This window comes from Motacilla alba, chromosome 7 (assembly GCF_015832195.1).
Source record: "Motacilla alba alba isolate MOTALB_02 chromosome 7, Motacilla_alba_V1.0_pri, whole genome shotgun sequence".
Taxonomy (NCBI): domain Eukaryota; kingdom Metazoa; phylum Chordata; class Aves; order Passeriformes; family Motacillidae; genus Motacilla; species Motacilla alba.
In genome coordinates this window covers 9147673-9269045 of record NC_052022.1, presented here as the reverse complement: position 1 = coordinate 9269045, position 121373 = coordinate 9147673, and the positions used below count along the sequence as shown (strand labels likewise).

At 42.2% G+C, this 121373-nt stretch overlaps 7 protein-coding genes across 18 annotated transcripts; 2 read left to right on the top strand and 5 right to left on the bottom strand.

Annotated features, from left to right (window-relative positions):
- Positions 1-977: 977 nt before the first annotated feature.
- LOC119703404 (protein mono-ADP-ribosyltransferase PARP14-like) lies at positions 978-19919 on the bottom strand. Its single transcript, XM_038143304.1, has 17 exons — positions 19664-19919; positions 18043-18182; positions 17918-17951; positions 16613-16849; positions 15834-16070; positions 12512-14745; positions 11783-12013; positions 11328-11549; positions 10844-10907; positions 9736-9885; positions 8987-9049; positions 7182-7349; positions 6852-7058; positions 6162-6770; positions 5497-5642; positions 3989-4163; positions 978-2379 (listed from the first exon to the last, which is right to left on the bottom strand). The coding sequence occupies exons 1-17, from the start codon at positions 19860-19862 to the stop codon at positions 2090-2092; spliced, it is 5406 nt and encodes a 1801-aa protein (XP_037999232.1). The 5' UTR covers positions 19863-19919; the 3' UTR covers positions 978-2089.
- Positions 19920-22074: 2155 nt separating this feature from the next.
- LOC119703405 (protein mono-ADP-ribosyltransferase PARP14-like) lies at positions 22075-38607 on the bottom strand. The gene is made up of 19 exons (XM_038143305.1): positions 38381-38607; positions 38166-38272; positions 38045-38078; positions 37016-37090; positions 36112-36309; positions 35667-35951; positions 34546-34782; positions 31379-33636; positions 30285-30518; positions 29779-30000; positions 28755-28836; positions 27693-27842; positions 27100-27162; positions 26066-26233; positions 25024-25242; positions 24337-24924; positions 23729-23874; positions 22994-23168; positions 22075-22772 (listed from the first exon to the last, which is right to left on the bottom strand). The coding sequence occupies exons 1-19, from the start codon at positions 38565-38567 to the stop codon at positions 22483-22485; spliced, it is 5718 nt and encodes a 1905-aa protein (XP_037999233.1). The 5' UTR covers positions 38568-38607; the 3' UTR covers positions 22075-22482.
- Positions 38608-40609: 2002 nt separating this feature from the next.
- DTX3L (deltex E3 ubiquitin ligase 3L) lies at positions 40610-48457 on the bottom strand. The gene is made up of 5 exons (XM_038142436.1): positions 48256-48457; positions 47554-47768; positions 43686-45215; positions 42803-43020; positions 40610-41536 (listed from the first exon to the last, which is right to left on the bottom strand). Exons 1-5 carry the CDS (start codon positions 48428-48430, stop codon positions 41467-41469), a joined length of 2208 nt encoding a protein of 735 aa, XP_037998364.1. The 5' UTR covers positions 48431-48457; the 3' UTR covers positions 40610-41466.
- On the top strand, positions 48436-58499 carry PARP9 (poly(ADP-ribose) polymerase family member 9). Of its 2 annotated transcripts, XM_038142437.1 has the most exons (10): positions 48461-48556; positions 48932-48971; positions 49679-50514; positions 51861-52079; positions 52160-52375; positions 53131-53191; positions 53349-53723; positions 54519-54667; positions 55369-55534; positions 56618-58499. In XM_038142437.1, the coding sequence occupies exons 1-10, from the start codon at positions 48542-48544 to the stop codon at positions 56911-56913; spliced, it is 2373 nt and encodes a 790-aa protein (XP_037998365.1). In that variant the 5' UTR covers positions 48461-48541; the 3' UTR covers positions 56914-58499. The 2 variants fall into 2 exon arrangements, with proteins under 2 accessions (XP_037998366.1, XP_037998365.1); XM_038142438.1 differs by lacking the exon at positions 56618-58499 and having other exon boundaries at positions 48436-48556; positions 54519-54730; positions 55369-55501.
- FAIM (Fas apoptotic inhibitory molecule) lies at positions 57457-65276 on the bottom strand. 7 transcript variants are annotated; one of them, XM_038142447.1, is made up of 7 exons: positions 65114-65152; positions 63570-63627; positions 62791-62926; positions 62202-62430; positions 60711-60760; positions 59135-59304; positions 57457-58592 (listed from the first exon to the last, which is right to left on the bottom strand). In XM_038142447.1, the coding sequence occupies exons 2-6, from the start codon at positions 63611-63613 to the stop codon at positions 59155-59157; spliced, it is 609 nt and encodes a 202-aa protein (XP_037998375.1). In that variant the 5' UTR covers positions 63614-63627; positions 65114-65152; the 3' UTR covers positions 57457-58592; positions 59135-59154. The 7 variants fall into 7 exon arrangements, with proteins under 7 accessions (XP_037998375.1, XP_037998371.1, XP_037998372.1 ...); XM_038142443.1 differs by having other exon boundaries at positions 57457-59304; XM_038142444.1 differs by lacking the exon at positions 65114-65152 and adding an exon at positions 64969-64987 and having other exon boundaries at positions 57457-59304.
- CEP70 (centrosomal protein 70) lies at positions 65143-76422 on the top strand. Of its 4 annotated transcripts, none has more exons than XM_038142439.1 (16): positions 65143-65282; positions 65718-65817; positions 65971-66094; positions 66428-66608; positions 66925-67094; positions 68179-68238; positions 68906-69005; positions 69399-69487; positions 69816-69893; positions 70969-71071; positions 71707-71877; positions 72485-72631; positions 73139-73307; positions 74555-74669; positions 75624-75703; positions 76077-76420. In XM_038142439.1, the coding sequence occupies exons 1-16, from the start codon at positions 65274-65276 to the stop codon at positions 76142-76144; spliced, it is 1764 nt and encodes a 587-aa protein (XP_037998367.1). In that variant the 5' UTR covers positions 65143-65273; the 3' UTR covers positions 76145-76420. The 4 variants fall into 4 exon arrangements, with proteins under 4 accessions (XP_037998367.1, XP_037998370.1, XP_037998368.1 ...); XM_038142440.1 differs by having other exon boundaries at positions 65147-65282; positions 69819-69893; XM_038142441.1 differs by lacking the exon at positions 65143-65282 and adding an exon at positions 65284-65415 and having other exon boundaries at positions 76077-76422.
- A 94-nt stretch (positions 76423-76516) lies between these two features.
- Positions 76517-112976, bottom strand: ESYT3 (extended synaptotagmin 3). 2 transcript variants are annotated; one of them, XM_038142435.1, is made up of 23 exons: positions 112850-112976; positions 102035-102076; positions 101062-101196; positions 100481-100557; positions 95280-95346; positions 94596-94685; positions 93538-93593; positions 90959-91079; positions 89853-90026; positions 89240-89322; positions 88806-88854; positions 88081-88170; positions 87154-87216; positions 86991-87059; positions 85700-85765; positions 84290-84376; positions 83307-83456; positions 82355-82788; positions 81208-81297; positions 80550-80681; positions 78987-79092; positions 78352-78401; positions 76517-77458 (listed from the first exon to the last, which is right to left on the bottom strand). In XM_038142435.1, exons 3-23 carry the CDS (start codon positions 101158-101160, stop codon positions 77422-77424), a joined length of 2190 nt encoding a protein of 729 aa, XP_037998363.1. In that variant the 5' UTR covers positions 101161-101196; positions 102035-102076; positions 112850-112976; the 3' UTR covers positions 76517-77421. The 2 variants fall into 2 exon arrangements, with proteins under 2 accessions (XP_037998363.1, XP_037998362.1); XM_038142434.1 differs by lacking the exon at positions 112850-112976 and adding an exon at positions 107904-108210.
- Positions 112977-121373: the final 8397 nt, after the last annotated feature.

The window sequence follows — 121373 nt, the reverse complement described above, 5'->3', positions numbered from 1 at the left end:
TCAGGGCGCTGTAGACGGCAACAAGATACGACCCGAGCTTCCTTTTTTCCAGGATGAGCCTCCCCAGCTCTGTTCCCTTCTCTGGACACGCTCCAGCACCTAAATGCCTTTATTGTCGTGACGGGCCCAAAAATAATCCCAGAGTTTGAGATGCTTCATCGGTATCCAGTCACTGCCTGGTCCCGTGGCCACACCATTGCTGCTGCAAGGCAGGATGGCACTGGCCTTCTTGGCCATCTGGGCATGGGCTGGCTCATAGCCAGCCATCTGTCAAACAGCACACCCAGTTCTTCTTGTGACTGGGATTTTATTAATCATACACAACACAGGCTTTTCCCAGCTTCTCAGTCCACAAACACTGCACAACAGAGTACCCCCCAGTTTCTAGTATGGAAATGACTGAAGAAACTTTTACCATCAGTGATGAAAGTTATCCGGGTTTTTGAGGGGCTTTATCTTGCAGCTCCTGCTGCTTTTTTTTCAGGTATAACGAGGGCCACACAAATAGAAAGTGGTGTGTCCTGGCTCTCCAAGCTGCTTGGTGACAACAATTGGAGAAGCCAGTGGATGCCTGGTGCTTTCAGCTAAACTGAGTTGCTCTGGCTGCTGCAGTGTTTCCATGACACAGAAAAATACCCAAAAAAAAGCTGAGAAAGATTAAAAGCATCCTCACCTTTTCACAGGGAACAAAATCTATTAAAGTGGGAGTGGGTAACACTCTGCTTTGCTCTAAATGGGAATTTATGCAGGACATTTATTCGTCTGAAGTGCTGCATGGGCAGCATGCTGTAAAAAGCAGAAATATTTTATATTGCAAACTTCAGATACTGTAAACCCTCTTCCTCCTTGCAGGCAATGAGAACATCACAACAAAGTTTTAAGACAGTGTGGCAGCTATTTGCAGTACAGGTCTTTTTTTGACTAAGGCAGAAGAATTTCACCTGGAATTTGTACACACAAGTCACGTCTCTCAGACAATACAAGAAAACCATTTTGGCTTTGAAGTTTTTATTGCATCACTGTAACAAATTCAAATATGATGCAACACTTTTAAGTGACGTATGTTCCTCTTGCAGCTCAGCAATAGAATGCAGCTGTTTGAAACTACTTTTATTAAACTTTAAACGTATATATGGCTTTTGATTGGCAGTTTTAAGGTTAGGATGCGATTAAAAGTACTACTTGCAAAGATGCTATTATTTACTGTTTTTAGAGAACTTGAAAATGTTTTAAGTTGTTTAAGCATAGAAACTGAGTCTGCAAATTGGTGATTCTACAGAAGGGTTAATGCTTCAGTATTGAAAAGAAAAAAAATTTAAGTCTCTCTTTCCAGTCTTGAAAGTTGCAAAAGCAATTACTTTGTGGAAGCTGGAAGTAATGGGGTGGAGGGAGGACGACGACTACAGAGAATTCCCCTAAGAACTGGGAATGAATACAGTGATTTATACCTAAGGAATTACCAAAGTATGCCAGGGTAACAGACAGGTAGGTAAGGGGGCTGAAACAATAAATGTAAAGTGCGTGTTCATACTGGCATTCTTTTTCTTGCAGACTTTTAGCACCAACAAGGCTGAGTGGAGACCTAAGGATGACTGAAAACTCTGCTGGTGGGTGAGGTAATTAGGTAATTAGAATCACAGCACTGCTTTGATTGGAAAAGACCTTTCAGATGCCCTCAGCACAGAACATTTTAAATAAATCCTCACAAGAAGGTGCTTTATGGTGACTACTGGAAAGAGCAACATGCAGAGGTGCCCTGACCTACCCCACACCTCTTACTGCTGGCCGCAGGTAAGGCAGAGCAGCTTCCTCTCCTACCACTCCCTTCTGCCTTGTGTAGGAAGAAGTTAAAGTTGTTCTCACAGCTCTTGCCTACATCTCTGCATAACTGAACTCGAGATGTGAGTACTGAAATAGCATGCTCTAAAATATTTGCTTATGTTAGTCCGTCTGCTGGAAATTTGAAGACATATTTCAACACATGGAGAGATCAATAAAGAAGAAACCGAGCTGCAAAAAGAATTAAAAATTGCTCTGTAAATTCTTAAATGTAAAAGGCACTAGAATTTTCTAGACTATTAAGATCATTCTAGTGTTTGAAAGTAATAAGGTATTGTGGATATGCCTGAATGTCACTAAATATGACAAACATTGTTGGATTAAGCTTGTTATCAACCACACTGTCGAACAGGTCAGTAGGATCCGCTTGGCTCCTTGGTGGTGGATCCTTTAGTCCTGGTCTCCCAGTACAGTACTGCCCAGTTAGGACCCGAGCCAAATACATGTGTTTTTTGCCATTCAAATCTGGAATTGAATAAATATCCTGAGCAGAGTAACGTGCATTGACAGCAAAGTAGGTTCCATCTCCAATGACTGCAGCTGTTAGGAAAAACAACATTTTCAAATACAGTTAGTGTTCATATTCTCCTCAGAATCTCTAAAACTCTTTTTTTAACTCTGCAGAATCTGTAAATGTGGTTAGAGTTCAAATACAAAACTCTAGTACTAATCCTTTGTATAGATTCAAATATGAACCCACACAGACAGCAGTTAACTATCAACACCCAGGTTTTGACTTCCCTTTCCTATGGAGAAAAGGGCTCCTCTGTTTAGCATGGTTTAGCCTGCAATCCATCAAACTGCAATTCTTCAGAGACTTCTGGACTTATGACTATATAATTGTAATTAGTGTTTTCTAGTCACACTCCTCAGCCAAGTTAGAGGAATCACATGTCTTTGTTCAAGACAGATTTCTTTTTTCTGACATTGGTAAAAAGCTGTTCAAGCCAGACAGGTCCTTCCTATCTGGCTGCCCTGATCTTTGGATACTTTTGCTTGGCTATGCAGCCTGACAGGAGGAAAGTGTGCCTTCCCAATCATTAATCACACCCGAGATGAAAAGGTGGATGTCAATACCCACAAGCAGAGAGAGGACATGGGGATCTAGGGCTCTTGCTTCCTGAGTAAATCCAACCTCCTTACACTCCAAAGAGCAGCAAAGCAAAACTACATCTCCTCTGGCCATGTTTTAAAAAGAAGTGGTGGCTTCCCTTCCTACCTGTGTACAACCAGCATATATTTTGTGTATGCTGGGCTTCATTTATTCAAGAAAATCTCAGAGTTAGTACCTCTAAAGGATCCAGGCAGAGAAAGGTCTTTTGGATCCAGACCACATTGAAGTATAAACTAGATCTGAGTTAAGCTGCCCAGCTCTCTCAAGATCAAATCAGCCCTAGGCATGTACAACTCCGTCTTAAGGAAGAAAACATTAAGAACAAAAATTAAGGATTTTTGAAGTGAGGTTACATGACCACTAAAATCAACCAGCACCTCAATTCAGTCCACTTCCACTTCTTTGGATCCTGTCCTTCATCTTTGAGTGCTGCCAAATAATATACATAACATGACTGTAGTAAAAGAAGTGGACAGAACAAGCTTTGAACTACTGCAGAATATCTTTATGCTAAATATTTGAGTTGTCTCTAACAACTGTTAAAGGCTAAGAATTAACTAATGGATCTCACAGATTTTGTAAGCATAAAATTGGTATGGATGTGGGATCTTATACTGTCCTAATCTTTGGAGGCAACAGAAGTATTTGCACTTCTACTTTGCTACCTGTTTTTGTCTAAGAGGAGAGGAGATAGCATCAGCTAGTAGCTGTTACCTCAGCTGAGAATGTTGAACTGTGTTCCTTGTTCCTTTCTCTAAGTAAATGATACAAAACAATTCCCAGAAGCTGCCCAGGCTTCATTTCAGAGTAGGGGAACTCTTTTTGATATCCTTTACGTGGTGGCATCCAGCAACAAGTCATTAACTGAACAGAATAATTCCTCTGTCCATTTAGATTAATCTAAACAGGACTTGTTTATTATTGTGTTCTCTGATTTCGTTCAGCTTTCATGTTGTGCTGACAGCACTATAACGCTGACACCCTTGTAGCACTCACACATGCCTAGGAAATTAACTGATTTGGATAATGACTCACCATTCTTCCCAGCATACCCACGATTAAATCCATAGGAGTTAATCAACCTCAATGAGGATGCAGCTGTCCCATGAAATAGCAACTTCTCATTATTTTGATTTTTGTTCTTTTCACAGATGGATTTTTTTTTCAATTGGTATGTCTGCCAGAGGATGCGATTTTGTATTCTTTCAATCTGCAAAATTACAAAATTAACTATATTTATACTAGGGATAAATAGGGTAGGGATGAATATTTATCATGGCAGGAAAGCATTAAAATGAAATCCAACTGAAAGAATTACAGCAATTTTCACTGTGTCCTGTTAGTATGAGGTTTGGGTAGAGGAACTGAATACGTAGGCGTCCTGAAAATTCACAAACCAAAGCAGCTCATAAGAGCGTTTCAAGCTCAGTAATTTTGGGTATACATTCATCTTGCCTAGTGCACCAGGTACCCAGCAGCCATGGTAGCTGTGCACTGTCATTTCTAGAAACAGGCTGCTGTACCACTGCTAGAGGCAATGATGTAAGATGCCTTCTATACATCCTAATCATCTTTACTGGTGATTTTCTCACTAAAGGACAGAGTGTAGCAATAGCATAAGGTTGAGTTTAAGTTTCTCTTCTACATCTAAGCTTGCAAGTCAAAATTACTTCTTCTCATGTGCAGCTTAGCAACCCATAAGAAACAACTACATAAAAATCACTTGGTGGGAGGATGGATGTTGCTGGCTCCCTATGCCAACAATGTGAATATAGCTTAAGGGGAAGCAGTGTCTCTGCAGCAAAGTATAATCTTAAAGGCATTTCTGTAACAGCTTTCCACTTTTAACAGAAAAAAAACGTAATGTCTTTACTTGATTTTTTTCTGTAATACATGAATATTTTGTTCTCTTTGTGTGTTTTCATGACCATGCTCATTGAACCTCGTGATGGAAGAAAATTGTTTAAACACATTATTCTCACTCCCAATTTGATTGTACTTTCTACTATTTATCTCTTCTCTTGATTCAGAACAACTCCATTTTCTCCCTGGCAATTAAATCTCTGTGCATTGTGTTGCAGAATTCTAAATAAGCAGGATCAAATGCTGACACTGGTTAAAACTGACAGCCAAGCCTGAAAGGCTCTGGGATGACAGGAGAGAAGTTGTAAATTAGTCCAAAGCTTTATGTCAGTTTGCAAGGACTTTGCTTTGTATTCTGAATGCATTTGCTTGTGCCTTCATTTCAATATAGAATTTCCTAATTAGAAATACCATATTAACTAGAGAATACCACATTAATTGAACAAAGAGTCAGCCTGAAGACTGACGGCCACTGGTTTTGCACCATTAGATGGCAGAAATGGCACAATAGCTCTTAGGAAACTTGCTTTGATTTATATTCACTCTGTGCAGTGCTGGGGAAACGGACATACAAAAGGTGTATTGGGTTACAGACACCTTATAAGCACATATTTAGGAAGTATATTGTTTCTTGCCCAAGCATTGACATTTTCCCCCCTCCCCACCCCACATCGTATCACCTTCTCTATGTTAAAATTACTACATGTTGCCTTAAATATCTTCTCAACTGTTGCATATTCAGGATGTGATGGCTTGAGCTCCACCACTTTGACCTGCTCATTCTGCATGTCTGTCCACTCCTTAGGGAGCTCTATTGACTGCATATCTGCAAAAGAGAGGTGGAATTATTGTGACAGACAACCAGCTCAGCTCCATAGGCACATCTTACAAACCACATGCATAGAGAGGACAAAGAGGACAGCACCTTCTGCAATACTTCATTCAACAAGTACTCTTGCTCTTCCAAACATCACTGGTTCTGTAAAGGCTTTACATTTTGTCTAATTATCCCCATACCAATATCTAACTAAAACAAGCTTTAAAACCCCAGAAGAATTTAATGTATTCTTCATACACCACTTCCTTTGTCAGACTTAAGCATGAAATCTATGCTCACAAGTCACAAATATGCAGATAATATTTGCACTTAAAACTGATGTTCTGATTTCACTCATACTTCCCACTGATTATGAAACTCAAAACTCCTGGCTGAGGAAAAAAAAAAAAAGAGAGAAAAAAGCTAAGGAATACCTTACTTCTTTGGGATTCCTGAGCTTGCATTTATCCAAATCATCATTCAATAATAACTATTCAAGTTTTTTTATTTAACAAAAGTGTCATTTACCTTCATCCTTTGCCACACGTTGAAGGATTTTAGTTTTTCCTCGGTCATTAGTAGCCTTTCGAGCATTCAGATCCACCTTGTAGTTCTTGTTTTTAATTCTGACATTCAGATATTGTTTTCCAGCCATTCTGGCATGCTCCAGCTGCATATTTGTCAGTTTATCAAAAGCAACAAAGCTATCATTGCTTCCTAGATACCTCCATTCTACCAGGTTATAAAGAAGTTCTGCCTTGAATTGCTCTTCTTCAGTAGACTTAATTTTTTTGACCATTTCTTGAACTTCTAGACAAACGGAACAGACATCCCTGCTAATACCAGAAATTTTAATTTGAGGGGGAGAAAAGGTATTTAAAATCTCAATGTCGACTTGCTTTCCTCTCTGGAGATCTTCCAAAATGGCAAATTGCGTCTCATCAAAATATTCAATTGCCTCATCTGAAATAGTGCTTTCAAACTGTTCCTTTAAAATTAAATCCTTTATCCAGGACTCAGTTGCATCCACCTTTTCTTGGCTTTTTCCACAGATTTGAAATGTGACTATATTAACTTTCTTCTCTAAAATCATGGACTTTTTCTTCTCAGAAGATTGTTTTCTGCCCCAAAAAAATGCTGTGGATAAATACATCAATTATTAGTGGTAAATAAAAGAACTTCAATTTTATTTGCCTATGCACACAGAAAACAACTTACATTTAAACATGGATAACCATGATTCGGTTGTGGATGAACCTGAATCTTCTCTTTTCTTCATGCTTTCATAAAAGTCCATGAGCATATTTGTCTGGAAGATCACGATCTTAATTGCCTGTAAATGCTGTACTGATTTTTGTCTTGCAAATTCCACAATAGCATCCAACATTTCATCAGCTACCTTGGCTGAACTCAGTCCTGCTTGACCTAAACAAAAATAAAAGGCACATATCAGTGAACAATTTTTGTGCAAGTCTACTGTTACCCATATTAAGTTTGTCTGTTTCTGAACTACCCCATCACACATTGCTTTCCCAAGAAAACACAGACCTGTTCCAATAGCTGGGAAGGCAACAGATTTGTACCTCCTTCGTTCACATTCATGAAGCACTTTGGAGACCTCACTCTTCACCTGGTTACCAGTAATCAAATGGATGATTTTATTGCACAACAGGTTCCCACCCTGAGTAGTAATAAAGCCACTTTCATGCTGCCCAGCTGGAAGAGAGAAGATAAAGAAGGAGACATTATATTCACAAAGTGGCAATCTCTTTTGGTAGTATTTTCTGTTATACTGGTAGTACAAGAGAAATGGAAAAAGTGGAAAGAAATCCAATGTGAGCTATTTTATTGTGGGTTTACTTGATTATGATTCTCTTTTTAAATAATCTGCAGAGTTTCTTTGAGAAATTAATTCAGGTAAATGTGTGTTTTCTAATTTCCTAAGACCTCTGCTACAAAATATTTTCCTATTATGTACAACATAAGAATTTTTGATGACTTTGAATACATCTCATTTCTATTTAAAAGCATGCCAAATTAATTTATATGTGAAAACCTTTCTTACGCCACTTATTCCTTAAAAGTCTGAATTCTTATACTGCAGCAGAGGTGAGTGATTAAAATAATATCATTAAGATTATGACCAACCGTTTTAAGAACCGTATGGAATTTTTAAAAAGATGTTTGTGGTTTCTCAGAGCACTCCTGTTTGCCTACAAAATGGAGTCATGTTGGGAGGATGAATGGACTGATGAGCACAGAGCTCCAGACCACCTCACAGATCAAGAAGGTAATGACTGTAAGATGCTCTGCAAGCACTGAGATCAGACTGATAAATTTACTTTGAGAAAAAGCTTTATCTGCCAGGTGATTTTCTTATGACCCTCAGGATTTTCTGAAGAATATTTTGTACATGAAGGTAAGAAGTAATTTGGAATGTTGTAAGGCAGTTTTAGGTTCCTGCCAACATTGTAATTTCTTTGCTTTGCCCATTCCAACAAAAAAAGTAAAACTGTACTGGCACTAGGAGATTTATTTTAAGTTGAGGGTAAGGAATATTTCATAGTAGTATGTTGATAAGGCCTTGCTCTGGGGTGGAGTTTCCTTGGGAACTGAGCAGGGCTTAGCTCTGCATGGGAATGCAGACATGAGCATATTTACCAAACAAATTGGAGCCAAGGCTTTTATCTTGTCCCCTGCAAAGCATTTTGGAAATCAGAAAGACATAAAAACAGTTCTTTGGAATGAAAGAAAAGGAAAATCAGTGTAATAGTTCTGAGAACAGAGACATTTGCCTGATTTGAAGTTAATGATATATCTATGTTTGTACAAATGTTCCTACAGAGCCAAAAGCTGAGGAAAAAATCCAGGATACTCCATCTTGAAAATCAGTTTCCAGACTCAGAGCAGGCACATTTAGGTTATGCATCTAAAATGTCCCTTTCTGTGCTTGTAAAGACCAACCACAAGGAGCTCGAATTTTACTTCTCTACCGATCTTGCAGAATGCAGTCTATGGAAGAACTTATGATCAGGGTTGTCCTGATTTCAGCTGGGATAGAGTTAGTTTTCCTCTTAGGAGCCAGTTCAGGACTGTGTTTTGGATCCAGTATGAGAATAAAGTGTGTAACACACAGATGTTTTAGTTGTTGCTAAACAACTACAAAAAGAAAAATTCTCAAGGTGTATGTCAAAACAAGAAGGGGACTTTTCAAAGTTCCTAAAAGTGAAAGCTGTGTTATTCAGAGAAAATAATTATGTCAGAGTAGAGAATTATAAAGTAACTTTAAGTTTTCAGAGAGAATGACAACAACAAAAAAAGAATTATCAAAAAAATAGTAGGCTTTAACATACCATATTGAGCACATTCCTGTGTTACCTGGGAACCAGCAGCATCCATAATTGCTTTGAACACCCCTTAAATCACACAAGAAAAGCACACACATTGATTAAGTCTCCACAACTATCTCTACTCAAAACTCTACCCGATTTTTGTACCCTAAGAATACCCTAAATTGCTTTATGGCAAGATACCACAAAGTTCAAAACTGTGACAGTTTCCCTAAGTACTGTCCATGACACATAGCTTTGGCTGCAGAGAGAACATTTCCTTCACTGCTGGTTAGAAGTCATTAAGAACAACTCCTATTTCATTGTTCCATTCACCAAACCCTCACCAAACTCTCCAATGGCTTTGCACTGGTATCATTTGGTACCTTGCATGCTTATAATTCACTATGTGAAAATCCTCTGCTTCTTATAGGGTGCTTTACTTAACCAGAGCTTTGTCTTCCAATGAAACATTTTAGGATAAGAGCATTTTTTCAGAATTATACCTAATCTAAAAATTCCATTTAAACACTTTTGGTTTTAAGCAAGAAAAATACAGTCAGATGCCTTCTGTTTGAAAATGAAATCCAATATTCAGCATGTGTAAAAAAACTGTTTAAGATCTATTTCCTGGCCAATCATAACTCTTTATGAAAATAACTCGTCTGAAAAATACTTCATAAAAGTTTCCCTTGTGGACAGTTCTTTCCTGTATCCCCTTCTGAAAACTAGCTCAGATTTATTGCAAAGGAACTACATCTTCAATATAATACCTGTTTTGGCATCAAATGATGGATTTGCTATGTTTACAATAACCTCTGTCTTTTCCTTGGTAATATCTCCACTAATTACTTGCAGTGTGATGGAACCAATCTTCATTTCATGAACTCCCAACCGTTCAGCAGAAACAGGCCTAATGAAACCTGCAAGGGAAAGAAAAATACATTAAACCACTTCTCCCCTTTAGTTTGGGTAATATTCTCTTCCGCTGATTGAAACTTCTACTTATCCCTTAAAGAATATGCTCTAGCTCAGTTTGATGGATGTAGAGTGTCTCTGTTTTTCTCTTTATTCCATTTCTGAAAGCTGAAAGGCACAGTATTCTTCCTGTTTGTGCTGTGAAAATGAAACCATTTCTACTCCTGTAAATGTATGCAATATTAATTCAGAAAATGGCTTCAGGATTTATCTGATCTGACCAGCTCTGTAACAGAGTTTCCTGAATTAATTCTTACAAGAAATCCAGCTTAAGTGTTGCCAGTAATGGAGATCAGATCACATCCTTTTTGGAAGTTATTTCATATTTACCTTCATGGATACAAAACTATTCCTTCCTTCTAGTCTAAACTTATCTAACCTAGCTCATATTTTATCTGCCCACTCTTAACTTCATCTCTCTGATACTCAGCAACTGAGGAGGAAGAGCTTTATATCCTTACAAATAAGCCTCTGCCCTTGATGAAGTACACTCATGTTTTGGCTATTGTGTCCCACTACTGTCAATTAATGAATGGAAAGGAAATTATCCACTCTGTATATATAAATACATATATGTAGGAGATTAAAGCTACAGAAATACATGCTATTTATGCTTTGTTTGGCCAAGGGATTGCAAGTTCTTATATCCTTTAAACAGGACAAACTACTGTGTCTCCTATCAGAATACCCTTTTTGTTTTGATGAGACTGGCCTCACTGAGAGTTCAGCATGCCCTCAACAAAAGAAATTCCTCCCTAAGAGTTCTACAAATGACACTTAAGAATGCAAGTCCATTAGGAGGACAAAAATTGCCCTGTGCCCTGATGACATTTCTTTTGTTTCCTGATACACATAAAACCACTAAACAGCATTTACATTCTGTCCCACCCCTACACAACTTACTTGGCTGTGCTGCCGCAGCATTGCAACTTTCATCTGCCCTAAGGGCTAGTTCAGTGGTAAAAGCCTAAGAAGAGACAAAAAGGATCCAGGATAGTATTTCACAGTATGTACACTGAATGTTTCTGTAATTAACATTACCAGTCTTGTAGCTCTTGCTGAGACACCTCACACATTTTACAGTCATATTTAAGTGTTAATAACAGCAGAAGACCGAGTGTGGACAGTGTGATAAGAGATAGCTCTGCATTGCTAGAACTCCTCTGGCAAAAGATGAGGGAGCATCTACAGGCTTTTACAGTGCCAACAGCAAGGCCAATTTTATCTGCAGCTTCTGCTTGCTGAGAGTTTTTATTTCAGAGACACTGGAAAGACATCCCATTCTCACTGGCCCACAGCAGTAAGAAAGTAGTATAAGTAAAACAGATTATTAAAGTGTAACTAGAGCAGTATGTTACAAAGACAGATTTGTCCTGAGAAGAACTACCTGAATGCTATCAAGATCTTGTGGTTGCAAGAGAAAGTGTACTTCCCGGAGATTCTTCAGAGTGTGACTACTACTGAACCTGAATACTGCATCAAACATTAACTTAGAAACAATGATTTTAGGAAATCCAAATCCTCCAGTCCCAATGGCTGGGAAAGTGATCGAATTCAGTCCAAGATCTTCAGTTTTCTTCAAGCAGAAATTGATTGCATCTTCTAGGTCCTGTAAAACACAGCAAAGGTACTATTTTTTCTAAAGGCATGATCTATTATTAGTTCCAAAGAAACTGGTATGATAAGCAGCTCTGAGTGCATCAAGGCATCTTTAAGGTCACTCCAACGGAAGAAAATGCAGTCAAGTAATATAAATTAACTATATTTAAACCTGAAATTTCAGGTCAGAGCCCAAATAAATATGTAGCTGGGGTGGATGGGGAGTTAATAATTAAAATATACCTTATTTGTCTTTGCTCCGCCCCACTTGGGTATTATGGCATGAAAGATGGACTTGCAAGCCATAGCATATCCACTGGTGCAGATCACACTCCCAGGACCAGCAACCTGACTTTTTTTCTTGGTGTCAAACTCATCTTTAAGAGCTGGCCCAGCTCTTTCCAGCACGGCTTTGCAAAGAGGCCCCTCACCAAACTGCAGATCTGTGCCAACGCTGTTGACAACAACATCCGTCTGCAACGAGAGTACAATGAAAACAGCTACAGCTAGAATTCAAGTGAAAATATGCACCAAGATTAAAAGCCCTACCAATGCAACACACAGCAGCAAAAGAGACAAGATGCCAGTGGACACCCAAAACAGCGGCCCAGACAGGTATCTATTTCCCCTAATATCCAGCCAAGATAGTTACTTTCACAAGTTCTTTAGTATTTCCCCTTTAGGAAAGAAAAACCCAGCTCTTTTACATGATGGCCTTAGATCTGGAAAACAAATAAGATCTAGCTGGGAAATGAAACATCCGGGAATTCACATCTGCCCTCTAGAAATGGCTGCAGTGACAGATCTCAACCTACACTCAAGTTTTGCAAGCTTGCATCCTTGTGTAGCTAGCACACAGCTGTTCTTTACTTATGTAGCAAGTACTTGTAAAACCTACTGTCTGTCCTTTTTCCTTTAAATTGAAAGATCTTACCATCAAGTTAGAAAGGAGACAGAAAAGTAAAGACTTACCACAGCTTCCTGAATATTTTTCTTCTCCACTCGGATGCAAAGTCCTTCATTTGTTGTAACCATCTTCAGATCCCCTTTTCTATTCTCCTTCTGGCTTTTTTTTGGCATCAGCCGTTTTGGGGAGAATGATTCAGGTGAAAATACTTTTTTTACTGTCTCACTCAGAACCTGAACAATTTCTTCTGAATTACTCACAAGATGGATCTCCTTCAAGCTTCTGCCCTCCATTAATTCTTCCAAGGTCTCCCTGATGGAGGACACAATTGAATCCGCACAGATCTGTGGTGGAAAGCCAAAAATCCCTCCACTTATAGCAGGCAGAGCTATGGAATAATGATTGTATATATCAGCTAGTTGTAGACATTTTTTCACTGTCTTCCTCAACAACCACACGCACTTTTGTGATTCCTTCGCGTTCCACCTGGGCCCGACAGCGTGGATGACGTTCTTGCAGGGCAGTTTCCCGGCGCGGGTCATCACTGCGTCACCAGGCTGCAAATTCCCCTGCTTCCTCACCAGCTCATCGCACTCCTCCTGCAGTGCTGGCCCAGCTGCTCTTGATAGAGCATCAGCCAGGCCAGCAGTGTGTTTTAACTCTTCATTAGATGCATTCACCACAACATCAACAGGGTAGTCACACAAGTCACCTCTGTACACTGCTACCATAATTCCACCTGGCAGGTTTTTTTCACAGTAGACTTTTCTTTTCACTTTATCACCAGCTTTTCCACCCTTCTTTTCTTCTTCTTCCTTAATCCTAATGAAACAGCTAAATTTCTGCTTTGCTTCTAAAACACATAAATCTTTCCTCTCAGTGAAGAACTCCTTTGCCCCTGGTTTATCAATTGGCACATTTTTTGAGTAAAGGGATGAGACAGTTTTTTCAAACATGATGAATGCTTCTGGCACTTCTGCTCTTGGTCCCCTCAGAGAAATACATGGTGTCTTGGTGTCAAAACATACTGTCACACCTTTCCTCTTCAATTCTTCACAAACGCCAGACTTCTCATTCTCTACAAACTGCACTACTACCTCTGATTTAGCTGGGATTACTTTTTCAATTATTATGTTTCTATCTACAAAAGCATTAAGTGTATGATAAAACTCTGTTACAGCCTTAGAAAAGCCAGCAAGAATCATTTTATTTTCTTTTCCAGACTGCCAAGTGATAACAATTTCCTGGGAAGAATATTTCTTACTCAAGGAGAGAAGAAGATTCCCCCACTGATCCTTTTTAGTGACTTCACCATTCTCCACATTGATGCACTTGTATTGTAAACCTGTTTTTATTTGCTTCTCTGCTTCTAGAAGATCTTTGTGAGCATCTCCATATAGCAACACAGTATCATCCTGAAGTTCATAAAAAGCATTAATTTTTTCCCTAATGAATAACAGATCTGATGTTTTTTTATTATCTACACACTGTAGATAGTGGAAAACATGGGAGTCAATGGTAAGTGATGCACATGGCATATTCATTACCTTTTCCAGTAACTCAGCTTTGATTTTATATACTTCTGCAGGTAATCCACACAACAGAACAGTCTTTTTTTTGTCATCATAGAAGAGCTTTAGGCATGGATATTCCTTCTGAATATTCTCTTCTAACCCAGCATTGTGCAGCACAGCATACTTCCCTGGGATCACTGACACAGAAATTTCCATGCTCTGTTTTTCCCTTTCACTTTGCTTCATGCATTCCCTCACTTCTTTCTCTGCACTGTCCACTGCTGCTCTGTTGCCTGCAATCACCACCATCTCCTCAGAAATGTCACTTATCATCAGAGCAACATCTTTTGACAACCTTTTTTTCACATCTTCCCAACCGGATGAATTGACTTTACATTTTATAGCTATGTAACGTGCCATGATACGCGAGAACTCAGTGGAGGCATCTTGCTGCCATGTCTTGAGCAACTTAATCACTGGCTTGTTCTGCTTGCAGAGAGTTGGTGATGGGCACAACATAACTTCTGGGTTTGCACAGTCTGCTTGGGGCCACTTGAGCTCAGAGTGGCAAACTGCCATTTCCTGGTTTATGTCCTGGGTCAGACTGGCATGCCTTTGTAAAAACTGCCATACATATGGGTCTAGTGGCACCCCAATGGGGTCTGGCATCTTGAAAGCTGGTCTTTCTTGTCCGTAGAGAGCTGTTCCCAGGGAGTGGTAATATGGATGCACAGAAATCAGTGTCTGCTCCAGTAAATGTTTCTTTTCCAGGACCGTGGTTAGATCTGAAAATCAGTGCACATATGTACAAACAAACATATCATTAACTTCAAATCAGGCAAATGTCTCTGGTCTTAGAATGATTACACTGATTTTCCTTTTCTTTCATTTCAAAGAGCTGTTTTTATGTCTTTCTGATTTCCAAAATGCTTTGCAGGGGACAAGATAAAAGCCTTGGCTCCAACTTGTTTGGTAAATATGCTCATGTCTGCATTCCCATGCAGAGCTACACTCTGCTTGTTTCCCAAAGAAACTCCACCCCAGAGCAAGGCCTTATCAACATACTACTATGAAATATTCCTTACCCTCAACTTAAAATAAATCTCCTAGTGCCAGTGCAGTTTTACTTTTTTTTTGCCATTTTTGTTAGAATGGACAACGCAAAGAAATTATAATGTTGGCAGGAACTTAAAACTCCATTACAGTGATCCAAATTACTTTTTACCTTCATATACAAAAAATTCTTCAGAAAATCACCTGGCAGATAAAGCTTTTTCTCAAAGTAAATTTACTAAGCCAGGAGTCTCCTAACAGATATTTACCAGAAGTTGCACTGGCACAAAAACCGGATAGTGATTCGAGGAATGCAAGAAATAGTAACAAGATTGTTCTTTAGCCCTGTTCTTCCCTGACAATGAAGATATTTGACTTAATTAGCTTGAAATGAGGATATTTGACCTTATTTAGTTTCTGAAAGTTAACTGTGTCACTAAGTCATTGTGTCACTAAGTCATTGATCTAGTAACATTCTGCTCTGTCCCTCTACCTGTAAGTACCATTAGTTTTATATTGCATATAAAAACCTCTGCAAATGGAGAAAGAACAGCAGTGAGAAAAACCCATGGATAAGGCACATATTAAATAAACCTTTGGTAACAAAAACCAAAACAAACAAACAAGACCTCCCCCAATAGATACTGAAGCCCTAGACATGCAGCAGTATTTCTACATCCAGAGCACTTCCTAGGAACAAGACAGTGTAAACTGACTTCAGCAACAGAAAGCCAGGCTTCTCCTAATGCCTATATTTTTAGTAACTTTCTTGCAGGTTATCTGCTTGTGAGAACCTTGGGGAGGCAAAGGACAGAGTTACCTTTGTGGTCACAGAATGTAATGATGGCTGAGTTCTCCTCGGGGAAGAGCTGGACATCTGACACGGGCCCCCCTCCATTCCGTGTGCTCTCAAAGTACACTGTGAGGTAGTCTGTGGAAATGCTCTCTGGTAGGTTTTCGGCCTTGATGCTCTGTGTTGATTCAAGAAGCCGGGCAGTCATGTTGAATTCTCTGACCCTCTTGTGCTGTGAACATTTTTCGACAAATTCCTTAGTATCTGTAAACAGAAGAGCAGTATGAACTGACCATGCTTTCCTGTGACATTATCAGCCCTGGCTATCACTTCAGGCAGAGAAATGAGCAGAGTCAACTCCCTGGAACAAAACTGTCTCTGGTGCCAAATAACTCTGTGTTGTAAAAAAAAGGGAAAAGCACACAACCATGTTACTCTCTGCTATTCACAACCACTATGTCTCTTTTCTGACCTCATAAGTATATTGTCTTCTCCAAAGGAGACTTTATATAATCCCCACACTCAGTGCACTTTAAATTCTTCTTCATCGAATCCAAAATAAGATAGAAACAACAAAACATTCTAATACAATTTAACTTAATAAAGATGCCACCATTTTCTTTTTTCAGTGTAACATTTGGATCATAGGCACTTTTTTGGGGCTGCATATAAGATTTTTTTTGGGAGACTGCAATCCAGGTGCCTTTTTAAAACAGACCGGATCTCTAATGGGAGAGGAATCAAGCTCTGAAAGCTATTACTCATGCTTATACATGGAAATTAATAATGGTGTCATCCTGTCTTACCAATATTTTTTATAAAGGTTGCTACAGCAACATTTATTTCAGGTATCAGTTCAACAGTAAAGTCAGTGTCTTCAGTCAGGCCACTGATGTTCTCCAACAGCATCTCTAAGCACTTTGGCTGGCATCTCTCTATGTTCTCAAATACCACCGAAGGCAAGGCCTCTGCAGAGTCAACCTCCTCCTGGAGTTCACTGTTTGGAACAAAACTCTCAGCTTTCTTCAAGGCTTTTGTATCATCTGCAGCAGAAAGATAAGCCACAAAAATGTTGGTACACATTTCCTGGAATAAACATATTCTTCTTACCCTTTCTCTCCTTTCCTTTCCCAAGAAAAGAAATTGCTAACCAAACAAATACTGCAGGGTACTCCTGAACATTTTGAGATCCAAAACAGCCCAGATGCAATACTCTGCAGGGCTGCAGGCAGCTTTTTGGTGGCACAAAACCAGACCTGCGTAAACATGTCTAATGTAACTGGTATGACTCTGACCTGGTCAGAGACTTAACAGAACTCAAGTCCATTGAGATAACAGGCCACAGCTGCTCAGATGTCAGTAAGGGTTGGGAGAGACCTTGCAGCCTCTGCATATGTTTCCCAGCCCCGTGCAGGCAAAACAAGCCTGGACATAGCTCAGGACATCCACAGGCACCACAGGTCACAAGTAGCTTTGTGCGACTTGGTGTAAAGCCTCCTGATGACCACTGTGCCCTGCCATCAGTGCAGCATGACAGCGCTGGAGGGCCCGTGTGCACAAAGGGCTGACAGGGATGCAATAGCATTTTGCAAATAGAAAATATATCAGAGGTGCCCCCAGATGTCCGGGGTCTGCCAGAGGCAAGCACATCACCAGCTTTGCAGACAGATGAAGGCAGAGGTGTGAGAGAACCTCCAAACTGGAATGCCCAACAGGCCGGCTCTGCCTGCTCACCAAGGTACAAAAACTACTGATACCAAACCCACAACATTTCCAGAAGACAACTGCCTTTGAAGGCCTACCACCACCAAGAAGAAGAAAACTAAAGAAAGAAGCAACGGTTCTTCAGATGCTAGTTACTAATTTCTAGACTGCTGAAAGAGTCATCTCCTCCACTCTGCCCAATGAAGAAAATACCAAAAAGCCAAAACTGAAAGCCAGGCTGACCCAAGGAAGCAACTGAGAGCCGGATCTGAAGACTTCTAGGTTCCTCTCTAGTATAACTACAAAATAAATGACAACTTGGAGAGCTGGAAGCCATGTGTGGAGAAAAGCACCAACACTTTTGTTTTATGAAGAATCAGCACATAGAGTGATGGATAACATTTTACCTTTTGTTTGAAGGCTGCTCATGCCATCCAAACCCTAAAATAAAACGAAAGCCAAATATCAGTGACAGATTAGACACTCTCACCACTATTTCAAAGCTCTGGTTAAGATTACAATTTTTATTCACCTTTGTGGGAACTGATTTTTCTTCAAATGTCTCCTCTTTAGTAGCTTGTGCTGTTTCAGGCTCTGTGACAATCAACTTCAATTTTCCTCCTCCTTCCAAATGCAACTGATGAGACTGTCTCACAAGAACTCGTTCCTTGACTAAATAAAAGCAAAAATGCCCAGTGAAAATCCGAATGGAAACACAGCTTTACATTGCATGGCACTTTCCCACCGTTATGACACCATCGTGGTTTAAGAAATGTATTCTGCAATTTATTGTTCTCACTGAAACCTCGCTGCTCGTTTCACTTCCCCCTCCTTCCCCCCTCTGTGGCAGGATGGAGAGGAGAACTGAAGGCACAAAAACATGAAGCATTACAGGGCGAGATGAGAACAATAAACTACAAACAGCAACGAAGTAAGAAAAACGAGCGGGAACAACATGAGTACTGATAACAGAGTGTACACAACAGGTGAACCATTCATGGGCCGCTGCTCAATCCTCCCTGAACTTGGCAAAACGTGGAAAAACTCCCTCCCTTTCCGTGCCTGTCACACTGCACGGCTAAGGGGGGATCGAATTCCCCCAGGGAGCCGGCTCCTGGAAAAGTTAGCCTTGCTTTGGCAGCAACAAGGATATACAGATATACCGTCCCGCGAAATGAAAGAACTTGAAACTCATAACGCTGACGCAGAATGCACACGGCTTTCTTCCTTAAAAAAAATTTTAAAAAGGAGAACAGCAGAGGACATTACTGCCGCGAAAAACTGCCAGAGATGCAATACTCGGCTCTTATCACGGGTTTCATGGTGGTAACTGCAGAGTCCCAGTACCGGCCCCCCAGGCCTTGAGCATCCTCTTCCAGACAGTGCCGAAGTGCCTTGGGGCTGTATGTCCTGAACTTACCAGCAGGGAGAGCCAGCAACTGGGAAGCACGTTAAGGCAAGAAAAGGAAAAATTGTACATAGGTATCTGTGTGTTTCAGCACATACGTGCATGTCTGTGTATACATTTAACTCAACTGCAGCTAAATCCTTTCCAGCTTGCTGCAAGTTTACAAAAATATGTGCATGTTACAGATGTCATATTTTTGATATATATCTGTAACTAATCTAATTGTTAGGTTAATATAAGATTTATTATTCCGAGTGCAGTTTAGAGAATACTACTGTACATCAAGATGAGTATGCATGTATATATTCCTCCTAGGATATATTCATTCGCTTACAGACTTTATGCCAAACACAATCCAGAGGCTAGTACTAAGCACCAAATCGAAGCATATATGCTTAGAATGTAAATATCACATTCTGAGTTAGAAGGGACCCACAAAGATCGAGTCCAACTTTTGGACCTGCACAGGACATCCGCAAGAATCACACCAAGTGACAGACTGTCTATCCTATATTGTACAGGAGGGGGCGCACACGACAACCGATAGCGCACATCAGGTACCCGCGGGATATATTGTTACATCGTATGCAACAACTAAGAACATGCTAAAAGTATCTTTTACCTTGCAGAAAGTTTAGACTTGTGATTTACGACCCCAACCCCCCCGCAGGGAGCCCACACGCTAATCCCGGCCCTGCCCTCCCCGGGTCCCTTCTCCCCGCTCCGGCCCGGCCCTGTCGCTCACCCTCGGGGCGGGCGAAGCAGACGAGGATGTGCCCGGCCCCGGTGTCGGCCCCGGCCCGCAGCTCGCACTCGCCGCCGCCCGAGCGCTTCTGGCTCTGGAAGTAGCAGAGCAGCTTCTTCCTGAGCGCGGCCGGCGGCTCGGCGGGGCCCCAGTCCCCTCGCACCAGCAGCGGGAAGGAGCACGGCCGCTGCCCCTCCATGGCTGCCCCACGGCTCCTCTCCCGCCGCTTTCGCTTTCGCTTCCCCGCGCACCGGGGCGCGGCTTTTCCCGGCAATCACGAGCCTTTCGTGGCTCCTCTGCCGCCTCTCTCGGTAGCCCTGCCCCAGGCCGCCTCCTCAGCCCCCCCAGACACAGCTTCTTAAATGCCCGACGGCTCCGCTCCCCCTGGAACATCCGAAGCACCCCCTCGCCTCATCAAATGCCCCGCTTGCCCCTCTGCCAGGGGCTGGGCTGCTGCCCCAGGAGAAGTTCTTCCACCGGCTCCGCAAGAGGACAATCCTCACACAGAGTCGAGGCATTTGATTCATCCACAGTTCTGCACAGAGAGGGGGCTGCGTTGCAAATCCACAAAGCCAGCATGGCGACTACCAAACTTTAGGAAAAAGTGGCATTAATGTTCATTGGCTACAGGTTACTTACTTCTCTTTTTAATTAGTATTCTATCTATGGTTGATTAATGATTCTCTTGCTTCTCATGCTAATTAGTTCACATGCTCAGTGTTTCTCTTCTTTGGGTCAGTAGCCATGAGTTGGTGGACACCATCTCCCCTTGCTGGAATTACCTTGGCTGATTCAGCATGCTTGCCGAGTTGCCTTTATTAGTTTCTTATCTTGACGCTTCTGCCAAATGTCCCTGTGGCCTGTAAATCCTGCCTGCATTCTTTGTGCCCACAATCAGTGGTAAATAGTTCTTCCCAAGCCTTGTTAACCTCCTCCTAAGTCTCAAATCACCAAAACATGTTGAGCCCTGAACCTCAACAAGGCAATTCTACTAACAAGCAATTTGTTTTCCTAACACCTGGACATCAGTTAGAGCTTACTTGCTAGCTACCTGTTTATTGGATGAAATCTCCTTTCCTGTTGATTCAACTTGAGAGTGTACAAAGACCAAACACCAAAGAACATGGTTCCTTAAGGAAGTTTTTACATATTCCACATTTTGCATCATTGCTGCCAGAGGAACAAGATCAGGGTGGAACAAGTTGTGTCAGGGGAGATTTAGGTTGGATATCAGGAAAAAGTTTTTCACTCAGAGGGTGGTTGTGCACTGGAACAGTGCTTCCTGGGGAAGTGGTCATAGCACCAAGCCTGACAGCATTCCAAAAGGATTTGGACAATACTCTCAGGCACATGGTGTGACTCTGGGGGATGTCCTGTGCAGAGCCAGGAGCTGGGCTTGATGATCCTTGTGGCTCCCTTCCAGTTCAGGCTATTCAATGATTCTCAGTCCCTTTGTACACTCCCACCTCTGGCCTTTGCCTGTTAGAATAAGCCCATTTGGAAAAGCAGCATCTGTCACTCACGGCCTGCACAAAGCCCAGGATGACAGGTTTCTGCTCCAGGCTTGATGCCCTAGATACCTGTAAGGCAAGCACTGGTGAAAAAACACCTTGGTGTCCTCCGCAGCTTCCTGTGGTGCTGGGGAAGCTGAGAGCCAGCAGTACTGGCTCCTGGAGAGAATGGTCACACTGGTACCAGTGACCCACCAGCAGCAAGGAAGCACCTGGAGCCATCTCCTCTGGCTCCTGGCACGCTGATGAACCACTGGCCACAGGCATTTGTTATGGGGATTGAGTAAGTTTCTTCACTATACAAGCAAAACTTAAGACTTTTGGCCCCCATACCAATACCTTGATCTCCAGCTCTAGGCTAAATTGATTTCAACACACTTGATCTCAATAGTCAGCAATTTTCAGTGGTTAGAAAATGGAACTTTTCTAACCACAAAAAAAAGGTTTTACATAGTAAAAAGCAAAAAAAGCCCAAGGGGAGCAGTTCCACTGCTGTCACAGAAGGAGTGATGGGATGTACACATGCACAGCCTGAGGTTTATAGCTCTACTGAGATACCTGACTTGCATATTCATGTCATTTCCCACCCCTTCCCTAGAGAAGGTGTTTCTTGGCCACAGTTACCCTACAATACCCAGGGTGAAACTGTAACAGTAACCAAACTATGTAAAGAAAGCACTGCAAGATTTTTTTTTCTTAATCATACAACCAAGTAAGTCAAACCCAATATGTTCAGAGGAGGCAAGGGCTATTCAAAGTTGGGGGTGCTGCAAAGCAGCAGAGTTATTGTATTTAAAAACAAGTCATTCCATATCTGTAATGTCAAGTTCATTGAAGTTCACTGGTTAAAAACCCAATGCTAAATGTTCAAAGAGGTTTAGACAAACACAAGCTATTTAGTACAACTGGTTAGTTTATTGAAAACTGCTCTAACATAACTCGTCATGAGATTGTCACAGAGTGTAAAAAGGCATCAGAAATGCAACACTGAACAGTCCGTGGCTGCATTATCCCTTCCAATTCCCCACCAGCAATTAGGAAGGCCCTAAGGCTGTGTGGCTGATACAATACAAAGGCTCACTACATAATCTAAAAGAGGATTGCAGTACAATATTGTGCTCAAGTCATACATTCGGCTGCTCAAGTGTAACAAGCTTCACGGGGATCAGAAATTGCCAGAGATTGCTTAAATCAACTCAGAATTTAATTTGATGCAATTCATTATTCTTTTTGTTGTTGTTTTGTTACAGATGAATCCAGCCTACATAAAGGCTGAGAGACAAGCAGTAGTGGCTGCAATCAAAATACTTACTTCGTGAAAGTGATAAGGTATTCTGGGTAAGCTTGAATGTCACTAAAAATTATAAACATGGATGGCTGGCTCATGTTATCAGTTGAACTATCATACAGATCTACAGAGTTGCTAACATTTTTTTGTGCTGGGGTAATAGATCCTTTTACCCCCAGAGAATATTCTCCAACAAGGACTCGGGCCAAGTACATGTACTTCTTCCCATTCACATCTGGTTTAGAGTAGAGGTCGTTGGCAGAATAGCTGGCATGAACAGCAAAGTACGTTCCTTTTCCAAAGTTTGCAGCTGCAGTCAGAAAAGCAAAGGTTTGTGAGTTTTTCAGTAGCAGCAACTCCGTATCTGCCACCTTCAGAGCCTGTGAATCTCTAGACAACTCTGCTTTTTATTTGCATTAGGGAGATACAACAAAATAAATAATTTTGCATACAAGGTAGGACTATACATGGCATGGGAAATCCATCTTAGCCCTGTACAGGAAAACAGAGTTGTTTTGAAAGTTACATTACCGTGCATTCCAGCATAGCTCCGGTTAAATCCTTTTTTGTTAATAAGGGTTATTGACTCCTGACTTGTCCCATGAAACAGAAGCCTCTCGTTATTTGTGTTGCCATTTTTTTTATCTATTTCACACTTTTTTATTTGGTAGCTTTTCCATAAATATGGGTTCTGTACCCTTTCAATCTGTGAAGTTTGAAAGTAAGACAGAAAAAAAGAAAGAAAATGGGTAGGTTGCTGTCATTGAAAAAAAATTAGCTTATCAAACATTCAATCTGCTTCCAAGATTGCCCTCCTAGCTCCAATACACATATATAAGATGATGAAGTAAGTTAGTCAAATCCTTCCAAACTTTGGCACAGCAGATAGCAGAACCCAGCCCAACCCACGAGACAAACACTTCCTGGGAAACAATACAGGAGCTTTCCACAGGTTTCCAGGCTGCAGATGCCTGCGGGGCTTGCACAGCACACGTGGCATATGTGGGCCAGACATGTGCTCTGCTGCAGCAAAAACCATTCCGAGGAAGAGCACTCTCCCCTGGAGCTGAAGAAGTGACTGCTTAAGAGCTGCTCCAAATACCTCAACTGCAACACTAAACTGATTAAAGCTGAATAAAGTTAATGACAGCCAGAAAGACTTGTCCCAACTTTAGAAATCCCAGGGGAATTTCTTTTTCTGTTATTAGTATCCTTCATCACTTGCCATTAAGTTATTTATGCTCAGAAATGATGACTTGCTTTTACCTTTTCAATTTTGAATAACTGACAGGTCTGCAGAAACCTGACTTGCACATCTTTATACTCTCCTGAGTCTGGTTTTAGTTCCACTATTTTGAGTTGCTCATCTTCCATAGGATCCCATGATGGAGGGAGCACTGATGACTTTTGATCTGCAGAAGAAACACGATCAATTATATTCACCCAAATCCCCTGCCTAAAATTAAACACGACCTGCTACAAGTCCTTCTAGAAGTCCACACATCTTGCTTATGGATGATTCGGAAGGAAGGATCTCCTTGTATTGTAAAGGACCAGCAGTAAATGGAAGAGGATACGGCTCAAGAACAGAAGTGAGCTGAGATCTTGCCTGACAATTGCTACATTAGAACATTATTGATAGTAAGCCTGCTAAGAACATCAGAGCACATTACTCTCTTTTCAAAATATTTTAAATAGCTGCAAAATTCTTTTATTTCCCAATTCGGTTCCTTTCTACGTTCTCCAGTAAAGCACCTGCAGAAAGCTCCTAACAGGTATTTTAAATATTCTCATCATTCCCTTTTCCTTTCTCTTACTGCATGCAACCAGGTTGTGACATGGGAACATCAGTCTGTCAAGATGCTTTTCCTTACCTTCAGATTTGTCAATACGTCTAATGGATATCTGTCCTCCTAGGGCATCCACAGCAGTCTTGCCTTCCATATCCACTGTGTATATTCGCTCACCAATGACGACTTCCACAGTTTTCTGCTTTGTCCTGTAAGCATTTTCCAACTTCACATTTGTGAGACTGTTGAAGGGTACATAGGAATCCTTTTCAGTATATTCCCATTCAACTGAATTTTGTAGAAGTTTTGCCTGGGTCTCTTTAGCAGCTTTTGTCTTGCGAATCATTTTATGAACAGTTGAAGAAGCCAGGCAGACATCTTTTGCAATCCCTGTAATTTCAATAGAGGTACTCTTGAACTTAAGACGAATTTTTAATTTCTTTTGTAGGTCATCCAGTTCTTCCATCTCTTCTTCATCGAAATGAGAGATAGTCTCGTCTACAATTTCTGTATGAGACTGTTCTCTTGAAATTGCACTTCTCAGCCACTTTTCGGCTTCTTCCACGTCTTTTTTACTTTCACCACAAATCTGCACAACAGCCAGGTCATTTTTCTTTTCCCAAACCACTTTAGTTTTTGCCTTTGGGGAATGTTTCTCAGAGCTCCAGAGTGCTACATTGGAATACATAAATGTTGTCATTAATAATAAACTTTTTTACCTGGTGCTAAACAGATTGATCTATAATCTGTATTTAAGTGACATCTACTTACATTTACCCATGTGATATGCCTTGGAAACAAACGATTTGATTCGTGTTGCAGTAGACTGTTCTCTTTTCTGCATGCTTGCTTGGAACACACTCATCAGATGTGGCTGGAAGATGACAACTTTAATAGTTTTCACAGACGTAGCAGAATTCCTTTTTGCAAAGTCAGTTACAGCATCTATCATGTTGTCAGCTACCTCAGCTGGATTGCGGCGTGCCTCTCCTGAAAAAAGTCACAGATATTTTGCTCTAGAAAATGTTAATAACTGTTACAGATGATTAAAACATCTTTAAAAGAAGAACTATGAACATACCCACACAATCACCTGGATCATAAACAGGTTGAGAATAACGTCAGGCTGGCAATCAAGACAGGTTTCTATTTATCAGGAAAAGAAAGTGGGGGACCACCTCTCCAGTAAGGAAAAAATGGAAGTTTCCTTCTGTTGGCTTGGCAACCAATCAGGTTATGATGTAGATGATAGGGCTTGGGTAACTAACAGGCCAGAGGCCTGCTGCTCAGTGGCTCAGTAGTCCATTCCTTGCTCAAAATGCAAGCCTAGTTTCAATCATGCAAGAGGTTCCCACGTGCATGGGGTGCAGTTCTGGATTCTCAAGAACAAGAGAAGAGAAAGGGCCAGTCTGGCCTTTTTGACATTTGTATCAATCCTACTCGTGCAGCTGCTGGCCAGAGTTCCATCACCTACTGATTTCAGCAATGGAGAAGCAGGCCCCTGGCTACTCTATGAGGAGCTGCCCACACACCAGGCTGCAGGTTCTTCAGCAAGCGCAGACTTACCTTTGAATCCCTGTTAGCAAGGAAGTGCTGGCTTTAGAAAACTCATGCTCTTGATGTACTAGATCACTGTAAGGAGTGAAGCTTTCCACCTTTCATAAGCCTCTAATAACATTTTTAAAGACTGCATATTTCCTAATATATCTTCACCAAATAATAACCTCTCCAGATAAATCAAACTCATCACTTGAGCCCTGAGATCAGCAGCATCACATGCACTGAACCCTTTCCAGAAAAGGGAGACACAGACCTGTTCCAATTGCTGGGAAGGTGACAGAGGTGTATTGCTGCAGTTCACACTCCTGGAGCACCTGGGAAACCAAGGACCTGATATCCCTTTGGTGAACAAAATGCATTATTTTTTTGCATGGCAGGTTTCCCGCCTGGGTGATGATATAGTTCTTGTCAGTTTGCTGGGCTGAAACATAAGTAGAAGAAAAGAGTCAACAATTATCCCCAATATAGATGTGTACTAGTCCTTATTAGGAAATAAGAAATGGTGAGAAATATGCCCCAGGATAAGCTTTGTATCTCCATCCATAAAGTGAGCAACCCCTTCACTCAATTTTCTCTTCCAAGGCACAAGAACTCATTTTATTTTTGTAAAATATTTGCCTCCTTTGGCAAATAAATTTAGTGTGTGCCTTTATTTGTCAGGTTTGCTCAGTAAACTTCATGCAGATTGGCACTCTGTCTACACACACACACAAAAAAAAAAAAAAGCCATCTACCTGCAGGCCACCTAGCCCTCTTGGCCTGTGCAAGAACAGCTTGTTTACCTCAGATCTCTTCACATAGTTCTTTTCCTTTGGTTGGTCTTCCAAGCTGACCTCCACACCTGCATATTTCCCACTTCCCTTATTTTCTGGTGTTTTAAACCACATACTCATGCATCTTTACTCCTCTTTCATTGCAGTTGCTGTTCAATAGCTGTATTTGGCCTACAAATGGTTTCTCTACTAACATTTTTGCCAGCATCACCTCTTGCTCATGGCTCTGTTTGATGTTGACTCTGTTTTTATCAAGGAAATCTTTACTGGAATAAGAGGATGACAATAACAATAGATTTGGATCATTATGTATGCTTAGAAGCTGTCTCCTCCTGAAGATTTCTCTTTTCCTTCCGTCATTGGATGTTTTACAAATATCACATTAACTGATTATAAACTAGTTGCTGTAACACAGTGTGTAAAACAGATGGAACTACAGTAGTCAGTACTGAGAAAGTATTCCAAGAGATTCCCTGCCATGCATTAACACCAGGTCAGAAATGTTGTACCATACCTAGTACACCACATTCATCTTCAACTGCTTTTCCAGCACCATTCAGAATTGCTCTGGAGACACCTTAAATGAGAAGAGCAACACGGATCCACTGTTACTGCTGCTGAAGTCCCATCTGAGGCAGAACTGTATGCCTCATCACATCTAAAATATCTGAATTCTGATAACATTACAGATTATAAATTAAAAACACTGTAGCCATAATTTTAGCCTTATACACTTTTCAATTAAAATTGATGTTTTGAGTACCTAACAAGTTTCCCTAAGGTCAAAACCTCACTGACATTTGTCTCCTCCTTTAGTCTGAGAGGTGTTCTATAAAAAGATTTTTAGTCTCGCTTTCTGCAATGGAGTCTTAAACATGCCCTCCTGTAACATAGATAAACAGGTGAGTGTGACAAAGATAGATAAACAAGTGACAAAGTTCAGACACTTCCTAATTGACCTTCTGTACCGTAAGAAGCAAAACAGAAACTACACTGTGAAACAAATAAAAGGGTTAAAAGCATTGAGGAAAAATACTTGCTCCTCTTCTTTCCCAGCCCTTCCATTCACACATAACTTTTTTTCACACGTAATATCAATTAAAATACCTGTTTTGAGGTTGAAGGTTTCGTTTGTTATGTTTACAATGGCATCTCCCTGCTCCTTGGTAATATCACCTTCTGCCACCCGGAACACGACGGAGCCAAATGTCATTTCAGGCACATTGTGTGCTGAGGTTGAAGGGACAGCAGAAAAAGCTGCAGGGAAAGAAATTCAGACCCTGAGCAGAAAGGAGGGCTTGGGTACAATGCCTACAGAGACCACAGTTTGGCTACAGACTCAGCCTGTGGAAAGGACTGCCTGCCATGCTAACTGAAAATCATTCCTTCTCACAGGAGTCTGTACTCAACCTGCACTCATTCCCATCATTTCTGTCATGGCAGGATAGCAGGGAAAATGTGTTTTGCTGCACACCTGTTATGCAGACATTACTTAGTGACATTTTACCATTGCAAAACTCCAAAGCAAGAGAGCAGCAAACTTTCCAAGTCTCACTCCCTTGCTCCTGTGTCTCACAGAGTTTCCAAGCAGGTTTTCTACTTCTTGAAAAGGTGGAACTTTTTACCCATGTGTTATTTGTAAAATCATAATTAAGTTTTCGACATGTAACTCATTTTTCTAGAGGCTGCAGTTCCATTAAGATGGATAATACCAAAGACATTTCAGTTTGGTTTTGCTATTCATCTGAACACATAAGAGATTTAAGAGTATTTCAAAAAGACCACTTCAACACACATACCCATCACATCTCCCAGGACAGAGGAAGACACTGCCTTGTTCACAGTTTAATCTACTGCTGCAACAATAAAAGAAAACACACTGCTGATGCCCTTGACACCTTATAGCTTCTGCTGTTCCAATTCTGAGGGGCGCTATCCAGATACAGAATCACAGGAACACTTTTTTTCTTAGCATCTTTAACGCTATTTCAGACATAAGAGATGCTCAGCCTGAAAATACAACCTTTACAGCAGCCACTCAGCCTTTGGGAATGACATGCTCACCAAGCAAGTACCTAAATATCCATAATGAATGCATTCCCTGGAACACTTGAAAAAATTAATTTAAAAAAAATCAGTAGGCACACAGCTTATGTGAATGAACCTTACCTGTACTTTGGCTAGCATCATTTGGAGAAGGCTTCTGCCCTTTACCACCTGCAGACCTGCTTTCAAGTTCATCTGAAAATTCCTAGAGAATGAAATTACAATCAACCCCTGTAGAAGTCTTCACACAGTAGAAATAAAGGTTTGAAAGAACTAAATGCAAATTACTTCACATCACCTGCCACAATGCTGATGGCAAGTCCTGGCAGATGTTGTTCTCAGAGAGCAAGGCTGTTCAGTGTGAGCAACACACAGATCAGAAATAACTGAGTCAAAGCCCCAGTTACCATTCCACAGGGATACAGCAGCAGAAGGCATCCTTACAGTGAGTGAGTAGCTCACACTAACTCAGCTCTTACAGGGACTGCCACCCTTCTCTGTGCACAATAGCTCAGGCTTTGACACAGCAGCCTTCAAGTTTAGCCTTTCAAAACGTATTGAAAGCTCTTGCACAAAGTACAGAAGGCAACAGATGTAGAAACACTCATCTGGACACCAATTCACAGTGTGACTGCTCTCTTTCGGTGTGAAACAAGTAATTTGAGTGTGGATATAGAAAATTTATGCTAGGACACTGAAGAGAGGGGGATGGAGAATACTTATGTTTCTACTGGAGAAGTTTACCAGCACAGCAATCCTAGCACAATGATTCCTCCTAAAAAGACACCAGTGCTCCATTAAAAGCACACCTTTTTGCCAAGGGTGAAGGCACTGAAGCAGCAGTTACAGCAAACTTGTCTGACCTACAGACTGAAGAATTAGGTGAGTTCATGAGATAAAGAGTAATTACACTTTTGTACGTATTAGTCTCAGGAAACAGAAAAGGATAGGAAGGGAGCAGGACTGTACTTGATAGGTGGGGGACCATGGGAGATAGAACCAAAAAGACAACTTTCAGTATAGATGATCTAGAGACTGTCAGAAAAGCACCTTGCAGATTCTTTGAATATCATCAGATAGCCAAGTATCATGAGACAGACTCAGACACACCATAATATAATAGAGAAGGGAAACCACAGTAACTCACCTGAATATTAGCTGTGTCTTTTGTGTGCAAGAGGAAGTGAACTTCTTCAAGAGAATTCACTCTGTTTTCACGACTGAATTCAAACACTTTGTCAAACAATAATTTAGCAACAACAGATCTTGGGAATTCTAAATTCCCTGTCCCAATTGCTGGAAAAGTAATTGATTTCAAAGACAGTTCTTCAGCAATCTCCAGGCATTTTGTGATTATGTCACCCAAGACCTGTAAAGCACAATTACTTTTTCAGTTACTGGAGGTAATTTTTTCCCAGTGCGTGTAATGTAACACTTTCCCTTTCAGCTATCTCTTCATATTAAAATACAATTAATTCCATACACAAGGAATTCACAAGGAACTTATTAGTCAACAAGGGATCAGCCCACAGTTAAAAAAGAGTGAGTCAAACTCTCTCATCTTCTATGACACTGTCTCTCATTTCAGATGAAAAGTGGCATTACACACACTATAAATACTAAAAAAAATCAGGCAAATAAAGACCCTTTTACCTTTGAAGGTGTGTTTTTCTGGGACCACGCAGGTACCACAGCATGAAGCACAACACTGCAAGCCAGATTGTAACCTTTAGTTTTCAACACAGATCCTTCCTCAAGTATTCTTCCTCCACCTTCTTTGTTCAAACCTGTCTGAAGCATTGGCCCTGCCTTGCTTAGCAAAGCTTTACCAAGTGGCCCTTTTTCAAGCTGGAGATCTCTTCCAACACTGATGACAACAATGGATGTCTGAAAAACACACAAGCAAAAACTCTAGCTTGTAAACATCAAACTTAAATTTTGCATTGGATAAGCAAATACAGCCTGCCTGATGGTCTACAAGGTAAATTTTTGGGACGGCAACCAGAGAGAACAAAGTTTTGGAATAAACCAGAAATTATGCTCAATTCTAATATCATGAGCCTGCCCAAAGAAACACAAAACTGAGTTAACAATGAAATTAAATTCAGCCTAATGGGAGTGACAATTCTGCATTCCTTGTTTATTCATTCTGCCTCCCTTTGAAAAACATTTGTACAAGTTTGTTCTCAAAGAGAGGCTCACAGACCAAAATCTGAGTTCACTGAGGTAGGCAGGGCCTCCCATGCATGGCTGGTTTAGGGGGACAAGCAAACGCTGAAGATAAACAAGACTTGGGGTAATCTAAGGAGAAAGAAGTGAGAAAAGCAGTAACTTATGAATGAGGGAAATACAAAGGGCACTGAACATTGCTCCATATTTAGCTCCTCAGGAAGTGCTCCTATACACATTTTAACATATATTCTGCCCTGGCAAACTGGAGGAGCTGCATGCACAAGCTGTGGGAGGCATTCACTCCTCAGAGCTTTTGCAGAAGGGTCCTGGACGGAGCTGCTTCCAGTACTGGCAATCCCATTAAAGTATCTATCAGCCAGCTAACAGAAATTCAGTGCAGGAGGCAACCAGAAATCAATTATCAAAATCACTGGCTCTCCACAGGAAGTACATTATCAACTGCGTGTTTCATGCCAGTGTTCACCAATGACATTGGTTTCATGTTTGTTAGTTTTAAAAAAAGACACAAAAGAACCCACTTTTTATTTCAAAAGGAGATAATTTAGAACACTTACTGCAGCATCTTCAATGCTTCCTGTTTGCAGGATGATGTGAAGGCCTTCCTGAGTTGTTATGAATGGGAAGTTTTTAATACGCTTAGAAGTTCTCCTCTGCCTAGGCAGAGGAACTGAACTGACATGATGCAGTGGCCTGTAGGAAGCTGAAGACTCTGAAAACACTTCTCTAAATGCCTTGCTGAAAGCCTGAATGTTATCCTGTGCAAAACCCACAAGATGAACCTCCTTCAAGCTGATGTTCCCCCTGGACTCTTCCAAGGTCTCCTTGATGGAGGACACAATGGAATAAGTACACAGTTCCATTGGGAAGCCAAAAATCCCTCCACTTATAGCAGGCAGAGCTATGGAACGATGCTTGTGTGCTTCAGCTAGTTGTAGACATTTTTTCACTGTCTTCCTCAACAACCACATGCACTTTTGTGATTCCTTCGCGTTCCACCTGGGCCCGACAGCGTGGATGACGTTCTTGCAGGGCAGTTTCCCGGCGCGTGTCATCACTGCGTCACCAGGCTGCAAATTCCCCTGCTTCCTAACCAGCTCATCGCACTCCTCCTGCAGTGCTGGCCCAGCTGCTCTTGACAGAGCATCAGCCAGGCCACCAATGTGGTTTAACTCTTCATTAGATGCATTCACCACAACATCAACAGGATGAGTGCACAAGTCAGCTTTATAAAGCGCTATTACAGTTTCACCCAGGGTCACCTCCATACAGGGCTTGCCGCTGTTACTATGTTGTTTCAGTTCTTTCAGCTGTTCTTCTGGCTGCTCTTCCAGCAGGACTAAACACTTGAACACTTCTTTTATATGGGGAGCCAAAAGGTCTGCTTGCTCTTTTACATATGCCTTGGCTCCTGGCAAGTCAATTTCCACACGGTTAAAATGCAGGCCAGACAGAATCTGCTCAACTAAGCGGACTCCCTCCAGCACTTTTGTCTTTGGCCCACTCAAGGATATAACCTCACAGTTTCTCTGTATGCTAAAATCAACTTTCACACCCTTTTTTTGTAGGGCACCCCAATCACTGACCTTCTCTTTCTCAAAAAACTTTATGAGTGCCATCGGCTTTCCTTCAATAACCTTTTGTACCAGAGTGTTTTCATCTATAAAGTTGGAAAATTCCTCAAAGGCCTTTGCTACAGCTTCAGAAAGACCAGCAATCGTGATCTGACTCTCTGCCTGAATGACTGCTACAGCTCCATTAGAGCAGTTCTCCTTGGCTAGCATCTGCCATTCCTCCTTCTGAAGGACTGACTCATCCTCCAAAGGAATACTTTTGTGGTCCAGTTCTTTCTTTATTTCTTCCTCTGCTTTTAGGAGATCTTCAGGAGCACTCCCTTTCAGGATAATATGTCCTGCACCAAGCTCATAAAAGACATTAATTTGTTTAGATATAAATAGGCTCTGTGACAGGGTTTCATTATCAATATGCTCTAAAAACTGAAAAATGCAAGGGTGGACAGTAATTGTTTTCTTTGACATTTTGTGTACGTGATCAAGTATTTCTCCTTTTACTCTGTAAACTTCCTCAGGCACTCCCGATAGGTTAATGCTCTTCTCCAAATCATCATAAGTTATTTGCAGGTCTGGGAACTCTGTACGGAATTTTTCTTCCAGACCAGTAATCTGTAAAATTCCATATTCCCCTGGATTCACTGTCTTGACTTGCAGTTCAGTTCTTTGCTTTTCTCTTTCAATTTCTCTGGTGGCTTTTTCGATCAGAAGCTTCAGTTCTTGTTCAACCTTCTTCACAACTTCTTTTTCACCTACTAGAACATGTAAATCCTTGGAAATATTTGGGATCATCAAAACTTCATCATGGGGAAAGCTGTTCCTAATGGCTTCCCACACTTCTGTGCTCACTTGACATTGAATTGCTTCATATTTTGATATGCTCTGTGAAAATGCTGTGGAAACTTCTTTTTTCCATGCCTTGACCAATCGAGATACTGATCTCTTCCGCTCAGAAAAAATAGCTGAAGGATGCAAAGTAACTGTTGGATCTGCACAGAGGGTGTCAGGCCACACGGGCACACAATTACACTTTGACATTTCATGGTCTATTGCCCCAATTAAGCTACTATTTCCTTGCAAATAATTCCAGATATAGGGATCCAGAGGCAATGTAACTGGATCTGGTTTCTTTATCTGCGGCCCTTCCTTTCCATACAGAGCTGTTTCCAGTGAGGTGTAGTAAGGATAGACAAAGATTGGTGTTTTGTTGAGTGAATGCTTCTTTGCCAGGATATTTCTTACATCTAAAACAAACAAACAGCCCCCCAAGTTATTAATGTCAGCACTTAAGATCTTCTCTTTTGTTTTGGGGTTTTTTCATTGTTTGGGGGTTTTAAAATTGTATTTTCTATATAATAATGTTTGATATTTTTAAGAACACTTTTAGATTAATTCCCTCCACTTCCCAAATAAAAATAATTCCAGATTTTTGAAGAATTATTCATTTTAAATGCCAGAAACTAACTTGAAGAGAGACAGTCAAGCTCAACAGCATCCACCTCTGGGAGGAGGTGTGCATAATCTCTGCCCCCACTTCTCTTACATGCTGTACTTGAAGTGCCCAGCTCCATAGTTATCTGGGCTATTACTCAGCAGTTCAAGTCACACCTCCTCTGTTTTCCAAAAGATCATCTCTTTCCTTCAACTCCTCTTCAATTCTCCCCTTCACTGCAATGCCTCCAGCTTCTCCCTTGTCCTACGCTTTGCACAGTCACTCATCTTTCTGCCACTGACTGGACAACCCAGAGCACCTGCTCTCCAGCCTGCCCAAGAAAGCTGCCCAAGAAATTGTCCTGAGATGAGCCAGACTGGGCACGTTGCCATGGGCAGCTGGTGGCCAAGACGGCAGGTGAGGGGGAAGTCCCCTGTGCCCACGGGGCTGTGCACTCTCCAAGGAACTCAAACTGCAACCTGAACTCTGTAAGGATCAAGGCCTGGGTGAAATAAACTGTCTAGAAAATGAAAAAATCCTATGCCTTACGCCCAGCTGGTCCTAAACTGAAGCTTGCACTCCAGTTAGCATGAGACCCGCGGGAAAAGCACCACGTCTGCAGTTTTACAAGGGCGAAGGAGGCATTTCTCTAGAAAATCCACATTTTCGTCTTTAAATGGGAGGTTCTCAGAAAAATAAGGGTTCTGCATATGTGCATTACCTTTTTGGTCACCAAATGTAATGATAGCTGCATCTTCATCAGGCAGCAGTTGAACGTGCACCGTCTGTGCACCGCCGTACTTCTCATTTTCAAAGTAGAGGGTTATATAGTGACTGGAGGTGTTGGGTGGTATATTTTCAGCCCTAACACTTTTTGTTTGCTCAAGGCACTGTGCAGTAATGTTTTGTTTCCTTGCTCTCTGGTTTTGATTCAGCTTTTTAGCAAATTCCTCTGCATCTAGAAAGAGAAAGGAGAAGAAAAAAGAAGAGATCTAACTCGGAGCTTGTTTTTCTACCATGATGTTAGCAGACTATCACTGTGTACACTGATCAAAGTTTAGATCTGCCCACAAAGCTACCTCCTTCCACATATTCAGTATCTGTCACTTAGTATTCCCCTCATGGTTGATCACAATTGTTGACTACCATGACTGCAGCCAGAATTCGCCACTAATTTTCCTACTGACTATCACTAGGTTCTTTAGCTCCAGCAGAAAACAACATCAGGTTCATTTTTGGGCTATGGCTTTGTTCACAACTAATAAGACACAAATTAACAGTCCAAATTCTCCCTGTTTTATGATAAATACACTCTCATTTCGGCTATTTCTCCCCTGTTAGCCTCACAATAAAAGACAGTGAAATCACTTTTCTGTCTGTCAAGGAAAAACAGTTAAGTTTCTTAAAGATCCACGTATTTCCTGAAGGCTACATCAAGTATTCAGGACTGGAGCATGACCTGAGAGACAAATTTCTAAGGCAGAAAAACCTACACCTTCTCTGAAGGAGAGTTTTTGGCAAGGACAGCTTTTACCATCGTTCTGCTCTCAGACCAAGTACGTCCTTCATTGCTTGTTTCAAGTTATAGTCTGGTTGTGTCCTACCTGTAGTGTTTACTCTCCAAACCAGAGCTAGCTCTCTTTCTGACCTCCACTGGCCTCTATACCTCACAGATAAAGGTTATGGCATTAACTTCAGTAGAGTAAATCCTCCTTTAAAAGGACACAATATCAGATCAAGCCCTAAAAATATGAAAGATAATACTTCCAGCTTAATCTCACTCACAACACACATACAAACATGTAGCTAATAAAAAGAGCTTCAACTCTGACTCCTCCTTACCAGTATTTCCAGTAAAAGTAACTACAGCAGCACATAACTCAGGTATCATTTCCACACTGAAGTCACCATCCTCCTCTGACAAGCCACTGACATTCTCTACCAGCATAATTAATATGCAGTCTTTGGTTGTGTCCTTCACATTTTTCAGCACAACTGCAGTGGGAAGCAGGGATCCTTCAGAGTTCTCCACTTGGCATGACTCCTGGGAAGTCTCCACTTGCCACGGCTTCACAACCAGATCAACGTTACTCACGTGATGCTTTCTTTGCAAAACTTCTTGGGCATCTAGTCCCACAGAAAAACAGAGGTGTCACAGCAGAGTAGCATGTTCAACAGTAGCAAAAATATGCCATTTCTGCTTGGAGCAATGCCCACAGAGAGATCCTGCACCAGCAAAGGCCTATTTTTAAAAGGGAGCTTAAGCAGTGTAACACCCATAACATACCATGCGCATACTTAAAGGTGATGATCACTTGGTCATCCTTTTTGACATAGGACTCAATGGTCCCCCCACCAGACTTCCTTTTATTTTCAAAGTACATTTCCAAAATCTCATCTTCTATTTCCTCCCCAAAGGCAGTGGTTACTACTACAGCAGAATTCCTAGAAGTTGCTTTCGCTGCTTCCAATTTCTCACATGATTCTGAAATAAAAGATCACACCCTAATGACTTAGGAAAAAGTAAAGGAAAAAAAAACAAGCTTCTCACCTTCCAAGCTTTCGTGCCACTTTTTGTTCAGATCACACTCAGGGTCAGGGAAAAGAACAGGGTAAGGATCCCAAACAAGTTAAGCAGATCATGAGTGGGAGTTGCTGTATCAACACGTAGGAAGGAAATGCTTCAGTTCATCACCAGGCAAAGACAGCAGAAGTAAAAGATACAAAAGCTTCTTCACAAACATGCAAAGAGGGGAACCAGTGCTCCTCATTCACAGCTCAAACATTGCTGTGGGTCACCTGGGTTTTATACTTGCTGGCTGCCACGGCTGCTCAGGTGTACCTGGGGTACACAGCTCCCAATGCCCCAGCACAGGGCTGCCCCAGCAGGGCTGGCAGCAGCTGGGATGCTCTGGGTAGGGACAGCCTTAGCCAGAACAAAGGCCAGCATTCACTGCTGTCCCCAAAGGAAGTGACCTGTCTGAGGCAGACAGTGAAGTGGGGGCTCTAAAGGGACTCACAGAAAGGGAAAAAATACATTTATTTATTTAAGCCTGGGATCACAATTCCTACACTACATTAGACAAACAACACAAGCCACAAGGGTGACCAGGGCACTGCTGCAGAAAAAGATCCAGAAAACCAAAGGAGCAAGAATACAATGGACACCACCAGGTAAGTGACACACTTACCTGCCTTCTCCTGCTGAGTACACACAGGAGTTTCCTTATTCTGGCAGATGGGAAGAGACACCTGGGGTTCATTAACTAGAGATAAATGACAACAGTTTCTCAGTTGCTGGGTACTTCAAGAAGAAAACGGACACATTAATGTACACCCAGGAGCTAACACAGCTTGAATTAAGTTTCATTTGACACTGTCAGAGTCAGACTTCCACAGATTCCTCTTTATAAACCAAATGTTGAATTGGTTACAGAAAGACTCTGAGCTCAAGAAGCCTCGGGCATAATGTCAGCACACAGTCATGCTGCACGAACCACCATGAGCAGGTCCTGCCACACACTACAGCACTCTCCTCACACAAAAAGCTGCACTGAACGTAAGAAGTGCTGAGGACATCAGCCCTTGGGAGGGAAGTGCCTTTGAAAACTGAGACCTCTGGAAGAGCCTCTGTCAGGATGTGTTTGACCCAGCATGACCACTCAACTTCCTAGTTTAGAACAAGAGGAAACAGAGCTACATTAGAAAACGAAGGACAATGGTTAGACTGACCAAACTGCTTTTGCAGCCTGTGCCCTCAGCCCTCACCTGCGCAATCACCTGCACAAGCAGGTACTTTGAAAGCAAAGCTCAGCGAGCTGTGTGTATATTAGCCCTGTGTATATGGATTACTTCTGTGTGTACTGATAGTCACACATTGATTAGCTATGTATTGGCCGTGTGTGTATTGATTAGTGTGTGTGTGTATTAGCCAGACGCGTATTGAGTAGCTGTGTGTGTACTGATCGTGCAGTGTACGTGTATCAGCCAGGTCTGCCCGGTGCCTGGGATGTGGCTCGAGGACTGCAATTCCATCGTGTTTGGGATTCGGGAAGAGAAGGGGAGCGCTGGGAAGAAGAATCAAAGCGCTACAGCGCCGTTCGGCCGGCCCGGCCAAGCAGCGGCTGCGCTGCTTCCCCGTGCCCGCTCCTCCGCAGGGCTCGCCGGGCCAGTGCCTCGCCAGCCCCGGAGCCCCCCGCCGCTCCTGCCGCAGCCCCTACCTGGCGCCGGGGTCTCGCCGGCCGGTCCCGCGCCCTGCAGGGGAACGAGAGGAGAGCGGTCACCCGCGGCGCCACCCCCGCCCGCCCGAACCCGCGCCCGCCTCAGCCGCGCCCGCCTCACCTGCGCGGGGTCGCCGTCCGCGGGCAGCGCGGTGACCTGCAGCGACAGCCGCTTTCCGGACCCCAGCACGAGCTCGTGGGCCGGCCGGCCCAGCACCCGCTCCCTCACTGCCAACAGAGCAGGCACCGGTCAGGGGGATGCGGCCGCCCCCCGCCCGTCTGGCCGCGGGCATCGCCATCAGCACATCCCCACCCCGCCCCGGCCCGGCCGCTCACCCTCGGGGCGGGCGAAGCAGACGAGGATGTGCCCGGCCCCGGCCCGCAGCTCGCACTCGCCGCCGCCCGAGCGCTTCTGGCTCTGGAAGTAGCAGAGCAGCTTCTTCCTGAGCGCGGCTGGCGGCTCGGCGGGGCCCCAGTCCCCTCGCACCAGTAGCGGGAAGGAGCACGGCCGCTGCCCCTCCATGGCTGCCCCAAGGCTCCTCTCCCGCCGCTTTCAGTTTCGATTCCCCGCGGAACCCGAGATGCCTGGGGCTCCGCCCGGCCTGTTCCCGGCGCTGGGCGGAGCCCCAGCCACCGCCGGGCTCATCGGGACGGCCGCGGGGCGCGGGCCGCCTCCTCACGGGGCAGGACGGGCTCTCACCGCCCTCGGAGCCCCTTGAGCCTCCGCAGAGCCGTACAGGAACGAGTGTCACAGTGTTTTCAGCCTCTGAACTTACACTGCTCAGCTAACATTCGCTCTCCCTGCCTTACCCTTCCGAATGAAGTCACGATTAAGTAAAGCAAAGTAAAATTACCACTTTCATCATCCTTTGCCAGAGATGCTTCCACAACCGTGGAAGGTTGCAATGGGTGTTTACTTCAGACCAACTTTTCAGCGAGCTGAGAAGTTTTCAACCGAGTGCTCAGGACTTTCTCTTGCAAAAGTTTGTTTTCAGCTATTTCGTGCTGTGTATTTTACCCTTGTGGCCAAATATGGGACACTAAAATAGCAGATAAATGAAGTTTTCCCCTCTAATTTCACTGAACGTTCATTTAAGAAATGGATAAATAAATGTCATTAAAAATTATAAGCATCCAGCTAAGCCTAGGTATCATCAGATACTCTGCTGAGTGACCCATGGGGATGCCTTTTTTTCTTGGTGGGCGACTGATTTATCTGTTATTTCCTAATGCACTGTCCTCCCCACAACTAGCCCAGCTACTTTCCTCCCTTGCTGTAACCCTGAAAAAATTCCTGACTGTGATTGTAAATTGAGTACATTTAATCCTAACCTGTACAACTATGATTAGAAAATAAAGGTCTGTACAGCTGGTTAAAGGATAAAGGCTTCAGGAACTTTCCATGACAGCCACCAAGACTCTGATGAACAGTTCAGCCTGCAAACTTTGGCACAGGCAAAATGGGAGCTGGTGAGTTACCCGAGAGGGGTCTGACATCAGTGAACTGGCTTACAGGGACAGAAAGTGAAATGAGAAACCAAAAGTAGCTGAGAAAATTTGATCCTCACATCTGTCTTGGCCTAGGATAGACCTAATTTCCTTCTTAGTAGCTGGTACGGGGCTGTGTTGTGGATTTAGAATGAGAACAATGCTGACAACACACTGAGAGTTTAGTTGTTGCTAAGGAGTGTTTACCCCAAGGACTTTTCAGATTCCCACGCTCTGCGAGCAAGCAGATGCACAGGAAGCTGGGAAGGAGCTTGGCCAGGATAGGTGACCCAAAGTGGCCAAAAGGACATTCCACAGCACAGAGCATCATGCTCAGCACAGAACCTGGGGGCAGTCAGCTGAGGGGGACCATTGCTACTCAGGGATGGGCTGGGCACCGGGCAGCAGCTGGTGAACAGCCGAACTCTGCATCACCATGTTTCTGCATCACCATCTCTGCATCACTTGTTTCTTGTGGGTTTTATCCTCCTGTCTCTCTCATTGTCATTACAGTTCTTAGTAATAGTATATTTTATTTTGTTTTGATTAATAAATTGTTCTTTTTTCAATGCACAAGGCTTACTTTTCCAATTCTCTGCTCGCTGGGGTTGGGGGGTGAGCGAGTGGCTGTGTGGTACGCAGCTGCTGGCCGGGGATGAAGCACGGTGACAGCTTGTTTCCACGTGCAGAAAAGCTCAGTCACTTACAAACAACTGAAGTGTTGGTATCTCACTGCACCGAAAAGGGAGGGGGGACATGGAATAATGTAAAATATTAAAATAAATACAGTAACACAAAACCAGGGCTGGAAAGACATCCCAACCCACACGGAAACCAAACAATGCCCGCTCCTACTAAACCTGAAAGTCAAGGTGGCAAAGTCGTAGTGCCTATTCACAATGTGGGAATCTTAAAATAATAAAAAAAAAGTAATTACTTTTTGAAAAAGGGGGTGGCATGGAGTCCAAACTGCCCCAAAACATGGTGTTACAGGGAAGCTCCTAAATATAAAAAATATATAAAGCTATATGTATTGCAAAAAGGAGGAAAAAACCTGTACAGAAGAAACACACATGGTATTTTTGTCTTTTCTTTATTAGTTGTGCTCAGTAGCCTTAGAGAAAGGCCTTTCTAAAGATCATGTCTGTGTGACATACCAGCACACAGGTAATCAGCAGGTTATTTAGGCACTGCAGAGTATCTTTATGATACAATTTAAACCTATACTGGATTCAATTGAAATAATACAGTTTTATAGTTGAAAAAACTGATTTAAAAGTTGTGTTTAAGTTTAAGCACAATGGCAGGCACAGAACCAGGAGCCCACTATCAGAAATGACACGGTTTCTTCCCGTTTGCTCCAACACAGCTCTCAGTATTCAGCACTTCTGCAGAGCTAAGCATCCATGTACCCACTCGTACATGATCCATGGCTAATTTCACATGCAAAACCCAAATCACTAAGGCAATTTCTACCATGAAAAGAGGCAAAAGTCCCTAACCTTATCACAGCTAATACTGTCATAGCTGCATACGAATATTAGATGAGATGGGTTACATGATGCCATCATAACACAAAGCTAAGAGAAGCGTTTCATCTAATACAAGCTGTGGATCTAAGGGTTTTGGAAATCAGACTGGAGAGCTGTGGGGGAAAGTGCTGATCAGATTTGCTAGTAAAGCAAGATTTACAAAGTGCCAACAGTACTGATACTACGCTACAAGAGCCAAATATTGTGAAGGCTACATATACAGAGAAGTCAATGATTTGTGAAAAGAACATACATTGTTTGATGAGAAAAGATTACTTTTCTTAGCTAACTGTGGAATACAAGCTGTAGTTAAACAAAGCAACTTCCCTCAGAGCTTGAATAGCACATTAACTGCTATATGTCTAATCATTACACTTAAGAGTTGAGAGTTGATAGATTTCCTTATTCAATTCCTTTTGCTTTCAATTCTGATCGAACGCGCTGCAGATAGGAAGAATCTGGGTAACCAAACCTAGGAGAAGAGAAGAATTGTTTGGGCAATTTCTGCAATGAAGCACTTGACAATTCTACAAAACCATCTCATCAAAGTCTTTTTAGAAATCTCTTCACAAATTTTAAGCAGTTCTTGCCCTAGAGAGAAAACAGACCCATTCTGCCAGTCACAGAAGGATACAGACAGCATAAAGCTACAAACTTAAGGAGCTGCTACATTTTTGTTGTCCAAATTTGCACTAAGAACTTGATTTTCAAAGCTGCCTGGGGTCTCTCTTCAAAATGATAGGGTGTTTGGGTATATATCTTTAAAAAAAAAAAAAATCAGACCTGAAGCATATCCAAGTGAGCCTTCAAATCAGAAACATAATGGTTTAAAACCTCTGGACTTGGAAGTAGTGCAACACCAGAACTGCGTACGAAGCAAGTGATAAGCAAGAGAGAGAATTTGCACAGAGTGAAGAATAAAGTTAAACTGATACTTTTTGCTCTTTTAATGATCCTAGCCCTGTCAGGAGGATCTTGACACAAGCCTTTAGAGCTTGCAAGACACCACCTACCCCTTAGAGGCTGCAACAAGCTTGGAAGGACTGGTCCAAGATTCCCTCTGGTCTCTGCTGCAGGCAGCTCACACTCTGTCCTGGTGATTGCTCCTTTCATTTAACTGCAGCAAGTCCTCAAGAAATACTGGACAGGGCGGTCATCTACTCAGAAAATCCTCTGACAGCCTGAATGGCCAAAATGGGGTAACCTTTTTTATGGATGGGGCTGGCACTGTGTCCTGTGTTCTGACCCACTAAGTGCTGCCCAACTCCTGGCTCCTAGCATCTAAAAGGACATGACCATATCTGTACTACAGTCTCACTTCCTGCTGTTAGCTCTGTTAAGCAGAATTTCAAATCATGTTTTACAACATGAGTGCCATCTTTAGGGGATCATAATGGACCAGCACCTCCTGATGCAGAACAGCAGGTAACAGGAGAGGCATAGCTCAGGAGAACAACCTTAGGTGTCATCAAAAGCTTGCTGTCCTGTAGGTTCTAATCAAAGCAGTTATTAACTAAGTGCCTTACAAACTCATTGGTGAATGAAGAGTCTGAGGGGCAGCAGAACACTAAGCTCATCCCTGTTCCGGGGAAGGTGATTAACATCTGGATCCATAGGGCATTCCCCAATCACTCTGTTAGTGACAAAATCTGAAAGCTCTAAATGTGGAAAACATTCAAGGCAGTCTTCCTGACACATCTGAGTAACAACAGTATTGCATAAAGACAAAGCTACTTACTGGGTAGGTCCTCCCTCCAGGGCAGTTTTGTGGTGAATATCATTCCATGTGATAACATTTTGTTCACCAGTAGTATGTGACTGCCCCACTGTGAAAATCAGTTTTTGGTGAAAGGCCCTTTCGAGGAGCTGCAGAATTTCTCGCCCTTCCTCATTGTCAGGTAAAAAGGCTCTTCGGTGAGAGGGCCCGTAAGGCTGCCCTGGGTTTGGATGGCTGCTCTGTTTTGTAGAAAAACAAAACAAAAACACATTGTGTATCATAAATCATTCAGAAGGACACAGCATGACTGATAACTGATTCCAAAGTTTTTCTCTTTAGATACTTTCTTTCATACAAATTTCATTCACACCCTCTTGTCATCACTCATGCACCCATTGTTATTTTTTAAATTTGTTTTTCCCTCTTTTCTCTCCCAAATGCACGGCGCTGCACCTGTGACTTTTTAATTTACTCCATTCTCAGTCCTAGCCACAGATCCAAGCACACAACTTAAGGAGATTTGTCACCAAGCCAGACAACTATATATTTTTGTCCATTGTGTCCACAGCAAAGAGAAAGGCCCAGAAATGCTCATTATACTTGCAAAACTTTGCTTATATCACTGCATAGATTTCAGTTCAGTTATTCCCACGGTACAAATTAAAGACAGGTACTTCTGCCCTGGTGCATATGAAATGGAGGCTGATCATCTGACCATTTAATTCCTACTGTATTTACTTAATCATGCCCAAAAATATTGAATTAAACACTTGCAAATTCGTACCAAATAAAGAAATGTCTTCTCTGAACATGCATTAAAGTAACGGGGAAATAATTAATTTTGTATTCAATATTGGTTTTGTTGTGGGAAAAACATCTTTAAGAAATATTTAAGTATACTTACAGTTTGAATACCACCATGCATATCATAGTCAATTTGAATAGTGCCACAATTGGGATAACCAGGAAGAGAGAAATTCTTTGTTCTAGTTGACATTGTTCCTTCTGGTTGGTTTCCTGTCAGGACTCCACAGACAGTATTACAAACTGGACAAGCTTGTTTGTAGGTCATGGCTATGTCAATGCAAGTTTTGCAAAACTCATGTTTGCACTTTTCTAGTATTTCTTTATTTTTAATTGTGTCCTTGCAAATTGGACACTCATCTTCTTTCTCTTCTGTCTTTGCCTGAGTCTGTCCTTCAGAAGAAAGGTTATTCTTTTGCCTAACTCTGCACTTCTTAGACACTCCTGTAGCTTCCTGAGAGCTGAGGTCAGAGGACAGTGGTGCCCTGTTTCTAGTTTGTGTCCCTTCAATGTTAAGAGGGGACTTCTTGCACTTTTCAGCAGCACTAAGATGGTCTGCTAAACCCCTTAAGGTTAACTTATCTTCATTCTTCTGAAGTTTTACATTAAAATCTTCAAATTTCTTAGCATTAGGTAGCACATGTAAAGTTTTCTTCTGATCTTCTGAAAGCTTCACGCTGATGATTTTTTCTCTTAACATTGCAGAGGCACTCTGAAATGCACTGATGAAACTTTCAGTAGCATGTGATGACATATCAGAAGTTTTGGATTTAGGCCTAAATATTATGACCTTCTGGCCATATGACTTCTCTTCTATTTCTACCAGTGTATCAAATTTGCCATTTATGTTTTCAATTTCTTTGCTTAGTATGGTTTCCAACAATTTAAACACAGAAGCATCAACTTCAATTCCATTCTTGTATTTGTACCATTCAGATGATATTTTCATACTCTTTTCAGCTTGGCTGTTGTCACCTTCCCCTGCTAGAAATTTTTGGGCAGCTAAAATCTCACTCTTTGGACCACGGAGTAGCAACTGATTCCCTTCCTCTTTAGCAAGAAGATTGCTAAACCTTTCATTTAATTTTACTATTGTCTCTTTTAATGTGTCACTCTTTGTTATGGGAACTTTTTCCTCTGTCAGACCTTTTGTAGCTTCCTGAAAAGTTCTGATAAAAGAATCACTAGCTTCTTCTAACAATGCAGGACTTTTATCAGAAGATAGGTATATGAATGTGTTATCCTTGTCACGATATTTAATGTTTATACGCACTCCAAAACTTTTGTGTAGTTCTTTGATTTCTTCTTTGCGGGTATGACTAAAATATTCATAGAGACCTGTCACAAGTGTAAACTCAGACATTTCTTCAGTATTCAGGCCATTTTCATCGTTCAAACCATTCTTACATTCAGAATGGGAAAAATCATGGTTTGGGTCTTTGCCTGCAAGGATATCTTGGAAGTAGTGATAAGCTTTTTCAATATCTGTAAAATCTCCTGTCAATTTCTCAGAGCCATCCATGCCAGGGTTTCCTTCTCTCTTTAAGTTTGGACACATAATGGTAATTTTCTCCCTTTGGTCTTCAGTGAACATACTGGTATTCAAAGTAGCAGTTACTCTAAGAAATATCTACAGAAAAGACAAGAATACACCAACATTAGTTTTCTCTAAGGTTCTCTGCTTGCTACTTCTGTATTTTCACCAAGGAGAAGCTCTGTCCATCCCAGTAGTGCTGGATTACTACAGACAAGCTTGCACACAGTATTTCTTTTATGGCACATACACTAACAGTACAAACAGGGGAGTAACACAATCTGCTTCTAAGTCAGCAGCAAAAATGAAATGCCTTAATGTCACCAGCACTGCAGGAGGAAAGACAGTAACTCTGCTATTTAGGCAGAGACTGTGACCAGCACTCTCTGATCCCAACCTCTGGCAACAGGGTTAGCATAACTAAAGGCAGGCAACCTCTGGGCCTGAGCTCATTGTGTGCTTGGCCTTTTCCCCACCATTACCAGGCCCTAGAAGTCCTGCACACCAAGCAGACAGCAAACAGATTTTTTCTTTCCCTCCCTATCACCCTCTCAAGGTTTCTGGACACCAGGCTGACTGGTACCCTCCTCACTGGCCTTGAAGGTCCCAGGTACCCTGCCAACCAGGTGCTGTTGACCCATCCCAGAGCAGGCAGGATTAATGGCCCTGCCTACAAGATCAGCCAGTCACAAGTCCTGCCTGGGAATTCAGAGCACAACTGTGGCTGGACAGTGAAACCCACAGGACTCCTTGGTGGCCAGGAAGACCTCCACTGCTCTCTGCTTCCTTCGAGGACTGACTGGATGAGCCAGATACTTTTAAGTGTTTTCAAGTCTAGATTGTGATTGTTCTATCAATACAGCAACCCAAGTATTAAGATTTTACAGGATTTGCAGAGGGTCTAGGTGACTAGAAACCATAAGCTAAGCTGTGCTATCAAACACAGTGCTACACTACTTACAAAACAGTCCTACACTGATTCTGCTTTGTAGAAATCCTGCCGTATTCTAATCATTAACTCTATGCTTTTTAAAAAGCAAAAAGCTTTAATTGTTGATACCTTGTGAAAGCAATGACCTAGAACAGAGACTAGATGGAGTTAAGGAATAAACTAGGTGTTTACTAGAAGGCCTCAATGGATCCACCTTGGGCAGCACAAGAGCCCAGCCAGGGCTGCACCCAAGATGAACCAAAACGGTCACAAAATGCACAACCGGTCACAAGGTCTCACACTTTTGTAAGTTGTGGTCTATTTGCATATTGTAATTGTCCAATTATAGTCCACTGTTGTTTATGCTCGTGGGCCTGAAATTTGGATCATTTGTCCTTGGTCCCCAGCTAGAGAAGGAATTGTTTTGTCTCCTTACTCTGTGAAGAGAGCTTACTATCCCCTAATATAAAGCTCAGAACTACACACTAAAGCACTACAGAATCTGAAAAATATAAAAGCTAAAACCTGAGCCATCATTGTAACTACACCTTAGTGCCATTGTTATTCTGCCAAAGATCCCCAAAAGAATCTGCCTATCCCCTCAGAGCCAGGTTACACAGACACAACATGTTTTAACAGGACCTATAAGTTGTATTTCATTGTTCTTATTAATATTAGACTTTCTGGTTTTCACTCATTATCTTTCTTTAAAATTTTCCCAGAAGACATGCTTTAATAACTCCAAGAGTTAGGGCAGAAAACAGGATTCTGAAAAATAATAACAAACACGTTTCCTTCTGTACTTCACACAGACAGAAGGATAGGGAAATATGCAGTATGGATGACAGGTGAACACTATGTTAGCACATGCTATACTTCAAAAGCTACACCTATGTTATCAAGCAAAACAGGGTAAAACCCTCTGAGCCAGTATCAGTGTCTTGGTAGGGCCACATCCACACCACGTTGCCCTATCCCATGTCCCTAAACATAGTTGATCTTTTCTGTGTAACTCTTAGTTCAAAGTGTCTGAAATCATGTTTGCGGTGCTACATCACATCACAGCAGACTTTTTTAATGCTGATGAAATGGAAATAATTAGGGTTGCCTCAAGGTGCAAACCATGTTGAAAGAGTAGGTGGAAAGGTGGAAGAGTACGTGAAAGGTAAGTGGAAGAGTAGGTGTAGGTGGAAAGGATCCAAATTTCATACAATTCTTCTACTTTTCGGGAGCAGCCCTTGGTGCATACTATCTCCTGAAACCTGCTGGTGCTGCTTTGGGGAATAGTGGTTGGCACCTGCCAGAGTCAGGCTGGAAAACATGCTGCCTGTAAACATGTGTAGACTGACCTCTGGATAGGCACCCAAATGTCACTCCTGGCCCCCATTTCACTAACTAAGATCACATAACTGACATTTTTTTGCACAAAATATTGAAGTGCCACATAAAGAACTCATGGAACTACAAGCAGGGCAGGCTGTGACACTGCTCTTCCTGATGTACCTTTTTGGTAAGGTCTTCCTTTGCTGTGGCCCCATAGCCACCGTGGTCCCGCTGCTGCTGCTGGGGCAGGGGCAGGGAAGGGCTGGCAGTGACGGAGGCCTGCGCTGCAGCCCCGCTCTTGCCCGGTTCCCCTTCTGCCGGCAGGATGACTATCTCGCAGCATCTTGCGTCCACTTCCAAGGTGTGCTTTGAGCGGGACTCCACACGCTTCCTATCTGTGGTAATTTCAGAATGACAGAATCACAGAACTGTTATGGCTGGAAGGAACCTCTGGAGATCATCCCGCCCAATGCCAGGGCCAAGGCAGGTCATGTGGAATGTCTGCAGACAGAGACGCCACGACCCTCCTGGGTAGCTGTTCCACTGCTCTGCCACCCTCGATGTAAAGAAATTCTTCCTCATGTTAAGGTGAAATTCCTTGCGTTTTACTTTATGCCCTCTGCTCCTCGTCCTGTCTCTGGCTACCACCGAAAAGTCTGGCACGCCTTTAGGATATTTATATGCATTAATCAGATCCCCCTCTAAATTTGGACAAAGGCAGATAGGGCTGATAAAGTTACCTGCACACGTGATAGCCACCCGCGGCCCCAGAGCCGCCCTGCCCAGGGACACCAAACGGTGCCCGGGCGGCCATTTCCAGTCCCCTCACAGCCGCCTCCCACCCCCGTCCCGCCAGGCCGAGCCGCGGTGCCCGGCCCGTACCTTGCTCCTCAGAGAAGTCCACCCAGTAGGTGCCGGCCTCGGGGCCCGGGCGCACGCTGCACTCGCCGCCCCCCGACCGCTTTCTCGACTGGAAGTATGCCTGCAGCTTGCGGGTCACCGTCTCGGCGGCGGCGGGCGCCGGACTCACCCGCACCAGCAGCGGCACGGCCGCCATGATCCCGCCCCGCCGCCCGCTTTCGCTTTCGATTCCCGCCCCGCCGCTCCTTTCGCTTTCGCTTCCCGCTGCGCCCGCAGCTCCGAGCGCCGAGGGTCCGCCCTGAACGAGATGGGGGTCGTCCAGGTAGAGGAGCGGGGCTGGGGGGACAGGGGCCCGGGGCGGCTGCCTCAGGGGTCTGGGTGCGGCGGGAGCTGCCGGCGGGGTTGGGGAACGGAACAGTCCCGTCCTCTGGCCGGGCGCTCGGGAATGACTGCGCCCGGCCTGTCACTGCTGAGAGTTAGGCGGAGCCGGAGGGAGCCGAGGGCAGCTGCACCCGCAGAGCTCCCGCAGCTCCGGGCAGCATTTTAAAAACGAGAAAACTTCCTACCGATGTTTGAAAAGCTGGTGCTGCCGGTTTGATTTGCAACAGAATCTCTACTGTAGGAAGGCAGCCCGTGTACTTTATTGCTTGTAACATTTACTTTCTCTTTCCCATTTTTTCTCTTTTTATTACAATAGAGTTACGTTTCAGATTTATTCAGAGGGAAGCCCGCTTTAGGTAAGCCTCTCATTTAGCCATCTGCAAAATGTGTACTTGTACGCAACTTGAAAACTGACAGCTACAGCCGGCAAACTGGAAAACAAAAGCCAAAAAGCAACCTGAAATTAATAATTAATGTGAAATAGACACGGTTATGAATCAACATTATTATTAATTACTTCAACAGGACTTGCTTGCATTTCTCTTTTAAAAATAAGAGCTCAGAAGTGTTTTGATGAGTCGGCATGTACACTTTTTACAAGCAGGTAGTATACCCCGGAGAAAAGTTCGACTAAACTCACACAAATTGATTTAAACTAATTAGCATAACTGCTGTAGTATAGTACTGCTGACATCTGCCAGGAGAGGGCTGTATAGCCACAGTAATAATGTAAAAACTGTTCCTTAAGAAATGTGGTTTAAAAAGCCTTTCTGAGTTCATACGAAGTTCCATACAAAGAAGGAACTTGCTTGTGGACTTTAAGTGCAGACCAAATGAGACTCACAGAATTAAAACTCAGTGTAAGATCTCTGTGGCACAGTTAAATGAACCTCCTTGGATTTCTAAACCTCTGAAAAGGGGAGAGAAAAGATTAGAGTGTGTAAAAATACATTGTTTAGCAATGACAGTAGGATAAAATTGAGAGCTATAAACCACACTTCTAGATAAAAATAAATGTTTTGATAGTAATACCTTCTATTTCACTTTATATTCTGTATCCTAGGGTCAAACATTGTAATGGATGAGGTCAGTTTGACGATCCCCATCAGTAAAGATGCCTATGAAGCTCTTAAGAGAAGAGAAAACTGTCTAAATAATCTCGTTTCCAAAAAGTTTGCTTGTATGTTGGCCTTCAGAAAAGCAACAAGAAGCACTGTTGAAGTATACAGGAAAAAAGTAAAGTCAGGCATTGACATTTGTGTTTATAAGGATGATCTCACAAGACACAAGGTGGATGCTGTGGTGAATGCAGCCAATGAGTATCTTGAACACGGAGCAGGTCTTGCTTTTGCCCTTGTAAAAGCTGGAGGGCCAGAAATAAAAGAGGAGAGCAAGCGTTACGTTCAAAGGTGTGGAATCGTCAAAGTTGGTGGTATAGCAGTGACAGGTGGAGGGAAGCTTCCTTGTAAGGAAATTATTCATGCAGTTGGTCCTAGGTGGTATCCTTCCGACAAGGAAGGATGTTGTGACCTACTTCGGGAAGCTATTTTGAATGTTCTGCGTTATGTCAGTGATCCAAGAAATGCTTTAAAGTCTGTGGCTATCCCAGCAGTGAGTTCAGGTATCTACGCCTTCCCAGTTGATTTGTGTTCTAAAGTGATTGTAATGGCTGTAAAGGAATTTGTGGAGGCAAGTCCACCAGGCTGTCTCAGGGAAATCCGCCTGGTGAACATTGATGAGTCTACAGTCGCAGAAATAAAGAAGGCCTGTGAGAAGTTTCTGGGTGATACCAATTCACTTGAAGACACTGTGCCAGCTTCACTAAGCCGGTCTCCACGTCACCTCATACATGAAAACATCCGCTTGCGCATCATAGAACAACACCTTGAAAATCTGAAGGTAAGTCTGTCCTGTCATCTGTGCAACATGGTGCTGCCTCCAAGTCTTTGCAGGATTTGGTGCCAAAGAGTTCGGAACACATTTTGTATCAGTCCACTAAATGGTTTTCTTCTCAGTTTGATGAGAATTTACACATGGTAATTAAATCATAGTAGCAAGGAGTTGGTTTTTGTCTAAATGTGTATTGGACTTTAGAATGTTTTTATTTTGTTTTTGTATACATGCTGTTATAACAGGAAACAACTAAAGATTGAATGATTTAATAATACATTTCTGTGATAAGGTTTATCTTCTTATTATGTAGGAGTTCACATTTTATCATGCACTCTAGAGAAGTATTCTCTTATTTCCTGCCTTGCTTTTTTTCCTATAATTTATGTTCTCATAACTCCATTACTGGAATTATTCAGCAAACACTGAAACAGCAGAAAATAACTTACACAGATGATGTGCACCTTACCTTTAAATAGAGCATTACTTAAATTGATTAACTTTTTAGCTATAAAATCTGATGCAAAATAGATGATCTCAGTCATAGGAATTCAACAGAGCTCTTAGACTGCAAGGTACATCACAAGAATGGCATTTACTTTTAGCAAATACTATATATTTAAAATTTATTTAAAAATAAATAAATTTTTATATTAAAGAAGTGTCATAATTGGAAAGGAAGTTTGTTTCTTTGGTGTAAGAACAAAGGATTGCAAAGTTGACCTTGCCGGGAATTTTATTAACCAATTCTATAGCACTGAAAGATGCACATGCCCTCAAGACCGCGATGAGAACATGTTCTTGCATCCTTAGATAATGTTCAACAATTAAGGTCAGAACAATTACTGCTGTTATCAGCATTCTGTAAACAAGTTTTTTGTGTTTTCCGTATTTGAAATGCAGGGCGCCTACTATGGAAATCTGCTTTTTCCACTGGAAACAATTTGTATTGGAAACAATCATAGCTTTGCAGTTCCCTTATGTGTACTGACACTGCTATTTGGTGATGTGTCCTTGCTACCCGAAGTCTGGGATGACAGCCACATCCATAGTTCTCTCCTGCTAATAACTGGCACATGGGTCACTCAGATAGTGAGAGTAATAATTCTGTCCAGTGCACTCTTAATGACTGGAACAGCTTCTGCACACTGTTGGCTCCTGAACTGCCAGTGCAAAGTGCATACTTTGATGTATTCCAGGGGTCTGGTAGTAAGTAGTAGGAAAATTCAAGCAGCTGATCTGTGGCAGTCAGGCCTCTGTACAGGAACTGTGCTTAGAAAGAATGCTCTCTATAATAGCAAGGCTTGCAAATAGTCAATTTCAAATACACTGAAATTTGCACTCTTTCCTTGCAGAATACAGCTATTGTTAACCTCATGAATGCAAGGGATGTGCTTTCCTCTCAATTTTCAAGACTGCTGGAAAAAGAGGGTCCAACTTTTCAGAGGGAACTTCAGCGTCATCTTAGACATCCAACACGTAAGGAACCCCTGATAAAAAAAACACAAAAGCCGCTCTCCACATTTGTACTGCACGTGGTACTGCAATACCAGCACCCGGTGTTACAGCTTGAGGTGATGATCGCTCACTCTGGATCCTAATGGATTTTCATGGTGGGTGATGTGAGCACTGAGAGATTTTGTTTCTCCTGCAGGAATTGAAGGATGCAGTGAAAAGATGCCTGGGTCACTTTCAGGACCCCTCACCTCCCTCAGTTTCTTTTCCAATAAATTGGTCACCAAAGCTGCCTGTTGACGTAGTGGCAGACACAATGATTGAAGCAGTTTTAAATTTTGCCAGGACACATCCTACGAAGAAGAGAGAAGTGCAGTTTGTCATTTGCCCAGATGACCATGAGGCTGCCCGTGAGGTAACCAATTTGTTGTTATCCACCCATAAGGAAGACAGAAAACTCTAAAAGTATTTCCATAGATGACAGAAAATGATGATAGTCTGTTCTATACTAACAAGGATTGTGAGCAGCAGGTCCCTTTGTGAAACTATTGCTTTCATTAACAGATACCCAATCTTTGCAAATACTTATTTTCTCTTCATTAAACTAGAAGCCTTCAGCCTGTAGTCTGATAAAAAGGGGAGAGAACTTTAAAATTCTCATGTCTGTCAGTGAATGTATAAGAAAGGGTCTACTCTCAACTCATTAAGGAACAAACATTCCTCCTCAGCAAATATTTACAGTCAGTTTTGGTTTTTTGTATGAAGCTCCTAAGGCAAAACACTACCAACATATATGAGCTAACATAATAGAAGGATTTCAAGTAGACAGGCAGGAGAATAGTCTGGAATTTAAAACTGAGTGAAGATGCATCAGCATTAAAATGCAAGTATGAACACCTTTAACTTATGTGATAGCATGAGACAGGCCACAAGGAGTTGGTAAAGGTGCCATTCAGTGTGTAATGTATGCTGCCTTAGGAGATGCAGAAGAACAGGAATGCATTTGATATTGTCAGGAATAACATTTTGGGAAAAGCTGACAAATGCCAGTGTTAACAATTTCAGAATCAGGGGTGGGGGTGTAAGCTGCTTGTCTAACAGAGTTTTGAAGATACTTATTGCATATTTGATTAGATATTGCAAACTGCTCCTAAACTTTTATCTTTCAAGGTTGTCCTGAGAAAATTTTATTCAGCAAAATACAAGCTGGAAAACAGAAGTGATCCTTTGAGTAAGTAATGAACAAAAGGGGCATTTCCAGTAAATGAACACCTGGGATGAACAGCTGTAAACTACACAGCTGGGATTACAAATAGGAATTTGTGTCAGCCTTTGAAAGCTCCTCACTCTTCAAATGCACTTGTATTAAAAATATATATATCTTCCAGGTACAGAGTCAGGCAGTCAGACTGCAAAAGAGCCTGCAAGCAGTGAACCCGTGATTGAACTTAGAGGGTGCACACCCACAGCACTGGGAGCAGCAGAATCGTGGCTCCAACATGTAATGAAAATTCAGGAAGGTTCCCATGCTGTTATTGAAAACAACTACATTTTTTGCCTTGGTAAAGAAGAGTTTGCAGAACTGTCTCAAGTCCAGCCTTCTAGTGTATGTGTGTCAGAAAAAGTCAGAGATGGACAAGCAAAACTGGAACTGCAGGGCCCTCCTGATGTTTTGATTGATACAGTGCTCGCAACTGAAGAATTACTGCTTCGTGTGCAAGAGAAGACTATTGCTGAGCAAGAGAAACTGCTCTACTCAATGTGTATGTAAAGTAAACAGTGCCTAAACAAGGTTAAGTATGAAGCAGTGTTTATCTCCATATTACTGAGAGTGGACAGACATACATTCAGTTCACACACATACTGAGTATTGCTTCACTTACTGCTATCCCTGTATTTTCACCATGTGAGCCCCTGGAAGACCATTTATTTGTTAGCTGTGGTCACTCACTTGGCAGTATTCCCAGCAGGGCACAGTTTATAGAGGGGCTGGCCGTGATGTATATCCAGCTGTAGTGGAGTTCCCTCCAGGATACCTTTATTCTAAATCCTGGCCACTGGAGATTTACAAAATCTGCACTTAATTAACACACACCTTTGCTGAGCTCTTGCTGGCTACAGCTGGACCACTGTTGCAGGGCTCAGCAGTAGCTGTTCTGCAGAGCTGTCATGAACAATTGATACAACTAATGGCTTTACAGAAAGCTACTGAGTGATCAGTTTTAATTTGTGTTTTGATAATCATTCAATATATATATATAAACCTTTATATGAAAGCTCAGCTGTGAAGAGGTGTCATGGAGATCACAAATTGCTTTTCTTTAGTTTCTTCTCTCCTGGTTTCTTTATAATAAATGCAGAAAAATACAATACATTTACATAAATTTTTGTATGTATATACTAGTCCCTCTCAGTATTAGCCTCTGACATTACTTCAGAGAACACTTAACATTCTTTGTTCCTAATTAAACCACCAGCTAAAGTGGTGGATCTGCCTCCCTTGCCTTTGCTTCAGACATTATGATATATTAACATTTTACTCCCTTATTCATATCCAGGCCAAGCAGAAGCAGCCCAGCTTTCAGAAGGAGACTTTCACAAGACAAGTACTGCTGACTACATCCCGATTTCACCAGTAGACTGCCACCTCCAGGAGTTTAAAATCAGACAAAAAGAGTTTGAAAAAGCTGGACTTCGTGTTCTCAGGGTAAAGAGGATGTTCATGGAGAAACTGAATCTCACCTCCTATATTTGAACTAACATATTTCATGTAAGCGTAAAAAATTCAGATTAACTATTTCACTGCATTGCTTTTAAAAAATAAGATCAAATCAACCTCATCCTTAAAACAGATCCAGTCTTTAATCCAAATTAATAGTATTTTAAATGTAATGCACTCAAAAAGTTATTAAACTCTGAGAACTCTTTTTAATTGTACTCTATGTTCTCCCTCATACTTCATGCTTCAAATGCCCCTTCATAGAACTCTAGAGAAATATGAGATTGGTAGGGTAAATTAAGTAAAATATTCCAGTGTCTATTTTCTTTTTGTGAGCTTGACACTAAAAATGTGCCAGAGTTCTGATCTGATTATGTGTTAAAGCTGGAGTCATACTTGGGTATCAGTGCTTTACTGAACAGGAGGTGGGCTTAATCTCTTCAGCACAACTCAAGTACTGGGGGTCAGTACACCAGGAAATATTCCCAGTGATTCCAATGGGAGGCCTGGGATAGTGGTATGATTCTTTTCTTTGGAGCAGTTGCATGCTTCAGATACTTTGTCCACTATGTGGTCAGTGCTTATAGGCTAAAGCAAAGGTTCTTGCATTGAAGAACATAGCCTGAATAAAAGCACTTATGGATTTCATAATTGGTCTCCATCTGCTTGTGCTGTTATTTATGTTACAGATTGAAAAGATACATAATCCACTTCTATCTGCTGCATTCCAACAAATGAAAAAAAAAGTAGTTGATAGCTCCAAAACAACTCAAAAGTTGTACCAGAATGTTCCTGCCGAGTTCTGTTGCTCAGTTTGCCAAACTGGATTTCACAGGATGTATTCTCCACCAGAAGGTAATAACTTGCTTTGGCATCTTTAATCAAAACGAACAGTGACTGAATAGTAAACTCAGGTTAAAATTAGAAAAAATGGCATTCCTCAACAAGAACTGCTTTTACTTATTGTATTTAGATTTGCATGAGCTGATACTGTAGAGCCGGCAAGGCTCCAGGAAGATAAGCCTGAATTCAAGCCTAGCCCAAACACTAGACAAAATTATTACTATACACATAATTCCATGTCCAAGTTTTCTTTTGTTGCATCACTGTAAAGAAAGTCAGTGTCCTTATGTAGCTGCTGCAAACATGCATTCAGCAGCGTGGTGCTCTAAAGCATGTTCAAGGGCATCAGAGACAGCAGATGATTTCATTGCTTGGGCTTCCATTTGGAGTAAAGTACGCTTGGAGGAAAGTTATGAATCCACGAAATACTGTAGTAGACAGATGCTTTCAGAAAGGGAAAGAAGAAGCATTTAGTGCTTCATCCTGCAGTAAGTGAAGGCTGTGATATTTTGCATGTCAATTGCAGAATGGGATTTCAAGCAATGAACTGTTCAAAAAGTGGAGATTTGCCTTTCTTTGTCTGTGTAATGTACATGGCACATTTCCACACCTTAAAAGCAGTAAGATGATGGTCTAACTTCTTTGCACTCTTCCATTTGATACTGTAACAGCACTTCATGTGACATTTTTCATATAAATCTCTAAGCTCTTTTTTTGTAGTTTACATTATTGGGATCTTGCTGCCTTTTATTGTTTATCAGAGTCCCTCGTACATGATGACTGAAGTGTGAGTCAAATATTTATTTTACATAAATCCTTTAGCCCTTGATGATTCAATCACCGGATTAAGAGATAAAGCTGAACAGTTAGCACTGGAGTAGCAGTTAACTGGAATGGCCATCAGCTGTCATTGCTCATGGTTTCAGTGGGAGGTCAGTGCAAGCATCGGAGCCACTCCATGAAAATTAACTTCCAAAAGAATGGCACACGTTGAGCAGTCACATCGCTTGTGACCCAGAATCAAGCAGCAGTCTCTTGGAACTACCCCCCTGAAAGAACGAACTGCTAACTGAAATTTTTTTTTTCTCTTTCCAGAACAAAAATATGGAGCTGGCATCTACTTTACAAAGAACCTGAGGTACCTGACCAAGAATAAAGCTACATGGGAAATGGATTCTAAAATGTACGTGTTTGAGGCTGATGTAATAACTGGCACATACACTACAGGCCAGCCATCTTGTATTCTGCCACCAGTACTGTATAGGAATGCCTTTACATTGTATGACAGTTTAGTAGATGATTTGTACAATCCTGAGATCTTTGTCATTTTCAATGGTTTTGCAGCCCTTCCACAGTATTTGCTGACTTGTTCCCCACTGAGAGGTATGTAGCTCCTGGGGGAACGAGCAGGATCCTCAGTGGGAATAGAGCAGAACTGTAGCTATGGTGAAGACCCTCTGAGAACAAAGTCTAGTGCTTAGATTTAAGAGGATGCTCTGCTTTGTAGTGTGCTGTGGTCAGAGTGCTTCCTGAAAAGCTTTCTGAAGTATTTGTGAACAAAAGAGTAAGTTAACATCTTAAGGAGATTAGGACAAAATTACCTATGAATGGAAGCAGAAGGGAAAGCATTCCAAAATGCAGTGTAACATTTAACATTAACGTTTAACATACCTGATCATTTACTTTAATCCTTAAAGTGATCTCAGCTTGTGACTTTATGCTTGATGTTTGTGTAGGCTGTCATTCTTCCACTGCATTTTCTTAACCTGACATATTGCATAGATCAGGAAAACACAAGAAATCTTGGTTGTGCCTTTTGAGTCTTAAGTTTTCTTTTGACTTAAGATAGGAGAATGTAGCAGATGAGAGCTGTTTTCTGCTTAGGGACACGCTATTATATACAGTTACGACAAACATGAGGCAATACTTCATGATTTCTTACAATGGTTGCTGTACATTTTTTATTAGTTACTTCAAGCACTGTAGATGCACATATTCAAAATAAAAAGTATGAATGTCACTATCTGTTAACTTGTATTTTTCTGTAGTCTTAAGAACGTGATTTGTACTGTACATGAGCTTCAGATTTCTCAGCAGCATTCAGTCTTTTTGAAAGGTTACAAAATAGTAGAGAACTGGTTCAAGCTGCAGCTTGAAATTATTTTTCAATTAATCTACCTTTACCAACATCTTTTAAAGATTACATTGTCAGCCTTGTAGCCAGGAATCCCCACATTGCTTCTGCAGTGACCTGAAGCAAATACATGGAAAAGCCCAAGAGCTGTTGCAGCAATTCCAGTGTAAAAGGGGATTCAGTCCAGCACTTGGGTACCTGGAAACTTCCTCTAGTAAAGCCTGCTCATGGGGAGTAGTCTGATCTCCAAAACACAGGTGAAATTAGCATTTAATAAAACTTTTCAAAATAATTTGTTAATCAATTGCCAGGATGCTTGTACTGCACCTGCAACTCCTGAGCTAGTAGCTGTAGTGCTAGGAACCATTCACAAGTCCAAAAGAAATTAAGTTAAAAAAGTTTAATTCTGAATTCTGAGGTTAAAAGTGGAAATATTTTTTTAACCATTGCAAAATAAACTTTAGGATTAATATATTCATATTTTGGTTTTTTTAAAATTATTTTTAAGATTAGCTATGCTTGCTGTTTCAAAGATAGTTTTGTAGTGTGAGCCTCTAACACAAGAGTTTTGCTCTTAAGAAGTCAAAAAGTTTGCTCTTAGAAATTATGCTGCAATTCTTACAACAGAATTAGTCTATTCCTATTTTAACTATTCCATTAAAGTAATCAATTATTTTCCATTTCTGTCCCCTTGTTCGTCATATTTCTTGATTCACACATTACTGCCATAAAAACACATAGTTGTAGATTTAAGATTTGTTAGCACTGAACAAAGTAAGTTCTTATGTCAGCATGCTCCAAGAGATATTTTTAAAGGGGTTTCATGGTAGGAATTTTTTTTTCTTCTATTTTCTTTTTTTGAAAAAACTCAGTAATGAGTTTCTGAACTGCAGCATCAGTTCTTGGTTATTTTTGGCACAATGTAACATCTTGCTCCTAGTGGGAATGGAGAACAGTTTTCAAAACTCAGTATTAATTTAATACTGTAACACAAGTATTGGTAACTATGTATTTCATTCTTAACATTTTTATTAACTATGTAATTTCCCTTAACTGTATGTGAAAAGGTCTGTAGTCAGTTTAATAGAAAAAATAGTTCTAGAGAAAGTCTTTAACATCTTACTCCTGTGCTCAGTCCAAGCTTTCTCTTCCTTCCACATACACCTGCAGTTAAGGATTCAGTGTTACTGAATATTTATCTTTCACTTTACTATAGCATGATTTTTCCTGACATATCATTTCTATTTCACCAGTGTTCTCCACACGTAGTGATACGCTGTACATTCTAGATATATATAGCTTTTTTTTAAAAAACTGGTAATGTAAGAGGTTGTACATATATATTTTCATCTGGTCCTCAAAAAGAATAATTTCATGTACAGAAACTAGAAAATAAACCCAGCACAAACTAGATGTACCAAGTAGTACATATTAAAATAATTACCACAGTAATTGAAAATTCCTGATCTTAGTCCTACCATAATCAGTTAACCAGAGGCTATTCCACAGCCTCTGGGATTTCTCTGTTGTCCACAATAAGGGTATGAATAATTCCTTCCTTTCGTTTCCCACTACTGACAGCCTTAATGCCACAGCTGTGGTCAGCAACAGTGAAGTGAGTTTCAGTCCCATCTTCCACAAATTCACCCTGGGAGAAAGGAGACAAGAATAAAAACAGACACTTGATATTTTAATAAATGAAAAGCTCAAGTGCATCAATGTCAAGATCACTCGCAGTTCCCACAGTTAGAGCAGCTTTAGGTACCTGTGACAAGCCTGAAAGCTGAACAAAGCTGCTGAATCTCAGGCAGGGCTCTGTCCAGGTGCCCAGTTAAAGATCGGTGGGTATCAGATGACAATGAAAATGTCACAAAACCAGAAATGGTAAGGCTGGAGTTTGTGAATCAATACTACTGATTCATGTCAGTCAACAAAAACAGAAAAGGCAGCATCTTGCCAAGTTGTGCTGCACGGCCAGTAGGTGCCACACAAACCTGTGCTCAAGTGGCAGTGAATGGTGAAGTATTTAGGATGCCTTCTACAGCAGATCCCTGAATTGAGCACAACAGTTGTGTATCTTGGATACACATCTCCTGCTGCAGTTCTGGAATTTCCTGTTAGAGATTTTGTGGTTTTGTCATGATATTTGTGACAGCAGAACTAAAGGGTGCTGTTCTATTGGAAGCACAGTTTGGTACTAAACCTGCACTCACAGCTTGCAAGGACACCTCTGAGTGCTTTCAGTACATTGTAGAAAAGGCTGAGCCATCAGGAGCAGAAGTCCTGATTTACTGGAAGGGAAGGCTTCTTCTACTGATTACTAAGGAAACATTTGGTGAATCTTTTCATCCTGCTCTCAGGTGTAGTAGAACTGTTGGTTTTACCATTTGTACTCGTCCAGGGGCTTCCTTGTGGCAGCAGTAAAAACTTTGACACCCTCCTAGTGAGAAAGCGCATCCTACAAGGTTGGGGAAGCCTACCTGGTGTGCATATTGAGAGCCATCATAAGCAGAAAGACACCAAACAGATTAAACCACCTAGCTGTCAGCCTGCTCTGAAAATTAATGCAGATGTGATAAATATAAAAGATTTGACTTGTTCCAATGAGGCTCTTAAGCCCTAAATATTAGGAACATCTCAAAATGGCAAAAAGCATGAGTCATAACAGACTACATGTGTTCAACATTCAGTGACAACTATTACAAGCAGGTTTGGATGCAGTAGCTCTACACTCTGCATCAAACCCAAATCCTTCCCAATCCCCAGAATGTTTTCTCCCTACAAACACTGCACAACTGACTCAAATTTCTTCTGTTTGTCTAAAAGGGTAAAGAAAGCATCATTTATCCCTAAACTAGCAGATGTTTGACATACAAACTGAAATGCTGCCCATTATAAAATTCAGTGAAGGTCCTTTGGAACAGACCAGGAGCATCCTGGCTGCCTTGGCCTCTTTGGTAAAGGGAGATAATGTGCTCCCCTCTGGGGCTTAGTCTGCCAAGCTTTGGTTACATAGCCATAGCCTGGGAAGAGCCTTTGGAGAGGATCACATACCGCTGTTTCCATTTTTTGACCATTGCACCACACATCCATAGTGTCCTTTTCTGTGAAGGAAAAGAAAAACAAGGTTGAAGGAGAACAAGGTTGTTGTGGGGGTTTTTTTTTGTCCCTATAAACAAGGATCTAGGGATTTTAAAAATCTACTGTTGAATATTACTTTCAATTCCCAAAAGAAGTTCCTAAGTAGCTGTAGTACCTGAGCTACAGGGTTTTTCTCAGGTTGGAGAGAGAGGAGGATCTGTCATCAACTTCTGCTTTGAAGATACATTTTTGCCCCTCCCTAGCCCTGGCTTTTAACACTGTGTTGTTCTGAACAGTGCCAGAGATACTCTGACAGTCTTAAACTGAAAAAAATTAAAGACAGAAAAATTAAGTAATTTCTGTTAATTATTTGAGTGTTGGTTATTCAACAAAGCTCTAACTCTTTTTCCAGATCAAATTAATTAAAAAGCAGCATTATTTAACATCCATCAAACTGTTTGTATTCTTAATATTCTGAAAGCACCGAGTACCACTTTAAATATCAATCTTAGGGGGTTTTTTTGAACTTGGAACAGAATATTCTTTTACTTCTCCCAGCACATCCTCCTTAAATTACTCTGCTGTAGAATTCCCTTTACTGACACTGTCATTCACACAACATCAGAGAGCTGAACCCTGCTTGCCTTTCCAGTAAGCATAGGGAGATTAAAATTCTGTGAAGACTTATCTGTTTCTGGCACTAAAACTGTCTTTCTTCATTGCTCCCCTTCATCTTAGGGCAGTTCATTCTGTCCTGAGGTTTAAGAAGAAATCATAGTCTGAGATCTCTTGTCTCCAGCTCTAACCATACAGCAATGCCCAAGTGGAAGTTTTCCCACTAGATGCCATGGACAAATTCCTCAAGGGATCCCTTCCTCCCACCTGCTTGTAATGTAACTGGGAAAGGGAGAGCAGAAGAGAAGCAATGTATTGCCTTACTATTAAGAAAGTGAAAGAACGTCATTGGAAGGTTTTAGTTTAAGTTTGTAGATAAGAAGTGATGCAGAAAAAAGGATGCTCATCAATCTATCAAAAATATGGAATAACATTGTTGCACTTCAGATGAAGACTTCTTGACCATGGCTGATGATTTTTGGAAGAAAAGCCTGGTTACCTGCTGAACAAACTTAGACCCATGGGAGGTTTGATCACAATGCAGGTAAAATTTCTGTAACAGGCTTCACTGGGAGAAGTGCCTTGCTAGGGCAGCTCTATGGATGCAGCAGCAGTAATGCCTCCCAACCTTCCCTCTCCAAATCTAGACCATGCTGCTGCAGACTTACATGTGTATAACAAGACCATTACTTTTCAGACTGTCTTTGGCATCTCATTCCAAACTTCCACATCCCCCAGGATTTTATACTGCATCAGAGCTCCCCACTGAACTGTGCTTTCTCTCAATTACCAGTTTTTCAATGCACACAAGTTTATTCAAAGGCAGCAACATGCTTAATGTTTACTTACCTAGAACAATTCTATAGTCTGTACCTCCCAAGCTCAATATCCAAGTATTGGTTGTTTTTAACCTGTTCTCTATATACTGCTTGAGACTCTTTCCATTGATCTCCAAAGTATATTCATATGCAAAGCCACTGACTGCATCAATGTTAATAGCAGCTTTAGTTTTTGTAGCTCCAACAGTGAATGTTTCTTTACCCACTAATTTAAACATCCATTCTCTTCTTATTTCTTCCTGTAGAAAAAAAACCCAAAGACAGTGGGTATTAATTGAAAAACCTGAGTGCATGTTTTAATATTAAAAAATTGAACTGGAACTCAGGAGACAGCTCAGTACTGAACTACTATTTGGGAATGAATGCGTACATGGTGCTTTGTATGCACAGAGTGCCTCTGCCCAAGGACAGCAAAGCACTTCATGAATACTCACACCTTAATTGGAACTGAAAAAAAGAATGATGCATTTTATTAAATTAGGTAATTAACTGAATGTACCTCACTCGCATTTATTAGTCTTTTGTTGTGATGTGTGTTGCATGGAAGTGAGCTTATATAGTCTGTATCACAGTGAATTTTGAGCACATAGCAATTTCACCTTTCCATCAACATAGACAACACGCTTTCCTGAAGTGGTCCCATGTTCAAATTCAATCTTATGAACACCATCACTTAAAGCTACTTCCCAAACAGCCACCAAATCTGTCATCTTCTCTAAGTGGCTGTACCGAGACCTAAGGAGAAACCAACAAAGTAAATTAATTGTTGTTGAAAGTCCAAGTCCCAATGTCTGCAGTTCAAAGCTTTACTGCTTCTTCTGCTTTTGTATTTGCACTTTTTGCAAGTACAAAATGAGACTTGAAAGAATAAATTTACAGAACTGCTTATATTTTCATGTTTTTCAGACATTCAAATATGACAAAACATCACAAAACATCAACAGTTCAACAGACTCATTTTGACAAACAGTACAAAGACACAGCTACCCATCTAACCTCTAAAACTCCCATTTCAGGTGACAATAGGTAACAAAATTATATTTAGTTTTAAGGTACTCCTGGACAGTTCTGCTATTTCTTGGTAGGCATTAAAATATATTATTTAATTGGTCTCAAAGAAAGTGTTTCAGCTTTTTAGACTTGAAAAAATAGTATGACCAGTTTAGCTATTTGCTATGTCAACAGATTTGTCTCTAATCTCATAAATGCTACCTACATCATTGGATATGCAACTCTGCACACACAGACACAGGGGAAGGGATCTGGCAAGATATCCTTTTATTCAAGTAATTTTTGAAGTTTAGATACGGTCATAAGTGACCACTGGAACTGTGGATATCTTTCCAAATCTGCTCATATCACAGTTTTGATTTTTTACCTTACTTCATCGTCACAGACAGTAATCTCCTCACCGGATGCCATAGAAGCCAAAAGAGCTTTTAATCCAATTAGCAGCAAGAAAAAATAGAAAAGCAGAATAGCAGGAGAGAAGCGCTTAAGTCTAAAGTTTCATCATTTCTCCAGCTAAGATAAAGGACATTTTTAAAAGCATCATGAACTAACATGCAGTGCTGCTGTATATATGATAAAATAAAAACACTTAAAATACAACCATCTTTCTCTAAGACAGAAAGGCAAGTGTACTTTAAAAAATGTTGTATTTTACAAAACCAATTAAGTGCTAATAAAGTTTGTCCTACCTTTACTAGCTCCCATAACTTTGTCAGTTACTGGATGGAAAAATGGGCTGCCTGATTTGCAAGACAAAACTTAGAAATTAACAGCTTGACCAAAGCAGGAACCCAATCCAGAGCTGCCCATCCCAGTCCCAGACCATAATGAATGTGGGACTGGAAATAGCACAGGCAGTAATTTCACCTCCTCCCTTTTCTGAACCACTGTAGCAGCTTTCACAGGCACATTAGTAAATTTGACCTGGCAATTCAGTCACAAAATCTATGTGAGCCACAAGGAATTAATTTCTTAAGAGGATTTTAGACCAGGATGATGTTTTACAACCACTGTTTTTTAATGTATTATTTTCACTCATTAATTTCATCATGATCTGTCATGTCTGTACCTATCAATAACCAAACAGATAATAACACGTGCTAATAAATGCTGAGGAGATTGTTTTGGCCGCTCCTGAAGTTTCTGGTTCCTGTGAAGGCGGCATCCCCGGGCACACGGTGGGAGTCAGGCAGGGAATATTTCCCTCCTCTGCTGCGAGGAGCAGGCTCGGCCCAGACCCGCGTGTCCCCGGCAGGATCAGCACAAGGGGCGGCCTCGGGCAGCAGGAGATGCCAGAAGAGGTGTCCCGGACAGCCCGGAGCCTTCTTCACCCCGGGCAGGCCGCAATCCTGCGGCGTGGGGTTTAGGCATCACTTGGGATCAATGCTGAAAGCGTTAGGAGGCATCCCAGAACACACAAATTCCTTTTTTTATTTTTTCCCCTCAAATCACGGTAATGAAGCGATAGACGTTTATTTTACACCAAGCCCGAACGCGGACTCTAGGCCAGGGGTGTTCGCTGAACTGAAGGCCAGCGGATCCCACCTCGTCCCAAGGGAAAGGCGAGCGCTGCTGCAGGAGGGAGCGGCCCCCTGCTCCGAACCAGGGACACGCAGCAGCGCTGCACCCACCGCCTCTATTCACTCAGCAGCCCGAGGCGGTATTTACTCCTTTACACGGAAGGGCTCGTTCTGAAAACCAGGCTGGGATTACGGCTCCCAGACCATCCACCTAATCCCGGCAGCGCTCATCGCGGGGTGGCATACCGGGAAATGCATGAGCTCCGAGGACGGCAGATCTGCCCCCACCGTTACCGCCAGCAACGAGCTGTGTTCCATTTCTTCCTGTCTTTATTTTTTGTTTTTATTAGCCCCGCGCCCCGCGCAGCTCCCGCCGCGTCCCCGCTCCTACCTCCGCCCGGTCTCCTCCCCTCGCCTCCCGCGCCGCAAAATGGCGGCGCCCGCGCAGCGCCGCCCCGCGGCCCCCCCGCCCGCCGCTCCCGCCGCTCCGCTCCCGCCCGAGCGGCTCCGGGGCCTGAGAGCGGCCCCTCTCCCGCCCTACGGCCCTCGCCATGACCGAGGTACTCTGCTGGCCCTGGGTGTCGCTGCTGGGTGGTTGGAGCGGGACAAAACGCGGTGCAGCAGTCCGTGAACCCCCAGAGCCGCCGCCGCCTCCCTGAGGGCTCCGCTCGCGGCGGGGCCTCCGCGCCCCGGGTGCGTTGGAGGGAGCCGAGGGCCGGTGGTGTGGGGTTCCTAAAGAGGCGAATTTAACTCATTGCACGTATTCTGCTTTCAAGTAGGGATCAGGAAAACTAATCATGCTGTGTGGTGTTAAGTACGCTTTTCCCCAATGTGCTTTGCAGATCCTATTGGAGCTTCTCACAAGCCCTCCTGTAGTGGCCTCTTGGGGGTTTGGGGTTGGTTTGCTTTAGTTTGTGGACATTTGGTACCTTCTGCTGCACAGCCAAAGTGAAGAACTCCGGTTTCTGCCTCTTTTTCCCTTTCTCCCAATGCAGCAGGAGAAGGCAGAGTGGGAAAACCTAAACAGGATATTAATGCGTCATGGGTTGAAACCTGTGAATATCGCTGCCCCCCAAAGCTGCAGAGATACATCAGGTAAGGAAATGTAATTGTTGTGTTTGGAAATAGTAACAATAAGTTCATCAGGCATCTCCAAAGCTGTCACTTCCTAGTGGCAGCAAACAGGCAAATCTTCTTTGGCTGTTCAAACCCTTTCATTGTGACTTTGCTTATGTTTTGTATCTCCAGATATGATTGTCCTAGACCATCAGTCTTCTCAAGGAATAAGACTTGCAATAAAAACGCTGGTGGAAGACACTGAGCGACAGCAGAAGGTGATGCAGGGACTTATGGAGGCAAATCGATGTCTTAGGTAAGGCAGTGGAAGGAATTTACCTGCAGAGTGAAAGTTTATCAGTATTGGAGTATTGCATCTCCAGCCTGGTGGAGATCTTATCTCACCAGAGGCCTAAGACCTTTTCCCTGAGGTTATTGTTCAATATGCAGCAATGTTGTTCCAGTTCCTTTCAAGCTCTTCTGTTGTTTCATCTGCTGCTTCTTCTCATATCAGTGTATTTCCCATACTGTACCCATGCTGCCACAGGTTGTTATCAAAGGTCAGCACATAATGTCAGGCGTGTGCTTCCTGCAGTGTCTGTAGTAAAATGAGTTTAAGTTAAAAGCAAGGATTCATTTGTTTTTTCAGAGACGTGGTACGACTGGAACAAGGTCGGGCATCTCGGCAAGAGCAACGGGCTAATGATTTGGAGAATGTGGTGAAAAACATTAAGGCCAAAATTTGTCAGCTGGAAGATGAAACAATAGCTAAAGCATGCCAGCAACAGAACCAAGTCAAGGAACTTCAAAAAGAGCAACAGGCTTCGCGGGTAATTCAGATAGTGCTGCCTGAGGATTCAAACCTTTCACTTACAAAAGATCTCAAAATATTTACGCTGATCTAAATAAACATGAACCTTGGGTTATAGGGTTAGTACACTGTTTATAGCTAAGTACTTTCAAACTATGCAGAATTTTATAGAAATTATTTAGAAAAATATCTGCATCCCTCTTCCACTGTATCTTCAGCACGGCTAAAATCCAAGTGCTCCTTTTCCTTGGTTCCAAGTGTGTAGCTGGGCTTGTACAGTACAGTCAGCTTGTGGGTCAGAACAATTCAGTAACGCTCCCATTGCCTGTTCACAGGTAAAATACCAACAGCAGCAGGAAAAGCTGCAAGAACAGGAGGAGATCATTGCCCACTTGCAGAAGGAGCTGAGCAGAGTTGGGAGGGAGGAGCAGCAGCGAGCTGATACTCAAAACAAAATGTTTTGTCAGTTTTGCAAAAGAGCTCCCAAGTCTGTCCTGGATCGGCGGTAAGTGATTCTCTTCTGCTGCTGAATCCCTGCAACATTAAATGAAGAAACATATTTTAATGTAATGCTTCTTGATATTTATATGGGGAAAAAAGAATAATCTGGAGCCTTTAGGAGTACAAGACAAAATATGAATTCTTGTGAAGGTACATCAATGCAGTGATATTTTTCTTTTGTGAAACTGTAAGCCAGGTAAATCCATGGCAGAAATTTAAAAATTGCCACCCACTGCCCACACTAGATGTCAGCAAAGGGAAGGGAATGATTCATTCTGCTCTGTAGCTGCAGTGTTGGCTAGGATGATCTCATCCTGGGATTCTAACATTTTAAAATGTAAATTAAAAATGAACAAACTCCCCAGCAAACACCATCCTTAGCCTCTTACAGAAGAGCCTTTCCAAGTTTGGGAAGTGATGTTTGCAACTGCTGACTGCAGGCTTGCTTTTAAGCTTCCAAGTACTTTTGGGTAAGTTCCCAAAGTGTCACGAGGCTGTGTCTCTTGCTAGTAGGATTTCCACAGCTCTGCTACATTCAGACATTTGCCTGTTCCTAGGCTTCAGGTAGCCATTGCTTTATTGTGCTGATAAAAAATCATCTTTCTAGGCCCAGCCAGCAATGTTTACCTGGAAAGCTTTTAAGAGGGATTGTGTGTGCTCAGCTTTTTCCCTGAGCCCTCACTGTATCAGAGAAAGGATCACTGAATTTGGTTCCCTGTCCTCTCTCATCTGTCTCTCCAAATCAGACAATCTCAGAGTGCTCAAGACACTTTATTTTGATTGTGCCTCTCTGATAATCTTGCTGGGTAACTACAAGCATAAGATGAGGATGCTGGTGGGCAGATTTAACTTTTTTCTCCTATTGGATATTTCGCTGCTTCTAAACTAGTACAGATTCAATGTGTCTACTTTTCCATTTTGGCAAAGTGTGCCCATGGTTGTCTGGTATGAGAGAAACTCCACTGTTTGGAGCAGCCGCTTCCAAAGTGCAGTGCAGCTGTGCAAGCTGACCTGTTCCTCTGGGTTGTCACAGTATGAGTTTTGTGAGAATATCTGACATTCAAAATTAACATTTTTCCTTTCTTCAGGTACCTTTGTCTAATTGACTATTATGAATCTCAAATTAGTCAGATTAAAAAGGAGCTGAGGTAGGTCTCATTGAATGCCCTGTGGTTCTACTGTTCAAAAATTTTTTAGCCCTTCCTGTTCTTACATCTTATAGTGGTAAAAATTCAGTGCTCCAGGTATCATTAGCGTGTAAGAAATAGCAAAGGGTTATAATGGTCATGAAAATTTAAATTTTTCCAGACAATAACTGGCAGTCAGGCTAAGCAGCTTCTCAGTCAGAAGACCACAACAGTTAGGAGGCTTGGGGTATTCAGATACTTGAACTATAAGTCTGTCTTTCTTGCTTTCTTTCTTTTTCTTCCCCTTTCTCTTTTGCCATTGTTCACAGGCAGAATTACTGCATTAGCTGTGCTCCCAAAACTAAAGTTTTTCACTCTATCCCATTGCCTGCATGGCACAAAGCAACAAACAAATACCTGAGATATTCCTATAGCTTGAGATTACTGTTGACAAAACTGAAATGGGATTTGCTTGTACTGGAGTTTCTCCTGTGGATAAGTGCATTTCATTAGCATATGAAACAGCTTTCCCAGAAATTAGAGCAGGAATCTTAGGGCAGAATATCTATTCTATTTATTTGGTAGTTTATGCAAACATTATTATCATACATAGCTGCTAACTAAACCAACTTAAATTTTTGAGCTAAATGAACTGCACTGAGTTGAACCAATTTATTTCTCCCAATAGGCAATATAAAAAAGATGAAGATGAGGTGCAGACAGAAGTGAAAAACAAGGAAGAGTTCTTAAATCTAGATGCTACTCCTAATTACAAAGCACTGCTCATGGTATGGAACTGCCAAGAATAAGTCAGTGCAGATCTCTCAACGGTAACCCTTCAAGAGCTACGTAGAAACATAAACATGCTTGTTTTCTGTCCCTTGTTCTTGTCATGTCTTCTGAACTTGTAACCTCTGTGTGCAGAGTTCCCTGTCCTTGTGCAAAGATTCAGTGAAATGTTGTGAGTCTGCTGAGGGTTACACAGACCTCCTTTAGTCACAGTGCTCCACCTGGGGTCTAATGCACCCGGCTTTTGGTCTCAGTCATCTGAGTCCTCATCCATGCTGTTTTGCTGTCCAGGAAATAGGGAACCTTTCTTAACACGCACATGCTTTAAATTGTTGGAGCTTGTTCATTATGAAATGAGGGCAATAAAAGCAATAACCCAGTCTATGTTGCAGTCTTTCCAGAAGCAGCTTACTGAAACAAAAGCCAAGAATGAACAGCTTTTGCTTGAAAATATAAATCTCAAGAAAAACTTGGAAATAAGGTGAGAAAGGATAAGTATCATCCTTTGTAAGGCCATTTCAGTAGACTTTGCTTTACAAAGCACCAGCAATTGTAAAAGTAAAGTGTGAAATCTGTGATCAAAGAAATGAGATATGGCAGCAACAGCCACGCTCTTTTCCCTACACAGTTAATAACAGCTGCTAATGGTTAGTTTGCTCTTTATTGCTGTTGTCATGTAGAAATGTAGCAGAATTTAATTTCCAGAATGACTTTTGGTGCTGGCAAAGCTTTTTTTACTTTTTTGCTTGGATGAATTTTATAGATACCTTCCAATGCAAGACATATAACATTGTACTTTTTCTGTCTAGTAGGCCAACTGCACAGGAATTGAAATTTTACAAGCACCAAGTGAAGAAACTACAGAAAGCTTTAAAGAAAACTGCCCAGTAAGTATGTTCTTTCAGGGACTTTTCATGAATCCTCTGGATATCTGAAGGCAAGGTTACTCTGCAGCCTGGAATGTAGAGAGTAGCTTATACAGCATGTGCCTTATCAGCATTCTTTGGAGCCTGGTTATGGGCATCAAGTGCTGCTGGACCTCTAAAGCCCTCTGTTTCTGAAATGATGGCAGGGTCTCCATATGGGGGCACAGCAGTGTGGGGTTTTTTATTTCATGTTGTCTTTCTGGATTTGATTTGAGTTCTTTTGCTGGCAATATGTACAGGACCATCTTTGGTGTTTGCTGCTTCCATAAGCTGTAAAGGAAGATATTAGTTTCCTTATGGATTATAAATGTGAAAGTGTGAGTTGGCAAAATGTTGCAGCTACTGAAGTTATGTCCATGTTATTCTTAGAAATTGACTGGCTTTTTTTTCTGAAATATTGCTAAGGAAATACATGGAACACATAAAAGTTCTAGTACTAACAAAGTGCTTTTATCTGTAATTTCACTTAGTCATTTGTCCATGTGTATACCGAATGCTAAATATTTTATAGCCTGAAAAAGACATCACTTAAACTTGAAAAGAAATAGACATGTTGTGTATATTTAAATTGCCTATTCTCCCGTGCAGTAGGTATCATTTAGATGAAAAGCAGTAGTGAACTTTGTATAATAAGCCAGGAAAGATGTTCCAGCAGAAGGGGATAACAACTGAGCTTGGAATTTGAGCCTTTAGAAGAAAATTCTGGATTTTAGGTCTTCAGCCATAGTAGAACTCTGGCAACAGAAAAACTAGTAGTAACCCTTCTAAATCAGCAAGCAGTCTGGCATAGCCTCAGCCTGGAGACTTGAGATAAATTAATGATATTGCATTAATGATATTTGCATGATATTTGCATTAGGTGTTCTGTTGTCAATCTGTGTTACTTGGGTCTGATGGAATTCTATTGCCCAGCATCATAACATGGATATTTACTTTGTATGTTTAAGTGCTACACACCTGGTTCTTCCATCAAGTTAAAAGGTAGCATCTCCTGCTAAGGCTGCTTGTGTGACCCACTGTGTGTATTTTTGTGCAGATTTTCAGGGAGTAGGACTGGAGAAAAAAAAGAAGAAAACAAAGACTCTGGGGGAGTTACCAGAGTGGATCCACTGCAGGCAGCTTGCCAGCAATACTTGCAGGTATCCAAATTGTATCTGTCCTGCATGTTTCTAGTACTGTTACAATGAAATGTTATACGTGTTCTGTTTAGCTGGGTCAACTGGAGTGTGCTGGTCTGAGGCTAAGAACGCCTATCAAATCCTTTGTGCAAGATGAGTCATGTTCTGGATTTGGCAGCCAGTGTAGGCTGGTTCTTGTTCTGTCTCAGTGTAAACTACCTGAAAACACATCAAGGCAGCAGACACTAGGCTGGTAAATGTGATTTAGCTGAAGTCTGTTCAGGACAGGGGATTTGTTCAAGATCTTGGGTGCCAGTGGCCTTTATTTTTCTTCTAATTAAAAAGCCTAAATACAATAAAACTCAGCAAACTGTAAACTGTGGAATTTTCAATGCCTGGAGTGGATAAATGTTAACTATCCCTCAAAGGGAAGTACATACTTGCATTACTTTCACTTATCTTCTAGCTAGTATGTGTTGAAATCTTTGAGTCTGTTGGCTGTTGAAGCATGTTGAATGATTGTGTAAAATTTGTCAATAGTAATATTGGAGCTATTTATGACTTAATTTTAGACAGTCATGACTTTGATAGAGAGTGATTTTATGTATTTTTATCATACATATTTAAGCAATAACATTTGTTATTTGTTCTTGAAGGTTTTGTCCCATATTGATTCTATTTTGCAAAGCCCAAGAGCTCCTCCATTAATATTCCGGCCCAGCAAAGGGCCAGTGCAAAATTACATTAAAGAGAATGGACAGGGATGTGGATTTGAGCACCTTCCACTCACTATAGAAATGTGGGCAGATCAGCTCATAGCCCTAAAGGTAACAACATGTTGCTGTACTCTGTTTCTTGGTTTCCTTCCATCTGCTCTCCTCCATCCCTCCCTATGAGTAGCTGTGGGGGGTTTTTGTGTGTGGCTTTTGTTATTGCCTGACCTGCTGTTAAATTTTACAAATAATCTGCTGTCCATGTGAAGTACGTACCAGAGATACTTCTCTGTGTAAATCTTTCATTTCATTTTATTAACTGAGTCCTTGAGAAGAAACTAAAGCTTTAGAGTCTGGACTTCACACATTGATGATGATGCATTCTCTTCCTTCTTTCTTTTCCTTCAAAAAGTCTGACCAGTGACATTTTGATCCAAATGCAAGTGAAATAGTTCTGTTTAAAGCAAATCTCTTTGTGACCAATACCTCCTATTTCACTGAAACTGTGACACATAGCAAATATAATATTTTTTACTCTGTTCTTTTCAAATCAAAGAATGTCAGCAAGACACTATCCTTAAATTCATGAAAATTAAAACCTTAACCTCTCCAGTGCTGGAATGTTTTCTGCATATGAGAAACAGAAAAATGCCTGTTTCTATACCAAAAACAACTTCAGCAGTTTCTAAAATAAGTTGGCTCCCCTCCCTTCTTTTAAAAGGATTTGCATAGGTCCTTGAGAAAGCTATCTCTGGAATTGCTGCCTTGGAACACTAAAGATCCACAGGATAACAGAGATTCCATACGAGTTGAAGACCTCCAGTTGATAGTAGATGCAATTTTGGAAGAATTAGAACATAAGGAAAAGGTAATTCTTACCAGAGATTTATAATCACAAGTTACTGTGGAATTCTTAAATGCATTCTTCACACGGTCATTAGATTGGTGCATTTGAAAGCCTTGCAGCATTTAAGAAATACCTGTTTGAAGACGTTCAATAGTCAAAGACTGTTTAAACATAATGGATAAATTCACCTTGGGGAAGATTGCTTTAATCAAAGGCACTTGACCAGCAGTGAATTTGCATTGCCCTGTAGTCTCAGGAATTATCCTGTTCTATCTCTCAGGGCTGAGAATACATAAATGCTTCTCTTAGCAACAGAGAAGGAAGCTTTCAAAAGAGTATTTTGAGTTTGGTGTATGCTTGTGCCTGAAAACTATTGAAACTAGGTCTTCAGATTTAAAAGTATTTGAAGCATTGAGATTTCATAAGGGAAGTTGCACCTGTTCTTCAGACTGGTTTTAACAATGTTTCACAGCTTAAAGCACCCTTGCCTTGTTAAGCAGTACCATCGATTCTTCCTGCTTCTTCCAGAACAGCCAGACACAGTCCTTGCAAACCCTGTCTGCCATAGTCTCTCACTTCCAGAAGTTGTTTGATGTGAATTCTCTAAATGGTGTTTATCCACGGATGAATGAGGTGTACATAAAGCTAGGGGAGATGACCAACGCCATGAGGAACCTCCATGAGCTCCTGGAACTAGGTAAAGACTTAGCACCTGCTGCTTGTTCACACCATTCCAAAAAAAGGAGACAGGTGAAAAGCTGCCCTCTTCATAGAAAACAATATTGAGCTGTTGAGAAATGAATTAACTAGGTGTTTCCTTCACTGGGAAGACAAAAATACGTTCCTGTCAATTTATAGCTCAAATAGCAAATTCCCATTATTTGTAAGACTTTAGCAGTTGCTGAGGAATAACAGGGAGGCAGAAGAAGAGAATAACAGGGGAAATAGATTTTTTTTCCACAAAGATTTTTTTTGGTGAGCTGACTTCATAATTGTTGTTCATTCTCCACTTGAAAGACAACAAGTTTAAGGAAGAAAATAACTCCACTTTGGATGTAGATTTCTACTCAATAATTCATTCAACTGTAATTTGGTCCAGTCCTCAGAAAGTTCCATCTTATGCTGCTAAACTTAAAAAGCAAAACAAGTTGTTGGATGCCAAAAACTGTCAGTACTCAGAGGTGTAGTTGGTTATTTCCCTTCTGGTGGGAACTTCTGTAGAACAGCAGCTGCTGCTGCTCCTGGGTTAAAAGGTTGGGCTGGGCTGTAGGATGTCCAGCCCCAGAGCCCCACGGCTGCTGAGGCTTGTTGAAGGAGGGAAGCAGTGTTCCTGCCTGCAGCCAGCATGGGAGATGAGGAAACCTTACCTCCCCCTAATAACCACAGCTCAGACAATGCCTTGTCCAAGACTAGTTCTTCTGAAATTGAAGGAGAAAAGGACAAGGAGGCTGCTACCTTCAGTCACAACACTACAGACAGGTTAAAATTCAATACCAAAACAAGTTCTGGGTGTTAACAAAAAACATCCTCCTCCAAACATTTCCATGTTTGTTAAGCAGGTTTGTTATTGGCCTAGTCCCTACAGTGTGTCTGCTGTGTCACAAGAACCCAATGAATAACCCCTTCTCTGTATATATAATTTCAGTTGGCTGATTTCCACTGACATTGTAAGGGTGCACTTTAGTACCCTCTCTGCTGCAAACACACAGCTCTGCCAAGGTTTTTTTAGCCACTAAAGGAGTAGTGAGAGAATCCCCATTCCTAGCTAACATTTGTTTATTTCTGACCATTTGTTTATTTCTGTTTTCTGTGAATGATGGGATGTATATGCCTAGATCTATGAAAACCAAATAAAATCTGTGCACCTGCAAAAATTCAACTGTGTCTAAAATACTTTCCTATTATTACTGTTAAAAGAATCATGAGGTGTTTGTTTTTCCACAGACAGTTCAGCTCCACCCACTGTGGTAGTGAATACTGTTGGGAAACTGTGTGACATCATTAATAAGAACGTGACTGAGCAGGTACAGCAGCTTCTGGGCACCCAAGACATCCACAGGTATGTGGGGCTGTTCCACTGCTGACCATTCTGCAAACATCAAATGTAGTAATTGAGAACTGGCAAAAACTGATGCTCAAAGAAACTTTCGTCATTTGTTACAAAGTCAGTGAGCTGTGACAGCACAGGTGTAAGTTACTGCTGTCCTGCTTGAAACAAATCTTGCATCCTGTCAAAAAGATAAAGCTGACAGAAGGAAAAATTGAGGCCAGAAAGTTCCAAAACACCCTCTGGTTTGCATGGATAATGTGATCAAACAAGCCTTAATGGGATACGTGTTTCATCAGGAGACAAATCCGGCACCTGGGTGGGGAGGAGAAAGTGATGCAAGTTTCAGATGTAATATTGAAGTGTTCTAGTTGCCAAGGCAGGGTTTGCCTCAAGCTGCCTACAAATACTTTAGAAACTGGACAAATCCAGTTATACATTCAACAGATGACAGCCACATCTAGGTGGTAGCAGACCCTAAGGGCTTGCATTCAGCATGTGCTTTACAGACAAACTAAAAAGGGAGCAGGCAGCAAGTCTGACAGATGCTGAGTTAACAATACTCACTCCCTCAGCCTTTCTGCACTCATTTTTCAGTTTTAAGTGGAGAATAGCTGCTTATAAAGCATTTCTTGCTCTACCTCCAAGGCAGTTACACCAGCCACCCCTAGGCAGTATATTTAGCATACACAGACAAATGTTCCAGGCCCCAGACTACCTGGAGCCATGTGAGGAGGAAAGGAAGGATGTGTATATAGCATTAGTAGTGAAATCAGAGATCCTTGTGACAGCTCCCTTGTGGGCTGCAGGGTTCAGAACTGGAGAACAGAACATTGGTGTCCATGGTTTTATATATTAAGTAGCTATATTTTCAAAAAGTCATGGCACAGAACAGCAAAATGGCCAAGGGGATGAACTTGCCCTGTCCTTGCACCTCTTACCTGATCATCTCACTTTCCATTGCAGTATCATCAATAAGCTTGAAGAACATGAGTGCTTCTTTCCACCCTTTCAAGCTCTCATTCAAGATTTGCTGTGTCTTCTAGGTGAGTAATATTTGCAACAGTAATTATCTTCATGCCGACACCTCCTCATATAACTCTAAACAGTTAACAAGTGTTTTCTTTACTCCTGCTATGCTAAAACAGGAGGAGGATGTGAAGGAAGGTGCTGCGTTTTGCCTCACTCTCCTTTTTTCCACCTTTCCTCAGAAAGTGACCAAAACACTTTATTTTCATTTAACATGGGGTTGCATTTACTTAAGCATATTACTTAAATGCCCAATTGATTTTTTCTGAAAGCATCAAGAGGTCTGAGGAGTTTATTTAATTCACCATCTGTTTAAGTTAGAATTTTGGTTGAACTCAAAGGTATTCTGGGTTCATAAGCCTAACCCTTTTGCTTTCCATTCTGTTGCAGAGATCAGTAACATGGATGATATTTTACCTGCAGTGCAAAACCTGAAATGGGGAGCTGGTTATGGGTGACTCTGCTCTTCCTGAGCAAGATTTCTCTTACCTGTGAATGTACCTGTTGGTGCACATGACATTGCAGCTACCTCCTAAGCATCGATTCCAGAATTTTTTTACATAAATAAAAGTTGCTGTATTTTTAATTTGTTTTTTTAATTCTTGGTCAATTTAAGAAAAACTTTAACTGCTGTCAACTGGTCTACTCAATTCCAGAGAGAGAACCAATATACTCTGTATCAGTCCTGGAAACTATCACACTTACACAAATGCCCAATCTTGGTTTTCTATAGAGCCTCTTTTAAAATGTTGTTCACATTTCCAGATCAGTTTGGGATGGGAACACATTGTTACTCAGTGAGTATTCTCTCTGATTATGGACTAAGGCAGACTGGATTAATGTAATCTAGGCCAAAAATCCTTGAAATTTGCTTCAGGCGATGGTTTGAAGTTACCATCGTTATATTTCAAAAGTCAGTTTTAGAAAGGATTAGATCAAGTCTCTTATGCAAGACAATTAGAAGTTTATTGTACAGAAACAAGTACACCAAGCTTCCAAAAATATTTTGCCTCAATATTATTAAAGCTTAGTTTACAAAACTTTGCTGTTCCTCAGACAGAATCTGGGTTTACAAGATTTTGAAATGTACTGTAACAAAGGACAAAACCAGTTAAGGCGTCACAAACTAAAACCTTAATGACATCTGGGTAAGTTCATCTCCCTGCTTTTGGAAGCTCATTATTTACATACCTGCAGCCAAAGTCAGCTAAGGTACTTTTGAACAGTTGACTACCAACTTAGTTTCTCAAAAAAAAAAAAATAGCTGTTAAAGAGTTTCTCTTTTAAAAGGTTCTGTAGCCCTACAGCTGAAGAATACTGTTTCAAAATGTATTCTTTTAAGAGTATACCACTGACATGTTAAAACAACATGAACAAGCTCCTAGGGCCATCAGACTGCCAGGCAAAGTAATGACACTTGGCTGACAGTCCAAAATCTCCCCAGGCACAACCCTTCTGTAAGAGAGGTTTCACACTTAGAGGTCCTTTGAGGGGGGATTTGCCAGAAATAGCAAAAATAAAGGACTTATTCTTTAAGGACAAATTATTCCCTATGTGGGGGAAAATATGTTTAACTTCAGTGAAAACTAATCCCTGAATAGGATCATTAAATTTGCATGTCCTGAGCTGGAGCCTGCTTCAAATTTGCAATGACTGTGCAAAACATGTTAATTACAAGAGATATGTACATCCATATGAAGTGGAAAAATTAGTAACTTATGTACATGAGAAGAAATCAGATTTTCTTGCGTCTGCTCCTTGTCAGCTCAAACCTGCAAGACAGACAAATAAATAATTACTGTAGTTGAAAACTTTCTTAACAGTTTTAACTGGCACAGTAGAGAAAACCTGGGCTGCTTTCTTGCTTCTGCTTCACAGGCAGCACAGCAAAGGAGGCTCCAGAGATGGCCTCAAACTTCAGCTCTTCACCAGGAACTTTGGGTGCATCCTTTTTTTCCTCCTCCCATAATTGCCCTGAGAGACACACACAAGCTGGCCAGGGAAATGTGGTTTTCCTATTGGAATATTGGCTCACTGCCTGTACAGATGGCAAGCTCCTGGACTACCCACACTACATTCCTCGGGCTCCACTGAAGGAGAAAGAAGGAAGAACTCCTGCCATTTACTAAAGACACAGAAGTGAAAAAAAACCCAAGCCTGGTTCTCTGTTCTGCCTCAGACCAGGAACATAGAAACCTCAGAACCACAATGAACGCACAAGCAAAACTGTAACTGGCTTATTATAATAGTTTCTATAAATGCTTTGTAATTAAAGTTTTATCATACATATATATTGCTGATCAGAGTATTTAGTTAAGATCTTTATTCAAGTTAAAATTTGTTGCCAGGTTACTTTAGTAAACAAAATTCTTTTACTTATGTGCCCCTGTGGCTTTTATGGCAACTTAAAATATGCTGAAGACTGTAATTGACACAGGCATCTCATTAAAGCTGTCTCACGGGGCAGGCACTGCACAGCCAATGGATTAACACACAATTTAGATAGAAGTACCAGATTAGCTCAAGTTAGTCCAGCCTTTGCAGGTCAAATATTCTTCTTGCTCCCCCAAACACAGCTCAGTTAGCAGCACTCACTCCCACAGCAGTCATGCGAGTTCCCAGCAAAGCAATGGGCAGGGTTGGAAGTATGGAGATGAGTACTTACCATTGGGCAAAACCTTTTATTAAATCCTCCCGGGACAAGTCAATGCGCACCTTTAAAAAGCAAATTTTATTTGTTTGTAGGTTATTCAGCATATAAATTGATTAGCTAAGCTACCACTCCTCCCAAGTCAGACCCACTTTCCAGTTGTGGGGCTGCAGCTCAGGCTTGAGGAAAAATGGAGCTTCCCACATTCCCAGGTTAGTGTAGGCATGAACCAGCTCCATTTTCTATAGCACTACTTGGAAATATATCTGTCACTGAAGAAGCAATTGCAGTTTGCTTTTCACAGCATCAAAGCTGTTCACAGAAAGTCAAAGCAGGGTTGGCAAACTGTGGGGTTTAGTCCCAATGCCTTTCTCAGCTCTGTGTTTGTGCTCTTGGAGCTGTTCCCCACACGGGCAGCACAAGGACCCAGGAACCAGGGCTTACTTCAGGAGCACCCTTCTGAAATGAGACCACGCAGCTCCCACATGGATACAGCCTCATTTGAGATGAAAATCTGACAGGAAAAAATTGTTTCTAGATTGCCAGTCCTATTACTGAGAATCAGTTACTGGAGCCACATTTCAGGATTTCAGGAATAGCCCTGAGTGTTCAGCTCTGTTATATCTGTAGTGGAGATTCTTTAAACTTACTTTCCCCAGCTCCTTCCTCTCCTGTGAAATGAATGGCCTGCTGTTTTTCACTGCAATGTCCAGTGTCCTTTTCTTGACATTTTCCAAAGATTCGAAAAATTCAAACCTTGAAATAAAGTTTAAAAAGAGGAGACTTAAGACAAAACCTAAAATCCTATGAGCACCAGTGGGCAAAATATAGTGACAGAGTACAGCATCAATGGCCAGGACTGTAACAGGGAAGGAACACACAGAAAAGGCAATTCTAGAGTGAGGTTTTATCTACATTGCAGGGAACCTTTTCCAAGCCTCACGAAAGATGACAACATTGTGTTCAGACTGTCCACCATGCCAGGGGGAAGGAGGAAAACACGCATCCAGGATGAAATGTCATTTAACATTATTTTCCCCCCTCCATGTAAGCTCAGCATGTTTTCCATGCAATGTTCATTACTCAAGAGGAAATAGTCATGAGCCAACCCCCCAAGTTCACAGAGCAGCCTTGCACCACACCAAGAACAGACAAAGGCTGAAACCTGTGGCAATTAAATTCTTAATAGCTCTGACTCAAGCCTCTGGCACACATGGCTAATATCAAGTGAGTTTTGTCCATGCTAAATCACTCCAGTTCTGCCCACCTGAATAGCTTTTCCTCAAGTCAGAGCTGTGAAACAGGTAATGTGTTTTGGAGCTAAGCATTATCTTTAATTGAGGATGTACAGGATACGTCAGTACTGAGGATGGGGAAAAGGAGATGCTCTTCCCAGCTGCTGGGATGGCACTAAATCAGTGCAGTTACTTAAGAACAGACATAAGCAGAACCCTCAGCTTTGGTGTTTTGAGTGTTAAGAAGGAATGTTTTTAAATCTTCTCCATTTCTGACTTATACAGAAAGGACATTACACAGGAAAAATATAAGCCACCTAGGATCAACCAATATTCACATAAATCCATGTGTACCTTCCTCTAATTATGGGATTAAAACCACCTCTCAAAAGTGCTCTACTTCTAAATGTCACTGTGTTTGGGTTTATGCAAAATACATTCCATTTCAGTGGCAGAGCTGTGACACTGTCAGCAAAGAGGTGGGAGCATTTTACCCTGCTCCCACTGGGCCTTGATGACAACATTCACCTGTGTGCCCTAAGGGTGGACTAGTCTCAAAAGGTTCTGTACTTCTGCCTTGGACCTTTGGAAAGATGTCAGAATAAGCATGAGGCAAAGCAGTGTGAACAGAGCAGTAGGCTCTGGGAGGTACCTGAATGGGCAGATTGCCTCTGCCATGACAGGGAGTTAAACACGGCAGGAGAATGTGGAGTTTGCAGAGAAGCAAATGCAACCTGGGGGCAGGGAAGGGGCAGGGAAGAAGGTGTACCCTTCTTCTGGGGGACTTGCAACACCACAGGCAGAGCAAGGCCAGCCCCAAGTACTTGTAAGTGGCAGTCCAAGTGCCATTTGTTTCAGAAAAGCTGGAAACATTCACAAGAGAGTCCCTAGGAGCTACAGCAGCATACCTTAGGAAACCCTGTCATTACACAGAGATCATAACTATTCCAACCATAATAACAATTTACATTTTCTTACTTCTCATCGTATTGGGGGTTCAGAGTTTTTTTCTTAACAGAAGTCTTCTTCCTGCTTGTCCACCTTCTGTCTGGAAGCAGGTATATACGAACATATGGATCGACTCCACGATTGGAAGAGGGTACCAAGTTTCTGTAAAAGAAAAACAGACAATCAAGGCAGGTTCTCTCACTGTGTGTTTTAATACCTTGGCTCTCTTGGCATCAGACCAACCCTTCACAGGCCAAAAACATTCATCCCAGGAGCTGGAATATATGCAAATAAAACTTTAAGATTGTTTAGTTAAAATATTTACTCCTGAGGGTGTGGCCACTTAGTGGGGTTCCTAAATTAACAATTACATATACAGTCATAGGACTCAATCCTTGTTACAATGCCTATCCCAACACCCCAAGACACACACCAGTTGTCAGTGCTATCCAGAGGAAATTTTGGGATGGTGACAGTTGAAGCACCTCTACTGCAGTGAGCACAACTCGCTGGGTTCTCTCCCTGACCTGCTGCTGGCACTGACCAGAGCTGGGCACAGAGAGGCTGCACAGCTGGAAGCCAGCCAGCACTAAGGCATCTCCTGCTGCACAGAGCTCTGCTCCAGCTTTGCTGGGTGACTGACAGGGCTCAGAGAGCTCTTCCCTCTGTGAGCCATCACAAGCATTACCTGCAGCCGTTGACCAGCACGACCAGGCTCTGCCGGATGGAAGCGTAGCGCACGGTCAGCTGGATCTCCCCCAGAGGCATCTCAGTCCCGCTGCAAGACATGGCACAGTCAAGGCTTTTAACACGGCCATTGAGCAGCCCACAAGCAGACTAAAACCAGCTTTCAGGGCACCATCCTTCTTCCTGGCATCCTAAGGTTTGCTGTCTAGGAAGCAGCTGGACCACAGAGGTTCCACAGAAGCCCCATTCCTGCCTTCTCTGCAGGTACCCAATTTCAGTCCCACAACACAAACTGCCAAAAAAGCCCCTATGCGGCCCACTGTAGACGGAGCAGCAAAGTACAGGTTAGTGTGTCACACATTCCCTCAGGAATGTCTGTATATGCAAAATGAGACCTTTTTCACATTCCATTCTATGTGTTATTAAAACAGCTCAAAATCCAAAGTACTGCTTAAAAATGGTTTAAAAATAGTTTATAAATTTAGCCCTGTTCAGAGCTAGAAAATTCACTAGTCACCAATTCACCAAATTGCAGCTGGAGCTGAGTTTTATGTTCAGGTTTATAAAAACTCTGATGGTCTCTTAAGTGAGGTGGATCTTGGTAACTTCTGTTGATTAAGGATTCCAAAAGCTCCATTCCATGCCTCAGGAGGAACAAATCCTTCTCTCCATCCTGCCTGACAGAGCAGCCTCACACTGAGCACTGTGAGAAGGACACACACAAACACACCTCTCCACAAAAACTTTGTTCACAGCATTATCAGTCTTAAAATGTGTTGGATAAACACATTCAGAGATTTAAGCAGCCAGAGGTGCCTATCAAGAGTTATTTAGGTTATTACAGAAGTGGGATGTTCCGACTTTGAAACCCTGTTGCTAAATGAGTGTTGAGAAGCTCTTCAACCATATAAAGCCAACACATGCAGCACTCTTAGGAGAGCCATAGAGTGAGTACTTTCTCTTTATATCTGCTCTGACAGTGCCCTGTAATTTACTTTGCTGTTGACTGGAATACCTAGGTCAATTCTTTGTAAGGTGACGTGAGACCCAACACCCCAAATGATTTAGCAGCCTTGAATTCACCTCTATGCAACAGTAACACCTAAACTTTCCCAAGAGAAGGACAATTCAGCTGGAACAACACCTACTTATGAATGTCCAGGTTGCTGCTACTTAATTCAAAGCAGGAAGAAGGCAGGGACCCCAGTGAAGTGACACTGGGTGCCACCCTCATTTCCTGCAGGACAGGCAGTGTGGGCACAGCCACTGCTCCGCTGGGCAATGCTGATGGTGGGCCATGCTCTGGATTTTGCTTGCCCTCTGCTTTATCAAGGCCAGACACAATTTCACACGGTACAGGGGCTCCTGAACTGTCTTTAGCATCCAGGTCTTCTCCACTGTCCTTTTTTGGCAGAGATTCAAGTGCTGCAGAGTCTTTGCTCATGGGAGGTACTTTTGAGACTTGTGGAGAGGAAAACTTCTGCTGGTTTCCAGCCTTCTCCGTGACACGCACGGGACCTAGCTTCGAGGCATTGACACCAGCCTTGACTCTTTGTGGATCAGGTTCTTCAACATTCAGTGCCTAAAAATCACAAGGGAAGACAGTGAGTGCTGCTCCCACAGCACTGGGGTGAATGCCAGCATTACCACCCAGAAGGAAATTTCACCACAAAACTGTAACAGCAGGACTCTGCCATTACACATGAAAGGGGCCCCTGGGATGCACTGTGGTGTTCTCTCCTCTTACCCTACTATGTTTGTACTGAGCAGTGTATAAATACTGATCAGAGCACAGTGAGGAAAAAACTCCTAAGCATCAGTGCTGATTTCCCCAGCTTATATTTTCTCAGTCTAGCTCTTTATTGTTGGGAGAAAATTTTCAGCCATGGCACTGCACTAAGTTGTATGAAGCCCCAGGGATACCTCTCAACTCCACCACACACTTCTAATTTCACTTAAATACCTTGTCACACTTCTCCTTTCTACTCAACTGTGAAGCAAAGCTGCCTTTCTTCATGCCCACCTTTCATCTCTTTTGCCTGGTTACAAATGGATGCTTCTGCAGGGGAAACCCAGTGAATATGGGAAAGAACAACTCACCCGTAGTACAAGTTTCATCTTAATGAAGCTGTCTGAACTGGAATGGTCCAGCTGGAATCTCTGATCCAGAGTCATGTTTGGGTCCTTAAGTAAGTGGGAGAGACATACCACTGAAGTTCCCAGGGCACTGTCCCGCTCCTTGTCTTTTATCTGGGTGATGGAAGAAAACAAAAGTTTTTATTAGCTGGCAAACTGGGAAATGCACCACTGGGAATGCAAAAACAAAGCAAGAAGATATTTCAGACAGAAACCAAAATTAGCCTACTTGCTTCAGTATGGTTACGTCCAAATGGGTGATGCCATTATTTCAGGAGGGTAACAAGTTAGTATATTTGGAGTGAAAATCCCATCTCTAACTATGCAGAGAAAGAATTGCTTTAACAGAAAAAACATGCCCTGAGATACACTTGATTTTCCTTGCTCACTTTAGGGACAATGTCCTAAGCAATTGAGATGGCAACTGGTCTAAATCTTTACATGTACTTCAGGTAACAGCTTGTTTAGCCTATTTAACCTCAATACACCTTCCAAGTTCAATTCCTTTCTGTATCCAAGTGCCCAGCCACAGACCTGGCTGTGGCTGCAATGCTGTTAATGGGAGACAGGGCTGCTTAAGGAGCCAGAGCACAGAGGTGAAGAGGCAGGGCTCCGGTTGAGAATCATGAAGGCTGCAATTTCTGACAGCAAAATATTGATGTCTTTAGTACACACAGACCTGTATGAAATGTCCTTTGCACTTTACAGCCAGAAACATCCCACATTTTGAACTAAGATACTGCACATTACATGATGCTAGAACAAGGGTAGATACCACCACCACCTAATACAGAATTGTCTGTGCAGCATGTGCTTCTTCCACCTTTTAGTAGGAGGAACCCAATATATGACAATCCCACACAGAAACAACCAGCACTGAGCTCCATAGAAGAGGTTTCTTCCTACAGATGTGCAGTTGATCTTCAAAGGAAAGGCTTTTCTCTCACCTCAATGTGGAGTGACTGGGAATGAGCACTGTGGACAAAGAAGGTGAAAGCCTGGCCCCACGTGGGATCTTTGCTGAAATTGCAGGTCTGCAACAAGAACATGCATTAGCTTAGTCTCTGAGAAGCAAAGAATCCATGACACTGATCACCAGAGAGGGCCATGGTGGCCCTCAGCGATGCTACACCCCAGCTGTATAGAGAGAGTGGAAATTCCAGGTCAGAAGCATATGGAAGTGAAGTCTCTGGCAAAACCAGAACAAGTTCTTTGGGGCGTGGAAATGCCAAAGAACAAGTCTGGTGAGCTGCAGTTGGCCCCACCAGCACTGCCTGGACCAGCAGCCTGTCTCACCTGCAGCGAGGCACCGCTCCCTCCCTCCCACCTTCCCACCCAGGGAGAGCCAGAGCACTGCTTCCAGCCTGCAGCACTTGGAGCCAGCTCCCAAGGCTGCAGTGAGTTGACAGGCAAGGGCAGGAAAGCTGGAGGGGCAGTTTCAGGAGTGTAGAACTCCTGGGAAGAGTAGGAGGGCACAGCTTCAGCACCATCCACTTCAAAGAGGAAAGAGCATGGAAAGCACCCAAGGGGACTGTGGCTGCTCTGTAAACCAGCTGTCTCTGCCAGGCCATGAATGCAGGCAGCAAGTGGAAAGGAGCAAGGAAAGCCTGGAAGCCTGACCTAGCTTAGGAGAGACAGCTGATGTGGTAGGGAAAGGGAAAGCCACAAAAGGTAAAAATGCAAGTAAAACCCAATTTCTGGGTGGAGCAGGTGGAAGGAGTAAAGGAAAATAGGTGCCAGTCCTGTATGCTTGTGTCTAGCCAACAGGATTTATTCCTATTTGCTGGAGTTCAAAAGAACAAAGGGCTCATCCACATCCAGCTGCAGGATGGTGAACATGGCAGCTACTGGGAGGGCAGAGCTCAGCTGTTGCTTATACTCACGAGGCAAAAGTAATTTTTAAATAATGAAAAAGGAACTGGAAGTGAAGTGGAGGAGATGCAGATCCATCTTGACTGGGTTTAAAAACAAACCAAACCAAAACAGTAAAACTGTGATACACAGGAGCCAGGAAAGACTCTGAGGAAGGAATAAAAACCAGCTTGATGCAAATGACACCCTGCTCTGAGAAACCATGAGCTGGATTGGAGATTTATAGAACTGGAGTGTCTGGGCCAAGATGAACTCTTGGACACAGGCATGCAACTCCACCTGTGTACAGCAGCTGATCAGACACCCTCCACCACCACAACTCGGTGACACAGTGGCTCCACTCCCAGGCTCTGCAGCTATCACTACAAGTACAGCTCTTCACACCAGCTTCACAAGAAATCCTTCCCTTCCTAGGGAATACTTGGGGACAGTCACCCATAAGATGGAAAGTATCTAATGAAAGCAGAAGAATTAAACAGCCTCACCTTACTCTTCTGAGTCTTGTTCCCAACTGTGAGCAGGACAAAGGAGGAAGGTTCTCGTTCCATCTTCTGTCATTTAATACAAGGAAGAAAGAAGAAGGCAGAAAAAAATTAAGAAGATTATAGTTTTCAAGAAGCAATATCAAAGCACTATTCTTACTTGAAGTAAGTTGCTGGAAAGCTGACAGTATTTATTGGATGTGGGACCTCTGAGCAGTGTAGCACACAGGAAAGCCTCCAGCAGTAACACAGCAGTCTTACTCTCCACCATCAAGAGTACACATTTAAGCCAAAGCTTTATGTTTTTAGATTTCAACAGGTGAGCAGTTAAAAATTTGTCAGAAGCTGGGAGGAAACAGAGAGCTGAAGGCTCAGTGGGAAATCTTGATCTTTCCTGACTGAACCAGGACTCTCAGAATTGGTTTCCAAGGCTCAGGACTTGCTCCAAAGCAGCTGGAAGCGAGTCCTTGGCATCAAATAACAATTCCTGTCTGGGAGCAACAATACTGAACCTCTTGCACCTCTTTGCACTAATGCTATAGAAGTTAAGGCTGAGATCTGGTCTTGGCACAACACTACATACAAAGTGCACACAGTGAGGTCCCCAGTTAAGGATTATTGACTGTGATGTGTATCACAGTGCTGGTAACTCATCTAAATTGTAAAGATGCTGTTTAGGAGAGGAGCTACTTGGAGAGAATGGGAAGCTTTCTCCATAGCTCGGAGCTGTACTTGTGAGTAGCCTGCTCAAGAAAGAAGGGAGAAAGACATTCTTCCCTATACCTGCATTGACATCACAGTAGCAAAATGCAGTATTTGGGGAAGAAGTAAATAGAAGCTATGAGACAGAAGGTATGAATGACAGAGAAGCCTCTGAACCCCTCTAAAGCCAAGGGGGGAGGAATCTGGTCGTCAGGTCTCCAGTGGGACAGAAAAGTTACCACAAATGAGCATATTCCTCCCTGCTCAATGTCAAGCTGGAACAGCTCAGCAAGGGAAGAAAGAGCAGCAGCAAGGATATTATTACTTAGTCTGATGTCTGGAGGCTCTCTTTTGTGTGAGAAAGAAAGACAACCACACACACAATGTAACATTTCCGTGTTGCATTCCCACTTTGGCCTCCTAGACTTTCACTGGGATGGGCTTTCAATCAGTATTTTGAGCCCCTGCTCATCACTTAGATTCTGAGAATGGAGAGATTATTTCTTTTTAACCACTGCCAGTTTCAGTTCTTATGATACCACGTAATCCAGAACCTTGTTTTGCAACTGTGGGAGAAGAATATAAATTTTACCTTGAGGTACTTGTTATTTTTGATCTTCTTTGTTCCACATTCACCATTCGAATACTCAAAGTGGTTTTTCTGAATTGATGAAAGAGTATTTAAAACAGTTAATTTGTTGTTTTCAAAAAAAGGAGGTTAGGAGTGAAGGCTGCTGCACTGGGTTTGTACTTACGGGGAGGTTGAAGGCACTGTCCAAGTAGACAATCAGAAGTGCTGTAGACAGACCCTTCTTATCCTGTAAAGGCAGGGGAAGATAAAACAAATCAAAACACAAAGTAGTCATGGATCACCCACCAAGGACAATGCAAAGCATAGCAAAATTCCAAGGGCAGCTTCTGAAGGCTGAGCAGCTCTCTGCCTTTCTCCTAAAACTTGCAATTCAGAGGAGCCCAAGTCAACACAGCATGACAGTTCAAAGCAGACCAGTAAGAAGATGTGTGACTCTTTTCAATTCCCTGCCTTTAATGTTTGTCAGTCTCTCAGTGCAGAACTGGTTGGGTTCCCCAGTGCAGCAAGACACCTAAAAACATGTTCAACCACATACATCAACATGAATCCAGTGTCAGCAGAACAAAGCCTGGGAACAATTTTATTCACTTCGGTGAAATTCAAATGGTTTTGCTTGGTTATGAAGAAACAGCCTCTTTGGGAGATGGGCTTTATCCAAGCAATTCTGCTGGACAAACTACACACCATTTGGAAACAAAGCCCTATCAAGCACCAGTGCTGGGTATTTGCCTATGACTAGTACAGATTATTTCAGGGGTCCAGGGTCCTACACATATCCTAGATGAAGAGGGAGGAAAAAATTGTGAAAGAAAAGAACCCCTGAGAAGCCACTTTGCAGTGAGTCAAACAAAGGTTTGCTAATTCAAGCAAAAAGAGCTGCCAGATTTCAGTTACTCCTGAATTACCAAGAGACCTGGGGCAAGCAAATGCCCTTCCTCTGCAGGAGCAGCAGGGAGGGAATCACATCACAACTTTGCCAGACTAAAATAAACTCCTGTGAGTTTGCCTGGGGTTTCTTATTTTACACACTCCTTTGTTGATGACTGGACAGGGATCAGAGCACCTGAATCCTTTAAGCAAATACACTCACCTCGTGCAGCTTTTCTTGGTCGTTTACTAGTGAAAGCCACTCCAGTTTTAAATGCAAGTGTCCGCTTGTCGTCTTACTTAAGGGAAACCACTACATGGAGATAACAAAGAGCAACTTGAGACTGAGAGGCAGGGTAGCTTTTATATATGTGCTGCAGACTCTGAGACTTACACACAACAGACAACATGAATTTTACTCTGAGCACCTTAGCTTGCATTTTTTGACATTTAGATTGTAGCACATCCATCTACTTAGGTACAGGGCAGAAGAAAATTAAAATAAGACACCCATAAACAGGCAAAGCATGTGGTATTTCCAACCAGCAGCAGCACAAGACAGGCACCTTAGCATTGTTTGTAGAGTGCTGGGTTGCAGGATAAACCACAGTAAGGTCAGATAATTTCTTCCCTCAGCAAACAGGCTGCTTCACCAAACTTTATCTGCAGCTTTGTGCAAAACATTTGGTACACACAGGACACAAGGTATCAACAAGATACCCCACTGCTGGCTCAGCATAACCTCAGTGCTCTCTGGGGTTACCAGCCTGGTTGTAAAAATTATTGTAGTGGCTACTTTGGTATTATCTTTTTGTGAAAATACCACAGTGCAAGTGTGCAAGGAAGCTTAAAGTACAAAGAAACACTATAGTAGCAGAGGAGAAGCACAAATGAGTGCACGTAGGCATACACCACCAATCACATTTAGAAATAAGCTGAGATCTTTACCTCATCAACGGTTCTGTCATTCATTACATCCACCAGGCTTATCAGCAAGCTGAAAGGAAAAAAGCAAACATTTCAATATTGAGGTATACAGCATAAATAATGAAAAAAGCCCACTCTCAAGTCTGTTCCAAATAACAACTCCACATTACCTGTGTATGTGTGTGCAGGAACACACTTATACTCCTGAAGTCTCCCCCTTGAAATATTTCCAAAACTAAAATAAACTTGAAGTAAATCTCATTCTAATGGCTTCCCAGGATTCCCTGCAGGATGTAACCTTGTCCAACATTAGTTGCACTAGGAACTAATTATGTGGTATTAATATCTGGGCAAAGGGAATCAACTCCAACAGTATTTAATTTCCAGTATGAGTAATTCAGGTAATTCCCACAGCAGAGGCTACTGGACCCTGATCAAAGATCGTGCTAATTTACCTGCCCATAAAGTCATCTTTGTCTGGATCTTCATCATACAAATCCACTTCTAAGTCCTGACCAGGCACTTCATGAACAACAAACTGGAGGAGAAAGAGGTATTGATTAAAAATAAAAAGCATTCACATACACATATTCAGGCTCCGGCTGTGGACAAAAACATGACACTTGAACACTGTCTAACACATTAAGGACATTCCCTGTTCTTTCTTATGGTTAAATGCATAACAAATACAATTGATTATAGGTGAACATGTTTCACATTGTTTGCTTCTTTTTGAGCTACAAGTTAAACCCCTCAGACTGGTATCCCTAATAAGCAGAGAGGAATCAATGCTAGAGCAGCCTGCAGCTGCACAGACTGATGCATTGATTGGTATTTAAAGCAGTGCTTTGCACCTCCTCCAAAAACCCACACATGTAAATCAGAGCAACCTGAACGACATTTCAAGTTTACAATGTAAATTTGAACTTGGTTAAGGGACACAAATGCCTCAACCAAGAAACAAGGAAGTCCACCTGCCCTGTGCAGTCAGCTAAGAGAAGGTCCTGAAAGCACAGAGATGTAAATGGCTGTGTAACCTACAGATGGAAAGATCAAAAGGTTCAGTACCTCAAATGTCTCATTCCAAATGGGATTAAGATCTCTGGAGACTGTTTTGCTTCGATACTGCACGGTGCCAACGCGAAGGAGAGCGTACGGATCAGACTTCCCCCTGATGGCACCAAGGAAATTGTCTTTCTGGACAAGGTTTTCAGCTTCTAACAGATGAACCCTTATTACTCCCTGCATAAAATAAGATACAGAACTGGTCATGAAAATGCAATCTTTGGATAATTATAATAGGCTGCCTCCTAAAACTTTATTTCAGGCAGCAAGGGTAGTCACTATGACAGTTCTGCAAAGACACATAGTTTGATGCAGTACATTTCCAATGACAGCTGTAATAAAGCACTTCTTCCACCATTTGCCTAGAGGGGAAAAAAAGACCCATTAAAAAGATGTAAAATTCAAGCTAGATAACTGTATAGGAAATATTATTTATTTTAAAATCAGAAATATACATACGCACACAGCATTTCAGCCACAGTCAAATCAAGTGTAAAGATCAACTCCCACTTGACTGAAGGAGGAACTAAGCACTCACTGGCAGGTTCTTATTTTATTGCACAGGAGCCATGCCACTTCAATTTAGTGATGCAAGTTGGCAAAGGGAGCATGCCTTTGTCACTCATTTATATTTATCCTCATTAGTAAGTGTATTAGGTATTTGATGGATGAAGGAGATTGAAGACCTGGATATGTTGAGTATTTAGGAAAATTTTTTTGTGTAACAATGATATGTCATCCTCCAAGCTCCCTATTTACAACTCTTCACAGCATTAGTAAAAGTATCAAATAGTATGATACTCACTGCTTATGTATTTATCCTCTCATTTGCATGTACCACAGATCTGCAGTTACAGACTAAAGGTTTAATTGGTAAATGAGCTCAGAGTACAAACTGACTCCTTATGACATGCAGAGAGGGTAGGAACTCCCAGTGCCCGTGTCTCTCCCTCCCAAATTATTATCCAACACTGCTTTTATATTTCTGAAATACTACCTACTGAAAGCCCACAATTCAGGTTGGAAGAGTTGATGCAGCATCCAAAGACACTAAGCTTGGCTGCATCACTCAGGCAGATAAACACTATGGCGCTGAAACAACAACTCACCTGGGGGACAGGGAACTTCAAGTGGGCAATGTTCATGTTCTTTTTCAGAGGCACTGTGATTCTGTTGGGCAGAACCAGCCGTGCAGCAATGAAGTCTTGAATTAATGAGTCTGACATTACACTGCAGGTGGGGGAAAAAGGCAACAATCAGTCACAACTCAGGAGGGAAAGTGAGGGACAGCAGAAAAAATGGGCATTGCAAAGTGAGTGGTGTGGCCTAGCTCCCCCCAAAGTATTGTCAAGAATTAGAACAGGACAACCAGGGAAATGGCTGAGTCACCATCTCTGGAAGCATTTAAAAGACCTGTAAAAGTGCTAAGGCACATAGCTCAGTAATGGGCTTGGCAGTATTAGGGTAAGGGTTGGACTTGGTGATCTATAAAGATCTTTTCCAAAGTTTATGGTTGTATGAAAGAGCTGCAGAGTGGGCATTCAGCTTCTATTTAGTGGTGCAGGTTTGCAATAGGAGCATCCCTGTTACAGGGTGTGAATTTGGCTCATCATTGTAAATGATGAATGGGAGCTCAGGCTGTGTGAAATCTTCATGCACACGGCCAAACACAAACCCAAGTGCCTTTTGGGTTTCCTTAGGAATAACACCAGAGATGGACAAGGGGAGAAGGGAATTAGGAAGTTTCAGCATTTCACAGGGAGCTCAAGGCCTCGAGCTAGTTTCTTTTCAGACTTAGAAATGGCCACAGCACACACTGCTGCCTACTCTTGGCCACCTGCTGAGACCTTTTCACAAAATTGAAGCAGACAGACACATTAAAAAAAAAAAAAGCCAAACTCATTTCTTAGAAGAGGTTCTGGATCTTGGCAGAATTTGCACTAAGAAGCAAAATTTCTTTTGAAGTAACTGGAGATCACACTGGCTGAATTGAGGGCACTATCTTGGAGTTCAAGGAACTTTGTAGCCTAATTACAACTTGCACATTTTTAGCTTTTCAGTTCAAATCTTTGCTTTACAACTGCTCTTTTTGTACAGCAGGTACAAGAACTATATGTCCACACATGTCCAAGTAGTCTCCAGGTGATTAATGAGAGGATTACACCAGTACAACCTGAAGTGAGCAAAAAACAATATTAAGAGGAAAACCCAAGAGCACCAATTATCTGAAAGACTCATTTTCTTGATAGATCTAGTGCTTATAAGGGTATGACTGTGTAACAAAATTGTCCCAATTCACAGAGGAGGCTGGATTCACACATAAAGAACATAAGGAAAGTCTTCTACTCCACATGGTAAACCAGGAACCTTGGTCAGGCTCTTGTCTTTCCTGTAAAAGAAGACCCCACAGAAATGTCACAGAATTGTCCCCTCTCTCAAGTCTCAGGGTACACCCAACTAAACACAGCTTGAGGACAGATGACTGCATCCAGTTTCTTCGCTATCTTAAGTGAGCCAAATTCATTTGACAGGGAGGGCTCTTGTTCAACCTGTACTTCAGCCCATTCATGGTCAGGCATGTTTTGCTCCCAGCTTTCATTGCACCGCTGAGGAACAAGCAAAGGTTTCTGTGTGCAAATCCCTGTGGGAGAACCAGGCAGTAAAAATTTAGGACACCAAATTTGCACTTAATTATACGAGAAGCTGTAGGCTGGAACACCTACAGGCCTTCTCCTTGCAAGGATTAGGGAAACCAAGTTAGAAAGGAACAGATTAATTCCTCTGATAAAAACTGGAGCTCTCAGGCTAAACTGCAGGGCAAAAGGCCACTCAGGCCTCAAATTAAGAGAAAAAGGAAGCTTCCTCTCATTCAACATCAAAAGCCTTCAGAGGATCTTTAATGCATAAACTGGCACCTAAAGTGGGCAGACTCTTCCTATGAGTCTGCAAACCATGAGCTGCAGGGGAGCAGAGAGGAACAGAAGTGTCTGCATTTGCACTGAAAGGGAGAAAGGCAATGGCTGTGTAACCCCATGTATTTTCCTCTTGTACAACAGAATTTTCTCCTTACACTAAAGAACAAGGACAAACTGAAGCCCCAGTCTGGTGAAACAGTTTGTAACAATACTAAAATCCACTAAGATTTTCATCCTTGCTGTGCAAGTTTTATGTATGTAATACTAACCCAAGAAGCACTGGAGAAGAGCTACACCTAAAAGGTGAGCAGATTGCATAGAAAAAAAAGAACTTTTGTGCTAATAAATCTGGTGCAGTTCTCTTTATCATGGATTGTACTTGAGTTTGTCAGAGGAACTGTAACTCTGTGATACCTTACCTTTTTACACTTCACTGTAAATAAAAATAAGCAGACTGCCAGTCTAAACCTACTTCATCTACCTTTGCAAGTAACTAGCACATGGGAAACAGAAGGGCTTGTTTTTTAGTTTATAAGTCACTGCTGTCATCAAAGTAATTTCCATCCAAATGTAATGAAGTGATTGAAACAGTTTTGACAGAACGTAAAAAGAACCCTTCTCAGGTTTTGCTACAGCCAGATACAATGGGATGAACATCAGCACAACACCTTGCACACTATGCTCTCAACAACAGCTTTGATGGTTACTCAAGAACTAAATCCCAACTTCCAGAGGTTTTTCAAATAATAAAGTAAAGCAAAGTAGACACTCACTTAATTCCTGGGACATCCAGAAGGTTGCTCATGCCTGCCCAGTTGATTTCCAAATGCTACAAGATCGGGGAGAAAATATTATACAGGTCTATTAAATTTTATTTTAAAATAAATGTAGAATTTAAAAGGGAAATGCTTTTAGAACAAATCCAGATGTCTAAAGGAAGGAAAACCTGCACCATCAATTGCATCTGTACATTAGAATCAACAGCTGGTATCAATTCCCTTATCTATTTTATCTGCCATCCTGAATTGAGGGTATCACTGGAACTGAACCTGTAAGAAGAAGGAAGGTCAGTATTCAGCCCTTAGCAATGGCCACTGGCAGATGCCCTGGGGTCATGAAGGAAATTCAGCACCTCTATTAAGACTTTGAAGTTGTTTTCTCATCCTTTCACTTTAGGGGTTGGCCTATGCCCTGAGGCAGAGGGATTTACAAATACCACCGGTTTCAGGAGTCTGTATTCCTATTCATACAATAAACAAAAAGAGATTCTTTCATGTGCTCAAATAATGCTGCTACATCTAAACACAAAAACACCTCATTCAAGATCAAAAATGTATGACTTTCATGAACTCAAGCAGAGCATAAACCACAAGCAAAGCTGTGTGCTGTAAGATAACTGCTTCTTACAAGACTAGAAGGTTTCTCATATTTTATTAAACCACAATTGAGTACAAGGGACATGACCTTAAACAAGCAGGCTTTCAAAAGGCAACATGAATGGTTCTCCAAAATCACTGCATTTAAAATCTGTGAATGGGAAGGTAGAGTAGCCAGAAATCTTACAGAAACAGCTCCTGTGCTGCCACCATAAGACAGTCCTCCCATTCTTAGAGTGAAGTAACTATTTAGGCACTGCTACAAAAGTATAGAGTGAATTAATTCACATCCTCCCAGAATTCAAGAGGGACACTGAACAATTAGGAATTTGTCAATTAAGCACCTGAACTGTGAGGTACTCACAGTTATACAGTTTGGGTTATCAGTGATGGACAGCTCGTGTCACCCACTAAAGACCAAGAAGTCTGCATAGAGCAGCTCACTCTTGACTCACCGGTTTCTGCATGAAAAACAAGGTCACTGCTCCAACAAAGGGTGCATCGGTTAGGAGAGGTTCCAGGATCACCCGCAACGTCCCATACAACTGCAAAAGAACAGGAAAGCTCAGGGTTCAGGTATTCTAATAACACAGCTTCAAAACCGTGAGCTTTCCAGTGATGGAGATAATTTTAGAAATTCTACTTGAAGTAATTTAATTTAGAATTTTATAACACAAAACTTTTTCCCCCCAGACCATTGCTACTGATATCAGGCAATGCTTTCTGTGTTTGTGGAGTCTCTCTGCAATCCTGCCATACAATGGAGCCATTTGTACTAGCTTTCAACATTCCAAGAACAGGTTCTTGGTTTAATCTACACCAGTTTATGAACATCATGGTTCTTCTGAAGTTCTCTACCAACACTCTGAACTCCTCTGAACTCCAGTGGCAGCTGCTGGCCCACACATAATGCTCCAGCACCGACCCTGTTTAAGAGACAATCTACGAAGCTTAGAAGTGACATTTAAATGCTTTCCATGGAAGGCCTCATTTTGCCAGCCAAGAACAAGGAGATAAAGCCAATCATTCCAAGCTTGACAGTTGCTAGTTTCCCAGTTAAGTGTCATGACCTCCCCACTGGGAGGTGCTGCCTCCTGCCCCACACAGCCTTGAACAGACAATGTTAGCACTGCACGCACCTGTACACCTTTCACGCCAAGATTAAATTTCGATATGTCCATGTGAATCTCACAGTCCCCTATGTAACTGAAAGAAAATTGTCACATTATTCCACAGTTTGCAATAGTCCCATGAGAAATTTGGGGCTGTACAGAGTATAAATGAAATCAGTTTAAGGATTGACAACGTGATCCCACGGGCAGAGATGGATTTTCAAGTCACTGAAAAAGGGAAGTTGAACAAAGGTCAGATCTTTCACAAGAGAAACCTTGCAGTCAGCTGGGATATTGTTGTACCTGTAAAACACTGAAGCAACATCTATATTTCCAAGTTACTTTTCCATTCTTAAGACTGGGGTTAGCTGGAGCAAGCATGCTCCAAGAAGGGGACCAACATGCTCATTCAAAATTCAAGGTCAGAGCCATTGCCCTCTTGCTCCCTTCTCTGCCAAAAGTCTGATCCCACCCCACAAGCTGGTGACCCAGCTCCCAAGCTGGTGCAGAGCCATCCTACCATTACTTATGGGGCTCCCACTTGGCCCACACCCAAAAAGCCCATAAATCACCCATACCCACAACCCAAAAACCCACTTGAAGGACAAATTTATCACTAAAAATAACCTGGTTTCCTTGAGGCTGAATTCAAAGACAACTACTTAGATCAGATTTTGGTCAGTTGCCATGGAGAACATCAGGCTTTAAAAAATCAAATGCTGAATGCGGTACTTTGGCAATTTGGAAAGTACCTTAGACTTTTATTAAAGTACAAACATCACCTTATGCAGAAACCAATAGCCACTCCCCAGGGAGCAGAACTTCACAGATCTGTTGATGCCTCTGGCAGAAAACAATTGAAGGGACCTACCAAGTTCCCTTTCAGCCCCCTGAGAAATAGCTCTGGCTGCAGACACACAAACACCCTGCAGGTAAAGCAGGGTGTAAAGGTGCTGCAGCAGTGAATGTGCTGTGCTTGTGCCTGCATGCATAACTTTACTCCATAATCAAAGGAGAAGGGCAGGAGTTCTGCTCTGACCACATGTATATGGGCAAATAGTGCTGCAGTTGCCACATATTCAAACTGTAATTTGCATATAGATTCTGTCCCACCCCACAAAAACCTGCCAAGACTGTGCAACCCTGTGAATTTGCCTCCACTTTTGCAAGCAAAGTTCTTTGTATATTTGTTTACAGGTAGTCACCTAACAGAATTTCAGAAGCTCATAACACATAGAATAAAGCCTTTACTGTTAGAGCATTCTCATTTCTTATTTCCAACCTCATAAACCATGCCGAAATTAACAAAATCTTTCTTAAAAGCTAGTGACATAATTAAACTTATTTTATGTTTGTTAACTTCTACAATTTTGACATTATCACACAGGTCATTACACTGTGTGCTAATAGAGCATTGTTACAATAAAATTCTAAACGAGGAGCCAAAATTAGTTCCTTAATTTGCAGTAATTAATCCAAGAGGATTTAATTCAGCTTTTGCAAGTGTCTAACACAACACAAGTAAGAGCCGTGGTGTTTTACAGCCTTTCCACCTTTCCACACAGTCAAAAACTCTTTCCACTCAGTTCTAGATGTCTCTTTTCTCCAGTAAAGATATCAGAGAAGTCTTATCAGAGCCTGAGACTTTAATTAGCCTTATGTCTGCCTCATACAGGTATCACCCCCTGCCAGGGTGCTTGGTAGGAAGGACGAACTCTTTGTTCATTAGTTTATTCCTCATTTCCAGTCCCAGCTGCCCATGCTTCCATCTGCTCCTCCGTGCAGCATAACCTTGCTGTGCTCTCTGCTGTCCTGCCCCAGAGCACACCTGAGCCAAACTCAAGCCTTGACACTCAAAAGGCTGAGGCTGAGCCCCTCAACCCTACACAGGACTGTGCTCTACCCACCTGTGGAGGGTGGAAGAATCACCTGTTTCTCTCCCACATCACCTGTTGCACAACGTGCCTGCGCTGTGGGTGAGAACCTTTTTCAAGTGCAAGTATCTGTGTCTCTTCTTGGAGAGAAAAAGCTGTGTTTGTGATACAAAGGCAATCCAGTGGGTGAAGGCAGGGCTGCTACCAGAGCTGGCAAGTTTAACGAACCTGGATGTCTGCACCTCCCTTCAGAAAAAGCCTGGGCAATTCCCTGCCTGTAAAGTAACTCCCCAGGAACCCCATCTTCTCATGGCCCCCCATGCTGAAAACCCCCTTTGGCCCAGCCTCCTCAAGTGCTTTGTAACACAGACTATGCTTTGTCTGCCTTTGGACTTGGGAGATGAACATGCAGAATTACACAAAGCAGAGAGATAAGAAAATGTAACCAGGCAACACAAGGTATGAGAAAAGCCAGATCACCTCTGCCTTTCCCCTCTCCCTGTCCAGTCAGGCTTCTGGGGGCAGGTATCCCTTTTTGCTCAAGACTGACCAGTTTCCAAAATGCTTTCAGTTTCTTCTAAGAGCCTACAAACTTAGTTATCCCAAACTCCACTAAAGCTCAAAGTATTGTTGCACATTTCTTTTGACTTCTTTCATCAGACAGAGACTGTATTTCCAGCTCTCAAAATTTGACAGGAAATCAGAGATTCTCTTCTAAGATTAAATTGCAATCAACGAATTTTTACACATGACAATTATTAAACTATTCTCTATGACATCTCATGTATTGTAAATGCCTCAGAAGACCATGGAAAGGAAAATTCAGAACATTTCCAACAAAAAAATGGTTGTGAATACTAAATCATATTAATGAACTAGGAAGAAACTGGATTGTAAAGTGTTTTTCAGGGAGGTCATAGTGCCTTCAAATACTTGGAAACTCTGATGATTATAGCCTATGATGATATGGCTATGCAGCAGCTCAGGCAGCTGCAAAATTAGTGGAAAGGAAAGCAGCTGTTAGGAAGTCAAGCAGCTGCACTTGGACAATTCCCACTTTGAAAAATGAAGTATATGGTCCTTTTGCATGGGACAAAGTCAAGACTATAATAGGACAGTGCTCCACATAACCATTCCCAATGCTCTGATGCTACAGCCATGTAAGCTGCTGTTAACAGATTTAAGTAAAGCAGCTTCTCAAGTTGTTTTGGTAACTTCATGCAGTACCAGATCTCCTGCATCCCTGACTCTGTTGACAACTACAGCCCATACAAATAAGGGACCTCTAAGTGCTATTTTTCACACTTCCCAAAGCAAAGGATGCAACTTGTGATACCACAAACTTAACACAGAGGAAAGGAAGCTCCTCTTCACATAGCCCATAGAACTCAGCCACAGCATTCAGCATCATGTTGGTGAGATCAGGAGCACAAGGTGAAATAAAGCCCATGGATCACATGTCTATGAGTGGCTAATAAACTACACAAATGGTTCCATACAGACTACAAAGGAAGGGTAAGAAGAAAAGGTTTTTTCTACTCCTACTCTGTTCCTGATTTTCTCCATGTCAAATCAAAGACTCTGGGCTTCAGAAACTGGTTGCCTTCTTGATAAAATGAGAGGAAAAAAATCTGTCCTGTACTATTGTGAGACTGAAAGCAAGAAGCATTTACTGAAACCTAACCCAAGAGCCACTGTGCTGCCAGCAGTGCACCCCACAGGCACCCACAGCACTTCACTCTCTTCTCCAGTGCTGGGATGCCAGCACACAGCCCTGTAAACAGATCAGCCATTTAAACCTCAACAGCACAGTGACCAAGAGTGAAGGGCAGCCTCACACTGGGGTAACTCCACTCCATCTCCTCTAAGTAGCAAAGAAACCTGTTTTATTGGTAATCCAGGAAAAGGCAGGTAAATAATAGCACTGATTGTGCTATTATTGTCTCTCCCTGTTCCTGAAAGCAACACACAATCTCCTGCAGACCCTGCAGGATGCACAACACAGCTTAGTTGCAGACACTGATGTTAACATATGAACACAAGTGAAGCTGAGGCCTTAATGCAGCCCTAGAGAAGAGACTCCCACCAGGGAGGCAAGGCCAACCCCATACTCCTGTGTGAATACAGAAGATACTGGGGTTATCAGATGGCACCAGCTTGGGTTAGGTTACGAGGAACAGAAGTGCTTGGCCAGTTTGGAGATCTCGATGGGTCTGCCAGAGGAACAGGAATGCAGAGGTGGGGGAATCCCTCTGCAGAGGGTTAGCAAAAGACAGTGAAAATGAGCATGTGGGAGAAGCAGTTTAGCAGAGAACAGCAGCAACCTTCTGGAAGGCTTGAAAGGCATCAGATCTCTCAATCTCAACATGGAAAGCATGAATGATTTGCCAAAGGCCCTAACACTGACCTGGGTATTACAACCACAGCACTGAAACACCCAGCCAAAAATCAAGCATGTGAATTTACAGGGAGTGATGATGCTCTGCCAGGGCTGGAGATGCTGCCATGCCACTGCCATGTTCAGCAGCAGGCACAGTTCTGAGGAGCTCTGTGCTGTTGCCAAGACAGTCCCTAATTTCACAGCTTTTTCCTGGCACTACCACAAAAAGCCAATTTATATTAGGCAGCTCAGTCACCCACCAAACTTACAGAGCTACAGCAGCATGCAAGTGGTAATTCCCCCAGCAATTCCCTTCTCCAGGGCTAAACCAGGAGAGAGTTTAGCTCTGCAATGGCTCTGATGTTAACAAAACATACAAGCTCATTCAAAACACCCTGGGAGGTAGTAAATGTCTAATCCAATTTTGTTGTTGTTGTTATTGTTAATAGAGCTAGAGGCAGTATTCTGCTCAGAGAATAGCTGTGATCAAAAAAGCAAATGTGTTGGATGGCACACAGAACAAATGACTAAAACAGAGGCTTAATCTAGAGGAAGGAATTAAAAACTAAATAGTGCAAGTAGTTCTGGAAGAACTGGAGAGGTTGGACTAATGAGAAACCACAGTGGGCAAGACAGAGCGAGCATCTCCAGACCTGAGAGTCTTCCTGAGAAGAGGAAACACAGTTTGAAAACTTGGGTTCTCACTGCCATCAATGGCAAAGCCAAGGGACACATTCTTATACCCATGGCAGTCGTGATGGGCCACAGTAGGTAACACTTAGAGCTGTGCAGATCATTTCTGGTCTAAAGGCTGATGCACATTTCACTTCTGTAACCACTGAATACATCCAGCTGGGAGATAGATTATCTTACATCATTCTAGGCCAATCTTAGTACACCACGCCCCGTCCAGCATGACACATACACAGGCACTAAGTTAAGAACCATCAACACAATCAATGATGCAATGTTACCAGATCTGCAGGTCCAGGGTAACTTGTCTTCTATCAATTTCTTTGGTGTAGGCTTTTATTCCGTTAATTCTGGGGCACTGAAATAGAGACAAACAAGACACAACATCGTCAACATCTATCAAGCTAAAGCACAAGTGAAAAGTCCTACTTGCTTTGATGAATTTGAGTACAGAAGTATTAATTAAATACTTTGCAAAACTGCATATAAAATATGAGTACACCAAGCTAAGTTTTTTTCTTTAAAGACAGAACAGCCTTGACAGTCCTCAAACACAGGGCTAGTTGCAAGTAGCCCTAGGCCATCCTGCAAGCCTTAGAGAGCACTGAAAACTTCTGTTGCAAGGGCACAACAGAAATAAATATGAATATGGTCCTTTTTTTTCTATTTCCAGTCCCAGGATACTGACAGCAAGTGAGAAGAGATGTGTGCCTTTCCTGTATGATCCTTCCTTCATGGTGAAGATGCTCAAGTCAACATGAGGGGGAAGTAAAGCTATTACAGAGCTGAACATCTCACTCCCCTTGCACCTGAACTTTTCAGAGAAGAGTGAACCACAAGAGTTACAAAAGATTCCCACTACCTTCTCTCCAAAGTGGATCTTGGTAAAGGTGCATGTTTTCAGATGTACACTCTTTGCTCTGATTTTTGGTTCAAGAACTTCTTTAAATGTTTTCTCCATGATTGTTCCGAAGTATGGCCAAGCCTGTACAAGGACCTAAAGAAGGGTGAAAGCAGGAACACACTGAAGATTCTTTGAGTAAGACACCTTTTGCTGAGGAACACCCATTACAGAACCCTGGCTATTAATATCTGTCTTTTTAAAATACCAAAAGGTATTTTAAAATGCACAAGTCAACTTTGTGCACTTAAGTCATCCTTATGGAAGGATCCATCTCTGCTCTCCAGAATTGGAATTTGTTTCAGGAACTGAAGGGTGAGTTTTCAGTACCATGGAGGCTGCTTCTAACCACAGGAGCCAACCAAGCCCACGGTTAAATTTCGTAAGTACAATAGTCTCTAATTACTCTAAAGTGTCACAATGTTCCCTGTAGTTAGGTTTATTTAGAGGATTGAGATGAGCTTTTATATAAAAAAGAAAATTTGCTAAAAAAAGCACCAAAAAAGAAGATAGTCACTGGATGCTAATTTGCAAGTTCAGCTTTTTTACTCTGAGAGGTTGACCACACCTGCTGATGGAAGTATTTGCCTCAGTGCTCTCTGGGAACCTTTCAGGTAAGAGGAGATAACAATAAGTTTGCTAAAATAATAACATACACATGTATGTACCCATATATACAGACAAACAGTTGCATTTTCTTTTTAGTCTCAGAATGAAGCGTTGTTGAATTTATCAAACTTGTATCAATCAGGCTCACACTGGCCCTTGACCTCAGTGGCAACCCCACATTTAAGTGATTCCATACTTCAATTCAGACAATTGAGCTACACTGTAGTAATTTGGTAACTTTCTCAGACTTGTCCTACAGAGTTTGGATGGGAGGGATGTAGCTCAGAGCAGGTGGCCTCACCAGCTGGAGTTCAGAGCTCCTCACCTTGTTCAGCCACTCCACTCGTTCAACATCAGGGAAGTGAACCTGGATGCAAAGAAAAATAAAGTGAGTGCCATGTGCCATCTGCTTGAGCACACTGCAACACTTGCAAAAGATAGCACGGAGTGTGGAACAATTGTTAGAGTAAGCTGAGATCCCTCTGCCTTCATACATACATCCTTTACAATTTACTATCTCCTTGAAAAATAGTAAAATGCAAAGAAGCCAGTAAAGAATAGTAAAAGGCAAAAGAACCCACGTGCACTGATGTATCATTATGCCTCTGGGCACATTTACATGATTAAAGCAAGTGTCACATCCTGTTCATGATGTAAAGCAGCATTAGATTTCTCATCCTTCTCTTTGTCACGCCTTGGGAAGCCACAGAACCTACTTCCCTTTAAGACCATGAGCTGTGCAGGACCTGCTTCCTGTACTCCCTCACCTCAACCAGGACACCACACTTTGGAAAACAAAAACCTGCTTGGGAAACTCAATGTATTGGTTGTGGCAGCATTTCTCCACTAATACCAACACGGTGTCAATGGCTTCAGGGAAAAGAAGCCCTGTAAGAGTTCAAGCCTGTTAGCATACACTACCATGTGTAACAGTCCAGTGTTTTCACTTCTCAGAGCTTTTTAAGATGGTAAGGAGAAATTAAAATGAAATAGTCACTTATACATCATGTTTTCAAGTTGGACACACCAAATGCCAACAAGTGTGTATGTCCATTACAAAACCCCACAAGTTCCCCGAAGTGATGACTTGCTTAATCACCATCAGGACAACTGCGTATGAGACCACTCTCAAGTAACTGATCTCTCAGACCCCTGCAAGAAGCTGCTGAGTGAAGCATTACAATCACCTTACTACAATCACACATTAAAGCCTATGGATGTGGTATTTGCAGCTGGTGTTGCAAGCTGGTAGCAGGTTACTGCAGAAGGGAAGGACGCTGCAGCAGCTTCTCAGAACAGACATTAGAGCACCTGAATGCAAAGGGAACCTGACTATCATCTAGCCTGATAATAGTAATTGGGTAGGACAATACCTCCTCTTACAAGAGCTGTGAATTACATTTTTCAGGCAAAGCCTTACTGTTCATCAGCTTTCAGAGAGGTGCTCAGAGATGTTTGGATGGAAGGGTCAGTAGCCTGTTTTTAATACAGATTCATATATGACTGAAGAGCCCATTTTCCTTGCTCAAATAATGCTTCAAATGATCTCATTAAAAAGCCCCAAAGTAATATTACTATATTCTTTATAAGAAATTTCTTTTGATGCTCTAAATAGCAACTTTTCCATTAAATAAGACAACAAAAGTTCACTGAAATGTCAGTCTGCACAGGTCTGATTAAGTGAGACACTCACATTTGCACGACGAAGCGAGAACTCGGCATCAGAAGGGACAATCAACACAGACAAACTGCTGCTGACATTTGCAGTGAGGCAGATTATGTGAATCAGGGGACCTCCACTTCACCTACCAGCCTTTCATCTTCCACCTAAAGGCTCTCCATCAGGGTACATAAATCCTGGGTCCTCAGCTCCAATGTAATTGCCAAGCACCCACATCCTGCAGCACTTGGGCCACAGCTTGGGACCAGATGTAGGAAGGATAGAGCAGGGATGGAAGCAGCATGGTGAGCTTATTCTTCAAAACACCTTACAGACAGGAGAGGAATGTGACCCAAAAGAAAGGACAGGACAACAGTTAGGCTACCCCTTCCCAGTGAGAAAGTCGCAGCTCACATGTGCAGGGAGAAATGTGGGGCATTATAAACCATTACAGTTGTCTGGGATTATTTGCTAGAGACAAGGCTCCTAGAGACTTGAAACAGCACAAAGGGGCATCAGGAAAGTGGCAAAAATCACAAGAATGAGGCTGTAGGTAGGCCCATCTTAAGAAAAAGTAAAATTGAATTTATTATTTGTGCCACAGACACGCAAACCACTGATGGCCCACAGCAAACCTCCAAAGCAACTGCAATGAATCACACTGCACTGTGTCACACCTCAGATGCTGTGATAGCAGACATTCATGCACAAATGTACAGGTACATTTCCACCCCACCTGACACCCCCTCATTCAGGTGTCTGCAACCCAGGTCCCACCCAGGCACTTGGTGCCTCAGTTTCCTCTGACAGATGGAAGGAACGGCACTGCTGGAGCTCAAAGCCTGGAACCAAAGACCACCAGGGGCTCCTGGGCTGACACAACTGGCCTTGCAGACAACACCACACAAACTGGCTGATTACAGGACTGGTGAAAACCAGCTTTCTGCCCTTTATGACAGGCCACCAAATTTCAGTGGGTTCCCAATACCAAAGTTCAGCTCCACTCAATGGTATGAATTAAATGAGCAGTTCAGTGAGGAAGCAGAGCTCAGTATCCAGGTGTTGCAGCTGCTTTATCCACTGTGTAGTAAAACACAAGCTCTGAGCAAGTCCTTTCCTACCCAGGGGGCATCCCCATAACATGAATGCTAGCTAGCATGTCACATGGCTAGTTCAGCTCAGTGACACCACCAAGCTCTCTTCTTGACCCAATCATTTATTCCAAGAATTTAATATATCCCAGTATGTTTTGAAAATAAAACCATCTGCATTCCATACTTCTGAACCATGTGCTCTGGATTTCAGACTCACTTCTGGCCCTTGCTACTGGTGAGAGCCCCACCAGCAAGGTCTTGCCCTGAGTTTGTCATCAGTAAAGCACAGGTAGGAGGAGCCCAAAACACTTCCTACTAATCCCAGAACCAGACACCAAGAGCTGCCAAAATTAATAGTAACACAGAGTAAGATTTAATCCTGTAGCCTTGGGCAAGTCCCACTATCAGAATCAGTTTTACCCATCTACAAAAGCAGGCATACCTCTTGCCAAAGTTTAAGGAATGCAGTAAAAATTACTTAACATTTGAAAAGAGCTTTGAAGATCAAAAGCACTAGGTAAAGGGCAATTACTAGCAAGTAAAGAAAATGTGTAAATTGTGCATAACTCCACCTTGCCCTGGAGCAAGCCACAGCAAGGATGGCAGCAAAAACAGAACCCACGTCAGACACAACAGCACCCTTCTGTTCAAATACAACACAGCAATCTATCCATCAGGGTTTGGTTTGGTTTTTCACTTGTTTGTTTGGTTGTTTTGGGTTTTGTTGGGGATTTTGGTGTTTTGTTTGTTTCTTTTACAAAAAGCCAAGATTTTCAGCTATTCATATAAGAGTAAAAAAAAAGAAGTGTAAACAAGGCTTTTGCATGAACAAGGACTTAAAAGACAACATTTTAAAAGGACAGTTCTGTACCCAGTAGTATTTTGCCTGGTAAAAGGAGTTTAACATCAGGAAGAAACACAGCATATTTGAATTCTGCCAGTGCAGCCAGATAACCAGTGGCAAAAGCAACATAGAGCAGTCACTACAACTCCAGAAGCTGGAATGAAGGTGGAAGCCTGGCTACCTCTGCTCTGAGCACTGCCAGCTTGTACAGAAGTCACGCTGAAGGCTGCAAAGGCTGAAGTCAGAAGGTCTCAACTCTCCAAGCCATGGATCTGACTGTGCCTGCCATGAGCAGCTTTCCAGCCTGGTTTCCTGAGGAAGCAGAGCCTGCCCACGTACACTGTCTAGCACAGGCATGTGTCGATTCCAAATTCACTGGCTGGTTTTAGCCAAGAAACTGGTGCTGCAAAACAATCCTGCAAATATCCCAAAACAGATGGTTGAGTAGATTAGGGAAACCCTCCAAGCATCTCCCCTAAAGGAAAGGCTGCATTCTGTATATCTCCTAACAACTGATACCAGGACTGAGCAGAACCCGAGCCAATTTAAAGAAGCCACTTCCTAGGGAGAACAATTTTTAACCAACAGCAAAATCTGTGATTGCTCTTAACTCTTCACTAGATGGAATCCCCTCATTTTATAACAAACCACATGAAGAGACAAAGATTTATGAATCCCAAGACACTGCCATCATTTCGCACCTTCAGAACCTTTCCCAAGATTACAACACTGCAAATGCAAGCCATGCTCCCCTTGAACTGTATTGCTACTGCCACCTCTGTGTGACAGGAGAGAAGAACTCAGCAGATAGTTTTAGAGCTCCCAGCTGAAGGTCCATGAACACTGAAAGGCAAAAACAAAAGATAAAAAAGACAACAGCACAGAGAATAAACTGAACAGACATCTGGTGAGATCAGCCTCCAAGATGGGCACATGGAAGAAGTAGATCCAATAGAGGATGAGGATGGAGAGACAATTAAAACTGGGGAGTTAAAAAGCATCAAGGACAAGTGTAGTGTGGAAACAAACACCCAACTGATGAACAAAAGTTACCAACACACAAAAGTAAAGGAAGTGGCAAAACAGATAAAACCAAAAAGCACACCGTGCAGCCCCTTTATCATTAGCTCCTACATCCTGCCTTCCAGGAGTAAGGGCCAAGAATTCACAAGTCACAAATCAGACCTCTGGAAAGAGTCTGACTCTACCATCTCTATGAGCACATGCTGGGCAGTGGGAGATAGAAATGAGATAGCCCTTAAACCTTCCCTTCTCCTGAAGGAGGCTGAACAGCCCAAGCGTTGTCAGACCTCAGGTGCTCCAGCCCCTGATCATCTCAGTGGCCTCTGCTACAGTTTCCCCATTTGCCCAAACCTCTCCTGGGTTGGGGCACAGAATGCTCTCTGTGCAGCCTTGTGAAGGCCCACTACAGGGCAATCAATAATGGACCACCTGCTCCCACACTAATGAAGCCTGAAACTTTCAACCACAAAGCCTAACAGAACTTTTTGCATTTGTGTGCACTGTGGGGGCAAGCCTGATTTTTCAACAGTGACTAAGAGGCTCAATTTCTGGTTACAATGATTCAGGGCACTTGAGGATAAAACACAACACTGCTCTCACAGCATCAGGACAAGAGCTGACACCACCACATTCATTAATGCCCTGAATTGGTTGTTGTTTTTTGGGGGTTTTTTTATACTCTGTCAATACAAACAAGCAGAAACCTCATTCAGAGACAGACTTCTGTGCCTGGAAGGAGGAAACATGAGCAGGGAGCTGCATCAGCCCTGGCAGGAGACCCTGGCCTCACTCCTCAGAACTGCCAGCTGCCTTCATTTCCCACAGAATTAAGGAGAGCCAAGTGCTGTAGGCTATATAAAAGTTTGCCGACTATAAATGCCTCCATGCAACATTCTTTACAAGAAAAGCATTTCCCTACCAGTCCCTGACAGATTTTTTAAATGTTAAGTAAATGATGATAAAAGAAAAAAAGATCTAAACACCTCATCATCCTTTCCATTAGCCAGCCACAGCTGCCCAATAAATAACCCAAGACACAAAATAAAATGGCAGGCAGAAATTCTAGTTTCTTCACTTTAAAACATAGAGTGACTAGAAACAAATGTGAACAACAAACAGGTGTTGGCCTTCCATACCGTCCAGAGATGACTCCTTAAAATTAAATATTTGGGTTTTCAGCAGGATGAGAACATGATGTTTATATATTTTTGTTTGTTTTCAAATGACACTAAAGGGGAGAAAATCTGCTGGATGAGAAAGGCTAATATAAGTATCTTCAACAGCAAAATACCTGCAATGCAACAACATGTATTTGAAGGGAGGTGTCTCTGGCGATACATCAGTCTGTTTTACACACCCACTTACAGCACATCTCCTGGGCTAAAACAACTCCGAGTTTAATCCTCGCTTTCCTGAGCAAGACTTCAAAATCAAAGACGCTATGCTCGGCCCAAGGCATCACTACCACCCCTTCGGCTGCTCGCTCCGGGACACCGCGCTCTCTGTCTGCTCCCGCCGCCGGGAGCCGCAGCATCCCCGGTGCCGCGGGGCAGAAGCCGCGCTCCTCACTCACCCAGGCCGGCAGGTGCCGGGCGGCCAGGCCCCGGCACACCGCCTCCCGCTCGTCCTCCAGCAGCGCGAAGGCGGCGGCCAGGCGGTCGCGCTTCCCCCGCCGGTTGAGTCCCCAGCAGAGCCAGAGCGCCAGCGCCAGCAGCACCCAGCTGCCGCTCAGCCCCAGGTACCCCGCCAGGTACACGGGGCCGAGCCACAGCAGCGCCCGCGCCGCGGACGAGAGCAGCAGGCGCGGCAGCAGCGCGGCGGGGCGCGGGGCCATGGCGACAGCCCGAGCCGGGGTCGCCCCTGCCGAGTGCGCTCGCCCCGCGCCGCCGCCGCGGCTCCTCCGCCCGCCCGGGCCGGCCCCGCCGCCGCCCCGCCCCGCCGCGCCGCGCCGCCCTCCCGGCCAGCCCGGCAGCCCGGGGCGCTCGGCTCTCCGGCGGCGCTACGGCCACCCTGTGACCCATCGTCAAGGCTGGATGTGCAACCACATAGGGCACACGCCGCGTGTTGGTTCTGGACACTTGCTGCTTTCCTTCTTCTTCGGCACTCTCTTCTCGTCCTCTTTTGATTTTGATGGGGATCTTGTGGGAGTTCAGATTCTGAAATACTGCTAATCGTGGAATCACTGAATCACAGAATCATGAAGGTTGAAAGAGACCTTTGAGATCAACAAGTCCAATCATCAGTCCAGCACTCTCACCCCTAGACCACAGGGAAAAAATTTTCTGACACGTAATCTGAATCTCACCTGCTTCAGTTTAAGGCCATTGTTCTCTAGACTTCTCACTGCAGGCACAGAAGAGACTCATCCCCACCTCACTACAGCCTCCTGTCAGGTAATTGTAGAAAGCAATTAGGTCCCCCCTAAATCTCCTCTAGACTCAGCTCCCTCAGCCATTCCTTGTAAGACATGTTTTCTAAAAGACACTTTCTGAGATGCTTTCCCCTTAGTGATATTAATTCTTTATGTACATGCCTTAACAGACAAGCCGTAATTGTACAGTTCTACACTGTGTTCTCCACTGCAGCTTTCCCTGGATCAGGCAAATGCCACTCTTTGTTCGGTGGATAAGTCTGGAACATCAGCGAATAATGCCAGCTTTTATTGTGGCCCCTTTTTGATACTGGCTGCACAAGATAACAAATGATGAGCCAGATAAAAACCTCCAAGAAAAAGAAGTTGACCCTGACTGGGAGAATGAAGTTAGGTCCCTGCTTTGCTATGTAATTAGTATTTAATTATGGGTCAGTCAATAAATCAAACAACACCACAAGTGATCCTCATTTGTTTGTTAATCATTGCACATGACTGCTCTGGGCTAGAAATCAGTTCAGGCATCTGAAAACTCAAATGCCTCACATTAGAGAAACTCATGCATGAGACATCTACTAACAGGTGCTTTTGGAAACAACCCTCCTAATCTTTCCCTACTGTCAAATGAGGATGACTGTGCTCTTCTTCCTGGGGATGTTGCAAAGATAAATCACTATAAAACACACTTAAGGAAGTACTTCTGTACACAGTGGGCAGTAAATCTCTAGAATTTGTAAGAGGCTGCAAGGCAGATGGTATCAATAGGTTCAGAAAGGGACTAGGTACATTCTCAAGGAAAGGGTCCATAAATGTATTCCCTAACATCACAGACACAACAGCTGTGGAGGCTGGGGGGAAAGGACTGCAGGAAATGCCTGGGCTCATGCCCTCACCCTAAACAGCAACACCACTGGGAGCAAGTGGACCAGTGGGCTGACCCCAGAGGGCATTTCTGTTTATAAAGCTGTGAAGGAAAGTCCATAGACTGGCAGAAGCTGAAGTAGTAACCTGCTCTCTTGATACCATGTATTAAAAACCACACAGTGGTTAGTCTGCACAATTAAATGCACCAGGATAGAAATCTACATGCACAAAACCACCTGGTTTTGTCCTAACTGTGACCAAGGACTGAGGCTGACTTCTTGTTTATTTTTCCCCACTGTCATGTAAAGCTTTGTAAAACATATTCATTAAGTCATTTCAGCCATGTGAAGCTTCACAAGGATAGACTCAGCCCCATCTTTCAGAAAAACACAAGCTTCTAAGAAAAAGTGGGCACTTTTAGTAATTTGAAGACTTGGAAGGTTGCTTTTGCTACTAGGAGAAGCTATAAAAGATTCAGATTTCCTCCTTCACATTATTACTCTTACTGAGTTTGAGATATTTATCTCAAACTCAGAGAGCCATGCAGTTTAGAAGCATCAACAAGTGTCAGTTTATTGAGCAGGAAAAACAGTGGAGCTGCAGTGAAATACATATCGGCTAATTTCATAAATTAAATTTAATAAATAAATAAACCCAAGGTTTTTGGTTTCTTACTCTTCACTCAGCTGATTACAACAACCTAGGCTGAGGTTTAAGGACAATAAAAGCACTCCCTCTGTACAACTGACCAGAGCACTTCCAGTCCTGCAGCACACCTCACAGCTGCTGTTTAGAGAAGGAGATGCTTCCACGAAAGCAGAACTCCAAGTTCCTTCCTCCACTGTCCCCTAAGACCCTGAGCTTGTAAACAGCCACACTTTCTCAGGCACTGCCTGCTCCTTTACTGCCAACTCCTTACCTTGAGAAGATAAAGTATCTTTCTGTAATTAAAGGGGTTTTAGGAACTTTAAACAACACACAAGTAATATTAAAATCTCACCAAACTTTAGCTCGCCCTACTTAAAATTTTAAAAGATGAAGAAAAGAAAGAGTAGAGATGAAAAGTTACTTTTATCACATCAGGTTACACAGAGAGGTGTTCTCAAACCAAATACTGTGCTGATGAGACCAAGATAAATCAACGGCCTTTGAGACCACTGTTAACTCTGTTTATCATGGATAGTAGTTACCCTTTAAAAAATAACCTTTAAAATACTAATTGGTTTCTCTGATTTTCTGAAGTGCCAGAGGAAATACTGAATCACCAATCAAGAAGACAACTTAAGACTTATCAATTTCCTCCAGGGGAAAATATGACCTTGACTGCAGCATGTTTCTTCCAAGCACCAGACATCTGAGCCACTTGAAGCCAACCCTATTTCCAGTTACAGGGGAACTCCACAAGCTATTTTACCTAATATTCACAGATAGTCACTAAGGTAATGACCCAAGGCCATTGTTCTGGCCTGTGACAATCTTCTCTCCTTATTTAACTTGATTAGGCATCACCACTACGCTTATAAACACTATGATGAAAGTGTATCTTGTAGCTGATTATGACAGAGATTTTACAGAAACTGCAGAGACTTGAAAATGTATTAGTACTAAATTTGCTGCCTCTCAAGCTGCCCATGGTAACTAAGGCAACCCATTTTAAAGGTGGGGAGTTATGAAAAACTGCCAACGCTTTTTAACTACAGAGAACATGCAAAGGAACTAACCTGAGGAATCAACTGAAGTGCATACCAAGCTATCAAAGGGTTTACTGAAGCTGACTTTCTAACTTTCTTGTGGCTTCAGGGTTTGTGACCACTGTGAGATTCCCTTTTTAGTGTTAACAAGTGTTAGAGGTGCAGTATGTCTTTTTTCTGTGCCTCCATAGCAAAACATAAACCACTTACATAAGGCTAAAACCTTACTCCCTGTGTTAACAGAATTACTTCTGTGTCAAGACCTGATTAAAGCTATTGCCCCTTTTGGCACTCCCAGTCACTTTACAAAGCATTTTTGTTTAGCTTCCTCTGGTTTCATACTCTCCATCCATGCACTGTTTACCCCTTCAAGCAAAGCCATATCCAGACCCTGCCTATCATAGGGCAAAGGCCTCGTATCTGCTCCTGCTGTCTGTGCTCAGGCAAATCTGGAGGGCAATTCTCCAAGGAAAGCTGGCTGCTTCTGTCCAGAAATTAAATACCAGTTGGGCAACTCAAAGGAGTCTATGTTACATTGTTCAGCCAGGAATATTATTCTGGCTGGACATTTGTAATTTGGTCATGAAAATAATTACGTATATATGTCCTGTTTTGGGAATCATCACATTGTCATAAAAACTACAAATCTCGGGCTAACTGGTATTATCTATAAATATGGTCTGGACTGGTAAAGTTACTGAATGTCTGCTTCTGTGAAAAATAATCATAAGCAGAAGACTGCAAGGCTTTCATTGGAAATATGTGCAAAGCCAGTCTGGGAGTACATGACCCTTACTTTAAGGGCTCTGCTCCACTGGGCTCACTCCCCCTACTGCACCTCATGTCTGCCTGGCTGATGGCTCCTCATTGCTTTTGTACAGCGAGCAGTAGAGAAGCACTGAAGAGCTGGGACTTTTGGCAAGATAACAAAGCCAGTGACAGCAACTTATTTCACTCATTCACTTGTTCTTTTCCAGCAGAGTCATTAATGCAAGGGCTGTGCAGGAGGATGCAGTGTCCACCAAAGGAGGTAAGAATGTGGTGTGGCACACAGCCCCTTGCCCAGCCTTGCTCCTCCTGCCAGTAAATCCCACACTGCCCTGGCCAGCAGGGTTAGTGTCACAGTACATGCTGTAGTTGAGATGGTCACGATACACAGAGTATCATCTTACAATTTTAGAAGGCTTTAAGCATTCACCCATGCAGAGTCACACCACATCAGAAGACCTCAAGCATCTGCCCTCCTCGTTCTTCAGCCCAATCTTTTATACCCCTCCTGTCCATGCACTGCACCTGTGTGCCCTCTGCTCCCTTTGGTGGTTGGTCAGCACACTGGGCACTGCATGGCTCATTACGTCACTTCAGCACTGCTCACCAGCTTTTCACAGCTGTACCCACTGGGGATGAGGCTTGGCCATCCCACTCCCAATTACCACAAACTGTGCACCTATGGGTTAGTAAAGCACTGAGAAAAGCTGTGCCTTGTATATGCACAAATGATGTAACTGCAGAGGTGAGGCACAAGAATGTGAAAGAATACAAGCACAAGATATGATGGCACACGAGGGAGGAAAAAAAATAAACTTCCCTTACAGTGAGGAGGGCATTATCCAGGGCTGCTGGAGGTGGCCTGAGGTGGAGCTGTCACTTCCCTGGCTCTGGGTACCACTCAGATTTTCACACACGGCACATGAGCACACCTTGGTGTCATCTTGGAGCCAGCACTGGCCACGGGCAGCTGGTGCCATCTGCTGAACATTACAACATTTATAATCTGGATTGAGGACAAATGAATTCCCACCAGAAAAGTCAAATCTTGCTGAAATTAGACTATATTCTACACAAAGAAGAATCAGAGAGCTGCAATGAGCCCGAGACCATTCAGTTTATTTTTTAAAGTCTTTGCCAAATACAACTTCTATTATTGTACTATATAAATTTCAATCTCAGAAGCAAAGCCTGTTCAATCTGTTTGGTTTAAATTTTGCCACTGTTATAACATGAGTTTATTCAATTTTTCTGTTTGAACAATTGTTTCTGCAACAGGATTTGTGAGCACAGTATACAGGGTCTTTGGTCTAAAATTTGCACAACACATTTCTTGGAGGATAAAATATTTTATAGATTTTGTTGTCAGCGGCATTGGGTTACTGATTGGACTTGATGATCCTAGAGGTCTTTTCCAATCTAAATGATTTTATGATTCTATGCTTTACCTAATAACACTATCCCTCTTCCACTAGTGTTTTTCACGCTCAGGCTTTGAAGAAGTAGTGGATACATCTGCTACTTTCTCTCTCCAGACTGAAAGGAGAGAGGTAAAACCTGACACTTTCTATTCCTCTCAGTCTTCTGCAGGATTCAGACATAACACCACCTTTAAAGTGCATTGAAAGCTCAGATTTGCCAGAGGACTCTCCATGCCTGTGGTCTGTGCTTGACTCAGCAAGGGACATCAAACCTACAGAGTGACAAGAGGGGCAGTGCATGTGAAACTGTGAAGAATGTTGTCCCCAGCTTTGCCTGCTTAACATCCCTTCCCTGTAATGGATCCTGACACAGGAACATCCTGCCTGCCATCTCCCACTTGGAGTGTGGGCTGCCAAGGACAGCACAGGCACAGTTTGCAATGGCACCCCAGGCTGGCACAGGGCTGGGAATCCACTCAAAGCCTCTTTCCTTGAGCCAACTTATTGCAGAAGAGCAATGACAGCATCTCGCCTCTCTGTGAGGCTGCACCTCCCAGCTCCTGCTGAGCTTCTGCTTAGTGAGTTTAGCCTTTCCAGCTGACTGTACCAAATTCCACGGTGCAGTTACAGAGTACTGCACAGCACCGGCACAAGTAAAAGAGTATCTTGTAACTCTTTTTATAAAGAGCTTTTCCCTCTGCACCTGCTCCAGCTCACTGCTGGCAAGTACCAGCCCACATAGAGAGCAGACCAGCAGCAAAGGCAATATTCACTCAAAGGTTATTTTAAATATATTGGAAAGTTTGAAAAACCTCCCAAAAATTCCTTCTTTTTGGGAAAATCCCGATCCACATCCCAGATACTGTCTCTTTAGCAATGAGCATGCTGAACTACAAGGCCTCCAAGGTCTTGTACAGCTCTTCCTACGATCTTTTAGTGGCCTCTGCTGGCCAGGACTGAGATCCCGGCATCCGCTGAAGTGTCACCAGTCCCGAATCCAGCTAAGATTTACATAGATATTTTATTGGTGACAGCAGCAGAGACAACATCACCAAGACTGTATTAATCATCAGCAGAAAGTTCTCACTGGAAATCACTGTTTCACTATAGCTGCTTGTTTTAGACTTGAAATATTTATGACAAAATAATCTTGATGGGTGCAAATGAAAATCACTGAAGATGAACTTTGGATGTGACTGCTGCCTTTGGATTTGAAAGGAGTCATCTGTTAAGCATTCAGCTTTATGTGGTGTTGAAGGAATAACCCAAAAGAAGAGAGACTGGGAGTGTGCATGGCTGGGAATTATCTGCTTTTCCAAGAACAGCATTTTTATGGTAAAGGTGTGAACAGAAGTGCTCTCAAAGATATGGGAAATATCATTCTGGGTACTCAGCACTTCAGGAGAGATCTTGGGGGGGGGGGGGGGGGGGGAAGAAGCATAAAGCATATGCCTGCTGTTTTCTGAACATCAGAAAAAGAGGGCTGCTTTCCTGGGGTTCTCCCTTTGTGAAAACTCAGTTTTCCAGCCTCTATTTTACTTTTCTAGAGAGTGTAAATTCTCTGCAGCTAGAAAAACATAAAGTTATGATTATAAACAGGCATTTTCCTCTTTCTCTGTGGGAGTTTTGTGGTCTTTCACTGAAGGATTTATCTTTGAGAGGCATCATACCTCCAGGTTCTTTCACTGACCTTCCAATGCATTTCCATTCTCTTACAGACTAGTTCTCTTCACTCCACTAGTTGCAAATGGAAAAGCCTGTTGATATAGAAGAGAAAAAGGTTAATAGTTCTGTTAAAAAAATAATGATAATAAAACCCCCTCTTCTTCTGCTCAAGAGAATTCCTACAAAATTTGGGTTTCATATACTATAAATAAAACCCAATAAAGGCATGATTGACTTCAAACTGTAAACACAACAGTAGCCCTCATCCTTCTCTCTGTCCAAGTTTTTTTGGCATCTTTTCTTCTTTCTGGAAATTAACTTAGAAATTAGATTAGAAAAACCTTTTTTTCCAGTACTGCATTTGTTTCTAATGTGTTTGTTACTACAAAAGCTTTTGTCCAGAGGAGCAGGGCAAAGGCCCACTAGACTTAATTATCTCCTTCAAAACTGTTGAGCTTTTCCAGTAGTACCGTGTGATTTTGGTTGGTTTTTTTCAAAAGTGTTTTTTCCTAGAGGCAATTCAAGTCAGACCAAAGTGCAGAAAATACATCCACTGGAGGGCAGGCCTGAATCTAGCAGAATGTGCTGAAAAGGGCAAGGAGGAAAGATACCAAAGTTCCATTTTGCTGAATGAAACCTGTCATGAATCAGTCAGTACTGGACAGTGAAGAACTAAGAGATGGCCTTTTTTCTGAATGGATTCATGACTACAAATCTGTAGCCTATAAAACAGTCTCCAATAGGAGTGCATGTCTAATAAGAAGGGCCCTAGATGAAGCTTCTGACATTGACTAAAATTAAAATTAACCTAACATGACAATTATCAGCAAATCCCAACAGGACCGATCCCCGTGGTGCTGATGAGACAACACCAACTGCAATCAGTGGAGCTGAATTCCAGGCCTGGCTCCCTGTGTTTCCATGGCAGCACCACCCTCCTGCAGGACTTGTGATCTGAGCTCTCGGGGGTAAAAGGTGTCTCCTGGGGGGTTCTTTCCACGCTGAGCAGGCAATGCAGAGGCACGGGGGATGTGCACAGGCAGAGGTGGAGTCTGGCTCCACCTCATGCTCACAGCCAGACCAGCCCCTGGGCATGCTCAGGAAAGAGCTGCTCTGGGTGGGCACCTGATGTCCACTCTCTGAATTTGCAATCTGTGCACTCTTTACTGCCAGGTCTCCTACTTCCACGGAGGTGGCTGTGCCTCAGAGTTAATTACATGTGACTGGACCAAGTACTTCATGCAGTACTTGTTTCTAGCAAGGACTCAGTTTGGCTCAGCAGTTTGAGATGTTAAACCTTTGACACTCCACACATAATTTTTGACTTTAAGTGCTATCAAAATCATAACAAAAGGAAAGAGTTTATTTCATGTGGCAGCTGAAGACCCTATCTTTAATGCTGCTTGACCTTATCAACCCTCGATCTTCTTCTTTCAGACAAATTGAAAACTCAGTTTTCTTTTTGCAGTTTTTATGGGAGCACATTAAATGAACTTCCTCCTTTCATCAGTGACTCACTCCTAGAAAGGCTATTTCACAAATAGTATCTCCATTCCAAAGGAAACAAGCTGTTCCCTCTTACATTACTCAAGTAGCTGCAGACAAACTAAAATACATTAAGTTAAAAGATTTCAAAATGCATTAGAAACATAGCTCAGAGACAGTCAGCCTTATTTCAAGTAGTTTTCTGATGTAATTGCTGTCATTTAATGAAATCAATAAAGCCAAATATTAAAATCAACTAGAAATTCTCAGGGCCTGGCTGGAGACACTTTACAACCCACAGAGTCTGTAAGTTCATAGACGTCTCATACTATTTAATAGTGGTCACACAAAATATTTAGAGTCTATCTTAATCAGAATCAGGATATAAATCAGAACAACTCCAATCTGAGATTGCTAAAAGCCAGTGAGACATCTGTTCAAGTCAACAGCTGCAGTTTTTACATGTATTAGAATCTTATTCCTGCAATATGAATTAAAGTCTTAGCTGGAGATGTGAATAAGGTGATGATATAGGTGCTTTCATTAGGAATAACTCTGGATGTGTTTAGATTGAGCTGCTGCAGATAATTTCATGAAAGAAAACACACTAAAGAATTCTTCAAACAAACAGTTAAATCCCCAAATAAACAGCTGAAAGTATGTTATCCTGAAGGCATGGGTCTGAGAGACAGGCTTTCCACACAGAAGAAACCCAGAAGTATAATCATATTTTTAAACAAAGATAAAAGAGATAGATTTTATAAAAATACAAAATATCTCCTTGACAGTGTTTAGTATAACACAAGAAAATGCAAAACCAGCATGTTACATGTCAGTCACAGGAAGAAGGTATTTGAAAAAGACTCTTCTGGGGAATATTTGTAAAAGGCAACACTCCTTAAAGCATTCCGAGGTGCAATCATTACAAGTGACCAGGAATCTTTCTAGCTGAAGGACAGCCCAAGAAGCTGTCTGAGATCTGACTACCATGGGTGAAATCAAAGGACTGATAATTCCAATATTACATTGAGTGATAAAAAATAAAACATTATTAGGGTCTTCTTTATGAAACTCCAAGATTGTCCTACTGTTGGCAGTGTAAGAATTTACCTCAGGTATACTACTTGTAAATAGGCCTTCCAAGAGTGTTCTATGCCAAGGAACATTTTTATTTATGACACTGTTTCTGTTAGACATTGCAAGTGCAACAAATACTCAAAGGGAACAAGATAAGAGGTAGGCAAATGTTGAAATTACAAAACCAAACAAGAGTCTGGACATATGCAAGACTTTCCAGTGCTAAACTATGTATAAATGACATTAGGTTGACCTGAGTTCTGCCTGCAGGTTAAAAAAATAACAGCTCATGTAAATAGCTGTTTTTGTGTCTGTGTCATTGTGTCTGGGTTTCTTTATTTTCAGAGGTCTGAAATCAGATAGCAAACATCACCTCACATTTGCATAGTTTAACAGAGACAGACTTGTATATATTCCCTTAATGATAAGACACTGTCACAACCTCTTGCATGGTCAATGCGTTCAGTCTCATCCAGTAACTTCTGCATAAAGCCAAAAAATCCAATGATCAAACACAGGCACCTTTTTCCATCACAGATGCTCCCTTCTGGTTTTCTTTATGAACATTTTATCAGACTTGGATTATTCTGATTTGAGGAAGAGACCCTTTGGGAAGATATTTTTCATGTGGGCCATTCATGTGGTCTTTATTTTCACTTCATCCTTTTGGGAAGCACTTTCTTCTACTATCTATCCCCCCTACCTTGAATACTTGTTTTAATCTAGTAAATAAACCCCACCTCAGCAGTGACATTCAATTGTACATCAATCTCTAACTCCTGCAACAGACATTCACTTAAATAATAATCATAAGCCCAGCAGTAATTTATTACTTCTTTCCTCAGAGTACAAGAACAGTTTTACTTTTCCCATGTGAGATGTCAGCAGTACACAGAGTAGGGAATTTTGATGTCCTTCAGAGTACTTACAAAATTCTGTCACCATGTTTTGCTAAAAAGGAGATTTTCACTGTGATGTGCTATATTTACAGGGGAGCAGATAGGATCATTGTGTTTTCCCACTGTCTCCTCCCTGATAATTTTCTGCAGCTTTTTGGTTATTTTTAGAGTGATTACTATAAATTAGTAATGCCCCTCTGTCCCTTTGGGAGTCTAGAACACTCCAGAGCAGTAAGCACAAACAACCTGTGGGGTCTGAGAGACTGAAAGGAGGACTGTCCACAATCAGCAAGCTGCTGTAAATCCTGAGATTAAAGACTCCTTTGTTTGCATTCTGGCACAGCTCTTACTCAGATCTATGAAGATATTTGGATGCTTCATTGCCCGGGGCATCAGAGGGAGACAGGACTTGAATTCTTTGCCATCTGCTCCCTCAGCATATGATGCCATCTTAAACACACAAGATTTAACAGAGAACATTTAGCAGCATTTAACAGCAGAACCAAGTAAAGGCTTTCCAAGGGAAGCAGGCTATTGTCAGGCCCCTTCTGTGTAGCTCCAGCCTAGCAGGATGAAGTGATCTCTCAGAAACCAAGCTCCAATCTATCACCTTAAATACAGGACTGTGTCCATGGCAAATGTTTAATGCAGTGAGAAACATCCAAATGTGAAAGGGCTAATGCTAATGGCATTGATGCCACTGACACAGTGCTCTTTGTTTTCAGCCAAGGCACATCAGAACTGAAATTCAGAACTTCTGAAGACACTTCAGTATGTGGCTTTTGCAAAGCTAACTTGCCTTTTATCTGTCTATTGGTATAAACAATCTTCTAAATAATACATCAGGATAATGTATCCAATAATGACTAGAAATAGCCACAATGATCAAGTGGCCAGGAACTTGTGACCAACAGTGTTAGAGTCTCCAAGAAAATGGCAGAAAAGCAGTTTTAATGTTAATAGAACTCCTGCTGTTTACAGTTAATTTCTTATAGAGGTGTTCTGCTGAAGTTTCCTTGAGGGCTGCTACTCCCTTACTGCACCTTCTTTGGACCACAAAGCACTGTGGATGACAGCCAGTATTCTCAAACAACACTGACAGACAGAAAGAATCTATATATGTAAACATGGTTGCTCTTCAGAGGCTCATTTATTTCCAAAAAAATGGGATCTGATCCTAGAGCAGTCCTCAGCTGAAGCTTCACCTTGATTGATACTAGAGGAGAAATACCAGTTTTAGGACATCAGCAGTAACAGTAACTGTCTGGTGTTGTTATAAATAACTGGTTTGCAGATGATTAATCAATACATCTTTTAATATAAATTAAATCAAGGTTCTAGCTTTCACAACTTCAGAAAAGTCTTTAAAACATAATTGGAGCAGAACCTGCAGCTCAGAAACCAGAAGTAAAAGAGAAAGAAGTACAGATTGGTTAGATATAATTCCAACATTCTGGATATCTGTCTTGGTCTTTAAAAGCCTGTGTTTGGCATTACTGAGCACATCGGCTAAGATCTGGGCAGCAGTTTTGCCTTTTGACACTCATTCCTAGAGCTGAAATCATATGAACTCTTCTTGCCTCACTTTCTAAATGTGAACTACACCAACACAGAAAATCTGTGTGTTCTCCAGAGGGCTGGATCAGTCTGCATCAGCTGAAGCTTCATGGTGATAGCCAGGGGTGTTCTTTCAGATCTCCTCTCTTTTTTCCTGCTGGTTAACTGATAATCAGGATCATTCATTATGTATTTTATTAGTCACTGTTAACTTTTAACTCTAAAGAACCAGAGTTGCACTCCAAAATGCAGGAGTCTTCAAGCATGTCTCTTCTAAGGTGGGAGGTCTGAGTGCAGCACAAAAAGCTGTCCATGCTAGTTTCAACCAAGGCTGATTTAAATGTGAGCACCATGAGCCTTCTTGGATGCTGGACACTGATGTTCATGACCAGTCTGCACTGAAGCCTGTCTTTGTTACTACCAGGATTGGAACTGTTCAGGTAGCTTGGATCTCTCCTCTCAGCAAGTGTGTGAATATCAGTGCCATGAACAGAAGCTCACAGCCTCTATATCACCTGCTTTTAGCAAGGCAAGAATGTGACTATACTAATTCAAGTCATAGTAAAATGATGGATGGTGCTCTGGGAACAGCACTGGTTCCATAAACCACTATTTCCAGTGGCACAGATTAAAAGGGAAGGCTGCAGACAGGAAAACCTTGCTGGATTAGGACCTCAGCACTATGAGGCAGGTTTGAAAGACAACTCACCAGTAGGATCTTCAGCATTTTCCAGGAGGAAGGATCCATAGAGGAAAGGTTTATCCAGGCAGCTAGACAGGTGCCTGCAGAAGGGATAAATGCATGACCAAGATGGATTTTGCTGTCATCGCAGACACAGCACTTAGTTCCCTTTCAGCTATTCTACAGTGCTACTAAACAGCTACTGTAAATTATGCTGTGTTCCAGCAGGGGATGGGAATACTCCTCACATTGACACAGAGGGGTTTTTAGCAGGAAGAACCAAACTTCAGAAATCTGAAGGATTTCTGTATCCTACACAAAGAATCAGAAGTTTTTCAGTTACTAGCTCTGGTGGTGGACGTAGTTCAGCAACACTTTGCAGCATCCTGACTTTCCTGTACCAATATGGAAAGCAACTATCCGTGATTGCTGACAGTACCTGCACAGGGACATCTGTTCCTGCTGTGTCACCAGAAGTAGGAAAGAGGTTGAAATGTGATGCTGCCTGCAGGGAAAGGTACTTCAGAGGCAGGGAAGCAAAAAGAGAATTGTTTGAAAGCAAT

Coding starts and splice junctions, on each gene's coding strand:
- CEP70 (XM_038142439.1), top strand. Junction 66,609..66,924: donor AAGAGCAACAGGCTTCGCGG/GTAATTCAGATA, acceptor GCCTGTTCACAG/GTAAAATACCAACAGCAGCA. Junction 67,095..68,178: donor AAGTCTGTCCTGGATCGGCG/GTAAGTGATTCT, acceptor TCCTTTCTTCAG/GTACCTTTGTCTAATTGACT.
- LOC119703405 (XM_038143305.1), bottom strand. CDS start 38,567: ATGGAGGGGCAGCGGCCGTGCTCCTTCCCGCTACTGGTGCGAGGGGAC. Junction 38,273..38,380: donor CTGCTTCGCCCGCCCCGAGG/GTGAGCGGCCGG, acceptor CTCTGTTGGCAG/TGAGGGAGCGGGTGCTGGGC. Junction 27,163..27,692: donor AACCTTCAACCTCAAAACAG/GTATTTTAATTG, acceptor TTCTCATTTAAG/GTGTCTCCAGAGCAATTCTG.
- ESYT3 (XM_038142434.1), bottom strand. CDS start 108,164: ATGGCCCCGCGCCCCGCCGCGCTGCTGCCGCGCCTGCTGCTCTCGTCC. Junction 80,682..81,207: donor GTGCTGGTCAACGGCTGCAG/GTAATGCTTGTG, acceptor TTTCTTTTACAG/AAACTTGGTACCCTCTTCCA. Junction 78,402..78,986: donor AGAGGAAGGAGCTGGGGAAA/GTAAGTTTAAAG, acceptor TGCTTTTTAAAG/GTGCGCATTGACTTGTCCCG.
- LOC119703404 (XM_038143304.1), bottom strand. CDS start 19,862: ATGGAGGGGCAGCGGCCGTGCTCCTTCCCGCTGCTGGTGCGAGGGGAC. Junction 18,183..19,663: donor CTGCTTCGCCCGCCCCGAGG/GTGAGCGACAGG, acceptor GCTTTTATTTAG/TCAAGGAACGAGTTCTTGTG. Junction 9,886..10,843: donor TGCTGCGGCAGCACAGCCAA/GTAAGTTGTGTA, acceptor TTTCCCTTGCAG/GTTTCATTAGGCCTGTTTCT.
- DTX3L (XM_038142436.1), bottom strand. CDS start 48,430: ATGGCGGCCGTGCCGCTGCTGGTGCGGGTGAGTCCGGCGCCCGCCGCC. Junction 45,216..47,553: donor AGGAAGACCTTACCAAAAAG/GTACATCAGGAA, acceptor TCTTTTCTGTAG/ATATTTCTTAGAGTAACTGC. Junction 41,537..42,802: donor CTGGAGGGAGGACCTACCCA/GTAAGTAGCTTT, acceptor CTCTTCTCCTAG/GTTTGGTTACCCAGATTCTT.
- PARP9 (XM_038142437.1), top strand. Junction 52,080..52,159: donor ACCCGGTGTTACAGCTTGAG/GTGATGATCGCT, acceptor TTTCTCCTGCAG/GAATTGAAGGATGCAGTGAA. Junction 55,535..56,617: donor GATGTATTCTCCACCAGAAG/GTAATAACTTGC, acceptor TTCTCTTTCCAG/AACAAAAATATGGAGCTGGC.
- FAIM (XM_038142443.1), bottom strand. CDS start 63,613: ATGGCATCCGGTGAGGAGATTACTGTCTGTGACGATGAAGTAAG. Junction 62,431..62,790: donor TTGTCTATGTTGATGGAAAG/GTGAAATTGCTA, acceptor TTTTTTCTACAG/GAAGAAATAAGAAGAGAATG. Junction 60,761..62,201: donor AGACTATAGAATTGTTCTAG/GTAAGTAAACAT, acceptor TTTCCTTCACAG/AAAAGGACACTATGGATGTG.